General features: G+C 31.8%; 11 protein-coding genes across 21 annotated transcripts; 7 read left to right on the top strand and 4 right to left on the bottom strand.

Annotated features, from left to right (window-relative positions):
• Positions 1–10,915: 10,915 nt before the first annotated feature.
• LOC114396753 (probable 28S rRNA (cytosine(4447)-C(5))-methyltransferase) lies at positions 10,916–17,354 on the bottom strand. 2 transcript variants are annotated; one of them, XM_028358896.1, is made up of 17 exons: positions 17,004–17,354; positions 16,726–16,910; positions 16,292–16,355; positions 16,067–16,200; positions 15,809–15,892; positions 15,638–15,712; positions 15,425–15,496; positions 15,274–15,347; positions 14,919–14,971; positions 14,362–14,471; positions 12,874–12,942; positions 12,694–12,768; positions 12,378–12,470; positions 12,202–12,281; positions 12,009–12,108; positions 11,386–11,669; positions 10,916–11,238 (listed from the first exon to the last, which is right to left on the bottom strand). In XM_028358896.1, exons 1-17 carry the CDS (start codon positions 17,233–17,235, stop codon positions 11,172–11,174), a joined length of 1,851 nt encoding a protein of 616 aa, XP_028214697.1. In that variant the 5' UTR covers positions 17,236–17,354; the 3' UTR covers positions 10,916–11,171. The 2 variants fall into 2 exon arrangements, with proteins under 2 accessions (XP_028214697.1, XP_028214696.1); XM_028358895.1 differs by having other exon boundaries at positions 12,202–12,470.
• A 4,325-nt stretch (positions 17,355–21,679) lies between these two features.
• LOC114394404 (coiled-coil domain-containing protein 22 homolog) lies at positions 21,680–25,706 on the bottom strand. Of its 4 annotated transcripts, XM_028355974.1 has the most exons (7): positions 25,577–25,706; positions 24,312–24,741; positions 23,840–24,030; positions 23,422–23,568; positions 22,471–22,695; positions 22,044–22,209; positions 21,680–21,959 (listed from the first exon to the last, which is right to left on the bottom strand). In XM_028355974.1, exons 2-7 carry the CDS (start codon positions 24,543–24,545, stop codon positions 21,948–21,950), a joined length of 975 nt encoding a protein of 324 aa, XP_028211775.1. In that variant the 5' UTR covers positions 24,546–24,741; positions 25,577–25,706; the 3' UTR covers positions 21,680–21,947. The 4 variants fall into 4 exon arrangements, with proteins under 4 accessions (XP_028211775.1, XP_028211772.1, XP_028211774.1 ...); XM_028355971.1 differs by having other exon boundaries at positions 21,680–22,209; XM_028355973.1 differs by having other exon boundaries at positions 21,680–22,209; positions 24,312–24,640; positions 25,577–25,695.
• Positions 25,707–30,784: 5,078 nt separating this feature from the next.
• Positions 30,785–35,101, top strand: LOC114394927 (ABC transporter G family member 26-like). The gene is made up of 9 exons (XM_028356611.1): positions 30,785–31,032; positions 31,595–31,884; positions 32,198–32,353; positions 32,461–32,644; positions 32,766–33,044; positions 33,126–33,410; positions 33,478–33,762; positions 33,845–33,952; positions 34,766–35,101. The coding sequence occupies exons 1-9, from the start codon at positions 30,838–30,840 to the stop codon at positions 35,030–35,032; spliced, it is 2,049 nt and encodes a 682-aa protein (XP_028212412.1). The 5' UTR covers positions 30,785–30,837; the 3' UTR covers positions 35,033–35,101.
• A 5,498-nt stretch (positions 35,102–40,599) lies between these two features.
• Positions 40,600–43,783, top strand: LOC114396575. Its single transcript, XM_028358635.1, has 2 exons — positions 40,600–42,693; positions 43,296–43,783. Exons 1-2 carry the CDS (start codon positions 40,819–40,821, stop codon positions 43,404–43,406), a joined length of 1,986 nt encoding a protein of 661 aa, XP_028214436.1. The 5' UTR covers positions 40,600–40,818; the 3' UTR covers positions 43,407–43,783.
• An 8,207-nt stretch (positions 43,784–51,990) lies between these two features.
• On the top strand, positions 51,991–55,940 carry LOC114397485 (E3 ubiquitin-protein ligase At4g11680-like). Its single transcript, XM_028359531.1, has 3 exons — positions 51,991–53,292; positions 54,467–54,857; positions 55,458–55,940. The coding sequence occupies exons 1-3, from the start codon at positions 52,844–52,846 to the stop codon at positions 55,602–55,604; spliced, it is 987 nt and encodes a 328-aa protein (XP_028215332.1). The 5' UTR covers positions 51,991–52,843; the 3' UTR covers positions 55,605–55,940.
• Positions 55,941–62,518: 6,578 nt separating this feature from the next.
• LOC114394470 (protein YELLOW LEAF 1, choloroplastic-like) lies at positions 62,519–66,551 on the top strand. The gene is made up of 5 exons (XM_028356054.1): positions 62,519–62,698; positions 63,997–64,064; positions 64,741–64,907; positions 65,505–65,574; positions 65,916–66,551. Exons 2-5 carry the CDS (start codon positions 64,019–64,021, stop codon positions 66,110–66,112), a joined length of 480 nt encoding a protein of 159 aa, XP_028211855.1. The 5' UTR covers positions 62,519–62,698; positions 63,997–64,018; the 3' UTR covers positions 66,113–66,551.
• A 5,784-nt stretch (positions 66,552–72,335) lies between these two features.
• On the bottom strand, positions 72,336–79,202 carry LOC114397509. 4 transcript variants are annotated; one of them, XM_028359568.1, is made up of 11 exons: positions 79,017–79,202; positions 78,020–78,112; positions 77,362–77,480; positions 75,907–76,655; positions 74,714–75,783; positions 74,369–74,581; positions 73,786–73,865; positions 73,577–73,669; positions 73,427–73,500; positions 73,211–73,343; positions 72,336–72,731 (listed from the first exon to the last, which is right to left on the bottom strand). In XM_028359568.1, the coding sequence occupies exons 1-11, from the start codon at positions 79,102–79,104 to the stop codon at positions 72,648–72,650; spliced, it is 2,796 nt and encodes a 931-aa protein (XP_028215369.1). In that variant the 5' UTR covers positions 79,105–79,202; the 3' UTR covers positions 72,336–72,647. The 4 variants fall into 4 exon arrangements, with proteins under 4 accessions (XP_028215369.1, XP_028215371.1, XP_028215370.1 ...); XM_028359570.1 differs by having other exon boundaries at positions 77,684–78,112; positions 79,017–79,062; XM_028359569.1 differs by having other exon boundaries at positions 77,744–78,112; positions 79,017–79,062.
• A 6,667-nt stretch (positions 79,203–85,869) lies between these two features.
• Positions 85,870–90,575, top strand: LOC114397653 (calcineurin B-like protein 3). 3 transcript variants are annotated; one of them, XM_028359799.1, is made up of 10 exons: positions 85,870–86,092; positions 87,002–87,048; positions 87,132–87,286; positions 87,612–87,694; positions 87,883–87,942; positions 88,754–88,862; positions 89,029–89,081; positions 89,164–89,244; positions 89,373–89,485; positions 90,163–90,575. In XM_028359799.1, exons 3-10 carry the CDS (start codon positions 87,163–87,165, stop codon positions 90,218–90,220), a joined length of 681 nt encoding a protein of 226 aa, XP_028215600.1. In that variant the 5' UTR covers positions 85,870–86,092; positions 87,002–87,048; positions 87,132–87,162; the 3' UTR covers positions 90,221–90,575. The 3 variants fall into 3 exon arrangements, with proteins under 3 accessions (XP_028215600.1, XP_028215602.1, XP_028215601.1); XM_028359801.1 differs by lacking the exon at positions 87,002–87,048 and having other exon boundaries at positions 85,897–86,092; XM_028359800.1 differs by having other exon boundaries at positions 85,897–86,092; positions 87,002–87,286.
• A 1,195-nt stretch (positions 90,576–91,770) lies between these two features.
• LOC114396608 (heat shock cognate protein 80-like) lies at positions 91,771–94,803 on the bottom strand. Its single transcript, XM_028358679.1, has 3 exons — positions 94,533–94,803; positions 93,880–94,021; positions 91,771–93,783 (listed from the first exon to the last, which is right to left on the bottom strand). The coding sequence occupies exons 1-3, from the start codon at positions 94,653–94,655 to the stop codon at positions 91,946–91,948; spliced, it is 2,103 nt and encodes a 700-aa protein (XP_028214480.1). The 5' UTR covers positions 94,656–94,803; the 3' UTR covers positions 91,771–91,945.
• A 2,507-nt stretch (positions 94,804–97,310) lies between these two features.
• Positions 97,311–101,701, top strand: LOC114395128 (peptidyl-prolyl cis-trans isomerase FKBP16-1, chloroplastic-like). Of its 2 annotated transcripts, none has more exons than XM_028356836.1 (8): positions 97,311–97,474; positions 98,162–98,341; positions 98,452–98,486; positions 98,857–98,950; positions 99,149–99,209; positions 100,168–100,213; positions 101,144–101,214; positions 101,320–101,687. In XM_028356836.1, exons 1-8 carry the CDS (start codon positions 97,344–97,346, stop codon positions 101,425–101,427), a joined length of 726 nt encoding a protein of 241 aa, XP_028212637.1. In that variant the 5' UTR covers positions 97,311–97,343; the 3' UTR covers positions 101,428–101,687. The 2 variants fall into 2 exon arrangements, with proteins under 2 accessions (XP_028212637.1, XP_028212638.1); XM_028356837.1 differs by having other exon boundaries at positions 97,329–97,474; positions 98,866–98,950; positions 101,320–101,701.
• A 3,286-nt stretch (positions 101,702–104,987) lies between these two features.
• Positions 104,988–111,752, top strand: LOC114396685 (protein transport protein SFT2-like). Its single transcript, XM_028358784.1, has 4 exons — positions 104,988–105,390; positions 109,532–109,799; positions 109,979–110,083; positions 111,345–111,752. The coding sequence occupies exons 1-4, from the start codon at positions 105,212–105,214 to the stop codon at positions 111,453–111,455; spliced, it is 663 nt and encodes a 220-aa protein (XP_028214585.1). The 5' UTR covers positions 104,988–105,211; the 3' UTR covers positions 111,456–111,752.
• The last annotated feature ends 7,097 nt before the right edge of the window (positions 111,753–118,849 follow it).

Genomic DNA, 118,849 nt, shown 5'->3' with positions numbered 1-118,849 from the left:
TTTATGATAAAAAAGGATTTAGATAATAAATCTTTAGCAAATACCCTTTATTAAAATAAATGATTTTTTTAGGTGACTTTGGTATAAAAAAAAAAACAAAGGATGGATATTACAGTATTATGCGGGAGCAGAGTTTGAATGAACATGTCAATATGCTAGATTTGTGTGTGATTATTGCTTTAACCTATTTACACGCTGGGTAATACTCCCTTATGATTCCAACAAATCTTGGAGGCAACAATTAGCATCCCCATTCAAACAAATTTTTTTTTCTTTCTAAATTGTTATTTTAGTCTCCTCTAATTTTTAGTTTGTAATATATTAGTTTTCCTATTTTTAAATTTTGGTCTTTCAATTTTTTAAAATTACACAATTTTAGTCCACATGTTAACCATTAGTTGATCATCAAATGAGATTAGACCCCAAGTTCCTTGCTTTCTTTTTCACCACCCAAATCACTAAACCATTTTTCTTACATGAGTTACAATGTAGGCACCATTTATATATATATATATATATATATATATATATATATATATATATATATATATATATATATATATATATATATATATATATATTAGTTTTTTATTTAATAAGTTTCAAAAATTATAATATTATAATATTTACATATATCGAACTATATTATTACTAATATTATAATTTTATATGCTTAAATGTATATGAATATTATAAATTTATAATTTAAATTTTATGATTTTATAATTTATATTTGAAATATTATAACATTATAATTTTATAAATTTATAACATAAATATTATAATATTAAAATGAATTGTGTAAATTAGTGATGTAGTAAAAAAAACATAAAAGTGAAAATTGATTGTATGAAAAATATAATAAACAATAAATAATATAATTTTTATTATTATTATTTTTCATAGAGAAATTTATTGTTTATAAACTAGGCTTATCTTAAAAGAACTTGATTTAAAATTTAAATAAATAATTTAAAAATAAAGTAACACATATAGTAATGTGTATATTATATAATGTTTACAATATAATTCAAGTAAGCAAAATATTTAGTATTGTAGGTGATGAACTAAAAATAAAGGGACTTGGATACCAGTCCCATATCTACCTTTATGATTATTTATTGTTCTTTTTGTGTTCCCTCTTATGTGTGATTCCATTATCAATCGCATTTTCCTAAAATATATCTCATGCCTCGAATTTTTTTTATCACAAGTTTATATTTGGAACTTTAATTTAAACTTCCTGTGCATGTAGTTTATGCTTCACACTAGACTAGGATTAGTTTTCTTTTTATGGATGCTTGAACAGAATGATCTGCTGCTCTTTTCTTTCTTCTTACTGTGATGTGATGTAAGTTCTAGCTTTGTTTTGTGGACATTAATTCTGTCATATTGGCCTATTTCCACGAGTTTGGCTAAGCATTGCAACATATAAGTGCTTCTGGTAACAATTTTCTCCAAATGGTCGCCAAGAACTTCGATGTTCTTGCTCTGTATGCTTCTTTTCTGTTATATCTCTTAGCATAGATACCATTATATGAAGTAGATTCATTTTATTTACTTGTGTATGTTACGTTGAATCATTATGATCTGAGTTGTGTTTGGTCACCCTTGATTTACCCTTTGTAAGTGTATGCCTTTTTTTTTCTATATGTATGTGACTTTTGAACTAAAGTACGTGGAGTAATGTGTATATGAGGTTTTGCTTTGTGAGTAAGTGTATCTTCTGATGTGTGCAGATATGCTTCAATCAAGGCCATAGAGACTAGGTCTAGTAGTCATGATCAGCAATGGCTGACGTATTGGGTTCTCTATTCTTTGATATCACACTCTTTGAGCTCACATTTGCCAAAGTTCATGAAGTGTAAGTTAACAAGTGAATCTGGACATTTTAATTTGGATGCTATATATTGGTGGTCAAGTAATGCAAGTTATGCAAAACTTTAGTATGCATTAATAAGTACTAAGGCAGCTGACATAGGCATAGACTAATTAAGTGTGCCTTTTCCCCTTTTTTTATATTGGCATCAAATATCCACTAAATATTTTTCATTATAATTTACTCTCTTTTCTTTTATATATGTTTTGGTTGATATTCTTCTAAATATCTAACTATTTTTTTTGTCAGATCTCTTGATAGTTTGCTCCAATGAGTGAGTCAAACATTTCAATTCCAGTAGTGATGATTTGGTAATGTCACTTCTGAATTTGATGGAGAGATTATGATTTTTGGACTGCATTGCAAACTCGATTATACACTCCTGTTGAAATTTGATCAGGATCTTTAGTTTCGAATGTTATTAGAAGAAAGAATTATTCTTCATCTTGATATTGATCTTGGTATTAATTGTAAGAATTAATGTCTCATGTGAGAGGCATGTGACTTATGTAAGGACTAATAAGTAAATAATTAACGATTAAGGGTTAAATTGTTATTGGGCTTAATAGGAGAATTTTCTAAAAGCTAACTGCTACTTGATGGGAGTAGTGGTTATAAAAGGGGGTTAATATCCACTAATGTGAAATAAGGTCCCCTTCCTGACCAAAAAGTGTTTTCTCTCACCCATAGCCATCACGAACGGAGAGGCAGAAAAGGAAGTGAAATCTTATTTCTTTCCTCTTTCAAAGAAATCAAAGTGCATCGGTGAGAAGTCTTCCTATGGAGAAAGATACACATCATTATCTATTGTTATTTATTGATTATTTATGAGAACCATAGGTTTCAAGATCCTGTTGTTTCCCATCATTGATAGTCTAGGAAATCCCTTAATAATTTTTTTACATGTGGTATCAGAGCATGTGTTATGAAATTTATGATTTTCCAAGAATGATTTAATTTCTCCCAATTATGCATAAACCCTAATTATGAAATTTAGAGATTTTTAATTCATGTTACATGTATTTTCAATTACATGTTTTGATAACGTACCTTTTGTGTTAATTATATTTTTCGCTGCAAAGTATGAAATTTTGTATATATAAAAATTTATGAGAAGAAAAGCCATGAAAGCTGTAGAATTTTTGGAAATTACGTTTTGGAGAAAGGGAATGAAAAGCAAAAATTTTTCCGCCATCGTTAATTGTTTTATTTTGAAAAGTTGTGTGGCTGTAAGAATAAGTTATCTTTAATTCCAATTTTTTTTTTAGAAAGTTGCGCAGCGTACGTAGGTGTAGGTAGGTACGTAGGATTACTTTTAATTATAAAGCTTTGAAGAGGCGTACCAAATACCTTGCAGGATGAATGAATATTATGAAAATTTCTATTTGCAATCTTTGTTTGTTATTTCCAATCCCACCTGCCTCCCTTTTCTTCCGAATGTTATTGTTGAACATTATTGAAGGATTGAAAGTTTATATCCTGTAATTAAATTAACGTGAATGCTTTGAAATTATTGGTAGCAGTAAATATATGTATATGCTACATATTTGCTTGAACGTGTTTGAATGCAAAAACACAAATAGATGCAAATATTATTTTATGGCCTGGAATGAAATTAATAGAATGGCTATGAATTGTTAATAGTAATAAGTATGTGCAGGCCATATATATTTGGTTGGAATTAAATGTATGTTGAATTTGTTAGTCACCAAAGTGACCAAATTTGTAAGGTTATTTAATTCCAAATTAATGATTATTTCAATTATACTTGGTTGGAATTAAATGTATGTTGAATTTGTTAGTCACCAAAGTGGCCAAATTTGTAAGGTAATTTAATTCCAAATTAATGATTATTCTAATTACTCATAGAATAATGGATGCTAAATTATATGATTATTGGTTTATGGGTAATTGAAATTCATTGTTATAAGGCATTTATGGATCGCCCAAAGGTTGATTAGTTGTTCTTATAATTAATGAATATAATTGTAGGCGATTCGTGTGTATCATTAGTTTTATTTATATGCCTAAAGGAAATAGATACTACTAATTGGTGCATATTTAATTGCCAAATAATGTTAAAATTTTATTAGCATCATTATGTTTGTATGTTGTGTGTTGATGTATCACCCAAAGGAGAACATCAATATACATTGACTGTTATATGAATGAATCATATGTATGACATGTATTTTATGTCTCAAAACACTTATGTGAATTTTATTATGTAATACATGTTTTGAATTCATTGGATTCTTATGTATCATCTGAGCCAATTTTAATGGGCTTAACTTCTCTGACTGAAATGAGCAAGTCCAATTTCACCTCGGTGTTTTGGATCATGATCTTGCTATGTTGGAAGAGAAGTTTGTTACTATTATTGATGTTAGTAGCAATGAAGAGAAAGTTCATTATAAAACTTGGGAAAGATCTAACAGACTCAGCCTAATGTTGATGAGAATGACTGTTGCAGAAAGTATTAAGACAACTCTCCCTAAAATCGAAAGTGCTAAAAAGTTTATGTGATTAGTGGGAGAGCGCTTTCAAACAGCTGATAAGTCTGTTGCTAGGACATTAATGAGTACATTGACCACCATGAAGTTTGATGGTTCACGTACTATGTATGAACATGTCATTGAGATGACAAACATTGCAGCAAGACTTAAGACCTTGGGAATATAATGCCTGTGAATGAGAACTTTCTTGTTCAGTTTATTCTAAACTCATTATCGTCTGAGTTTGGCCTGTTCTAAATGAACTATAATACCATGAAAGATAAATGGAATGTGCATGAATTGCACAGTATGTTAGTTCAGGAAGAAACGAGACTTAAGAATCAAGGAAGTCACTTAGTCCATTATGTTAGCCACCAAGGGAATCAAGGAGCTTGAAAAGAAATTTATGAAGAAGCATGATAAAGGCAAAGGGTCATTAAAGAACAATGACGACTCTTTGCAAATCCAGAAGAAAGGTATCAAAGGGAAATAATTGTTAATTTTGTAGGAAATCCGAACATTTCCAGAAGGATTACCTAAAGTGCAAGTCTTGGTTCGAAAAGAAAAGTGAGCTTAATGCTCATATATGTTTTGAATCAAACTTAACTGAAGTTTTCCATGATACATGATGGATTAATTCTGGATGTATGACTCATGTTTCTAACATTATGCAGAGATTTCTTACCATGCAAACCATAAGCCCAAATGAGAAGTTCGTTTTTCATGGGGAATGGAGTGAAAGCTCCGGTGGAAACAGTTGAGACTTATTGTTTAAAACTCGACACTAGACTTCGTTTAGATTTATTGGAAACTCCTTATGTACCTAGTTTATCTAGGAATTTAGTTTCGTTATCTAAACTTGATGTTATTGCATACTCTTTTAATTTTGGTAATGGATGTTTCAATTTATTTAAGCTTAATCATCTCATTGGTACTGATATTCTTGTGATGGTTTATATAAATTGGAAATAGACAGTTTGTATGCTGAAACTGTTTTAACTCTGCATCATAATGTTGGCACTAAATATAGTTTAGTGAATGAACGATCTGCTTTCTTGTGACAAACATTTAGGTCACATTTCTAGAGAAAGGATGGAAAGATTAATAAAGAATGAAATTCTTCCTTATCTAGATTTTACGGATCTAAATATTTGTGTGGGTTGTATTAAGGGAAAAACAAGCAAAACATACAAAGAAAAGAGCTACAAGAAGCACTCAACTTCTTGAAATTGTGCATACTGATATTTGTGGACCTTTTGATGTTAGTTCTTTCAAAAAGGAATGATACTTTATCACCATTATTGATGATTATTCACGTTACGGTTATGTCTATTTATTGCCCGAGATTTCTTAGGAAATGGATTCCTTAGAAATTTACTACAATGAAGTAAAATGACAATTAGACATAAATGTGAAAATTATTAGATATGATAGAGGTGATAAGTATTACGGAAGATATGATGAAACTGGGCAACAACCAGGTACATTTGCTAAGCTTGTTCAGAAACGTGCATTTGTGTGCAATACACAATTCCCAGTACACCACAACAAAATGGTGTATCAGAAAGGCATAATAGAACTTTAATGGATATGGTTAGGAGTATGTTAATCAATTAGACTTTACCCGTATCTTTGTGGATGCATGCCTTGAAAACTGCCATGTATTTGTTGAATAGTGTTCCTAGTAAGGCAGTTCCAAAGACATTTTTTGAACTGTGGACAAATAGGACACCTAGTATAAGACACCTGCATGTTTGGGGTTGCCAGACAGAAATAAGAATTTACAATCCGCAAGAAAGAAAATTGGATGCAAGAACAATCAGTGGATATTTCATTGGTTATCCAGAAAAGTCAAAGGGTATATGTTTTATTTTCCTAATCATAGTATGAGAATTGTTGAAACTGGAAATGCAAGGTTCATTGAAAACGGTGAAATCAGTGAGAGTACAGTTCCACGAGAAGTGGAAATTAAAGAAGTTAAAGTGCAAGTCATTTTAGCTTGGGCCTCTAGCAGTAAGGTGATTGCTCTTTTTAATTGTTGTTACAAAATTAATGAAAAGGAGCAACACAATAATGAACTCATGATGCATAATGAACTTATTATGGAAGAACCACAAGAAGTAGCATTAAGGAGGTCTCAAAGAGAAAGAAGACCAGCTATTTCGAATGACTATGTGGTATATTTACATGAAACAGAAAGAAACTTAAACATTAATGATAATGATCCAGTTTCGTTTTCACAAGCTATAAGTTATGATAATTCTGAGAAGTGGTTAAATGCCATGAAAGAAGAGATAAATTCCGTGGAACATAATTGTGTTTAGGACCTTGTAGAATTACCAAAGGGTTGTAAGAGAGTTGGTTGTAAGTGGGTCTTCAAGACTAAACGTGACTCTCATGGCAACCTTGAACGTTACAATGCTAGACTTGTTGCTAAGGAATTTACTCAGAAAGATGACATTGATTATAAAGAGACATTTTACTGGTCTCGAAAGGATTCTTTCAGGATTATCATGGCATTAGTAGCCCATTATGACTTGGAGTTACATCAAATAGATGTGAAAACCGCCTTTCTGAATAGAGATTTAGAGGAGAATGTTTGTATGGACCAACCAATGGGGTTCTCAGTTGAAGGAAATGAACATATGGTGTGCATACTAAAGAAATCAATATACAGTTTTAAAGCAAGCTTCCCGCCAATGGTATTTGAGGTTTAATGATACCATTATTTCCTTTAGATTTAAGGGAAATACTGTTTATCAGTGTATGTATCTGAAGGTCAGTGGGAGTAAGGTTATTTTCTAATTCTGTATATCGATGATATCTTGCTTGCAGCAAACGATCTTGGTCTTCTTCATGAGACTAAGAAATTTCTCTCTAGAAACTTTGAAGTGAAAGATATGGGTGAGGTAAGTTATGTGATAGGGATAGAAATATTCCATAATAGATCACAAGGATTGTTAGGCTTATCTCAGAAAGTATATATATAGATAAAGTGCTAGAGAGATTCAAGATGGAAAGGTGTTTAACATCGCCTATTCTAATTTAGAAATGAGACAAAGTTAGTCTCGCACAATGTCCTAGAAATGATATGGAACGAAAACAAATGAAAGTAATTTTGTATGTATCAGTTGTTGTTGCATCTGAGAGTTGAATTTGTAGTATGTTTTGAGGCTACAATTCAGGCTAATTGGTTGCGGAACTTTATTTCAGGACTTGGAATTGTCGACAGTATTGCTAAGCCGCTGAAAATATATTGTGATAACTCTGCAACAGTATTTTGTTAGAACGACAAGTACTCTAAGGGTGCTAAGCATATGGAATTGAAGTACTTTATCGTGAAGGAAGAAGTTCAAAAACAAAGAGTGTCAATAAAATAAATTAGCACAAACCTTATGATAGTTGACCCTCTGAATAAGGGATTACCGCCCAAGACATTATAGAACATGTTGAAAGTATGGGCATTATTGTTATTGATGATCATTAAGTGTAATTTATCTTATGTATTTTTAGTGACACTCTGAGCTCAATTATGATATGTTTCTGATTACATGTTCTCTATGTTTGCATGCATGTTTGTATTAGAGTAATGTTAACAGGTTTTGTCTTGAATGAAGATATTATGTTGAACCAATTATGTACTCCTAACTAATGGTCATATTAAGGAGAAGACTAATTTGTAGTACATGGAACGGGCTATGTCGATTAGATGATGTACAACTGCCATGACTCAAATTGGTTCCTATTCTTAATCATGAAATTATGATGTACCCAATGTACAGAATAATTTAGTCATTTTTAATGCGCATTATGTTAGTTAATCTATTTATTTATTTAGTCCATAATGTTTATTAATGTCACATGAGCCAAGTGGGAGAATGTAAGAATTAATTTCTCATGTGAGAGGCATGTGACTTATGTAGGGACTAATAAGTAAATAATTAACGATTAAGGGCTAAATTGTAATTGGGCTTAATAGGAGAAGTTTCTAGAGCTAACTGCTACTTGATGGGAGAAGTGGTTATAAAAGGGAGTTAATACTCACTAACGTGAAATAAGGTCTCCTTCCTGACCAGAAAGTGTTTTCTCTCACCCATAGTCATCACGAACGGAGAAAGACAGAAAAGAAAGGCCTAAGGAAGTGAAATCTTATTTCTTTCCTCTTTCAAGAAAATCAAAGTGCATCAGTGAGAAGTCTTCCTATGGAGAAAGGTACACACCATTATCTATTGTTATTTATTGATTATTTGTGAGAATAATAGGTTTCAAGATCCTGTTGTTTCCTATCATTGATAGTCTAAGAAACCCCATAAGAATTTTTTACATTAATTTCTCTCTCTCTTGTCTGGAAATTGAGTGTGATACATTTAAGAATGAAATCTTGGTTCTCAATTATTTTTTATTTTTTGTGTCAATATTATTTTTATTTTACATTATTTCATAATGGAAGCATGATAAGATACAAACATTTAACTTATTTTATATATTTTAATTTACAACAACTCTCCTAAAAAAAAGAGCTATCGCAATTACAAAACTCTCGTATGCTTTGTCGCAAAATGACGCGGTTTGACGGAAGGGGATTGAGGCCATGAGAAAATGAAGGAAAAACGGAAATTAAAGGAAGAGTGGGAAAAGGTCCAACAAGGTTTATTATATTTTTTAATTTAAAAATAAAAAATATAGTGTCAGTGAAAAAATCGTCATTTTTCATCTTGACACTGATCTTGGTATTAATTTCTCTCTCTCTTGTGAGTAAATTGAGTGTGATACGTGTAAGAATGAAATTTGTATTTGATTTGAATTGAATTGAACTTGGATGTGGGATTAGTAATTTCTGACGCCTTTTGGCCACTAGAATATGTTTAGAACCTTTCAAACAAGTTATTCAAAATAATTTATAATGATTTTTAGTTGTCAGAAAACATAATAAAATAAAATAATAATAAAATTAAGCATTGACACGTTATTGCTTGAACCTATTTACATGCTGAACAATGTTATCATGTACTGGAAAATTCATAGTCAGTGGATCTCTTTGGTTCTCTTCTAATTTTCCCCATGGTATGATCAAGAGTTCTTTTTGCAAGTGATATCCAGGTGAGTTTTTCTCATAGACTAAAAAAATTCAGAATATTAGATTCAGATATACTCATGAACAAATAAAATAAAAAAATCCTAGACGACTAAGGAAGTGTTTGGTTTGTATTTTTATTTTCTGTTTCTATTTTCTGTTTTCATTTTAAAAAAATTAGAATTCTCAAAACATGTTTGGTTTCACTTCTTGTTTTCTATTTTCAAGAAATAAAAATACTGAAAATGCATTTTCAAAAGAAAATACATTTTCATATTTGATTAAAATTACATTCCTTGCCATTGCGTTTTCATTTTACTCAAAATAAGATTCCTGGTTTCAACTGAAAATATTGAAAACGAGATTTTATTGTTTCCAGTTTTTGGTTCATTTGAGGAAATATTTTCACTGAAAATGTTTTCAAAAATCTAACTAAATGCATTTCTATTACCATTTGAAAATGAAAACAAAAAACAATCAAACCAAACATCCTCTGACTTTCTCAATAAATTGATTCTGAATAATAGTAGGTATCGTCACATAATCCCACTCGTTTGAACTATATTTGAGTACTACTTGCAGTTTCCAGTTGCTGCATACAATTGTGCATTAAGAAGTGGTTAATATGCTTTTAATATGACAGGTGTAGCCCTTCATTTTTGCATTAACATGTGGTTAGGGACTACTTTTAATGGCTTTGCATTCTTTCTTACCATACATAAACCCTGAACTGAAAATAATGTAACATTAAATACTGTGTTATCATTCTTATGTATGGAAATAGCTTGTGGGGGTCACTATTTAACAGCAAGAGCTAAAAAGCAACGCATCCGTTTGTCCTGAGAGAGAGAGAGAGAGACAGAGAGGTATGTGTTTTGATTGGAATATGGTTGCTGATACGAATTAGATGCACAGCTAATACCTTTCCCAAATCTACTTTTACTTCAAAATTATGTACGCATTTAATTGGTGCATGAATAAAATGTGTTGCCATCCTGAAACATAAATATTCAGATCATTTATTCATTGTTTTTATAAATGTTTTTGGGATTAAGTGGTTGTCATGATCATGAAATTAAATATGTTTAATTAAATTGTTTTTCACGTGATTGATGTTTGTGATTTCTATCATAAAATTAAAACTAATTTAATTTATAATTTAAATGTTTAATAAATTAATTCTAAACATAATAATAATAGTAGTAGAATTATTTTGCTAATAGAATGATAAAGATATTTTGTCATATAAATATAAACATGAAAGAGAAAAAAAAAAGAGAAAGAGAAATAAAAAAAAATTGAAAGGAAAATTTTTCACTTAGTATTGACATGTGCCAAACCAAAATCTTATTTTATAAAGAGTTTTAATATAGACTTGATCATGAAAACATAACAGTAGCATCTGAAGCACGTGTAATGGAAAGAAGGATAACTAACATGCAGGACAATAGAGATAAAGATTGAAGATAATGATAAGAAAATAAACTCCAATTAATTGATGCCACGAAAAAGGAATATTTTTTCTTTCTGATATACACCTTTGCAGATGGAAGTTAAAATATACCTCTTAAAAACAAAACAAAAATGTGCCCTAGATTAGGGCATGCAACTGATTCCAGGGTACACTCCCATAACAGGCAAACACCCCAGTACTTCCATCTTCGAGTCGAGTCGAGTCTGTTCTGTGCTAAAACTGCCTCTCATGTATTGCCACTGGCTTTGATCATTTTTTCTTCTGTCGTTTGCTACCTTTTCTGTTTTTTTCTCTTAAAGCATTTCTTTTCTCCTCCCTGCAGGAATCACAAATTCCTTAGATTTTCATTGGAAGGTTTATTATTCCCATAAGCTGCTATAAATTTATAGACAAGATTATATTCTCTAAAAGTGTTATTAGTAGGGGCCCAAGGTTTATATCAAACACGGAGAAGACATCTAACCTGGCTTTTGAAATCTCTTCCTTAGATGGAAATAGCCTTTTATTCCTCTTTTTGGGTTCAGATTCAGAAGATTCTTTGCCCTTTTCTTTTAGACCATTACTTGGTTTCGAGGGGAATTTTCTTTTCTTCCCGTTTTTGGATTCGGATTCAGAAGATACATTGCCATTTTCTTTTATGCCATAACTTGATTTCTCCTTTTCCTCCACGAACGTGGTAGTGTCTTCTTCCTTCTCGGCTGTCTCTGATGATTTTGCCCCAGGTTTTGAGCTGCTCATTTTTTTCAACTGCAATATTAGAGTATAAAAACCATGAATTTGTTTTGAGCCCATATGAATAACAGTACTTTCAGCTTCAGTCACTTCTATGATTAACTACGGCAGTAAAAAATGTTGAACTTTTCCAGCTAAGAGGTTGGATACTAAAAATAATTGAGACGATTTATATTTTATATATATTGCACTCCCGTGAGTAAAATTAAACTCAAACCACAAGTTAACAAAGAAAATTTGATAAGGTTCAAATCAATAAGATAAAAATGTAAATTGGTTATACTTAAGACTTTGTATTCCAACAATCTTGCTTTAATTAATCAAAATTCCATTCATCAAACTAAGAATACATACCTTTGCCACAAAAAAACCATCCATATTCTGTACGTGAGGATAGAAACGCCTTGTCTTTTCTAAAGAAGGGTGAAAACGTTGTTCCCTAAACCTTGTAAATCTGATGGAAAGAAAATGTCATAATATAATGATATACATAACTTCTAATCAAAACCAGCCTTATCAGGGGAGAAAACAGGAATAAAATCATTACCCTGGACGCCCAAAATCAAGTCCACAAGGAACCAGTTTAACATCCCGCTTTTTGAGTGCATAGTCAATAACTGCTTCATTCTGAAGAATATTTAATGAAAGAAAATTTAGAAACATATGACAAATAAAAAAGCAAAAAGAGCATATCAACTTAATAGATTCAACTGAAAAACGAACCTCGGCAACCATAATTGAGCATGTAGAATAAACAATATATCCCCCAGATTTTGAATTAGCATCCACCATGTCAATTGCTGCAAGAATGAGCTCCTATAGAAAAAAAAAAAAAAGGAAAAAACCTATTAGTAAGGTTTAAGATATGATTTTACCAATAAAAAGGAAATTTCATAGTGAAAGAACAGTTTTTTTGCCATCATTTTATCTCAGAGAACAAACTACAGAAGATCAAAATAAGATGCATATTTCATTGCTCACACACCCAACCTAATTTTGCTAATCTTCTTAAACAAAAACTTCAACAAAGTTTAATTACCTTTTGTAGATGCGCACATTTCTGTATATCTTCCAGACTTTTAGAGGTTTTAACTGACTCATCTTTGGATATAACCTGCGTGCAGAAAGTCCTTCAGTCCCTCTCTAGGTTCTTCAAGGAAAACAGAGACAAGAAATCTCCCTAAAATTAAACTCCCTAATACTATTCACAATTTCTTACCCCAGTTCCACTGCAAGGAGCATCCAATAATACTCTATCAACAACATTGACACCTAAAACCTTCGGAAGCTGAAATAGAACAATATAGTCATTAAGCAAATGTTAGCATTTACCACACACAATATCATTATACGACCTACAAAATATAGGACTGACAAATGGAGTGACATGTGAAAATCTGAAGTTGAACTAAAATGCTCATGTACATTTACCAAGGAAAACATACAAAATTAATAAATGAAATGGACAAAATCAGCAACAACTCTTGTAGCAAAAAGGACAGAAGATGATTTTCTAGGGGTTCAGTCTATACGTTCACAGTATCCTATTATAACTAGTTTAAACATTATTTAAATATTAAAGGATATATTGGAATACAAAGCTGCAATTGAAGAACAAATTTCACTGTTGTTGGTTAGTTCAGAAACTTGCAAGACTTAGTTGGTGATGCCTTGTCAGAATCTGAAATAGAAAATCCGGTTTCTGCTAGTGCAAATATTGATTCCTTGGAAGAATTGATGAGAAAGCATAGAAAATCATGAAAATCTTTCATCAACACAACCTGTATATGGGGTTGTAGGTGGTGGCCTCCATTCACAAAAGGATGAAGCTACACTTCATGAGGAAACTATAGATGTGCATGATAAGGAGGACAAAGATATTGAGAGATATAAAAGGGATCTGGAGGAATCTCTGAATAAATTGGAGCATGTGAAGGAGGAAAGAAAGAGGTTTTTTGGAAAAGCAAATACCATTATCCAAATATGTGGTGATGTTGAAAATCAGACTAAAAGAATTGAGGACTTGCAACTTGCAAGGGAATCATAATCAGGAGGAGCAGAAATCAGCTTGTGTTAAAGAGAAGTTAAATTATGCACTCAGGAAAGGGGTGTCATTGGTGCAACAAGACAGTCTACAACAAATCATTGAAGAGATGATTGTTGAGATGGAGCACTTGAAATCTGAGATCAACAATGAGGAAACCACTCTTGCAGAGCATGAACAGAAGTTGAGACAGTTTTCAACCCACCCAGATAGGTTAGAAGCTCTTCAATCTGAGATTTTGAATAAGTTAAGTGAAATTGAGGTTGGAGGTGAAGGTCATCTAAGTGATGCAGTGAAGTTGGATTGTTGGAATGGGTTGGGAGATTATGCTCTGATCTACAAATGACTAACAATTTGCCAATAATATAATTGTTCATATAATGGCCTACAGTCTTAGATACAGTCCCAGATTCTTTCAGTTACGTTTTTTCTTGTCACAAAGCATTTCATAATATCGAGGGAAGCAGTCTTTCTTTACCTTCAACACAAATAGGGCAACCAAATAACCAAACAATTAGTCAAACCTAACAAATTATGCAGAACAACTGAGAAGCCAGATGGATAGTCAAATCAAAAACAAAATCAAATCACAATAAAATCTAATAGCAGTAAAGACATTAAAGATTTTTTTCTGTAGATTTAATACAGGCAAAAGATGCTAACCTCCTTTCCATCATAGTTACACACTACAGTATTAGATACACCCATGCGATGCAAATTTCCAGTCAATGACTTGAGCCTTGGTACCTTCATTTCATTTGCAAATATTATTCCTGCCATAAAAAAAAATTGCATGACTGGATTACCGGAACATGAATTTACAAACCAAAAACGTGAAGCAAAATTGAGATCCAACATATGAAGAACAATTCTTTCAATGACTTAAATTCCTAGATCCAACTGACTGTAAGAATACCAAAATAAAAAAAGAGCAGGGAAAAATACAGACATAACAAATCAAGGAAGTAACACCTGATAATGCTTTTTTCTAGTGTCACGGTTTGATTAAAAAGTTCCATGTAGATGCTGAACGTTCACTTTTGCACTTTATGTGCACAACTATAGCATGATTTTTCATGCAGAAAAAATACCTAAACTCATGTAAAGTTTATCTAAGAATGAAAAACAAAGTTTACAATCCAAAATAAAGTAAACTGTTTGGCTCCTCTTTCTAAAAACATAGTTTGAAATGCATGGGAAACTAAAAACATAAAACACACCAGTATTCTTCATTAGAGCAGCAATGTAAGTTGTTTTACCACCAGGTGCAGCTCTGCAAATAGCATAAACTTCTTCAGGAAAACAGAAGCTTTGCAAAAAAGACACGTGTTCTATATTGCTACTCAAACCAATAAGTCTTAGAATATGTAGCAAACTATTGCATAAGATATGATAAGTAAAATTTTAAGGAACTGTAAATTGCCATATGCACACTGCAAACATTAGCTGAGAATTTGATGTGAAACCCATGTGATAGGCTCAATCACACTGGGAACAGATAGAAGTTCTCTCTAACATTTGCATACAAAAGTCATTTTAATAAGCCATAGTCCATAGACAACGATTTATACTTACGCCATATCAATGACACGTTCCTTCTCTTGAGGAGCCAAAGCCATAACAGGCAGAAAAGAGCTTGCACTTTGCAGCTACAAACAGTTAAAGAACTAGTTGTAAGTGCATCATACAATATTAAATGAAATGCAATAGTAAAAAGCCCGCCTACCATGTAGAAACCAGCCATATACTCCGGAGTGGCACCAATAGGCACTTGAGAATCATACACAACAAGTCCAACCTAAGAATAAAAAAAAAATCATCCAGGTTTCTTATTAGATTGTTGCTAGTATTCATGATAACAACTACACAACAACAAAAAGTCTATATAACAACAAAGAAATAAAAGGACAAAAGAAAAATTAAGACATGAATCCTTTACCTTTGACCACTTGCTTAAAGGATCCAAATTTACTCCCCTATTTATCAAAACATCCGCCAAATCCCGTCTGCGTGTCTGAGTGAATGCAGAAGAAAAATTTATACTCAGTGCGGAACATGAATAAATTCATACTAACTTATTAACCCAAAATGACAGAAAAGGACATGCAACCTTCAATGTATTAGTCCTTAGACACATAGGGCGTGGCTTTTCAAAGGCTTCAATCAGTTCCATGAGTTCAACAACTGGAAACATCTGAGACAACAAGATACAAAGTATTCATGCAAACCCTCATTACACAATAATGAAACACAAATCCCTTTCCATGTCCTGCCATAGCAAGGTAAAAAAAATGGACACATAGGGCAATAGCAATTGGGAAGAAATTGAAGTTCAAAATGTTAGCAGTAATAATATAATCATACCAACCTCCACTAGAGCACCAATTAGAAACTCATTGTAGCCATAGTACGTACATAAATCTTTCTTAAGCTGTTCAACATACTCCTTTCTTGTTGACCCATCTTGCCTCAAAGCCTTAAAATTTGAAAGAACACGAACAACTAGAGAAACACATTTAGAACAATTACAACAACTTCTACAGAATAGCTCAAAGAACGTTTATGACAACAGTCAATAGTAGAGCAAACATACTCTCTTTGATTCTCCTCTGGAGATTGGAAAGATCAGGTGGGCGGAGAGCCTCATCCTCAAGCTCCTAAAAGTAAAAAAAAAAAAAAAACATTTTAACATACATTCCAACAACCAATAAAATGTGTTTTTAGCTTATTGGTTCTCCTATGTTGCTCTTTCAAAATTCAAACACTCCCATACTTACAACAACCAATTAAAAAAAACACATTTTAACAACATTTAAAAAAAAAAACACATTTTTAGCTTATTGATTCTCCTCTGTTACTCTTCCAAAATTCAAGCACTCCTACACTTGCAATTAGCTTATTTTGCATTCAAAATAGATTGAGGGAAAAAAAATCGTTCTAAAAACACTCTCCAAAAATTTAAGAAAATTCAAACATGTCATAAAGGTCACAAAGAAAAATGCAAAAAATAGTTTTAAAAAGTGAAACCTCTTTGGTAGGCAATCTGAACTCATCAGACTCTTGGTTGATGTTGAGCTGCATTTCGGCATCCGCATCCTCTTCCTCTCTCGCCTTCTCTTCATCAATAGCTCTCGACTTCTTTTCAATGTCATCGTCATCCGAATCGGAATCCGAACCTGACTCCAAACCTGACTCCGAACCTGAGGCTTTCTCTGCAAAATAACAGCACAAGCATCAGAGTACAATCGCAACACAAAACTCGAACGAGAGCATACACTAAACGCGTGCATGCGAACGACAAGCACCTTCGTCGTCATCGCTTCCTTGGAGGAAATCGTCGGCTAAAGGATCGTCACCGACAGAAGAGAGCTCCGACGCGGAATCGGAGTTGTCGCCTAGTTCGAGTTGCTCCGGTTGCAGTTGCTGCGGCGGCGTGTCTTCTTCGGATTCGGAGCTGGAATCGTGCTTGGGTTGGATCTTCTTAGGGTTCTTAGGAGATTTGCTTGGCTTAGAAGGTTTCTTCCTTGCGGGAGCCATTGGAGGAAAGTGAAGAAGTGGTGTAGTGTGGTTTGCGAGCAGTGTTTTATTCTTTCTTTTCGGACAAAAATATTCGGCTAGGGTTTAGGGTTTACAGGGAAGAAACGCCGCGACGTCGTTTTATGCTTTGCAAAGGATAGTAGGTTACAACATTAAATGAGACCGAAGGTTGGGCCGTTGGGTCGTTGGGCCGTACTTCCTTACATGTTGTTCAACAATAAATTAGAAAAAGCAAGTTAACATGATTTTAGATTAAAACAAATTATGTTTAGTTTCATTTTGAGAATAAATTTTGTGTCCAAAATTATGAGTTGAAAAAAATTGATTTTGGAGTTTTTGATTTTTTAATTATAAAAGCAAGTTAAGAATAAAACTCAATTTAAAATATTTTATTTAATGCAAAAGCTATATAAAGTTGTTGATTTAACCTAAAATTATTGTTCCATGTATAATCAAACACATAAAAATTATCTAAAATCAAGTTAAGGGGTGTTTCAACATGGTTTTAGAATATTTAATGTGAAATCAAACATGCATTAAATATTTTTTGGGCTAAATAACATTTGTATACTAAATTTTACTGCTAACTTGCTTTATAATAAAAATATATGACCATAAATTATATCACTTTCAAATTAATTTTAAATATCCTTTTCTAAACACATACAAATCTTTCTTCGTGTAAAAGTATTTACTCTCTTATCCATTTATCTTCTTCAACCTCTCTTTATCTCTTTTCAAATTTGGGTATAATTTATATTTCTTTATGATATAAGTATTTGTTCTTACATTTTATATATTGATCGTTATTTATTTTAATTATATGATTTGAATTATTTTTTACATTTTTATGATAATTAAATTATAATTATGATATTTAGATATTAAAATTGGATTGTGCACTAAATTATTCCTTTCGAGTTGAAATATAAAAAAAAAATCTAACTACAATAAACTAAAATATAAGATAATTTTAACTAATTTTTTCCTATTTTTTTGGTATAAAAGAAAAGAAGTTTTCCCTATTTAACAATGTTATTTCCAGAGTACATTCACTTAATTAAAGTTTTACTTCAAGCAACCTTCTCTTTTTTTGGAAAATAAATTCATTTTTTATTCCATCAAAATTAAATAATGTTAACGTATTTTTTTTTAATTAGCATGAATCAATTTTTCACCAGTACTACTTCAACAAAGTTTACAAAGTTTATATTGATTCCTTACTCAAATATTTAATATAATTACACACTTAAAACTCAAATTTAAATTCCCTAGTTAAGCTGAAATAATTCAAACTCACCCACTACTCTTTTAAATGTTTCTTTCAATAGTTCAAAGAAGTTGTAACTTTAACAAATATATAAGGTAAAAGAATAGGAAAAAAAATCAATTAATAGTATCTCGACATGTACCATCAATTTAGTCCCCAAAAAGAAAAACAAATGTCTATATATTAGCCACTTAAGCATCCTAAATGTGACACGTGAACATGTTGGTTAACGTTAAGTAATTGGTGTTAGCATAAGAATTAGAACAACTAGTAATGTATTTTCATGAACATTTTCATCAATTTTCTTATTTCAAGGACTAGAAAAACTGACCCTGAAAGATCAAAATGATAATTTACTCGAAAAATTTGTTTTATTATTTGAATGAAGAAAATGCTTCTATATTAAATAATTTTTATCCTTTTAATGATCAAGATCCTCTCATTTTTATTTTCTCTTTTCAGCTACAAATTTACATACATAGGAACAAAATAACGAATAAGGACTCGATAGAGAAGTTTATTTTAGATTGAAGCATCACATTCACACTTTAACACAATCAGATGCTTACAAAAATGACTGATCTCAAACACAAACTCTTAGAACATGAAAAACATGTCCTATTCTATGGCACTCTATATCTCACACATATATGTATTATTAATAAAAGGAATAAGAATTCATAATTAATTAAAAAATTTGAAACACATTTAAATAAAAATATTTCAAAAGGGTAAAAGGCTCGCATTTACTTTTCTATCATCATAATAAAAATTGTCCAAATAAATAATAAAAATATATCGACTCAAAATAAGATCATCCAAAACTCCAAAAAATGAACTAAAAACTTAGCACGTGAAACAAAATGATAATAACTACATGTCCAAAACTTCATATAATTGATACAAAAACTCATGCCTCAAAGTCACATTCTATTATAACATTGGGTTCAACATCCTCTAGCACGAGGTTCTTCATAGTCATCCACTTAACTATCTATTCCCACGAACACAAGGTTTGATATCATCACAGGATCCAAACACAAACAACACATAAAGAGTGAGTTATCGCATTCCTAACTAATAGAGGGAAACAAGACAACACGTAGATATATACATATGATATAAATGAAATACAACTTACTTTAACATATCTCACGTCATTCTATGACTTATTGTGTAACATTACATTTCAACACTATACATCTCACATTTTCACATCACTCACGTACTCAATGATTAAAACACAATATCACTCAACCAATCAATATTGATCAATACATAAGCGTTATGCAACAAATATACTAAGACTGAATCTTATATGCAATGAGGTACCATGTCAATGAAAAACCTCATCGGACACCTAGGAGTACATAACAAGACAGACCACACACTGGTAAGTTAGGTTACTCTCACTAGCTAAAATCATAGGGAGACCAGTCAGAGTCACTCTGCTTTGTGAGAATGCTCCAATCATATGGGATCAGCATAGGCTTCAAGGAACATTCAAACCGAATGTATTTACCCCCAAGGCCTACACTCCGAAAAATCTGTCAGGACTTCTCCCTCCTAATTAAGGTCCAACCCAAAAAATATTTTAGCACGTAGGCTTTATCTATGAACTGTACAAAACACACAACTCCTCAATTGTTCTCAAAATAAATTTAACTCGTCGTGTCTTAAAGTGATTAAACTCGTCGGGTTCTCATAGTAGATCATATCACAATATTCGCCGTCCTTAAAAGGTCTTACAGTCGTGTGATTGTATGGTTCATAGCTCACAACATCTCAATACACATGTATCTTACAATTCAACACATACTCAATTTATAATTTACACACAGTTTCAATCATAATTTCATGATCCCAATATAATAATTTATTATGCTAATCTAGTAAATTTTGTTCAAAACACAAATGAATTATACAAAAGTACTTCTCACAGCATAGGGAGTAAAACCCCTCAAACAATTTCACATAATCATATTAAAATCAATGGAATAAAAAACCTAGGTTCAAAAACATAAAAAATACCAAGAGCACTCAATTTTATCAACCAATTCACATCATGACATCAATTGGTCTGTTAAACACAACAATATTGTAATTATAATTGTAAAGGAAGAGTTATAATTCAATAAAAACCCATAATAGACCCTAATTTAATCCTCTAAGGAACTCTACACATGTTCATTGTAACCCTAATTGCGATAAATTCATCTCTTACCTCCAAGTGGGCTCATGTGTATAGTCCGACAGTGATATCTCTAAAGGTTTCCTACAATTCCTCAAACTTTTCCTTTGATTGTTTTACTAGGATTTCCAAGCGTTAGAAAGAAGAAGGGATTGGAGCTTTCATTTAATTGTCTTCGTGCAAGGAACGTTTCTCTCTCCATGGACATTATTTTGCGAATCCCAACAGTGGAGATGTGTGAAAATGAGTTCCGAACCTAGTGTTCAAATTTCACGACGATCTAACGGTTAATGAGTTCGAGATCATAATTTTACTAGGACAAATTTAAGTATATGCGGAAAAAAGAAAAATTTTGGAAGAGAAAAAGGGAAAACAGACTTGATTTGAGAGGAAGAAAGAGCATATTGAAGTATAGTAAATGTAAAACTTGACATAATATTAGGATACTCTCTGCCTATTATTTACTCTATTATTATTTTATAAAAAAAATTCTATTTTAGTTCCTATCAAATAAATAAATAAAACATCATTTTTATTTTCTAAGAACATATATTTGTTTTGTTTACCTTAAACCATTATTTTAATTAATAAAACTCTTTCTTCTTATTTATTTAATTACAACAACATCATTATTTTCCTAAAACTCTATTTATTTTTAAATAATTTTTTTAATTTATTTTACGAAAAATAAGGCATTACATCCTCAATCACCACATAGAAAAACACTTCATTACTGGTTAGATCGCTTGCAATATCATTACCATCATCATTGCCTTTGCCGTCTCATACACGCTCACCATTCTCTTCACTCTTATTGGTGACCACTCTGACATCCCAACTTGTCCATTGAAAGATGCTAAAAGCTTCCAAAAGTGAAGGAGGTCTGGATATCAAAGAGGCCATAAATACCAAAGTTGCTTTGTCAGGGAATTTAGGTCAGAACCTCATGCAAGTTAGAATAAAAGTGGAGCACAAGTACTATCAAACGATGGACAAAACAAGTATGAATACTCCCCTCAATCATTTAAACAATAAGAAACAAATAAATAATGTGTTCCTATATGGAACTTTGCAACACAAAAACATGAAGAATGGTAATTGACTGTTAGAAATGGTGGTACCCAATGACTTGTTGAAATAATGTCACATGTCCTGTAACTGTTTGTCGAGGTATTCATTTTCCCAAATACCAATCTCAAGATCAGCTTAGATTGATAACATCTAAGCTTCTGGAAGTTGGGGTTGCCAGTTTCAAATGAGTTCCTGAAATTAACTTAACTGCAAATGTTATTCAGGCTATTCTTTTTCTCTAATAATGGCATCAAGATTAGCTTTTAGTTCGCTCACATCTAAGCTTCTGGAAGCCGTGGCTGCCAGTTTTGTTTCATATTCAGCTACTTCTCTTCTAATTCTATCAGTTGCCAGAATTTTCTCAGATATTTGTTCAAAACCTTTGTGGATGCTAACCAGGAGCCTATAAACATGCAGCCCTGTTGGGTCTTTCTTTGCTTCCCTGTAAGGATAAGAAATGGAAAACAAATTGCACATTACTTACCTTTGGTGAAAAACAAAATCAACCATGACATAAAATAAAAGAATCCATAGCTAGATTAGATTCCTAATGATATTCAGCTCAGGGTGCTTCATTGTCTCCATCTCTATGTTTAGTTTCCCAAGTATCTTTCAATTTTCATTCTTCTTTCTTGTGTGTGCATAATCATTAGTAGTATTTTTGTGGGCATGTGGATGTGCTGGAAATAATAACACTTCATACCTAAAGACAATTTCATCTGCGACAGCATATGTTCGATGCAAGCTTTCCTGGATTGAATTACTCTCCAGTTGAACCACCCTTGTATCTTTTAAGATCCGCTCAATGTCAGCGTCTTGTTTCCGACTATTTTTTGTAATCTCCTTTATCCGGTCAGTATAGGATTTCCTGGATGCTACTTTCTGCTTCTTTTCAATATCTGCAGAAAGTTTCAAATGTTCCTCCTCCCTAGAGAGAGAGAGAAAGAGAGAGAGAGAGAGGAGGGAACTTCCAAATCAAGAAGGCATGCACATTTTGCTAGTAAATGTGATTATGTAATATGTGGGGACATCTACTAAAAGTCATCCACAGTTAAGATGAAATTGGTTGAAAATTTGATGCACTCAGTATATTACGTAAATCTAGAGTAGTTGTGCTTCAATTACAAATTAAAAATGCAACACACAAATTGACAAATTCTTTAAACAAAAGAAATGAAGCTTGCTGCACTAGTGCCATTGACCTGTTTGTATGTGTTTCTTGACTCTTTCTAGGAAGCAGAGTCACACATGTACAGTTTATGAGAGGTCAGCTTATTTATTACAAAATTTAGCCCGTTGACCTTAATACATAAAAAACTAGAAGAGAACTTCTAATAAGTTTTCATATCTATCACTCATGGGAAAAAAGGATATAGAAATCAGCTATCTTCATTTAAGCACACTTGAAGGGAATCAAGAAGGATGGTATATGCAAAAGCAGTGTACCATGAACCACCAATTCCAAAAAAAACTAGAAAACATGTTATTCAATGATAGTCTACACTCTCCAGAAAGGGTTCACAAAGATGTAGTAAACAGAGGCTCATCTCAACCTATTGTTTAACTTTGCATTTTCAACCTGTCTTTGCTTACGTTTCTTAAAAATTTTGTTTCAAATGGCAAAACTAATGTAAAATGAACTTTGGATATGTACCTCTTCATAATTTCAGATAAAATGAACTGCTCTTCCTGCTGCGCTTCTCTCAACTTTTGAAGCATTTCTAGTGCATCTGGATTGTTTGAATAAAGAGACTCCTCGAGACTTCTCTTTCTCTCCTCCAAGGGTTTTCTTACAGTGTCCCTGGGACACATTGAAATACAGTGAAGTTAACAATCATTCCACTGCCCACTCTCTCTTACAAGAAAGAAAAGAACATTATGTTGTGCTCAAGAAATACTAGTTTGATCTTACAAAAGTGTTACACACACCTCCTTATTGGAAAGGTCAAATTTGAAAATTGAACTATTCTACGTTGTGCATATACTGACCCAGAATTGTAGATAACAGTATAACAGATGTCATGATCAAATAAATAATCTATGCTAAATATCATTTAAACAATTCCACCTACCACTCTGATTCCAAAGTCAATAGGTAATTCCTTTTAGCTTGTACTTGTTCATTCAACTGGTCAATGTAGAAGTCAATCGAATGTTGGTTATTAAATGCCATTTCAGCTGTTTCATTCATCAACTCCAACTCTCGTTCAAGATGCGCTAGTTCTGAAGTCCTTACAGATACTTCATCAACAAGTTTTTTCTCCTGAATTTGAAATTTATCAGTTTCAAATCTTATCTAGTCCAGCATCAAGCCTAAAGAAAAAAAACACATAAACCATATACTTCAATTTTGCATATGTAATAGTCATAAGACAAAATACAACCTTTTATACACATTTAATTCAACAATACTTCTTTGTTATACACATTTTACAGTTGGACATATTAGATAAAGAAATAAGAAAGAACTGAATAAAATCATATTTTCTTGACAAGATATCAGCTTAGGATAAGAATATTATGAGATATTTGTAGGAAACATACTTTTTGTTTCAAGACTGTCAAAGGTTCATCCCCAATATGAAAAGGGTTCTCTTCATTTCCAAATGAACCTCCTCCAGCATCAACCAGCCCTTCAGGTGGTTCCTTCTCATTTAATACACAATCAAATTCATCCTTGATAAAACCTTCCATCCTAGAGCTGGACTCGTCTTTGTTGGCCTGATTGATGGAGACATCATCCTTGGTACCCTCTATTTCACGTGTCTGGGGCTCCATTATGAGATCATTTAATGTGCTTTCAAGTTTCAACTATATAATAATCACCAAGCACACCTTCATCATCTTCCTTTTCAGTTGAGTCCTAGAAAGAGCTTCATAAGTTACCTTCTCTTAGTTTGTTTCTAGCAAACATTCACACGACTCTGAAATCCTTCAGATGGATGCAAGAAAAGCCACAAGCAGAAGATATAGTCTGTTTTTTAAGTATAAATACAGAACCAACAAACACAAGAACCATGATCAGAAGAAAAGCAAGCAAAGACACCAATGAGTAGACTAACAAGTAACAACAACCATCACAGCAAACAAAAGCATATTGCCATGAAAAAGATCATAAATCTCCTGTACCAAAAAGAAAGAAGGCAAAGACAGAAGTGCTGCTACAAATATGCAAGTGATATATTAAATCATAACAACCGACAAAAAAAAAAAAAAGGGAAGCCTCAGTTTTGCAAATATACATAAGATAGTTAAAGTTGGATGGCATCATTAAAAATCATGCTTCTGCAACCTATTGTGCGTACTTTAGTTCACGCCCAGAAATAACAAAACAAGCTAACTTTTTATTGTAAGTTTGCAACCCCACATTCCTTAATTTTATCAGAAATGCAAATTCACCAAAAGGTGCATACATGTCAATTGTCAAGAATAACAATTAACTAACTTCAACTTGCAATAAAGTCATAAAAAAAGATAACAATATCATCATGCCCAAAGTTTGATTTCAATCTACAGCTAAAATACTGGACTAGATTGTTCAGAAAACCAAAATTAAAAAAAAAAATAGGGAAAAAAAGAAGAAAAACTGATATGAAGATTTGGTCACTGTTGAATGATCTGAGATACTCACTCACTATTCCATTATGTTGCAACGATTATACACAGACTGAACACCACATATCAGAATACCATTTACAAATAGAAAATTTAATTAAGAAAAAACAAAAAACAAAAAAAACTCGTTTGCCATGCATCCAAACACCGACCCATAAGGGGTAAAACGCAAAATTTGAGCATTGTGACTGTACCTGGTGGAATCTGATATCTTGGGGACCCAAGTTCGCAACCACGAAGGTGATTTCGGAAGTAAGGAAAGTCCGGAACGACGCCGTATGGTGGATGAAAAAGTTTGATGGATGATGTACTCGAGAGTGTAGAATCTTGAGTCTTGACTCTATTGGTCTGGCCTAAACGATGTCGTATCGCTAAGCAATATTTGATGCATGGAATGTTTTGAAATTTTTTAAGAAAATAATTAGAATTAGTAAAATGTCAATCCAATATAATATAGTATTGTTTATAACAATTTTATTGGGCCAAATGGAATAGGATTGTTTAGCCCCCATTTTTAGTTGGAATTAATTAGACAAAGTCTTATAATAATTATTTTTAAAAATACGTCTTAAAGAAATATTTTAAAAATATCATAAATAATTTTTAATTACTTGAAAGAATAGAAAAATTATACAGTCAAAATGGAAAATTTCTGTCTTTTAAAAAAGTGATATAAAATTATTTTATACTTCAAAAAATTATTATTTATTTATTTTAAGAAAATATTTTTTTATTTTAAAACTTTTATGGCATGTAACATGATAAGAATAGAATAGGATAAAAAAAATTATAAGCTTTAATCATATTTATTGTTTGGTGTGCATTAGGATAACCAACCATATAATGATATCATATTAAATAAATCATGTTTAGATGAAAAAATTATTGGTGGTTATATCTTTACTAAGCAATGGATGTCCTTACTCTTAACCTTGTTTTAGTATGATTCAAGATATTAAGAGTGTGTTGGTTTTCCATTTTGGCTAAACTTTTGTTGAGATTGCATATAATGGTGTACCCTGCAAATTGTTAGGATTATGAAATATGGGTGATAACTAATAAATATGCTAAGTATTTCAATGATATATGTTCATGAAAATTATAAATGAACAAGCATTCTAATAAGTTCAGGACAAGCTCAAAAAGGATGTCTTAGACAAGTTGTCCAGAGTAAAACCTCAAAAGAACTGTGTGAAGTTCATCTGTAAGATGAAGATTAGTTCTTTCCTTTGAGTACTCAACTTTGGCACAATGTAAGACATCAATAAAGGCCTTACTGAGAAGAGTCATCAAAAGCTACAAGAGCTTCCAACATCTAGAATAAAATTGCTCAAAGTCACTATTAGGATGATGAAGAAAATGGCTTTGAGAATGTGAACTTCATAATAAAGATTTGAAAAGAAAATCAGGATCAAGACTAGAGAGATTTTGAGATACTTCATTAGAAGGATCCATCAATCAATATCACAACAATACCTATATATTTACTCTACAAACCAACATCATGTCTCTCATATGCAGTCACAAGAAAAATAATTGACCCATTAGAGGAATGAGTTTGATAACTTTCATCTTCCATATGCAATCACACACATTGAGGGTTCATCGGAAGATGGTTGCTAATAGCACTTCAAGATGCATCAAGTTGAAAGCCGAGACTTGTCCTCAAGAAGATCAAATGTAGTACGTCATTATGTAGATTGAAGAGACTTTGTAAAGTTTGGTCTAAGGACAAAACACTGACACACCAACAATTGTAACCTTCACTTGATAACTATTGAAACATACTACTTCAAAATGCTTTGTGTTGTGAATACGTGTTACGTATAATGAAGATATTTCACCTCCATATCTATATCATGTTATCTTCATCAAAAGGAACCTAGATCAGAACAGGCCCTTTCTAAGCAGCATCAAAATTATTTTGATGTTGCTTCATAATGTTCATCAGAAGTGTTGCTCATAATAGAAACTTTAGAACAATTTTGCATAACTATCAAGTCTGGACAAGTGTCATTATTTCAAACTTGCTCAACAAATGTCAATGTTGTGGGCCTCCACTTCAACGACTATCTTGTGATGTTTAAGAAGACTGAAGGGACCTTTGTGAAGATTGTTGAAGCTATCTAGAGAGAGAAAACTTGAGTTGCATCATTGTGTGAGAAATTTGTCATTCCTACTTCAATACCTCTTAATGAGAGAGAGACCCACTTATGCATTTGTGTTTTGATCTATAAAATTTCATAGATAAAGGTGAGATTTGATTATTTCCTTAGAGGAAATCTCTTGTATTAAGGACAATATGTATCTATGTAGTGATACACACAACTTTGGTGTCAAAGTCCAATAAGTGACTAGCAAGCTGAAAAATCCAGTGTGTTATTAGTCTAGCTGTTGGTTAGGATTGAAGTCTAATGGATTGTTGGCAAATTGGAAAAAATCCAGTGATTGACTTGTCTAGCAAGTAGGTGGTTGTGTTAGTAAAAAATTTCATCTTAGAGGATAAGGATTGAACGTAACTCAAGGTTGGGGTGTATTAGTATAAAAATCTTTTGCATCTTATTCTCCCTTTTTTTCTCTTTATTGTGTTGATTTTATATTTACATCACACAAATGTTTTTAAACTACAAAGTTTGACCACTCTGGTTTAAAAGGAATCAACACCAAAGCCCATATATTCACTTAAACCTTTGAAATTAAACAATCATTTTGAAACCTAGTTTGAGCGGTAAAATCATCTTTTCCATTAACTGCTGAACTTTCATTCCAAGCTCAAAACAATTATTCATTTCTAAATAAATATTTTCTGAACTAACCTCAGAATCTACATATCTTCATAAAAATGATTCTAATTTTGGGAAAACACAATTTAATTTTCCATTCTGGTGTTACTTTTGTCATTTCAATTATAACCTTTTTAAGTCCTTTGCTACTTACTGATAAACCCTGCCAAAGAGCCCAAATCTATGCCCGATTGAGCAATGCCTTAGGGAGATCGAGAAGCAGTACAAAAAATTCCACATATCATCTCTGACTATTCCCCCATAAACAGCATAACCATAATTAAAGACCAATAATAGAAGCATCACAATTACAATCCATCCTTACGGGGGTGGATTCCAAATTTCCAATGGATAAATTGATAAGAATAAGATACAGATTGATATTGGCTGTAAAATTAGCCTTTTATATTAAGTATGACAATAATTGGTCTTTTTTGTTATACGATGATGCGATGATGGTCAATACAGTAGTCGACGCATATTAAGATTTAGAAGTAGCTTGCGGTGGTATACTTTCTTTGTTTGAGTGTACTATAGAAATTACCCATTCAAAATGGTAATGGGTTTTATACGTTGAGGTTATTGGAAATGGGTTTTTTGGTAGAAAGAAACTGTGTTTGTTAGGCAATTATTATTAAGTGAAATTATCAAGTCTGTGGCTCAAATTTTAGGGTGCATGTTGGATTGAAATTTTTTAAGATTATTTTGGTATAAAAAAATCATGCGAATTTTAAAAGGTAATCTAAAAATATTATAATTTATCAGATTTTTTCTAATATTTTATGATTAAGATTTTATACTTAAACTTTAACTGATTTTTATATTATCAAAATTTAAAAAGATTTGAAAAGACTTTACTAATTTATAAAAATTCTGAAAGGATTTTATGATTTTTTTTAAAAAAAATTAATATTACAAGAATTAATGCAAAAGATAATAACAAAATGATAAGATTTATAAAGCTAGGAGACCAAATGTGCGAATTAAATTATGAGGGAACTAAAATTGAAATTAAAGTAAAACTGGGAGACCAAAAGTATAATTTTACCTAAAAAAAATAAAGTCTTTACAAGGAACCACTCTGATGTTGACACGTGACATTGACATGTGACAATCACACGTGACAGTCAACGTTTGAGGTTAACGGTTAACGTCTAAATGGGGCTTCAAGGACCAATTTTACAAGGATTTATAAAACTGAGGGACCAAATTTGTGAATTAAATTATAGGGGGACCAAATCCAAAATTGGAGATAAACTGGGGGACCAAAAATGCAATTTTTCTTAGTTTTTATGTCCGTACTCAATGGATATTCATACTTACATTCATGACTTTATTAATGGATAAAGTTATAAATCAATAAAAAATTTAATTAAAGCAATTATCACAGATAAATTAAAATTTATTTTTAAATTAAAAAAATATAACATTAAAACTATCCACACATAATATTAAAAACAAACAAACATATAATATTGATTCATTCAAACTCAAGTCATAAATAAACAATACTACAAAAATAATCATCACATAGTAATTCTTAAAGTTAATATTCTAATTGCTTAATAAAAAGTATAATTAAAATTAGACATCATGTGGTGATGATACTCTCTAAGACATGTAAAAAAAGAATATGTTAAAACTAATTAGCTTATAATTATGCATTATATATTAAAAAAACACAAATGGATATCATATTTGACATTATTATTATAATCAAGTTCTCCATATTTTTACAAGTGTTTATTTTTCAAGTCTATATATTGCTTTGGTCCACTAATACCAATAAAAATTAGAACATGATAAAAAGATTAAGGATTAGACTATGAAAATAATAATTACAACTACCAGCAGAATAAATAAAATAATGTAATTTTCATTAAATTAAAAAAATACAATTATTTTTTCACAAAAAATTATATACATAATATGTATTATTTACTTAATTATATATCTTATATATATATATATATATATGAGATAAGAGGAGGTGGATACTTTAATACTTATACTCATACTTATACCTATGTATAATTGCAGATAAATACTTATCCTCATATCCATATAGTTTTTCTACTTCCAAGAATTTTTTTGCCCATACAATCTAGAAATATTTTCCCATCCCTATCTAAATGCATGTGAAATTATTAGCAAGTCGTTGAAAGTTTTAGGAGAATTTTTTTTTTTGTTTGGTGTATATTCCTTTAAATGTTGTCTGAGAGAAAGATTCAAGATAGAATTTCCGTTAAAGGCTCAATGATTGCAATCACATTCTTTTCTCTTCATTTTTTTGTGGAAGAATTGTTTTATGAAAAGCAAACCAATGAGTGACATATATCTAATGGAATGCGGGAATATCGATGGAAGTGAATGTTTTACATGTTCAGATTCTTCTCAAACCAAATTTTATTCATTTTCTTGACATGTTTTTATGCACATCATAATCGTTGAAAATATACCGAAAACAATTGATAATGGTTAAAGGGTATGTATGTGAGGACAGAGCACAGCAACAACTTGTCATGAAAAGTGTGTGTCACACCAACCAAACTTTTGCCTCTATATATAAGCTTGATATTGGTTTGATACAGTTGACTACTTGAGTCAACACATCAAAGTTTCGTTGCTAGACTTTGCCTGAAACTAGCTCTTATTGACTTACTTCCTTCACCATGGAAATTGGGAAAGAGGATGAGATTGTGGACATGTCAATGTCACCCCCATTAGTTGGTTCCACTAACAATGACACTTGTCACAACAAAGACATCATGTCTCAGGCATATCTTCAAAATAAGTACTCAGAGATTGACATAAAAATTGAAGGTTCCAATATGGAACAAAATCGCCCCCTCCCCATATTTCTCAAGGTACTAGGGAGTAATGGCTTTAAGCTGTAGGAGAAAAATGTTACATTATATTTTTAAATTGATTCTTTAATGCATAAATAGTATATGTACTTACAGTCAATAAATATTTTATATATTGTTATTCAATCATATATATTATATATGTTAAGATTTTTTTTGTTAATTTTTATAATAATTACCTAAAAAATCATGCATATCATTATTTTTTATTAGTTGACATGGTAAAAACATTTACACTAAGTGCATAAAAATTAAATTGCTCTTAAATACAATATCATTGGTTTATTATCTAAACAGGTAACTTTTAAAGTAATGTGTTAAAAGTTAAAAAGTGTTAAAAAGTAAGTGATGTGTTAAAAAGTGTGGTAAAGAGAGTGTGATGATACTTGCATTCCTTTCCTATAGTTGTGTGTGTGCATTTCTTTGTTGCATATGGACCAAAATCAGAGTCAAATAACAACTAACAAGTATCATTACATTTTTTTTGGTAAGCCAACAAGAATCATAACTATACTATTTTGATTTTGTTAAATAATTCACTTCATTTCTCATTGATGTGCAGTTTGAAAATGTGGAGTATAAGGTGAGAAATAGAAAAGCAGGCTCTAGTAACCTTGTGAAAACAATGGTGTCAAAGGTATCCACACAACTCACTGTGGAAGAAGATAGATATAAGAAAATTTTGAAGGGCATCACAGGAAGCATAGGCCCCGGTGAAATTCTTGCTCTGATGGGTCCTTCTGGCAGTGGGAAGACAACCTTGTTGAGAGTCATAGGAGGAAGAATAGTTGACAATGTAAAGGGAAAAGTAACATACAATGATGTTCGTTTTACTCCAGCTGTCAAGAGGAGGTTAAGTGGTTAACATAATCATTTGTGTTAAATGGATTCCCTGCATTCACACATTCATGTATTCTTGAATTGAAACCATTAGACAAAGATACAACGGTTCTCATTTCACATTCATATTTTATGTAGAATTTTTTTAGATAAAGTATGAGTAATTTGATCTTCATTTAATGGTTCTGATTATCTAAATGCATGAATTCAGGAGCTCCCTAACTGTAGGGAATCTCAATCCATGTTACTTCAAGTACTTGATCCTTTTATAGAACATGAATGTGTGCTAATACTTTTCATTTTCTTTTTTTACCCTACCTGCTAGGATTGGATTTGTGACACAAGAGGATGTGCTTTACCCACAATTAACTGTTGAAGAAACTTTAGTCTTCTCTGCACTCTTGAGGCTGCCAACCAATATGAGCAAGCAGCAAAAATATGCAAAAGTGAATACAACTATCAAGGAGCTAGGCCTTGAAAGGTGTGTTTTGAACCACATTTCATATGTGCATGTGAGAATTAAACATAAGTTACTTCAAATGAAAGGCATAAAAATGTTTCTCCAAATAATGTCTTGCATAACCATAGATGCCGCCACACAAAAATAGTTGGAGGATATCTCAAAGGCATATCAGGAGGAGAAAGGAAGAGAACCTGCATAGGCTATGAAATTCTTGTTGATCCTTCACTGTTGCTACTTGATGAACCAACTTCTGGCCTTGATTCCACCGCAGCAAACAAACTCCTTCTCACACTTCAAGGACTTGCTAAGGTATTTATTTATAACTAAATTTAATCATGTTCTATTTTGATAAATTGCTCAACTGTAGAACACTAGAACCTAAATGCATAAACATGTATGTTGAGGGTTGTAACATTGGATTTACTTGTAGGCTGGAAGGACTATAATTACAACAATACATCAGCCATCCAGCAGAATCTTTCATATGTTCGACAAACTTCTTCTAATATCAGAAGGCTATCCTGTTTACTATGGAAAGGCTAAGGACACAATGGAGTACTTTTCATCCTTGAGATTCACCCCACAAATTCCAATGAATCCTGCAGAGTTCTTGCTTGACTTGGCAACTGGACAAGTGAATGACATAAGTGTTCCAACTGATATCTTGCAAGATCAAGAATCTTCTGACCCTTCAAAAGTTGTTATTGAAGTAGGATTTTCCTTAGACCTTTATATTTATGTACATGCTCAATCTCTTAGCTTATTATTAACTGTTTCATTATTATGTTAGTATCTACAACTCAAATACAAAACTCTACTGGAACCAAAAGAAAAAGAAGAGAACCATAGAGGAGCAAACACACCAAAACATCTTCAACAAGCCATTCAGGTTAAGAAGGAGTGGACATTGAGTTGGTTGGACCAATTTGATATTCTTTCCAGGAGAACATTCAAAATACGATGCAAGGACTATTTTGATAAGCTAAGACTAGTTCAAGCACTTGGTATTGCACTTTTGTTAGGGCTCCTTTGGTGGAAATCTTCAACCAACACTGAAGCTCAACTCAGAGATCAGGTTATTTCCATGCTATTAGTTTTCTAATGTTACAAGATTGAGCTTCTAATCACTATCTTTGTTGCAGGTTGGTTTGGCTTTCTACATCTGTATATTCTGGACATCTTCAAGTATTTTTGGAGCAGTCTATGTCTTTCCATTTGAGAAGTACTACTTGATAAAAGAAAGGAAAGCTGACATGTATAGACTAAGTGTATACTATGCATGTAGCACTATATGTGACATGGTGGCACATGTTTTGTATCCTACATTTTTCATGGTCATCTTGTACTTCATGGCTGGCTTTAAGAGGACTGTTGCTTGCTTCTTCCTGACACTATTCAGTATTCTGTTAATTGCCATAACAAGTCAAGTAAGTCATGTCAATACTCAAAATGAATGAGTTAGTGGCTTATTAATTATTCATTTGTTAACATTTATAATTTTGTTACCAGGGGGCAGGAGAACTATTTGGAGCTGCAATTATGAGTGTTCAAAGAGCAGGGACAGCTGCTTCTTTAATACTAATGTTATTCCTTCTCACAGGTGGCTACTATGTCCAGGTATATACAATTGTTTTAGTGTAAAAGCTTTTCTCACAATATTTAGCACAAATAACTTCTTTTTATTTTAACTAATTAATTATGTTTCCCTATTTCTTATTTTATTAATTATTTTTTTATGGCTAAATTACTCTTTTAATTTCTCTATTTTTTTAATTTGTTTAACTTGACATCACTATTACTAAAATTTTAAATTTGATCCTCTAATTACCAAAATATATTTCATTTGATCCTTTCGGTCTATTTTTTCTTTAACCACATTAACCTAATTAACAATGATATGTCCATTTTTCATTGGATTAGGCTAATGTCATTTAGCAACAAAATAAGCGGAAAAGACTACATTATATATATATTTTGATAATTAGAGGATCACATTTAACATTTTAATAATAAAAGGATTAAATTGAATAAAAAAAAAGCATTAAAAGAGTAATTTATACCTTTTCTATTCAGTAAACAATATTTAGACTATAAGTATTGTAAAGTTGATTGTATTTTAAGAAAAGTTAGTCACACATTTTTCAAAACATGAAATTCACGAGAGACTCACTAAATGACATGAGTCTTATTTTTTTATTAACTTCGAGTGAATTTCAATTAATAATAAAAAGTATATTAAAAAAGATGTGTTAGCATTATTAGCTTTTTTTCGTATGGATTGCAGATAATTTATTATTCATTCCTTATCTAAATCTTTATAATTTAAACACAAGTTACTAGCTAGTTTGTAGAATGATGGATGATGGGTTGTATATATATCAATGTTGTAGTCTCATTTGGGTAAGACATTCACTCATTTCCATTGTGCAGCACATACCAAAGTTCATGAAGTGGTTGAAGTATTTGTCCTTCATGTACTATGGCTTCAGGCTTCTTCTAAAAGTGCAGTATTCAGGTGACCAATTATATGATTGTGAAAGCAAGGGAGGGTGCAGGACCCTGCAGAGTTCACCTACATTTGGCATTGTAAACTTGAAAGGTGGATTAAAAGAAGTGTGGATTCTGCTAGCTATGGCCTTAGTCTTTCGATTGTTAGCTTACTTGTGCCTTCGTAGAAGAATTGATCATTCCAACTAATCTATAATGGAATTCATTGCTTTAGATCTAAGTAATTTACTACAGTAGGATTTGAGAGAAGAAATAATAACCATATATATATATATGTGCAGGGTAGTTACTCAATAATTGTTGTTGATGAAAACTAGGCAGTTAGAAACAAATACTAAATTCACTCTTTTCTTAGCCAAATCACTGAAATAAATTTCATTTTTCATTCTATTCCTATTGTGATTTGATTTCTTGATTTTAGCCATTAGTAGTTTTCATCCTACCTGGATGTTAACTTCTCCATTAATAAATGTAATTTTCAAATATCTAAGCTCTATTACTCATTTTTTTTATAAATATTTTTGAGTTCGAAAGTTTGACTAGTAATTTATAGTAAACTATACCGTACATGAACCATCTTTTAGGTGATTTACCGGTGGATCATTTATTTGAACCATTAGATATATTAATAAAAAAAAACTTATGGTTGAGATCGTTAACCTAATACTTGTAATTAATTAGTAATACAATTTGCACTTTAGTCCCCGTATCAACCTATAATTTGTGGATCAATTTGTAAAAGTTTTTTGGACAAATTTGAGAATCGGGAATCCTAAGCTTTTATCATTGCCCTTTTGATGATCCTCTCTGCATCAAAGATATAGATATGTGAGTAAACATAACCACGATGCATTAAAGCAACTCCACCATAAACTACCAACGATGCTAATCCATGAACACTAATGTCACATTTTTGCTTTATCACATGCGTTACTCAATCATCTCACGCTGGTTAGAGGAATGTTCAAGAAAAAAATTTCAACCCTCCACCACTGATAGTTTCTTTTATTTGATTTTTGTTTCCTTCCTTCTTTGATTCGATTTGGTTCCCTTCACAGTTTTTTTTTTTTGGATATTTAGGGATTTTTTGAGGCTTCAACATGATTAATTAACTTTTATATTTACATGATAAATTTAATTATATTTCAAAATAACAATTAAAGAAAAGCAAAAGCAAAAGAGAGATAAAACATTGATATTTGAGTACCTAGGTAAATGTGCAGCAGCATCTCGTGTCTCTCAACAAAAATTCAAAGGACTATTCTGCAATTTTGTAAAAAATTCTTTAACACTGTTGAATACCAGTTCAATGTCATGTTTACCTCTGATACCCGGTCATTTAGCAAATGCACCCGTGGACCATATGTTTAAATTAATGGTTCACCACAAAATTCACCAATAGTTTATTTAACCATACATTATCGATTAATTATGATTTGTATAATATAAGATACACGTTATATCAACATCACTTTTATTAAATTCATTAAATGTATAATCTTTGATGGAGCTCTGATAGTGTAAATGACGTCTTAATTATAATTAACGGAAATTCAATGGAAAATTAAAAATTGATAAATTATATATTTGAATCTAACCGGATGGAAAGTATATATCTATTTTTTAACACAAGAAGGTAAGACAATGTAATATTTATATTATCTCCGAGGGGAAGGAAATATTATTTACTCTAAATATTATTAATAATATTTTCAAATAAAACTTTCTTACTTTTATTCTCTCTTTTTTCATCTTCACAATCAAATCAAATGAAGCTTAAATTATTTGTTACTTAAATGTAATTGATATTTTTTTTATTTTCAATTACTTACCCGATGTATAGAGGTGGAAATGAGTCAAGTCAAGCCAAATTTTACTAGGCTTGAGCTCGACTTGAGTTGAATAAGTTTGAGCTTAGTTCATTATCTGTCATTGGCTCGATTTCACTTACATAAAAGTCTGGTTTGACTTATGAATCTATTTAAAAGTTTGCTTAAAGATGTCTTTGACCAATTAATTATTTTAAAACCTAGTGAAATACTAATTAAAAAAAGAAACTTATAAAATTTCGTCTAAGTAATGTATAAATCCAAAAATAATTGATAAACAAAATTATATTGAATTCAAATTGTTAAAACACAAAATATATCAAAAGAAAATGAAAAAAGAGAGCATAATATTAAAAAATATATGGATTAGAGATGATTTATACTAATATAGCTAAATAAAAATATTTAAATTGTGTGTTGGTTGTATTATCCTTTTAACTTGAGTCTTTTTTTTTTTGAAGTTTTTTTACCTGCAAGTGAACTCTTTAAGCACTTTATGTCATTGTCATTTGTAATGTTATCAAAATGATATAGATACTAGTTGTTGTTGTAGTTATTATTATTATTATTAGTTAAATAAGCCGACTTGTCAAATTTAACAAACTTTTTTTATAGTTTATTTCTCTGGTCTTTTTATCTACAAAAACTTTTTAAAAAATTTGAATTTAAACTTTATAATAAACAAACCAAGCCAAATATAAAAACCCTTGACAAACAACTTAACTCATATCCATTCATATGGATGTAACATATATTATATTACAGTGACCGTCCAAATAGCTATAATTCTTCACCTTCATTCGTGAAAATCCGTAACAAAAATCATGTCTAAGTTAACCAGTAATCATTTAGGAGATGATTTTTTTTAAGTCTCGAGAATATTAATAAAACATGAAAATATTATTTTTTGGTATATTAAAAATATATGTTTAGTTAACCATTAAAAATGGTTGAGAATATTTTTTATATGTTGATAAATAATTAAAACATGTGATTGTATGATTTTTTTTCTTAAGAATATATATAATAATTACTAAAATATTTTTATTATTAAATTTTATTAAAAAAATACAAATGTGCCCAAAATAGTAGGTACAAATGTAATAACCCACATGAAAGTCCTAAAAATAGTGTCCAAAAAATGTCATTACAACCACACAATCTCATAATTATATTTTATTAAAAAAAATACATGAAGGAAACATTAAGAAGATATTGGAAATTGGATAACAAGAAGATGTATATATATTTTTACTCATCAAGAATGATTCTCCTTCCATGGAAATAAATATGTTTCATCCTTTCTATTTAGATTAAATATTACTTAAAAATGAGATTATAACTTATCCAAAAATAAAATATAATCAAAATTAATTATTTTATTACTTTATAATAAGTGCGGAATAAATTTTTCTCCTCCTCCTGTATTCCTAGAAATAAAAAAATTATCACTGAAATAAACCTGGCTTTATATGATTAATAAATCACGGTTTGTAGAATGAATTTATATCGTTGTTTATCTCCTTCATTTGGTTAAGTTTCTTGTTCATTTCCAGTGTGCAAGATCACCAACAATGACTGAAGGCTTGTTTTTGTTGTAGCACATACTAAAACTCATGCTGTGATTGAAGTATTGGTCATTCATGTACTATGATTTAAGACTTTTTTCTGTGTAAGTGCCGCATGAGACCAGTTATGTGATTGTGCAGACAAGGGTCCCTACTGATGTCACTTATTTGACATTGTAAACTTAAAAGGTGGCTTTTAAATAAAAGTATATGTTCTGCTAGTCATGGTCCCATGCATGCTTCCAGTTGTTGGCTTACATTATTTATGTCTCAGTAGAAGAATAATTGATGCCTGCAACAAATAATTTATATGTAAATTGCCACACCAGGATCATTTAAGGGTAATATGTGTGAACCTATAATTGCACTTAAAAATAATACATTTTTGTATTCGATTTTATTGTATCCAGAGACTGTTTGGATCAGTGTTTGAAAAATGCTTTTGCAGAAGTTGTTTCCAGAGTAAAAGAACACTTTTAATTTTAGACTTTCCTAATTTTAATCTAAGCATGGTGTGGTTTTCAAAAGTGAATTAAGCTACTTTCCTTGCATTCTTTTTTTTTTTTTTTTAAGAAAAACAATGTTTGGAAAGCTTGTTGATTTAATTTAATTATATAATGTTCACTAATTATGAGACACGACAGTACGTAGTACAATGGTTTTCTTTGCGAGACAAATTAATAGTACTTTTAACAACCTTTTTGGTTGGAAATAAAAGACAGCTCCATAATTGTTAGTGGACAGTGAGGGTGAGCAAATAAACAAGCATAAAAGATTAAAGCCATAAATAAATAAACAGAAGGTGCGAGTTTATCAAACGTAATTACTATACTATACATTAAATTAAATGAACCTTTCATGGTTTTTACGTAAGACAACTCATGGACAACTACCGAACATTGCACAAGTCATTCACAAAGCTTTACCCACAAAAAAAAGTCATTCATATATAAGTACAAGATTTTTATTTTATTTTACATACACAATATTTATGTTATTTAATAACGAGTGAATAAATTGTTAAAATAATTTGACCTTCCATATATTTACGATTACAGTCAAACTTTATTAATCATATAGTAGTATATGATCAAGTTGTAGTAAAAGAAAATTTAAACTAAAAATAATATTTATATTAAAAATACGCCTCGTATTTAGGATAAACACAAACAAATGAAAAGTAGTGATTTTAAGCTTTAGGGTAGTTACTTAATCATAACTAAAAAAATATATAACAGAATTTGTAGTGAGATACATACCTCCATTTTTATAATAATAATAAAAAAAAAACGTTTCTTGCATTATATGTGAAAGAGAAAAAAACATAACTAAATATATAAGAGACACCCAATAAATAAATGTGACCCAAATAGAACTCAATTAATCAATTAAATTTGCTAATAAAAATTAATTATAACTCAATTAATCAATTAGATTTGCTAATAAAAATTAATTATCGATAAAACCAAGGATATTTCATATTATCTAAAATATATAAGAGGCATTTGTACACAACTTAATTCAGTGTCTATTTAATTTTTTTTATCAATTATGATTATATTTTTAAGTTTTATAATGAAACTTAAAAAATTAAAAGTAAATTATTTAAATAAAATTATTAATATGAAATATTAAAATGAATTTTGAAACATAAAAAAATAGAAATCCCTTTTATAAACACAAATTAAATAAGCTTTATATAATTTTTTCAAATCACTCTCATAACTAAATTAGAATAAAAAAAGAAAATAAAGAAAAACTACCTTAAGCGGAATAAGATTATAATAACAACAAAAGTGTCTCTATTAATATTTAACACAGCTTAAACATCTAAGACTTCAACTCAACCATTGATTAAATTAAGTGATTAATTGATGCAATGAAGAGTGCCACCTATTAAAGTTTTTTTCACATAGCTATGAAACTATTCTAATAATAAAGTGATGTTAAAAATAATATATCACTATTTTTCTTTATAAAAATATATAATACTTTTAACTTTATAACATGTTTATACTAATATGATTAGATATCTTCTGTTAATCGCATAAAAAACTAATCACACTCATAGGATATCTTATTTATAGGAAATTCAACACGAATCTCCCATTAAATAAATGGTTATTTGACTTATGAATATACCAATATCATATATCATTATCCAACATATCTTATGACTATAGGCTAATATGTTATTTTTATAAGCTAATATAATAATTCATAAAGCGTACCCTTTACTATACTATCCTATTTTTATAAGCAAATATTTTCTTAGTTTTTTTTGTTCCGTCAAAAACAAAACTCTGGTTTTTTATTAATTTCCTGGCATGTTCCTGAGGTTCCCACGAGCACAAAACCAAAAAAGAAAAAGAAAAAACACCAAAAAGATGAAGCCACTCATTCATCATACGGCATTACTCTTTGTTACTCAAAACCCATTGAGTTGCTCTGCTGTCCTCTCTCTCTCTCTCTCTCTCTTCCGTCAGTTCATAATTGGAACCCTCACAACAAAACTCAATCTTCTTCTTCTCTATCTCTCTGCTACGTTCATGTTCTGCTGAATCATCACCCCACCATCATGGAACTTGTTCCATACTCTGACCCATCCTCCACCACCCCAGCATGGCAGGACATGTTCCGATCCGCCTCTGCCCGCCACCCCTCCTCCACCCCTCCACCCCACGCGCCTCCCTCCCAATCCCACGCGCCCTCCCCCTCACCCCACGCGCCGCCGAATCCGCCATCCGACGCCGACCCAGATGGAAAAAACACATTTTCCGGCGATCCCCAGGTGCGCTTGGCCCTCTACATCGCCATGGCCCATGCGGGTCTCGCCTTCGCCATTTTCATCCTCTACACTTTCTCGAAGCTTCTAGAACAGTATTTGAGACCCCTTCAATGGGCAGTGTTGTGTTCTATTCCTCTTAGGGGCATTCAGCAAACCCTCGTTAAGTTTTGGTCCGAACCCCTTCGTCTGGGTCTCACAGAAACCGTTCTCGCTGTTCCCGTTGCTGTTTTCAGGGCTTTTGTTGGCACACTCGTTGAGATTCGTGAAGCTTCTTTTAGAGTTATTTTGAGGAAACCAAAGCCTCAGCAGAATCGCCCTTCGAGGAAGCGAAGTGGGTTTTCCAAGTTGCTTCGTTTGCTTGTAAGTTTTGGAATTTTCACCATTGCTTATGAGAGGCTTGGTGGGTTTGGGGCATTGTCACTTTTGGGGTTGGGGTTTTTGTTCAGTTCAAATAATGTGGATTCCACTATGCACACTTTGTCTTCTTATAGGAGCCTTAGTTTCAGGCGTAGTGCAATTAGTGCCTTTTTCACCAGAGAGATATTGAGGAAGTTGAAGATTATTGTGGCAATTGGGCTAATTGTTTGCATGATTGTGGGTTTTTTGAGTGGGGTGATTTTCTTCTCTTATAAGATTGGTGTTGAAGGGAAAGATGCGGTGATATCATTGAAATTGCATGTGGAGGAGAACAATTATGCTGAGAGGATTGGTGTGAAGAAGTGGATGGACGAGAATGATGTTGCTGGGATGGTGGATAGTTACACTACGAAGATATATGAGACTGTGTCTGATCAGATAGATGGGTTGGCTCTGCAGTATAACATGACTGAATTTGTGACTGGCATTAAGCATTTTGTGATATCCAATCCGGTTAACTATTCGGCACCTTCGAAGGTTTTGATGACTCCCTCGCCGTATGCAGAGAAGTTCTTGAGCTTGAAAACCCGGGTTAGGAACCGTGAATGGAGCCAGATTTATGCAGAGGTTGACTCGATTTTGCGCGAGCTTGTGATCACTCGTGAGGATTTGGTTGAGAAGGCAAAAGGGTTTGCCTTCAAAGGAATGGATGTGTCTCAGCGGATTTTCACTAGTAGTAGAACTGTGCTTGGAAGCAGTACAAAGTTTATGTTCTCCATTGCGAATTCCATAATCTCTGGAGCCGCAGAGGTTTTCAATTTTGTGTCTCAGTCGATGGTGTTTATTTGGGTTTTGTATTACCTCATCACATCAGAGAGTGGTGGAGTGACAGAACAAGTGATGTGCATGCTTCCAATTTCGAACTCCACTAGGGACAGATGTGTTGAGGTTTTGGATAAAGCTATTTCAGGAGTCCTTTTGGCCACTGCTGAGATTGCATTTTTTCAAGGGTGTCTTACTTGGCTTTTGTTTAGGTTGAACAAAATACATTTCTTGTACATGTCAACTGTGCTTGCATTCATAAGTCCTCTCCTGCCAATATTTCCATCTTGGCTTGCAACAATCCCAGCAGCCTTGCAACTAGTGCTGGAAGGCAGATACATAATGGCCATTGTGTTGTCTATTATTCACCTTTTTCTCATGGACTATGGTGCATCGGAGATTCTAGAAGACGTGCCGGGGAATAGTGCATATCTTACTGGGTTGAGCATCATTGGGGGAATGACATTGTTTCCATCTGCTCTGGAGGTAAACTTTCACCCTCCTTGATTTAGTCTTCTCATGATTATAGAAGCATCAGTCTCTCACTCTTGGTGCTTCATGTTTTGCTGAATCTTAAGGTTTCCACCCTTCTTATTTCTGCATATAGAAATTAACTTGTCTTTAATTTTAGCTTTTTATGTCAACTTGCTTCTTTATAAGATTCTTGTTTTAAAATGGAAAACTGGTTTACCTGCATAACTTGTTTAAAACTTAGTTCTAAGCTTAGAAATGTGACTACTAGGTTGATGTGGTTTTCTCTAAACTGAACTTAATGCTAGCTACTACTGTAAATAATGTGCCAATGCACTTGGGAATCCAATGAACTGCTAAAATAACTTTAATTTATATAAAGTAGTTCTGATTCTTTTGGGCTAATTTTGATTTACCAAGATAAAATTTGAGCCGTTTGATCTTAATTCAACAATTTTGATTGGTCAAATTTCCTGTTGAGACATTAATTTCAACGTTTTAACGGTTTCATTTTTCTGATGTTTTGTTCAGTCTATCCAGTACCTTGTTTTAGATGCATTTCTCTTGTATCCCATAACATTATTATTGCATTGACTGAAGGGTGTGTTGTTCTGCAGGGAGCAATTATGGGGCCATTAATAACTACAGTTATGATTGCACTGAAGGATTTGTATGCTGAATTTGTTTTGCAAGAACCTAAGGACAAGTCCAAGCAGAAAGCCAGCTAGCTAAGCTTCTACTACCTGTGTCTATAAAAACTATTTATTTGCAGTTGAAGTTTGGTGTAACCGCATGCTCTTTGCCATTGTTGAAGTTTGCCTTTAGATTTTTGAGTTGCGCATATAGTTATACAATTTCATTTTTATCTGTATCATTAGATTATTATAATTGAAAAAAATAGGACCCACTTTTTACGTCATTTTATTCATTTTATTAGGTGTCATCAAATATTTTCTCTCGGTGGCAGTCAAAATTGTACACAGTTTGTATTTGTATTTTATTCCTGTAACAATTTTTCTTATTCTTTGTACCAAAAGAGAAGAGACTCATGCAAGCTTTTCAGAAATATGATGTCACCTTCATTATTGGTGGATTTAGTCATGAAGATGAGTTTTACTAGCATCACTATTAGCATTAATTATATGTATTTATTAGCAACTATGCCGTGTTCAGAAGTATATACTAGTACTTAGTGAGCACATCTATATTTTGTACACTAAACACTATCTTTATATTTTGTCTAACTTTCGTGCATTTATATAACAAGACTTTTGCATATACTTTGACTTTTGTAGGCAAAAGTTTCATACCAAAACAAGAATAGAACAAAATAAAATACTGGAAGTGATGCATTTTGATTTCACTAAAAAGGGAAATAAGAAAACATTCTAATCCGTCTTGTTTACATGCTAAATATTATTACCTTTATATTTCCATTAACTTTCTTACTTTGATAGAACAATGGTATATACTAAGTATGTTTTATAGTAAGTTTCTTGATACTAACTATATTTTATAATAAGTTTGTTAATACTAAATATATTTTAACATGTATAATTTTGTTGATTAATAAGTTATAAGATTGTAACTTTGAGTGATATAAGTAGTGATTAGTGAAGGTGTTAAAACAAAAAAGCATGAGTACTATTTTATTTGCGGTGCCTTTAAAAAATAGAATATAATAAAACATAGGATCAAAACGTGATACACATTGATTCTACTAAAAAAGGGTAGAAGAAAAAAGAAATAGAAGAAGACAGAACGTTCTGTTCTGTTTCATCCACTCACCAAACTTTAATGTAATGCCTCCTTTGTCGTGTTCAGAGTTGTTTCTACTTTATGCAGCCTACTTTTGTATACTTCAGGGATAAATATTAAGAGGAATCATCCCTAATTATTAAGAGGCATAAATATTAAAGTTTTTACATAAGTATATAAGAATAATAGGCTAATAAGAAAAAATTCTATGTTAAACAAAGGCTAAAATAGAATTTATGTTCATTATTTATATTTTAAGTTTTAGCATGCTCTCCTACGGTTAACAAGTTTTACTTTGACCATTTATAATATTTTTGTTAGACCAAATTGATCCTTCTATTAATTTTTAATACTAATGGTGTTAATTTTTCCTAGTGTGTTATCTTTCACAATTTATCACATGTTATTAAGTTGATTAAATTAGGGTAATAAACTAACATAAGGATTAATTTGGTCTAATAGAAATTTTTTAAGAAATTAAAGTGAATCTTTTTAAACTTAAAGAACTAAATATTTATTTTAGCCTAAAACAAATTATGAAATGTGAAAATTAAAATCAATGTTACTCAACACATGAAAAACTGGAAGGAAATATGTAGCTTAAATTTTATAAAACTTAGGTCTAACTTTTTTTATATGGCATAAACTTATTTTTAAGGTGTAATACAACTTTTATGATAAGAGTTTATTTTGTAATAAAAGTTTCAAATACAGCATAATCCTTTAATAAACTTGTAGACTTCACTTTTTATCTATATCAACATTTTTAATATTTTAAAAGATAAATAAATATATGATTTTAATATATTATTGGGTAAATAGTTATTTTTGTCCTTGAATGTGTAATCTGTTGACAAATGTGTCCCTGAAAGATGAAAATACAAAATTTAGTCCCCGAAAGTGTAAAAAGTGCAACAAATATATCCGACCGTTAACTTTCGTCTGTCATCCTTAATAAAATAGCCTACGTAACATATAGGGACAAATATGTCACTAAAATGATTGTCAACGTGATCATCTCTAATTATCAACATAGGGACATATTTGTTATATAATATTTTCTTAACTTTTCGTCTTTGGAAATATGAATGGGTAAATAACTACTTTTGTCCATGAATGTATAATTCGCTGACAAATGTGTCCCTGAAAGATGAAAATACAAAATTTAATCCCCAAAAGTGTAAAAAGTGCGACAAATATATTCAGTTGTTAACTTTCGTCCATCACTGTTAATAAAATAGTCAAGATTCGAAGAAGTGAAATATGAAATATATTAATCTTTTATTTTATAGTAGATTGTGATTAATTATTATAATTTGGAAAATTTTGTAATGATTGGTACACTCTTACAATGTTTATTTTGGATAATTTCTATTGTGAGAGACAAATTATGATTGATAATCAATATTATCATTATTATTATATTTGTTTTAAATTATGTTTACCAATATATTTTTTAAGTGATTATTGTAATGTTATGCTTGTAACGATAAAAAATGGCAAAAATTTATCCTAAAATTATATTTTACCCTTAATGAAACGGAATTCTAGGTTTAACAAATTAGTCCAATAGAAACATACTGATATTTAGGTGCAATAAAAAATTACTGACATTTCTGTCTAATAATGATAACTTTTTGACATTTTTGTCAAATGAAACGTACTAACATTTAGGTCAAAAAAAATTATTGACATTTTCCTCCAATAAAAAAATGTTGACATTTTCATTCAACAAAAAAATTATTGACATTTACATCAAAAAAATGGTATCTCATTGACATTTTCGTCCAATCTAGTCAGCATGATCACGTTGACAATAATTTCAGTGACAAATTCATCACTCTATGCCACGTAAGCTATTTTATTAATGGTGACTGATGGAAGTTAACGACCAGATATATTTGTTGCACTTTTTACACTTTCGGGGACTAAATTTTGTATTTTTTATCTTTCAGAGATGCATTTATCAGCGAATTACACATTCAGGGACAAAAATGACTATTTATCCAACTTTCAAATAGAGCATAAGTTTATCCTTTAATAAACTTATAGACTTCACTTTTTATCTATATCAACATTTTTAATATTTTAAAAGGTAAATAAATATATGGTTTTAATATATCATAAAAGTAACATAATAAAATAAAGGTTTAATGTCACTTTTGGTATACATAAAAGATAAATAAATATTTTGGTACTTATTTCAATATTCTGTTAGAAACGTAGTAGTACTTTGTTAACTTTTAAATTTTAAAAAGGACCAAAATATTACATTTCAAAAACATAAAGAGCAGAATAAATCTTTTAAAATATAATGTAGTAGGAGAGATTAGAGCAAGAGTTGTCTTCAACGAATGACAAAATCATGACTCTAACTCGCCAATTAACCCAAATCTGAATGAGGAAGTCACAATGATGCTCTTTGTGAGGTCTATGAGCAAGACCTCAACTATTGCGCACAATTGGGTTGAACAAGTAAAGGATTTTTCATCCGACATCTACAATCGGGCCGGGGAAGACAAGCAACTCAAAGAGGGGTTGAATAGTGCATTTTCACTAAGATGATTTTGATCAACCTGACCGATCAAACCTCATCCACAATCGAGTGTTGTTGGTCTTCTTCTTCACCTTCATTGAGGTGACAATTTCGATTGGGTAGGGAGGTTGCGGCGGAGACAGGAGAGGGGACAGGGTAACAATCTTTTTGGATTGACGACGAGAGGCAAAATAGCGGAAGGAGAAAGGGCCTTTACCAATTGTGATTGAGAATAATCGATGAATGAAATTATTATCGTCATTAAATGATTAAATTGAATAAAAAGAATAATACTAATAATAATATGAGACTGAAGGTTGTTGTTGTTTGTGGTTCCAGATCCATCTTTTCTTCATTCACTTAGTGATTTTTTAAAATAAAAAAAGATAATGACGAATTTTAGTCGTCATTATGTTAACTTATCTATTCTAAATTTTAAAATAGTGACAGACATTAAGTTTCTAATGAAAAATTGAAAAAAAAATTATATATTTCAGAAACATAAAAGAGCATAATGAACTTTTAAAATATAATGTACCAAAGGGAATCAACCACGAAACATAATTGACCAAAAATGACATTAAACCGTCTTAAAAGTTAATAGAATACCAATGTTTCTAGTTGATCCGTGGGCCTCATACGGATCAACTATCCGTATGGTTGATCCGTATAATCCCAATCCAAAAGTTTTTTTTTTAATTTTTTTTCAAAAATATGTGTTACGAATTAATTTAAAATTAATGGCCCAAACAAGAATCAAGTTATTAGCATCATGCTCTAACAAATTAAGCTAATAGATCAATTATGTTATAAAATAAATAATGTTGATAATTAAATAATAAATTTTGTGACAATTAATTTTGATATAACTCATATGAATTATTTAATTCGTATACCTTTTTTTATAAATAAAAAATATTTACTATTAAAAAATTTAACATATTAATAAATTAAAAAACCATATTTTTGAAAAAAAAATTAAAAAAAACACTTATGGATTACGTGATCCGTAAGTGTTTTTTTAACTCATATGAATCACGTGATACGTAACACATATTTTTGAAAAAAAAATTTTAAAAAAACTTTCGGATTAGGCTTGTACGGATCAACTGATATGTGGGTTTTATACGGATCAACTTGATCCATACAAGGCCCATGGATCAGCTGATCCGTATCCTTTTACAAAAAGGTAAAATGGGAAATTTGTGAAATTGGTGGGTGCTTGTAGCAGTGCCCAGTGGATCATTGCCATTTGATATTGGGCTTCAAAATAAGTTCATTAACAGGCTTTTGTTTTCTGGAGTCGCTGATAATTATTGATTAACAAATCATGGAAATTTGTGATAAACTAAAATTATATATAATAATCTCAACCTTTAATGTTTTAGTTAATGGCTATTATTTTGATTTCTCCTCTAAGATTAGAGGAGTCAAATCCTTTACACTTATATATATATATATATATATATATATATATATATATATATTTCGAAGTTTAAGTAAAATTAAAAAACTTGGGTAAAAATGTAAGTTTATATATATAATAGTATTATTATTATTAAATATGAAAATTAAGTGTTTTTTATGCGATGTGTTGAAATTCAAGTTTTAAAAATTAATTTAAATTAAGATTCATTAAGACTAAAATGATTTTAAAATCTAATTTGTCTTAAAAAAATAGGTCTCTTCAATTTGATGTAGAGTACCTATATTCAAATTAAAAAAATTTAATTTAAACTAAATTAATTAAATTTAAGTAATAGTATTTAAGAGAAAATTTTGCCTCAAATAGCTGATTGAGTGGATGATAATTTTTGGAAGCAATGCTGTGTCCAAGTTTTACGGTGACCGTGTGAGGACAGAGGATGGATAAAAATGGATTAATTGCTTTTGGTTGTTGTTGAAATTTGAGATTAGCTACAGCCTACTGGGGCATGGATTGTGTTGGGTGGCCTTTGTTCATTTGTTCATAAAAATATTTTTTGTTAAATTGGGAATGGAAAGCTTGAAAAATGAAGATATGATAATTGGGGGAGGAACCAGGATCTGTACACAATGGCATGAGAAATTGGACAATTGGGTTAGACAAGATCGTGATTTTGATGAGGAATTGCATTGCAGCCAATTTATGGAGTCATGAGGAGAATGGAATCCCTCCTCCAAAATTCAGGCAACTCTGCACATATTAAACCATGTAAGCATTTTTTTTTTTATATTATTAGTATAGTGTATTCATCAATTTTGTCTCCTAATCATATTTTTTCTATTCACAATATTTCAATCTGAAACTTTATTTAAGGAACCCAACAACTTGTTGGAATCATGTAAGTATTTGATTATTAAATATTTTAATTTGTAAAAAGTTAAATAATAAATAATAAGTGCTTATGTGTTACAAAATTGTTACATTATGATGTGGGTTAAAAATTGGATGGTGAGTTAATGGTGGGATTAAAATTGTCCAACATATGTAAAATAAAACCAACTCATTAAAACTATTGGAACTAAAATTACACCCTCACTAAACTAAGGAGACACAATGTTTAATAAAGCCAAAAAACATAGACTGATATCTCTTGAGTTTTTTTTCTTCTTTTCAGATTGTACTATATATTTTTCTCCTTGATAGTATAAAAATGTTTTATACTTTCAACACAAAACTATTTAAGTGACCGAATTTGGTTTTCGAATGTAATGTTGATATATTAATAGTACTTAAACATATTTTTTTTTTCATGTAACAACTAAAAAAGCTTTTCCTTCAAAGAAAACAAGTTCTCTCAAACACACTAACTGTTAATTGCTGCCATAAAATCCATTATTTCCCTGAAAGTGACTGCTTTCCTTTGCCAGAAATGACAATTATTAACGTTGCATGTCCCACCCGCCAAACAGGGTCAAATTATAGTCAAATACGTTAGAAACAAGCTTAAACTATATCTTTTATTTGTTAATTATATAGGCTGTTGCTTTCAACACATCCACCTAATAAGCAACATGTTGGCAGTTTTTATTGGTCAGCGGAAGGTTGAATTCTAGTTGTTCAAGTAACATACGTACTACCCGGCCCAACCTCTTTGAATTCCCTTTGATACCCTTTATTGTGAAGTCATGTACCTAATTTTTATTTTTTTTAAAAAAGATTATATTGTATGTAAAATAATTTTATACTTTCGTCCAATTATAAATTATAATTTATAATAAATTTGTTAACTTTTATAAAATTATCTTAAAAATTATATCAACGTCAATTTATAATTGAATTGAACGAGAATATAAAATTATTTTATATTATCAGTGTCACGGTTAAATTCTTTAAAATATTTGTTTTTAATAGTTAAAATTGATGAATTTATGTTAAGTTTAAGAAATTGGCAATTAATTAATTTTTTTTATCTGTGTTGTTACTCATGTAAATAAACCACTTATTAATTAACAATATTTGAGTTGAGTATATGTAACTCCTACCCATCAATATGTTGCCTTTGATTTAGACTCAGCTCTCATCTGATTTGAAGTTCTTGTAGCCAAGAATAGGAATATGTATAATTTTAGTACAGAAGAAAATATGCATAAAAATATGTATAATTTCAGTACAGAAGAAAATGATGTATGAACGAAAGCTTAGCTGAACATTGATATTTATTTTCCCTTTTATTTCGATGTCCATTTCTAATAATTGCTCAAAAATATGATCAAACTTTGCTATCATTTCGGATAGGCCTTCTTTCTATCACATTAATAAGAGGATGTTGACTTTTTTTAAGCTTGCTTGATCCCAGAAGTTTACTTTTGCTGCTGGTAGTAGATTCCCTAGTTCTTGACAAATAAGATTCAATCTTGTCTATGTTAAACTCATTATAATGGAAAAATGGTACCACAGTCTGTTTACTTTTATTTTTATTTCCTATTTTCATTTTTTATTTTTAAATTTTACTTACAAAATTGCTATTTTGTTTTTAATCTATTTTCTATTTTCAAATATTTATATAGAAAATACTAAAAACAAATTTTTTCTTTTCGTTTTATTTCCTGCACAAAAAAACAAATTAAAAATAATATGACAGTTTTATAATTAAAATTGAAAACAAGAAATGAAGATAGAAAATGAAAAAACAAGTAAACAGACCCTAATATTCAGTTTTCCAAACATTTATTTTAAGAAAAAATGTTATTATTGTTTTATTGTTTGCAATTTTTAGTAAAGAAGGTAGATATTCTTACAACCTTTACATTTAATAGTACCCCACATTACATAATTTATCAAACTTCAATATGAAAATTGGATGGTTCCGTTTAACCTTAAACAAAACCACTTGCATGCATATTCATGCCAAGTTGAGAACAGAAGAATGATATGTCTCCACTCATGATTAACACAATTAGGTGAAAATCTTACACATGACCTACTGTGCAAAGTTAAGCCACATGAAACAATCTCCATCATTAAGCACAAGCATTAATCAAAACAATCATGTAAGCAAAACAAACAGTGTCTAGATATTGTCTTCTCCTCTCTAAAAATATCAGAACAGGTTAAAAAAAAAAGGGTTCCCCAAGTGTAAATGGTGTGGCTAATATGCAAAATTGTAGCAATCATTCTTACACCCAAGTAGGGCCACAATCCTCCTCTCTAACATTGGCATAAATTGCTATAGTTGGATTAGGTGGGCAACCCTTTACCACACCACACAATCACAAAATCACCTGTCCCCGCCAGAATTCAAATCAATTTTTTTTTGGTTTATTTTTATTTATAGCATATAAACTATAAAGAATGCATTTATGGAGGACACGAAATTAACAAACTTTACACCTTATATACTAGTCCTACGTATGTATGGATCACTTATCAGATATAACCACTTTAAGTCTTATCCACTTGAATTCAAAGAGGGAAAAACTAATAAACTTTACTTTTTTTAAAAATAAAATAATACGAGGAGGAAAAAAAAAATAAAAATCTTTGTGTTGGTCCTAATTTTCTCAAAGGAAGAGAGAGAAAAAAAGAGGAAAGTTCTGAAAAAATTGAACTCCGACAATTGCTTTTCTCAGCAACTCTTACTTCATAGAAAATATAGCTATAGAGGAAGTTGGCCAACGGTTAACTTCCCTCCGAACCTAGAGAGAGTAGTAGTCTCTTGTAATCAAAGCAAAGTTCAGTAGTCGATTCTTGGTCACCTTCTGAGACTCTAACTTCACCTTCCTGACATACCCTTCATACCAATCTTCCCTTTCTGTTTCCTTTTCCTACCTTCCTTCTATATACACTTCATCTCCACCTCTTCTTCACACTCACTAGATTTTTTCACCTCCAAGTCTTTCTGTTCACTATGTTATTACTAAAGGGTTCATGACATTCGCTTGAAACCTTGGTTTGTATCAATTGTAGCACTAGTTTGATTTTGGTGCCAAGTTCTTGAGCTGCGGTGGTGCTGACCCTGAAAAGTTCTCCAAGTCCGACATGAGATAAGGCTGCTGCTGCTGCTGCTTTTCAAAGATGTTGGAGCTGGTTTCAATTAGTAGACAAATTTGGTTGCTGAATTTCGTGTTCATGTGTCTTCAATAGATGGTATTTTTAAATTGAAAGCATAGTGACAATTTCTTGAATGTTGTTTCTTGACTTTTGAATTTATCTCCAAGACTTCAAATAAGTTGGCTCTCTCCTACAATTTCTTAAATGCTTATGTTCAATATTGAGAATCAAACAAGACTTGGTCTCAGGCACAACACGTTTTTCAATTTTGGACTTGTTCTGATCTGAATACTTATATAGAGGCAAAAGGGGTATCCTCTTTTCATTATCCTCTATTCATACATATCCAAAAGACAACAACATTTCCTTTCAATAACCCAATTAGTTGAAGCAGCATGGCTTCATTTCCTTCAAATTTTGCATTGGAACATAGCATGGCTAGTGTACAAAATAGTCACTCTCCTGCTTCCTCCCCTTCTTTCATGACTAGAGTGGCCATGAGAATATCTAGATCAAGATGGTTCACCTTCTTGAGAAGAGTATTCCATTACCAAAATGGACCGAGATCCGATCTCGGCTCCAACCCTTTCAATTCCAGCACTTGGATGATGCTGGAGTTGATTGCTTTGTTGGTCCAGATAACAAGCACAACATTCACTTTGGCCATTTCAAAGAGTGAGAAGCCAATTTGGCCTATGAGGGTGTGGATAGCAGGTTATGATATTGGTTGTGTCCTTAATCTTCTTCTACTTTGTGGCCGCTACCATCAACTTCATGTCACTCAAGGGAATAACGCTCTTACCCTCTCTGAATTGGAGCAGCAGAGAAACAATGAAGAATCAAGGTACCCCTATGCTATTCATTTCAACAACTTCCATTTCCGTCTTTTGTCATTAGCAATTGGTAGTTACAATTTATAGGGTACTCATTATGTGAATGTGCTGAAAAGTTAGAACATTGGTTAGAGCCTAGTAGAAATTAGAAAATGTTGACACCATTGTTTTTTTGGCCGAATACAAACAACTTCAAGACAGAAGAATCTTCTGCCATAAAAAAAATCTAATAATTGTAGTGTTGAACTTTAATTTGTTATTTTAGTATTTCAACAAGAAACTATGGAATTGCTAAAGATGGATTTTTTATTTTTTGATTTGATTTGATTTTTTCTTGAGGGAGAGCCCTATAATTGTAGTGGGCCTATGGGAGTGCACATGGTGCACATGGGGAAACAAGAGAGGAATGAGAGCTGGAAAAGGGGTCAGAGCATTGATGAAGATTTAACTCCTGTAGTTTTAATAATGTCCCACAAGTTTCATCACATAAAGTTAGGACATGAAGACAAAAATATCATTTTAACTTTTTAATTATGAAATAATCATAATTTCATAGTAAAAGAAAGGGAATGAAAAAGTAACTTAATTTTTTCGCTGAAAAAATTGGTTGAAGCAGGAAACAAACAAAAGATAATTAGGCCAGGCCACCACAAATCATATGTTTATTGATTAGCCCAATTATTATATGAATTCGGCTGACCTAACTTAACTTCTATGGGGTCAATAATAAGGCACCACTCCTAACATCTGATACCTTTCATTCAAAGAAAAATGTTAACACATTTTTAACACACTATTTTAATATACATTTTGTTGTTAGAGTTTAATAGGAAACGTCTCAATATAAAAGTTTTTATACTACTGACTACTCAGAAATCATGTTTAGCATAACTTTTAAAATAATAATTATTAAAATTAATAAATTTATTATATATGATAAATTGATATTGAATGGTAATGTACAAATATTTTCATATCGTTTGATCATATATGATTTTATTTTGTGATTAAGTAAAATTCATGTAGGATTTATTATCAAATATTAAAGAATATTGAAAATAATATATTTAATAACAAAAATCCTCTTTGGTACGAGTTTTTTTTTTTTGCACAAATTACGCTTGAAAAATTTTCTTGTTGCAAATTTGAAGAAAAAGAAAAGTAAGTTAACTTAGTCCCATGCAGTGTGTACAGGAGCTCACATTTGATAGACAAATGCCGTAGTTCACTAGAGCTTTTCTTTGCCATATGGTTCGTGATGGGCAATGTATGGGCCTTTGACTCACGTTTTGGGTCCTTCCCACAAGCTCCAAAACTCCAAGTGCTCTGCATCATCTTGCTTTCTTGGAATGCAATATGCTACTCTTTCCCTTTCCTACTGTTTTTGCTTTTGTGTTGTTGTGTGCCACTAATGAGCACCCTCCTTGGATACAACATGAGCATGGGGTCCTCTGCTAGAGGGGCATCTGAAGATCAAATCTCACAACTCCCAAGTTGGAGATATAAAGGGGTTCACACCAACTTGGACCTTGGCAATGACTCTCAAAGCAGTGAAAGATTGATCAATGAAGATCCAGTAAGTGAAATAACTATCATACACAAAATTAGTAACATTTAGATTTTGCTATTAATATGCATATTCTCTAACACACTTTAACATTTTAACATTGGTTAAAATTTCTTGAAAATTATAAAATTATGAGTGTGACACATTAAATAAGTATGACATACAAACTTTTACGATATTTAATCAATTTTAACTAACAATAAAAACAGTATGTTAAAAGAAGAAATTATTTGTAGTCGGAAACCATTATGTCTATGATCTACAAGCAATCCTCGTGTGATACATAGTCAAATGTTTTAATTATACATATTACATAAAAATTGATTGGAAATATGAACACATAATAATCTCAAGTCATGTAATAATTTTTCACTAAAAGAAATGTGTTACTAATATTTCTCCTATGTGTATATATGGAGCATGTGTAGGTGAGAACATGTTGTCAATAAAGGAACTAATCTGGGGTATAAATGATCAAGATTTGATTTATGTTTTTTTTTCTCTCACTTTTCACCATATATACCTCATATATATGTGTGCATGTTTTTTTTCATATATAATTATTTTTTTATTGAATTGATCCGTTTGTGTTGTTGGGTGAATTAACAGGAATGTTGCATTTGCTTGGCCAAATACAAAGACAAAGAAGAAGTTAGGCAATTACCCTGTTCCCATTTGTTCCACCTAAAATGTGTGGATCAATGGTTAAGAATTATATCATGCTGCCCTCTTTGCAAACAAGGATTACAAAGGTAGCAATAGGACGAGGCAGAAAATACACAAGAACATTCACAATCTTATATATATTCCCAATTATTTTGTTTTTTCCCCTTTTGGTTACACGAGTGAGTTTGTACATGTACAGAAGAGGTCACCAGTAACCAAAACTACATTGAATACTTGTTCTTAGGAGTGAACCAATCCCCTTACTTTTCAAATTAGTCCACTGTTTTTACAAGTTTTTCCTCCCCTATCCTGTCATCTAAATATTGCAAGGTGAGCATATAGTTGTACTGAATAATGAAGTAAATATTTATATTTGCTCCTTAATTTTTATACAATAAAATTATTTGGACTGCGTTTCCTGTTTAATTTAAAAGCAGTTATTTGGGCTTAACTCGAGTAATTGGAATACGTGTGAAATTATATAAAGCATCATAAATTTAAGTTGTGATAAATGTACCTTAATATGTAGAAGAAGAAAAATCTAGAAAAAACAAAATTTCCATTTTCAATAGTTGGGTTGAGATAAATTCTGTAATATAATGGACTCAATGGTTTCGATGCACGTGTTTAGAAGAGGTAAAATCTTGATCCATTTAACAACATATATAGGTAGGTTGGTACTTGAAATTTATGGATAACATGATTTTGCATTGGTTTACATTGGGGTAACATTTTGTTGTTGTTGAATGAGTTTGATCCACATCCAGACTATTTAGTCAGAGGAAAATAAATAAGATGGATATAAATGTGGAAGAGAGAAATAAGTGAAAAATATGATGGGTTTGAGATAAGAGAACTAGAAAAGAAATTGATTATTGTTTCATAAATTGATTTTTTTTTATTATATAAAACCACCGGAAAACACCACATGTCATATGTCAGTAATTTTTGTTAGTTTTTAATAGTCATAAATAAAATCATCACAAATATAAAATAAATGTCTTCTTTGTTGTATTTATGTGTGCAATTTAGTAAGGAAATAAAAAGACACAAGATATTAAAAAATTATCTTGTTTTAAAAAAAAAAAATTCTTGAGAGTTTTTTTTTCTTCCTAAAGTAGAACCTTGATGTTGGAGAACTTGGAAGCGTGTCTGGTAGTAGATATAGTGAAAATGAATTATATTGAGGTGAAGAACCTCCATTAAAGATACTTTAACTCACTAGCATGGGGGAGAGATTTGGCAGAATAGGAACCATCATTAGAAGCATTCCAAACAATAGCGTCTTAAGTATTATCATTGAGGAAGATACTACTGAATTTCTGTCTTATATCCATAGGAACCACCTTAGAAATCTGATTCCAATAAACATCCCTCATGGTCAAACTCACGTCCAGAATGTTGACATAGTTCACAAGACTACAAATGCACCCATCAATCATACCAGATGGATAAATCTCCTCGACCAACACGAAACTTAAAGCTAGGCTCAATGGATATGTTGTGGCCTTGACAATTAAAGATAACCATGTATGCTCATGTGTTACATGGAGGAATTTATGATGGTATGACTAACATGAAAGCCAAGTTGACAATTATGTTATTTCTGTTATTCGGTTGTTTGAAGATGGTTAAGAATCGATTTCATTAATTAACAATTTGTATATGATTTCTCTAAAAATATGTCGGAAACTTTCAACAGGTTGTCTGTTCTTCATTTCAAGGCGACCTGTCGAAGATTTCTGACATCATTTTTAAATAAATAATATACAAATTAATCATTAATAAAATTGATTCTCAACGAACTTAATTATCAACTTGACTTTAAGATCAGCGCCATGCCATCATAAATTCCTTCATGTAACATCAGGTTGGTGCAGTATAGAATGCTCATACAAGATTTCTCAAACAACAATTGAACCCAAAGCTTATTAGCTAGGCTCATGCAACAAAGACCAAGTATTTTTACCAAGTAACGCAATATTAGTCTATCGAGTTTTATGAATGCCCAATCCTCCTCTAGACTTTGGTTGGGTAATAGTTTCCCAATTAACCCAATGAGATTATGGTTTTCCCCATACAAACCTTCTAACCACATTATCAATATCCTCACAATTAAACTCCCTCTCGATCTGGAATCCACATATTCTGCATGGTGTAAATAGGAATAGCATTCAAAATTGATTTAGCCAATGTAACACATCCTGACCCTGTTCAATAATTTAGCCTTCCATCCCACTAGCTAGCTTGTTACTCATGCGAACTGCAATAGAGGAAAAATCAGAATTCTTGACCCTCCCAGTGAGAATAGGAAAGCCCAAGTAGTTATCAACTTTTGCGTATGCTGAAAACCCTAGATGAATATTTTGATATTTTTCTCCTTAGAACATTATTCAATGCCATGAATCTAGACTTCTGAAAATATATTTTTAATCCAGAAGCTTTGCAAAAGGAATCAAGAACCTGATACCACATACATGTTTCTACACATAAAATTAATAAAAAGAATTTTATTAGAATAAAAATTGTCGTAATTATTTTAAAAGTTATATTTAGAGTGATTTATAATTAATTAATATTTAAAAAATTAAACTATAAATAAAGTACTTCATTATTTTAAACTAGTCATAAATTGAGGAGAGTTTATAACACATCAAGATCATATATATATATATATATATATATATATATATATATATATATATATATATCAGCAACTATATTCTTATTTACATTTTTTTAAAACTTTGGATATTAAAGCAACTAAAAAAAAGTAAATTTATTATTTCACCTCATAAATTAGATGCAATCAAATAAATTTTATTTAAAATGAAAAATGATATTGTAAACTCTCAATCTTATTCATAATCATGATGCCCCCTTCTAAACTATTTTTAATATAATAAAAATTAAGGGCTATCTTCGCAACTTATTGTAAGTCCTTGGTTTTACCAGTTACACGGTCTTAATAATCAGATTATTGAGTGCGGAATTATAATTCAGCAAATTCGCAATCTGCTAAGGATGAACCCAAATTTTCATGCCAATTTTGATAGTAGGAAGGCCAATATGGTGGCTCATTCTTTAGCGAGATTATCGATAGAGAATCCTGAAACTCATTTTTTCCATTGTATTTCTCCTTGTATTCATCATTATATTGAAGTGGAAAAGCACTGAAAAATAACTCAATTTTTTTAAAAAAATTATCTACAAGATTTCCAAAATAAACTCATGTCTCGCACGGGTTGATAACTAGTTACAACTAAGAGTTGAGCTTTTTGCATACAACATATCTTTTAACTATTTTTTTTCATTATTAAAACAAACCTATTTTTAATATTTTATTTTTTAAAGTAGTTCTATTTATTTATCTAAACTAGTGTAAAATAAACTACGCTATTTTCAACATTAAGCTAGCAAGATGATTAAATGGTACCCCAATAAAAGAACTTTCTTTTTAATTAATTGTCTTTCTTTCTCCCTCATTTTGCGGTTGATGGAGGTGGAAACTTGTGGTCACAAACTGTTGATTTGGTAAATACCACATATTTGAAATAACAAAATCAAGTTAGTTAACGTACGTCCCCAAAGATTAAGGCTGACTCAACGCTATGTTAGTTTTTTAAAGGAATTTTCATTATGTCCACTTTTGTGGGAAGCATATATCCCTTCCTGCTCAAAATTCAAGGCACCTTTTGTGAAGCTAGTGGTTCATTCAGGGAAGGAATTACGCTAGTTTTTGCATGCCTTCACACATAAACAGGTAAATGTCACTTTTGGCTTTCATCAACTTTGTCTTTGTGAATTTTCTTGCCTTCATTTTTATTCAGAACACGTACACATGTACATGGCTTCCATCAATATTCTTTTTTATATAGAATTCTCTTACCTTCACTTCCATGCATAACACACAACTACACAATCTTGTTTGTTGTTGTATAATAAGTTAGATTCTTTTTCTTAAAAATAATAAGATGATATACATGTTCATTTTACTTTGCGTGACACATGAACCTCTATATCAAATCACTTTAATATTTTTGTATCTTTGATTATTTTCTCGAATTTCTTTAAATCAACACTCACCTTAATTTTATTCAATTAACATTAAACATTATGGAATATTAGTAAATCTTTTATCAATTAGACAGTTTTTTCTTAAACATTTTATAATTTGCATTGCTGTAAGTAATATTTAAAATACTTATGCAGTATACAATGCATTTGTTTGTTATTAGCGCCTCTTTATACTAATGAAGCATGCATGTATAAGTCATCTCTTAATACTTATGCAGTATAAGTCATTTCTTAATTACTAATGAAGCATCTTTTCATGAAAAATGATTGAAGGTTAAGCTATTAGCATTATTTGGTTCTGCTCATGCATGCATAGGTGCTTTATTGTTTGACATGTAAAAGACATTTAAAATAGATTACAACCTAAAAAAATTATAACACAATAAAAAAGGTTTAAAAAAGGTGTTAATTAACATTTCTTTGGTATATTGATTTATGTTACACAGTAAGAAGTAACTCCAGCCTTTCAAAAAAAAAAAAAGTAAGAAGTAACTCTATCTTCTCTAACATGTCCTAGATCTTTATTTTGAAGGCATTAAATTGTAATAGCTTAATCAATTGACAAAGTGAAGAGGGATTTAACAAACACATGTATATTTCAATTAACTTGGTCTCTAGGAGACAAATTTAGGCAAGGTGTAATTTGTTGTTACTTTGTTAATAGGAGATCGAAGCTTTGGTAAGACAAAATATGGAGCCAAAGGTGGAGCAAAAGCCCCCAAGGATGAAGTTAAGTAAACTCCCTGAGTTGGACGTGGAAACCTTCCAGAATTCACATGTGCTTGTGTCACCAACAACATCTCAGAATTCACATATGTTCATGTCACCAACATCTCAACCCATAACCCGAAAAAATTCAAATGGAAGGTTGAACTGTCTATGCTCACCCACCACACATGCTGGTTCCTTTAGATGTCGACACCATCGATCTTCTGGAATTCGTCGGGGCAAATCCGTTGGTTCTAACCTTGCTGAATTAGGGTCTAAAGCAGGCTCAATCAGTGACTCACTCCATGCTCAATAGTTTGCATTACAAGCATGGTTTTAAAGATCGGTTCGCAATGATAATTATGGCCGCAATGTCAAGGTATTTTCACTCATCGCAATCGCATTGCGACCATAATTGCAGCAAAATCAACTGTATTTTTTTTTTTATATAATTACTTGTAATGTAAAGGTTTTTTGATTCACTGTAAATGCAACCGCAATTTAAAACCATGATTGTAATGAGGTTGCACATATACACATATACATATGCATGCTAATGACCCCTATTTCTTCATCAAGGTGTTCTTCCCGAGTCCTTTAGTTTGCTAATAACATGAAAATTTACTTTTCTTGAACAGACTCAACGAGATGTTCAATTTATTTTTGTGGTGATTCAAAAACTCATAGTTGATTTCTTGCAAAATGAAAGATCTTCTATGTGAATTAACCCTAGTCTATCTAGCTTTATTTATGACATGGCGGCAAGAATAGACTTTGACAGAAATAATTATAAAAGAGTTGGGACTAATTTTTTATAACAAATAAAATAATTGCGATTATGATCTTTTTTAGAATTGAAGATGACTTAATATTTTTTTATTTTATTATTCTACACAGTATTGAATATAAATTACAAATGTAAGAATCTTGGCTATTAAAATTTCTACTACACATTCACAATAATCATGCATGGAGAGCATCGATCTGCTACTCACAAATGACAATGATCAGTTAGACAAAATAGTAGAAACATATGTATCTATAAAAACTTATGTGGGTCAAATGGTGAGAACCAATCATGCTAAATGGAGGGAATTCTTGTCCAGAAAGGAACTGGAAAATTCTTATGTGGATCATTTAAATCATAGTCTGCTCAAATGCTGATTTAGAAAGAATACCAATTATAAAAAAAGACTCATTAGAGTGCGACGCTTATACTAACAATCTCATTAGCTTATTACGTGTGTTGACACTTGACAGTCTAGTTAGTAATTATGTATTATATATTGATTGATTAGAAGTTTTGGAGGTAGTTAGATACATAAAAAGCATTAAGTATTACCAGAGAATAAATATTAACGATATATTTTTTTGGCATATCAGCCGAATTTAACTTGATATTAGACTGAAATCAGATTCTGCTGCTGGAAAACTAATCCTGTGCTATATAAATGACAAATTTTATATTTCCTCCAATCTCAATGATGGGATATTAGTGTTTCCAAGTAAGACCAGTAGGTGTTAAGTGTTGTAAAATAATTATGTTCTTGAACTTCTTAAAACATATGAACAAAAAAAAATAATGCAGATAACAGAGAACCAATCACAAATAAAAATGTATGAACAAATTAATTAGGGCATACTGCTAATGGTTGCACCTATCTACGACAAGATTTATGTTAATGGACCAAACAATCACGCAACGTGATTATTCAATTCAAATTAGATTTTAAATCGGCAGGAGTTAGGTTCGATTAAATTATAGTATATTTGTATTTAGTATTTATATAAAAATATATGTATATTAATAAAATTAATTTTTAAAATATTTAGTATCATATTTGTTCATTTTTAGATTCAATTATAATTTTTTTTTAAAATTGTGATAAAGATTTTATAATAAGAATGTGCTTAGATGGTATAAAGATTTTGTCAAAACAAATATTTCTTTAAAATATTATCATAAAATATTTTAAATATGTGCATAACATAAATTATATAATAAAGAATATTAATTTTAGTCATTTATTACTCCATTGATGTTAAATCAGATTAATTCAAATCAACGTGGTTAAGAAGGTAAATTAAATCAAATTACCATTCGACTCATATATTTAGCAAACTTTTAAATTATTCATGTATAATAATAATAATAATAATAATAATAATAATAAATAAATAAATAAATAAATAAATAAAGATGTGGTTGAAATTTGTAAGGTTTCTTGTGCATTGGGACCAATTTGATTCTTCTCTCTATCGTCTTCTTCCTCTGTTTCGTCAGGGTTTCCTTTTCTCACTTGGAGCTCCCAATTGAAACCCAATTTCGCAATCCCTCCACACTTTCTCGTTCGGAAAACTCGCGAATTGGAAAGACATCGACGGCTCCGCGTGATACGGTACCATGTTTTGTTCCTTTCTGTGATATCACCGTAAAGGTTCAATTTTAATGGTCTTTTTTTACCACCCTTTGTTGCTCAGTGATTGGTTTGTTGCGTTGTAAAGAATTCCCGGCTCAGTTTCAGTAGAAGCTGTTGATTTTTTATTTTTCGTGAACAAATTGAAAACAGTACAGTTTTTGGTTTTGTATGTCTTTAGGTGCATGATTTTTTTCTTTACTTATGTTGGAAGATGTTGTGTGTGCAGAAAATTTAAATTTTAGAGAGATTGTAGAAATAGGTGTAAGGAGTTTGGCACTTGTGCCATAGGATAAGAATTTCAAATATGCTGAAGCCAATTCTGTGTGGATACATTTTCGAGCTTGTAATGTGATACAGTGTTTTTATTTTGATGCACTATCAAGGTAAAAGAATTTGACATTATTATCCAATGATGTGTTGCTTTGTCTTTTAATGAGTTTGATGAATGACAAGTTGATAACACTCGGAGATGTCAAATTCATTCAATTATTTGGCAAATGTTCATATTATTGAATGGCGGTGCAAGGTGTTAGTATGTAGATGAAGCATTGACATTAGAATCGTATGATGTATGGCAGAGTGAATTAGAAGTTGAGACTAATTTAAAGCAATTTTGATTCCAATTATTAGACAAGGAATGTATTCTTTTAAGAAATTTCTGATTTCAGATTGTTAGGGGTCTTTTTCTTTTGTGTCTGCCCTCCTATTAAAATTTGCACATTAAACAAGGTGGGTAGGGAGTGCTGGAGAATGTTTTTTATATTAACAAAGCTTAACTGTGAAGAGTAGAAGTAGGTGACAAATTGATTTCTTATTTGCATTGCACAATAGAATCTGCTGGCAATCTAATCATCACTTAACTACAAAATCGATGGGGCTAACCTTCAACCTTCTGCTCATGATAACTTCATGACTGGAATCCCCCATTGATAACCAATCAGTAGTCTAACCATGGAATGTGGAGAGCCTCCTCCCAATCTAAAGATTCTAAACTTTATTTTCATTGAAAATATAAAACTATAAATAATCTTTGCTGAGTGTCTAGTCTACTCTTGGCTCTTTTTTGTATGGCTGGTTTTTGGTCTTCTACAATCATCTTTGGAAGTATGTTGGAGACTTAGGTATAACATTCCTCGATTGGGAGTTGTTTTTTCTCGATACCCTCTGTTGTACAGTTTTAGCCGCCTTTTGATATTGGCTAATGATATTATCTTTTATTTTCTTCAGTTATACTTCCAGCTTTTTTTTTCTGAAGTGAAATTTCGTTTTCATGCCAGTTCTCTTCCTGTCTAGTTATCAATGTTGGCTATTAGTGCAATTGCATCTTTGCCCGTATTACCACCAGGTAATGATAATTTCTGACTTTTGTATGTTGCATTTCAATTTAAACTTAAATATCAGAAAAACAGTTGGGGAAATTACAGTTGCTCATATTTTATTTTGCATCTGCATCACAATGCCTGCACAGAGAAATCCTTGGCGCAATATTCATTGATGAATATGTTGTATCTCATTTTACACTTAGCAAGCCCTTAAGCCCTTTTATACTTTATAGGCTTGTCAGGTCTTGGCAACGAAAGTTCTTCGGTTGTGATAATGTGTCCCATCCAGAATCCAGATTGAGCAATCTTGATTGTTAAGATTTCTCCCTGGAAACAAAATTGATGCATCATTGAATGCTATATGATCCAAGCATCAACATATCCACTTTTGAAAACTCATGTTTTTAACACATCCACTTGTGTGTAAAAATTGCATATAATTTGTTGATTGCACAATTGTGTAAAATCAACTGCTTGCATACACAGTTTTAGATGAAAAATGCTTTCATATACATTTCTCTCTATGGGTATGGGTTACAGTAAGTAATGTAACCCTCTCCATTCCCTAATTCCATTCCATTTCTTCTTGCTAAAGGTGGGATTGATCCAAAGTCCTTGCACTCTTCTAAATGGTTGAAAAGATAATTCAATTTTCTAAATTCCATGATGTTAGTGAAGTGATTGTATTTTTGTACACAGTCAGAAGAGGTGGCCACTGCATTGAACAGAATGTTGTTTCCACATTGAGCTTTCCAAGACGACTACAGACGACTAATAATTCAATATCTCTGAGTAGTACACAGTTTCCATTCGGTAGAAGAACTCGTTCTACGCAGCTAGCAACTATAATATGTGCTGCAGCTTTGGTAATGTTCTTTACTCTCTTTAGTTAATCTTTGATGCTTTCGTCACCTTCCGGTAGTCTATCAGTTCCCTAACTTTGAGTTTGAATATATTTTTCATATAGATCTTGTTTATTTTGTTCTCACCTATAAGGCATATATAGCCTATCAGTTTCCTAACTTTGAATATATTTTTCACTTAGGGAAAACTTCATTAGAGGCAATTTTCAATGGCCATTTAGGACATTTTAGGGACATGAAATAAAAGACTGGAAAAATTAAAATAGCATATTGATTTTGACTTGTGGTATGCTACTTTAAGGCATTAAATATCATACGTTAATGTGCATCCAAGATTTACATGTTTTGATGTGTTATGTGTTTTTTGTCCAAAACTTTCTAAGCATAACTTAACAATTTCTCTTCTTGTGGTCACTTACCTTGCAGACATTTTTTCGTGCTATTATTTTCCCCATATTTATACTAGTATTAGAAAAATGTTATGTATTGTGTTGAGATTTCGTATTTGAACACATGCTGTTCTAACTTCTAAACAATAATAATAGAAAAGACAATACTTTTTATTATTTTTCCTTTACTAATCTCCTCTGAAATATGCAGAATGCAAGATGTGGTGCAGAGCAAACCCAAACTGTTACTCGCCAGGCTCCTACAATTACTCATGTTCCTGGTAATTGCTGATGACCAACGTTATTGCTTTGTCAACTCTTTTCAGTCAGGGCATTTCCCTCCTTGTTGCAATTTTCCTGTGTTCCATTTGTCAGAATGATTTGTCTATTTTTAACAAATAATTAAGGACCTGTTGTCTCTTATAAAAGAATTATCCTGCTCTCAAACATGGAAAACGGAACAGAAGTCCTTCAAAATAAAGTTAACTCTATTTTGCTTTGTGTTTACTCATAGGAAAACATTATGAAACACGCAATTGTTATTTGTTAGTTGTCACTAATAGACTCTAACTCTTTCAAAGCATGTTCTAGATTGTCCATCATAGTTTAATTCAATTTTCAGGCAAGGAGAAGTCACCACAACTCGACGATGGTGGAACTGGATTTCCGCCTCGTGATGATGATGATGGTGGTGGTGGAGGAGGTGGAGGCGGAGGCAACTGGTCTGGTGGATTCTTCTTTTTTGGCTTTCTCGCTTTTCTTGGCTTCTTAAAGGATAAGGAAACTGAAGACACATACAGGGATGACCGAAGAAGGTGAAGAATTGACCACCACAAATGCATGCTTTGCTTGGAGTATTTTGCTGCTTTATTCTTTGATATCCTCTCTCATATATGCATACCGTAGATTACATTGGTTAACTGAGGTTCTGTGCTTGCCTAAGATAATGCAATGCGCAGAATTTTGTATGTTACAAATTCAATCCCACTTGAAAGTTTAGTATGGAAGGAAATACTGTGATAATTAGTATCAAATTACATCAGCATAGTAGTTATGTTTTTTGACTTAGATAGTACAAATTAGCTTTTCATGGTCCTTGAGAGGAGCACTTTGTGGCGGCATACACTAGCAAATGCTCTTTACCTGGTTAATCTTGGTTGAATATTATTATGTTACAATCTAGTTTGATGCTAATTTAGGATACATCAAAAAAATGTTTCTAGAACGAACAAAATTATTGTCATGATTGACGTGGGCTTAAAGCTTGCTCTTTAACTGCCTTGCTTAACCTTGATTATAATTCTAAGAAACAAATGTTAATAATATGATCTTCAATATAGTTTTATCAAATACGCCTTTTATTATTGACTTAATTTATCGAGACTCATGAAATGTAGGCAACACTTATTTCGTATCACTTATATTTCATGGTTTTTAATAAGTTCTAGTTATCGAATAGTCTATTTTGGAATAGCTTGGAATACTTGTTATTTTTAAAAACAAATTAATGTAGATAGAAAATAAGTAACTATTTGTCAAAATAAATTGAAATAAATATGCATTATATTGAAAAGAGTGTATTATTGTTTCCACTTTTCATTCTAAATTTTTCCAGAACTCAGGTGTATTATTCATGACTGAATATAGAAGATTGATCAAGTTCCCTTTTACTTTGACCCTTATGGGTTAGGGAAGAAATAATAGATGATGCTTTTTGTATTAAGTATTAGAAAAAGTAAACATATATATTATTATATGGAAAATAGACATAATTAAAAGTTATGTTAAACGAATAACAATTTTAATAAATTTTAAAAAGATATATAACATTTTTAATTCTGTTTACTTCTATATCCATTATTCAATTTTAAAGATGTACACACAAATATATATATATATATATATATATATATATATATAATAAAGATTTTATACAATTTCATTTTATAATTCTTTCATTTCATTTTTCTTTTTATTTTTTATTTTCTTTTACAACACATTTCTATTACATTACATTTTTTTCTCTCCCCTCTTTCTATATCACCACATTTTTTCTCTCCTCTTTCTCTAATTTTTACCACTGAGAATGAATGCACATCTCAAAAGGTATTTGTACCGTATAATTCATGAACTCGATAATTACTCGACTAGTGGTGCTTAGCACAATACAACCCATGAACTCGATAGTTACTCGGCTAGTGGTGCCCACTAACTCTCACGATCATGCACAACGCTTAGAGGATTAGTTTGTCATTGTAACTTTCTCAAGGTTGAATGGGTATATATAGACCCAAAGAAAACACAACAAGGTACATTTTAATCACTCCATGCATAGATATATAAACACTTCAAACCCAATTGACTTGATCGTCGGAGTCCTTTTTGTAGGTACTTCCCCCGACATTGAGTTACGAGATCGAAGATTCTGCTAAGATGAGGAACGAAAGGAAAAAGGTAGACAACTCGTCGGAACTTGGCCATAACTCACCAGAACTCAATCGAAACATTTGGCGTTCACTGTGGGGTCGAGGAAATTTTTTCCTTCGGTTATAAGATGGTAGCAACAAGGAGACGTGATCCCAAGTCGTCTGCACACTCCACCCGGGCGGAGACATCAACAATGTAGGAAATGAGAGCACAAATGGAACATTTACGCAAGAAAATTGTGGTCGACTTAGAGTCCTCGAGGCAAAAGCACAAAGCGAACATGCGACGGTTAAAGGAGGAGCATGGGAACCTTAAAGCAAGGCTTGTCGTCCATCATCCACCACCACCCCCACCAATCTCTCCATCCTTTCAAGCACCCACCCATGCCGAAATGAGAAATCAAGAAAATCATACTCATCTCTCCTTCTATAGTAATCGGGAGGAAATTCCAATCCACTCCAAACTTAGGTCCCTCAATATCCACAATGGTGTAATTCACTTGCACTCATTTGTCGATGGCATCATGGACATACCTCTGCCCATAACCTGGAAGTCGTTGAATATTGAAAGATATGATGGCACATCAGATGTGGAGGAACATCTGGACATATTTAGCACTTAGGTAAACTTATATTCAAACGGCAACATCGTGTTGTGCAAGGTCTTCAGCACCTCCCTCAAGGGACCAACACTAACGTGGTACAAATGCTTACCCTCGCGATCTGCTGATTCATTCACAACCTTAGCCCAATGTTTTGAAGTTCAATATGCAATCAGTCGTCCTCATTACACCATATTTGTAGCTTTGGTCAATCTGCGTCAAACTAATGACGAATCGTCATGGTCATTCATGGAGAGATACGTGGTCGTCTTCATCAAAATTAGAGATCTTAACTCTGGTGTTGCATTCTATTCCATGATCTGAAACCTGGGTTGTTTATCGACAACCTCTGTCAGAAGCAACCCAAAGATTTGGAAAAACTCAGAACGAGAGCGACAGGATATACCCAGATGGAGGAATTGTTTGCTTTCCACAACCAAATATGTTTTGGAGGGTCATCTCTAGGACCTGGAATGCAACTCACTTAAGGTCATGCTATAGTTAAAATCGAGTAGTGTACTATTTTTCTTACTTCAATATTTTTTACACTTGTAAAAAAAAGTTTTTACTGAAGAGATTTTAACGAGGCACACCTAAATATCCATGTAAAAGGATGATGCTTATGAACTAAATTATCAATGAAATCCTTTTACACTATACATTGCCCAAGTTATATGTTTGTTCGTGTATTTTGTTATATGCTAGTATATTTAAAAGTATATGCCGAGATTAGTTAATAATGACCAGAGGTCAGATCCAAACCTCAGCTTTTCAAGCACTTTTCAAAAGGTCGGATTCGAACCTCAGCTTTATAAGCACTTCTCAAGAGGTTGGATTCGAACCTCAGCTTTTTCAAGCACTTCTCAAGAGGTCGAATCTAAACTTTAGTTTTTCAAAGAAAACATTCTCCCAATATAAACAATGATATATAAGGAAACTTAAAATCCATCTTAAACTCACTTAACATATCTACCCAATTTATTCAACTCGATAGTACCCATCATGTGAGTTTGGCGGGCTTATGTCGACACGTGATCAAAAGACCAAGGTCTCCATCATGGTCGAATGACACATAAAACTCTATCATTCATAATGAACTCAGAGCTTGGGGGACTTAGGTACCATATAACACATGAACTTGACAGTTACTTAGCTAGTGGTGCTTATGTACCGTACAATCCGTGAACTCGACAGTTACTCAGCTAATGGTGACCACTAGCTCCCCACGATCACACACAACTTTTAAAGGATCAGTTAGTTAGTGTAACCTCCTCAAGGTCGAACGTGTATATATTGACCAAAGAAAACATAAAAAGGTACGTTTTAATCACTCCATACACAAATACATAAACACCTCGAACCCAATTGACTTGATCGTTGGAGTCCTTTTGTAGATACTTCCCCCGACACTGGGTTAGGAGATCGGAGATTTTGCTGAGATAAGGAACGAAAGGAGAAAGGTAGACAACTTGGCAAAACTCAGTCACAGTTCACCACAACTCAACCGGAATTCAGCCAGAGCTCACCGGAACTCAATCGGAACAACATCCTATCATCATTCCTTTTAATTTTACAGGTCTCTTTATTTTTTTCCTAAATATTTCTTTATAAAAATATAATTAAAGAAATATTATTTCATTCTGGTATTTACTTTTTAACCAAAGATTGCTTATTCTAATTATTCTTTAGTTTACAATTAAATTTTGTTATGAGGACCAATCACTCTTTTAAAAATTTAGACATATGATATCTAAATATGACAAGATTTTCTATCATTAGAATTGCTACCATAATCTCTTTTCTCCTGTAATCTTGTATTTTTTTGTTTATTTTATATAATTGTATTTTTTGTAATATGTGATCAATTATTATGAATTTTTTAATTGTTAGGTAAATTTAATATATTAATTTAAACTATGGTTTTAATTTAACTTTTATACTTAGCCTCCTAAAAAAATTCTCTTGTTTCAATCCTATCGTCTATGACAAAGTATCATAATTCTATATTAAAGCTTACATACTTTTATTATTTATCAATATACTATATTATAATTTTAATTTGCTTAACCATTTAAATTTAAGTTTGTGTTTATTATTTTTTCACATCATATTTTAAGTCAGATAATATGAGAAATGAGGTGACATAGTAAATTCAATCAATTTATGAAAATAATGTAAACTAATTCAAAAAATATATTACACAATTTATAAACTTCCTTAATTTTTCGGGGCTTCTTTTGACCTTGGACTCTGGGCCATCAGCCCTCTGAACTAGCACAAGATTGGCCTTGCTTTGACCTTGTGGCTAGGTTTGAAATATGCTATTCTTTTTATTAGTAATTATGAAAATACAACGTATTATATGAAAATGAGTTTTCAAGTGGAGAATGAGAATAATCAACATCAATTCTTAAGTTTAAATAAAATATTAAGATTAAAAAACTCACTTAAAAATTTGTTAAAATGATGATAGTAGTGAATCACTTGATCACTATTGTCATTATTGTTGTCACCAATAGTGACAATGACAACAAAAATGATAATAATAACCGTGAAAGTGAAAACAATGATCATTACTTGAGTGAATTTTTCATTTTGCTTACGAAAATGATTTTCATAAGATACATTCCATATATATATATATATATAAAAGTAAATATTGGGTATAAATATATTTGAATATTCAATTTATATAATTTTTTACAAGCATAATCATAAAGATGTGTGCATGGAAAAAATTGCATTGTTTTAATTTAGCCTCTAATGACAAAATTCTAGGAAAGAATTTCCTCACATTTAGTTAAATCTCAAACGAATAGATGTTACTCTTTCCATCCTATTTTGTTTGACTTTTTTAGTAAAAAAATATTGTCTCGTTTTGATTGTCATATTACATTTCAATAAAGTATTAAATATTTTTTTTCCTATTATATCATTCATCATTTATTAAGGAATGAGAAAATAAAAAAGAATTATAAATGAGATAGTCTAATTAATATGAAAGATAAAGAACATATTAAAAAAATGCATAACAATTTTTATCAAGTCTATAATATTCACACGTCAAAATTTGATTGAGGCAATAATAGATTTTACAGTGCAAGTATTTGTTGCAGTATTCAATTCAAATACAGGAGAGATAGGAAGTAGTGTGAAAGTGGGAGTAATGTAGGCACTTAAAATGAAGATAAGAAAAAAAAATACATCTATAATGGACACGAGTCACACCACAACTAGGAAATAGCATTTGCAATTTTGCACTTAGAGAGCATCTCCAATGCAAAGACTCTATTGGAGTTGCTTATTCAAAACGTGTACTTATAAGAAGCTCGAGACATTTTTACCTCCAATGGTGTACATTAATTAAAATGGGTCTCGTTTGTCACTTGTGCACAAAACTGTCATTTTCTTTTTTACCCACTTGTTCCAGACTCTTCCATTTTCCTTTTATGATGGAAAGACAGGTCAATCTACACCAACTCATACATTTTCAACAAAGCCTCACAAGCTCACATAAATTATTTCGATTTTCACTCTTTGTCCTCGCACTTGGAACATCTCCAATGCAAAGACTCTATTGGAGTTTGCTTATTTGAAACTTGGTAAGCCCCATTTGAGCGTTTTCTTAAAAAAACTGAAGGCATGTTTACCTCCAATGATACATTAATTAAAATGGGTCCCACCATTTTCTTTTTAACCCCCTTGTTCCATACTTTTTCCTTTTTTATACAGTGGGAAGACAGATCGAACTGCACCACGACTAGTTGTTTGAAGTTGAGTTATCTTAACAAATTGTTCCTGGATAATAGAAGGGCACAATTATGAGGACATAGTTTTGGGAATTTGCAAAGAAAGTCTTTTCTAGGAACTGCTACAAACGGTGAAGCACCAGTTCTGAGCAGTTCACTAATTTTGTATGATGTCCGGTTCCAAGCGCCATCCGGACCAGTTCCTGTTCAACAGGCTGATTCAGTTCAGTTCTTACATGAGATTCCAATACTTCTCGTTAGTGACTAGGTCTTATATGCATTTTTCTGTTATTAAAATCCTTTCCTTTGGATTATTATACACAAATCTTTGTACAAAATAACTATTTACCATGGTGCTATTCTGACCCCGCCTCCCCCCTCCAAAACAAAAAAATGTGCGGTCGAAATAAACCAAAAAGGCAGGAAGAAATCAAACAAAAGCATCATGGTTTTCTAGTAAGCCCTCCAGGAACTAGTTAAAACCCCGTGTAACATAATACGAGGAAAAAAGAAAATATTTTAAGCATCAAAACCCTTCTTATGTTAGACTGTGTAGCTGTCCATGCATGATCACTGCTCATCTTGTTGGCCTAGTCCATGTTGTCTCGGACGTTATAGTGTTACCATAATAAACCTGCTTTGTGCTATCATCCCAGTAAGCCTGAAAGCCAAGTAAAAATTGAAATGAATATGAGATCAAAATGTCATCATATAACATCTTTATGAACCAATTTCACAGTTTCAAAACACGTACAACCATATATCGAACATGAATATTGTTGAACTGCTGTTAAGCTAAACATTCAACACCTACCACCTTGTTGCATACAACACAGCACTGATTAATTTGTGATTAGTATTGAGAAAATAAAAGAAACTCTGAAGGGTACAAAGGCAAAAATGGATACAAGTTTACAAAAGGAACATTAAAAAAGAAAGTGATAACAAGTTAGCTCTGTTAAAGAAGAAGAAATATAAGTGCATTCAAAAATGCTTTCAACCCATCCTCCTCGAATCAAATTTTACCCTAATAAATTTTGATTAAAATTGACAACAGCAGACATAGCAGCATTTCACAAACTAAATACACTACATTAGATTTCCTTGTTTTAAAAAAAGGGAAGAACCCTGAAAACACACCTGCCAATTAGTTGGGAGACCCTTAGAGTGTTCACTCAGATCGTGTTGCTGCTGGTTATGCTCAATTGCATCTTGCGGTGTACTAACAGATTCTTTTGCTGCTTGTGCTCTCCTGCGTTTGACCTTCTCTCGCCTGAATAAAACAAAAAATCTCATTATTGTGTGTAAGCAGGACAATGGGTGGATGTGAAATTAAAGGTTTCTGGAGTCCCATACCAATCACCAACTAGAGGCTGAAAATTAGCATTATCTTTGGCCTCTCCACTTGCAATTTGCTTGGCATGCCACTCCTAAAATCAAAGGAATTTGAGAAACAAAAATTTGGAAGACTGCAATGTTTTATGAAAGTAAGTTACACATGCAAACCTCTATTTCCCTTTGACGCTTTCTTTCTAAGACCTCAAACACACTATCAGGTTCTTCCTCTTCTTCGAGCAACTCCTCTTTAGCTGCCTTCCACTAATAATCAATAAACATCTACAGATCAATTTCACGTTGAAGAGGAAGTAATCCAGGGTATAAAATCTAAAAAATATCAAGAAAACATAAATACTTTTTGTTGTAAAAAAACTTGCCTTATCTACTAAACTTGAAACCTTCTTATTAGATTTTAATGAGGATCCAACTGCAACTGCTCGTTTCCTATTGCGTGCAACTGAGAACAAGGAGGGGAAAGGTAAGTAATCATAAATGACAGGATAGCTATTTATCATGCAGCTAAGTAGCTCACAAGGGGCATGAACAGCATTCAACAAATACATTTCAAATTTTCATGGATGAACAAATAAAAGCAAGTAGGAAGAAAGTGTATGCAAATATTTGTAAAAAAAAATACCTAATTATAATCAATTTAAAAAGAAAGTGTATGGAAACTTGGAAAGGCATGCTGACAAATAAACCACTAATATGACTGGATAAGCCCATCACAAGAACGGCAAAAGAAGTTTGTTTTTTTGTGGTTTGGGGGGGGGGGGGGGGGGGTTTGAAATAGAAGGTTCAAATTGTAAGTAAATATGATCAATTCTGGAAACATAATGCCTAACAACCTAGGAATGAGTTTAAGAACCCCTAGGTTGCAACAATCCTCAACTTTACAAGCAGCTAAGTTTAAAACAGGATCACCCAATCAGTAACAGTAGACTTGTTCAGTATCTGTACCTTTTGTTTGGGCTTTAGGAACTAATGATGATGTGTTGTTTTCTGCAGCAGATTTGGCAGTAGCAGGAGGCAATGAGACACCTTCGTCAACTGAAACAGTTGCAGGCGCATGGATGCTAGATGAGGTGGACGGAGAATCACAAGATGCCCAGTCAGCCCCACCAACACCAGAATCATTAATATTGATAGCAGGTATGGACTTTGAACCAGCTCCTGGTAAATTTAAAAACTCAGATTAATTTATAAAAAAAATGCTGAAAGAACCAAGTCAGATAAGAATATTTACTGCAATAAAAAATAGAAAATAATTCACTAACTACCAATATGGTACCAATATAAACATACCATCTTGAACCTCATAATAAGCAACAGTGCCAGTTGGATTGATCATAACTTGAGGATTTTCACTATAAATGTTAGGAACTGCAGTATTATAGTAGATCTGTGCAGGTGGCATAGCAATTTGTCCATATATATTACTGCTTGGGACTTCAGCAGCTGTCTGCCCATAATATTCAGCAGCAACACCAGGATATAGACTATATTGAGCATAAGAAAGGGGCTGCCCTGTCTCTGCGTAAGATGGGAGAACACTATAAGAAGGTGCTAGTGGGTCACCAGGTGGAGGGGGCACCTGATCATTGTCTGGCGGTGGTGGTGGAGGCACATGCTCATTATCAGGGGGTGGAGGAGGAATCCATTCATCATCTGGAGGAGGAGGAACAAATTCACCCTCCTCAGGCAACACAGAATGGTAGTCAACAGGTGGATTCAACTGAACCAGTTGATCTGTGTGCACGGAATCGTTTGCAACAGGTACATCGATGACAGTAGTATTGCCTGAGGAATTCATATCTTCGACTTCCATGTCCACATCCATATCAACATCTTCCCCAACATTATACCCATGTTTATGAATTGGTTCCTGAGGATTTATAATTGCTTCAACCTTTGAATTAATTTCTACATCTGTTTCCATATGACTACCAGGAGAACTAGACAATGGAACATGCTGACCATTGGCAGAAATATTATTGTTGATATCTTCTAGAACTGCAGCCGAAGCATCAACCTGAGATTCATTAGAAACATCACAAGTAAGAAGGCTCCCTTTGTTCTTATTATTATCTACCTCGGACTCATGTCCCATGCCATTCAGTTGGTCAGCCAATTCTTCAGAGACAGGGACAAGTTTATCCTCAACATCCTCAACTTCATCATGTGAAGAATTACCAGTTTGCATCAAATCATCAGTGATCAAACTTTCAAGCAATTTTATCTTTCTGTCAGAATGCTCCCAGAATGGAAGCAAAGATGATCCATATGATGCAAGAGACCTAATATCAGAGAGCCTAATCTCAATCTCTAGCATGTACTTTGACAAGAAGTCTTGGCCTTGCAGATTGTCCTTTGACCTGTGTAGTATTCTGTTAGTTAAATCTGGAACTGGAAGATATAAGCTTTTCACACTATGAAATAAATAATCAAACAAAATACTGCAAATAAATGATGCAGAGAAGCTAAAATTAGATACTTACTTTTTCAATGATTTCAGCCTCTCTAACAAACTCTCACTTTGTTCGACAAGACGAGAAGGAAAAACAATGTCCAATTGCTGTTCTTCAACACCAAACTTGGAAACAGATGAATGGTGTCCCTTATCAGATAAACTCATATGACCATCATTTCTTGTCAATTCATTTCCATTAACATCAGAACCTTGATTCTGATTTGTACATTCAACACTACCACCATTAATTTGGGACCCGTAACCATACAATTCTTTATGAGAAGCCACTGTGGCTTCCAGCGAACAGTCAATTATGAAAGCAGAAGAAGTGTCCTGCATCACCGCGGAGAGCACATTGGAATTATCACCAACAGCAGCACTCTTTGTTTTATCATTGACAAAAGCATGAGGTATTGAGTCATTAGCCAACTGATCCGCATGAGCCAAGACCTGGGGCACTTCCCATGAAGTTTCCCCAGTTTCAATGTTCCAGTAATAACACCGTTGACTTTCCTCGTGCATCACCATCTTCCACCCCAAACCAACATCAGTGACAACTTGTTCATCATAACTTTCAGAAACATATATTTGATCTTTGGAAATCATTTCATTTTGCAAACTACCAGCAGCACCATCGCTTTCATTTCTTTCACTGTATGCAACATCAAGTGAAGCAGAATTTTGTATTGTATTTTGCAGTCCATTACTCTGAGCAACAAGATCTACTGGGACACTGATGTCCAAATCTTTGGATCCTTCATCATGTACACCCTTAGTCTGACAAAAATAAAACAGTAAAAAGTATAAATAGCACATAAAAACATAGCTTATTCTTTGTAGAAAGAAGTACCATACACCTATTCCACAGACAATATTTCCTAAAATTGTCGTGAGTGGCACAGGAATATACCCTTACCCTATATATCAAATAATGCAATGAAATACAAAATGAGTACACATAGCTAATACTTCTAGAGAGTGCTAGATAAATATGAATATCGTATGATATTAGGAACCAGTTATGGTAAACAGAATTCCAATCTAAAGAAGTACTCATAAATTGTTGCAAATCATAAGCCCCTAATAATAAAAATAAAAATTGTTATATTACAGCATCAGAAAAGGGGACCTCAAGCAAAGGAAACTATTTGCTAACAAATGATAGAGACACATAAAAATCATAATTTATATCCATCAGGAAGACAGGAAATCGCTCTCTCAAATAACCTGAGTATATTGTGCTTAATCCATCAAATATACGCCTAGGGGAATTCAAACAATATACTAACATTGAACCAGGCCCAATATTGGCATACCCTCCTCACCATAAGAGAATCAATTAGGAAAATTATTAAGATCAACAGATCAAGAATATCAATTTAAGCACCATACAAGGCCAACCACAGATATGAAGCTCAGATACATATTTGGTATGACAAAACCAAAGTTTTGACTTAGAATGCAAATGAAGGTAGTAGAATACCTCTTCATTAAGCATGGGACTTTGCACATTTGCATCATTAAGCCCTTTGCTTGATCCGGCATCCCCTTCATCATCACTATATTGCCCAAGTAACAGCAGGGGATTCTGTGGTTGTTGACCTGAAGACAAGATGCCAGCATGTTAGAAACTACATAAATGTTGGCTTATTGACCATGCAATAGCAAGAATATTAAAAAAAGAATGCCAAAAGGATTTAAAAACTACTTAAAAAAAGAGAGCTACAATTGACAAGAAAGACAAAAAGCAACTTAAGGATGAAAAAATAGATTCACAAGCATTTTAGCTTGTATCATCTTGTCACCTGTTACAGATGGGAAATGTCAGTAAGCCATTAAGCAAATCAAGCCAGAAACATACGAACCGATAAAACTTTCTACCGTCTGAACCTCAGTAATCCCTTGATGCAGCCAAAAGGGGAGGAAAACGATTAGGAGTCATTCATATTTCAATTTGGCAAGGCCGACCTCATCTGAAATGAATGTTCCCAAGACCACGGAAGCCCAACAGTCTGAGAACATTTTCTTGGGGCAAACAACAAAACATGTCTTGTATATATAGTTCCATATTTCCACCAATTTAATGTTGAGCACTCAAGTCCTCTAAATATAGTCCTTTTGAGAAAACTGACAGAACCCACCTGAAGAAGAGGGTGAATTGGGTGACCCATCACGATGTTGAGAATCAGTATCTCCTCCAGCATCACCATGTAGAGTGGAGCCACCCAACTCTCCTGGAAAGGTGTAAAATTAAAAACATGGCAAGTAACCAAAATGGATCAAAAACCACTTCCATAATTTGTTCCGCTAAGAATTCCCAGGCATCCTTTATGACAGGTGCAATACACTGAACACTCAAAAGCATAGAGTTTCAAAACACCAATCTAAAAACATGTCTTACGCACAGGCTCCACAAGTCATTACTCATTAGCACATTCTTTAGCATTGCACACACCAATTATTTTAAAGACAAATACATAATACTTAGATATAAACTATAAGTATAAACAACCCCGATGGTAAGTAACTCTGCCCAAATGAGAAAACTCAAAACTTTTATTTGCCCAAGACAAAAGCATCAAAAGATAAATAATATGTAACAACACACACATTCAATTGTGAAAAACACATGGGCAAAAAGACCCAGAAAGCAAAAATAATACAATATGAGATAAGAGTCAGTGCAATACGCATATATTATTTGATTCGATAAGTACCAAAATATTAAATTAATAAATTCACATACAAATCATATTACTATCACTTCCAATAAACTTTTAACAAAATATGAAGAAAAAAAAAAGTAGAAAGCAAAATAATAGAATATGGGATATAACATCATAAGAGTCATTGAAACCGTAAGTTATTTATTATTCGATAAGTCTCGTAGTACCAAATTAACAAATTCACATACAAATCATATTACTGTCATTCTCCACAAAACTTCAACATAATATGGCAAACCCTATAAAGCAAAAATAATACAAATATAACAAAAAAAAAATCCATAAGCAGCAAAGATATGTGCCAGAATCAAGGTTTCTGAATTCGAAGCAATAGGAAAAATTAATCACAAAAAAAAGACAAATTAAAAACAAAAGCAAAAAAGAGGTTAAAGGAACCAAAGGTAGTGGATACCAGAGGGTTCCGCGAAAAGATCGAGTTTGACTCTGCGACCGGCGTTGCCGAGAGCGGCGAGGCGGCGACGCTCTTTTCTCTTCCCCATTTGATTCGCTATTCGAATTTCGATTCAACAAACGGTTTGTGGCGCGCTGTGAGCAAAAAACGGAGCTTCAATTTTTAGGGTTTGCAGTGTTTTTTGCATTTGAGCCTTTGAAAAAAAAAAAAAAAAAAAAAAACAAAACCAACAAAGAAGATGGTGACGGGTCGGGTTTCCTATTACGGGTCGGGTTATCAGTTGCGGTCGGGTTTCGGGTAACGGGTCGCGTAATTCTGATACAGGTTTCTCTGCGGTTACGGGTCTGGCTCGTTAGTACAGTGTCTTGCTAAGTGAAGGCCACGTGGAAAGACTAAAGAGTATAAATTTCATTGCAGTGGAACCAATTGGTTAGGGTTGGCTAGGATTTCACCTGTAAACTAACATTTTCTTTTTTGTCAATTTCCATATCCGAGAGTGAATCACTAATTACTAATATAGTAATATTAAGATTTATTTTAGGAGCTTGACCTTTTTTAACGAATTTTTTTTTATAAGTGAGGAGGAATCCAATTTATAATCACATTTTAATTTAATTAGTGCATCTTTTTATATAAAATATTTATGTATATTTTTTAAAATTAAACTAAAACATTAATAAATTGTTGGTTTGAATGATAGTAGATTCGATTTTCTTAAGTAACTCATGTTCAAATTTTATAAATAAATAAAAAAAGTAACTTACTAAACAGGTTCTTTAATGAAAATTATAATAATTAATAAAACCAAACCATATTTCTTACCAATAATATAGTTTAAAAACATACTAAAATAATATTTATTTTGATTTAAATACCAAAATAATAGTATGATATTATTTTTAATAATAAGATTTTCTAAAATAATAGAATGTATTAGAATTTCAAAAAACTGCGATAATAAACTATATTAATAATGACTAGTACATTTTAATTTTAATTTAAAAATAATATTATTGTGATAAATTAAAATAAAGTATGATTTAATTTAGTCTAAATTTTAAAATAATAACATTCTTGGTACACAATTGCACGGGTGTTATTAGATAAATTTGTAGTGGTACTAATTTATGATAAATATATTAGTTTTTTCTAATTTATATTTTCAGATAATCCACACAGTCCCCAAGTTTAAAAATTTATTATTGGAGATGCTCTAACTTAGTCAAATTGGTATGATGCATGTTGTACGGGTATAAAATAAAGATATCATCAACAAACATACCCACCCTTTTATTTATATTCTAATGCGAGTAATATTAAACTGTTAAAGGATAATTTAACTTCTTTAAAGTGAGTAATTCATTTTAGAAGGTAAAGTAATTAGGATTTAACGTATTTAAATTGAACAATTCATTCTAGAAGATAAAGTAAGTAATTTTGTTAATGAAAAATTAACAAATGATATTACTTGCATTAGAATATAATAACTTGTTTTATAGGAGTTTCATAGGTATGACAACCCATTTTCGAGGGCTACCTCCTCTAGCTTTACATTCAGCTATTTTTAGGTGACAGACTTTAAGTTGGATAATATTACATTTGAGTCGAAGAATTTCATAAATAATAAATTTGGCAACAATCTCAGGGGTTGTAATGTCCATCTTTGTGTCTTAGAAAACTTTATTGTAAAGTCTTTGGCATTATCCATTGTTGGATTTAATTTTTTTTATGTTTTTATATAGTTTTTATGATTTTTAAAATTAAATATCATTATTAAATATTAATACAATTGTTGTGCACGGCAGACGACATGAAAAAGATCAAAAGGTCAGTAGAAAAATCAAATTCATCTATTGCCTAACAAGGTGTCTAAATCTTATGCTTGTAAACATGTTTTTAACTTCATCCCAAAAAATTATATCTATCTAATCATTTATGATGAAATAGTATGAGGTGTTTGTTATAAAAAAAAACCTGTTTTAGAGGAGCTAAATCCAAGGAAGTAATTAATTATTGATGAGAAAATAAATTGTTAATGTTACGTGGCATTCATAATAAATCATGAATATATTGGAATATCAATGGTGAATGTTCTCATAAGGAATCACAATTACATGTTTTATCCTTCATTTGTAGTTTTAGAAAAGCCTAATTCGTGGAAATAACAATATAATGAGTTGTTTGGTAATTTTCAATATTTTTAGTATGTCACTAACTTATAAGTTAACCAAAAATTTATAAGAAGTTATAAGCTAAAAAATTAACAATTTAAAATCTATCCAATTGAATTGAAAGTTTAAGAAGATATTAACTAATAATTAGCTAATAAATATAAAATAAAATAAAAGAACGTATTTAGTTCTTTGATTATAACTATATGTATGTACTATTTTAAAAATTAGTGTATTAATCTTTTCCAAGTGTGATCATATAAAATAAAATAAAATAAAATGTTTCTAAAATATAAAAAAGGGTAAAATAGGATTTTCAAGTGAACTGGTGAGGATAAAAATTGAAAAAGAAAAATCCTAAGAACTTATAAGCTATGTTAGTTGAAATAGTTTTTGAAAATAAGTTCGAAACTGTTAAAGCTTGCATTTGGTTAAACTAATTTATAAGTTACTAAAATAGTTTGTCAAGTAGATTTAAGAGTAAATTATATTGTATTTTCTTAAAAATAATATTGCAGCATGTTATATTCCTCTTTCAAACCCTCATTCACTCCAACAGTTTCTCAATTGTCGAAATCCTAATTTTTTTTCTTATAGATTTGAATGTGACTAACTTATATTAAATCCTCATTTTTTTTATACATTTGAATGTTACTTAATTGTTATGACTCTATCTCTCTTTTGGCAGGTATTAACTTATGACTATCTTATATTATGAAGATAAAGATAATGTAGTTACGTTACTTTTTTTAATAAACTTTTTACATTATGACACAACATTTTTCAAATGGGAGAAAAGTGCATGCTCTAGTTAGCGTAAGACTTTTTATGTTGAAAGGAGCTTTGGGATTTATGCACTAATAGAGAAGCTCCTTGGATGCATGTTAGTTAGTTCAAAAATATAGATGTGGCAGTGAGTTTAATTTGTAAAAAAAGTGCAAACCATCTTCAAATTATTCGAGAGGAAAATGTGACATTGGAACCACTTCCAAGGAAAATGTCACATGGAAAGTGGAAAATGGAAGAAGATTGGGTTCCAATTTCCAAACATTGGTAGACTCATGAGTGATGGATATCACATATACTATCCTTCAACTTCATGGTGTTAATGATGACGCAAAAGTTATAATGTTTATTGATATATTTGGCCATTGGGACTTTACCCACATTGATTATGTCCTTCCAACTCATATTGTTAACAAGATCAGGGCCATGTCCCCCCTCCAAACACTAACATACATTATTGCATAGCATGGGCTTCAACTAATGATGGATCTGCTTATAACATCATGTTTATATATATATATATATATATATATATATATATATATATATATATATATATATATATATATATATATATATATATATATATATATATAAATTTCGATCAAGAGCAATATATAACATGATTCTGGCAATTTAATTGTCCTTCTTAGCAAAGTCACGATGAATTAGTTGTGGCAACGTATATTATGCATGATTAAACCAATACTTCGGAAAACTTTTTTTAAATATCATCAACTATGTTCAACAAATCATTTGAATTAGTTTTATTTTTTTTTTAAATTGAAAAACTTGTTTGATTATTTGATAAATAAGTTTTTTAAAGTAATTTTTAACATTTTTTAAAACATTAATTGAAATATTATTTTTTAAAATTCTAGCATTTAAATTTTTATATTTTATTGTTTTTTAATCCTTCAAAATGTTTATTCAATTTTATTATTATCTTTTTTAAATATGTCAATTTTATCATTCCACGTTAATGGTTCATGATAAGAGTAAGAGGGAAGTTAGAGTATGTACTATGTAACTTATTTTTAAAGCAACTTCAGTCTTCAGCTACTTTTTAAGTTACATTTGCCCTTGTTTTCTTTTATAAAAATAATTATCCTTTAATTTTTTAGAACTTCAATTCAAATATGTTTGATCCCTTTTAAAGAAAAAGAAAAGATGAAAAAAATGAGCTAAACACTACATGAAGATATCTTTCAATTTATTTTTGAAAACTTGTGACTTAGCAAGTAGCAATATGTTTTTTTGGTTTTACCTTTGAAGTTTTTTTTACGATAAAAGTAATGTGAATTTTTTTTTATTCCTATGGTTTTTTTTAACTATATACGAGAGACAAGAAAAATATGAGATAAATAGATGATATATTGAAAGAAGTAAAGAAAAATAAATTATGAAATGTTACAAAAAAAATGCATAAATTTTTTGCTAATAATAAAAATAATTTTAAATTATAATATTATAAATATTACCAAACAAAAAGAAAAATGATTATAAATATTTTTTTTACATAAGCAAATTATTTAATTCAAACACACATCACACTATCACACTTGCAACATGACATGTATGGATACTTTTTCTTTCTTAAATGTTTAAAGATAGGGATATTCATATGTACAGTCACATGTGATTCTGAATTGACTCGAACCCATCTAAATAGTGTGTTATGCCATTTATGTATTTGGATCAAAATCAAATAGAACATATCAAAATCGTTTATGTATGAGTTGGATCAAAATCAAATAAAACATATCAAAATTGTTTATGTATGAGTTGGATCACGGTTTAAATTTATAAATCTGATCAAAATCGAATCAGACTAATAAATTTTTTTAGAATTGTTTGGTTTGACTTTAAATATTGCTAATATTGGGAGTGTTGGAAGACTTCTTAACGTATTACTTTCATGTACATTTGTTTTACTTTTTTCATATTTATTTTTCTATTATATTTATAATAATAATTGATCATATTTTGTTCATTTGCTTCAACAAATATGGTTATAACAAATCTAATTATAACAAATTTGGTTGTAGTAAAATTTATTACAAGAAATTAGTTTATAAAAAATAATTGTAATTCAGACTATTATAATAAATCTTATTGAAAAATATTTTATTTTAATTTGTATTAATTTATTTTAAAATATTATGTTGATGGTGTTAAATGAATCAATTTTATTATTTTCAGACATTTGATAATGTTGTGTTAATTAGATTGAATATTTGAATGAATCATGATATAAAATAATAATTATAAAAAAAAAATCAAATTTAAATTGATAGTCCATTAGTCCAAACTAAACGAAATTATTCATAAATGAGTTGAGTTAAAAAAAAGTATAAAAACTAAACGGAATATCAAAATTAATCTGATGGGCCTGGAAACACCCCTGATTAAAGAACGAAAAGCACGCAAAGGAGTTTTTTTTTTTCTTTTTCAAGGGTGGCACGCAAAGGAGTTAAAGTTCTTGGTTTGAATGAGAGTATATGAAATGAAAATATAAAAACATAAAAGAAATCATAAAAAGTTTATCTCTGATCATTTGAGGTTTAAACTAAAAAAATTAATTCACGAAAAAAAACTAAGAAAAAAAATATTTTGTTAGTAGCATTAATATTTGAATATTGTACCATCGAAAGCCTAGATTAATTAATAATTTAATTAGGGATATTGAGTTTGTACCCTGTTTGTATAATTACATTAAATATTTTAAAAAAGTTTTATGATATGATTTACCGCATATAACTATGATATACGATTAAACATAATTATTCTCATAAAACATATTATTTAAGTATCATAATTAAGCATTTAACCAATTTAAAATCAAGTTGGATTTAATAATTTTTTTTTCAGTTTTTTTATAAGAAAAATATTTTCAAATTTTAACAGACATGTATTATAAATGTAGAAAAAAAGTTATTTATACTGTGAACTTAAAAAAGAGTATTATTAATATATATTTATAATTATATAATTATTATAAAAAGATCCTTATTAATATATATTAGTTGGAAACAAGCACTCTATAGTGCCTCGACTATCAATTTCTTTTATTTTTTTAGTTTTAAATTAAAAATAAAAAATAATTGTAACATTGGAGGAGTTTTTTCTTAATAACTGGTTGATTTTTAGAATTAGTTAGAGAATAAAATGATCTAAGGTGCACATCAAATAGGGATAATTTTTTATTAATAATTCTAGATGATAAATATATATTTTATAATTATATAATCATTACAAAAAAAAACAAGTTATAATTATATAACACTGTAAAAATAATTTATAATTTTTCCAATTAGATTCTCTCACACGAAAACTATGAAATCAAAAAACAAAAAGATCATATACATGATGAAATCACTTGAAAAATTAATTTACCAAAAAACTAGAAAATAATATAATATTTGAGTAGCTAATGATAAAATTAGAATATATATTGTTGTTTCCTGTTCACACGAGTTGATATCCTTATTTTTTTATTAATCTCTAATTCTTAAAAGCACTTCTGCACCCAGTATAGACCGAAATTCTAGGGATTTTTTGAATTCAGTTGTCACACAATTTTTGTCTGGGTTTTTTTTTTTTTTCAAATATCAATTGAGCTTTATTATTTGCATATCGAATTAGAAACGATTATTATATAATTCAAAATCTTGTTTCAAAATTAAAAATGATCATTATTTTAAAAAAAGTCGTTTTGACTTATTTTAAATGTATAAAAGACTAATTTATTTTTTATTGCCCAAATTATGTTTTTTTAATTAACAAATCAATATAATTGAAAACCTTAAAGTTGATATTTTTTATATAATTTTTTGTAGAAAAACTTTATTAAAACATTTTTAGATAACCATATGACCTGGAAATTTGGGTTATACCATTTGATATAAAAATATGTTGTCAGAGGTTCTTGTGGGTTGTACTCTATCTGTCATCGACCATATCACTTTCGTCACCTTCACAGATACATTCGTTGCAATCATCCATCTCACTTCCACAAATTCCTCCAAATTCTAACCAAACCCTTCACTACTCCAAATTCCAAAACTTCTTCACACTCCTTCTTTTCCCTCTTCTGGTGCCCGATCTTCTGCCTCCAAGGTTTGATTTTCCTCCCTACCCTCTTCGGCATATTGCTTTTTAATCTTAGATGAGGCTGCAGAACATAATTATATGGTGTATTTTGATGTGGGGTTCTTGAGTTTTCTGTAAATTTTGTTCCTTTTTTGTGTGTTGATTTGTTGCTGGTTCGCATAGATCGATGGGGTTTTTTTTTGGTGCATGTGAGGTGATGGGCATGTGAATAGTGAATTTCCCTGAATGAATCTGATCACTTACCAGATTTGTAGAGTTGTGTTCTTTTGATGCGGGGATTTTGAAACTTGAATCTGGTGTTGCTCCGAGGTTATTTCGATAGGTTTTGTGTGTGACGATGGACGTGGGATCATGGATCCGAGTTTATCAATCATCAGTAATTGTCGTATATGTGTGTGTTTTTATTTTTTTTAAGATTATGGATTTATTTAAAATTTGGCTTTTAATATTGGCAATGTAGCATCACCCCATCTCGTGGAACTAGGCTTGTTTGTTGTTGTTGTTTTAAATATGGTTCTATCTTGAGTTCCTTAATCCTTGTTAATTTCTCAAATTTATGTGGCAAATTTTTCAACATCCAAACATTTGGGAATGAGTTTAAGGAGTGTTCGATAGGTGTGCATACATACATACATCATTGAAATGTGAATTTACATGCACAATTTCATGTCATTCAAAGTGAAAGGAACAAATCAATGCACAATCTATAGCCTTTGAATGCATATGCTTATAGTATTTAATTTTGTGATAAGCACTTCAAATTCAAATTAATCCTGATTGTGGTTGAAATATGGAACTAGTAATGCTGCTTTGTTTTCAATTTGAGTACCTTCTAATATCAGAATGTCATGGATATTATGTTTCAATTCTGAAGCCAGGTTTCTTTCTCCCATTGTTGCCTTTCAAATTTTGCAGATTTTGGTATTTGGGATTGATCACCTGGAGTTGGAAATGGTTAAAAGGTTCACTTGTTTTGTGCCCGCTTATGATGACTTTATGAGGGATGAACTAAATGGAATGTCTAACTGATTTGTTCTTGGAACAGTTATGGAGTGTTCTGATTTGCAAAAGATATCATGTTGCGGTGCTTAGAGGGACTTAAGCCTTTATTTGCTTCCATATTACGATGTTGTGACCTGGATATATATAACCAGCCAAGAGGCCTTGAAGATCCTGAACTTCTTGCTAGAGAGACTGTGTGTATGCACTTAACCTTACTTTATGCTTATGATTCATTAATTGTCACTTTTGTTCTTACATAATTTGATTACAAATTAATTTTGATTTTTTAACCTATGTGCTTTGGTTGAGAATATGCGCTTCTGAAGTCCTATATCTTGTGTTATTCCATTGTATTTGAGGTAACTTTATTAGTGGCGATGAACCAGAAAAGAAAAGCAACAGCATAGAAAATGCAATTATCTTCTTTGTTTTGCTGGACTCTGTTACCTCTAATACGGTTGTTAGGAAATAAATATGTAATATTTGTTCTAAAGATAGCTATTTATTTTGCTTGTATATGCAGTCAGTGTAAGCGAAATAGAAGCACTTTACGAGCTCTTCAAAAAGATTAGCAGTGCTGTAATCGACGATGGGTTGATTAACAAGGTTTGTCATTGGAAAACTGTGTTTTGGGCATATTGTATTTCACTAGTTGAGCCTTTTTCAACAATGAAAGAAAATAAATATTTCATTTAAGTTTTATTTATTTATAGTGTAGCTTCTATTTTTCTATTTTGTCATTTACTTTTCAAAATCTATCAGATGTTACATTCAATTTTAGATTTCATTTGCAGGAAGAGTTTCAGTTGGCATTGTTCAAGACAAATAAAAAAGAAAGTCTGTTTGCTGATCGGGTATTGCTTTCATTTCTTTTTATTGTTTTTTATGCAAATATTTTTACCTTGAAGCATGAAAATCTCTTTCCATGGTCCTATCAGGTTAATATCCACACAGATACACACAAAAAAAATTGGCTTGCCTGTCTAGTGCTTAATGACTGGAATTTTGGTTGTCCTCCTTTTTTTTGTTATTATTGGTCGTCCAAGGCAATTATTGTAGCAGTTTGACATCTATATCAATCACCTTGTCTAGTCATTCTCATTTCTAAATGTTCAAGTGTCCCCTATTTTATCATTTCTTCTCTTTGGGCCAAGAAAAAGGTTTCAGACTATTACGATAGTTCAGGTTGCGCCATGTTGCCATTTTGTGCCTATGTGGGCATTAACCACATTGGTGCATCTATAATTGCACTAGAGTATCATATTTGTTTATATATACTAGCTTGAATAGTTCATTGAACATGAAAATTGTGAAAAACATGTTAAACTTTGTATCTTGAATGAATTATAATTTTAAAAAGTAGTGTGAGTCTGTGCGTGCATGTTTGTACATATAACTAAAAAGATGACATTTTAATACAATATGAAATAGTTAGTTTATCTGCAAAAAGTAATGTACACCAATGCATGATGTGGAACTACAGCCTTTAGCTTAATATGCAAGTATTATTTGTTTATACATTATTTTTTCACATGTTCCCTTCCATTTTGATTCAAGTTCTATATCTGTTTACGTATTATTTCAACATTATATTTTGTTCAAAAATTGATTCACAATTCAACTTGTGATTGGAATCTAATATGAACTTCTCTCTAACTCTATTAGGTATTTGATTTATTTGACACAAAGCACAATGGGATACTAGGTTTTGAAGAGTTTGCTCGTGCTCTCTCCGTTTTTCATCCAAATGCCCCTATTGATGATAAGATCGAATGTATGTTGCACAAATTTTTTTCCCTACAATTATTATTTTTGCATGAATTTTTCTATATTCTATTTTTAAATTTAAGAACAATGCACAACTGGAATCAAGTCTTTAATTTTCTTTAATAACATTTTTAAATAAACCAAAATTGACTCCATATGATATCATGTTTCAGTTTCCTTTCAACTATATGATCTCAAGCAGCAGGGTTTTATTGAAAGACAAGAGGTACTTATTCGTTTTTGGATTTAATTCTAAATTTTGTTTCTCGTTTGAGACAAGCCTGTTTTTTGTATGGCTTTCAATATAGGTGAAGCAAATGGTAGTTGCTACTCTTGCTGAATCTGGCATGAACCTATCAGATGACGTTATAGAAAGTATAATTGACAAGGTTTTACCCCTATTCTTCTATCACTTACATTTCTAAGTTCTAATTGTGCACAAGAATCTTAAGAGTCTCTTTTTCTCTTTTTGAAAACTCACATGAATAGTTTCGACATTAAAATTTGGATTTCTTAGACCTTCGAGGAAGCAGATACAAAGCATGATGGCAAAATTGACAAGGAAGAGTGGAGAAACCTTGTTTTGCGCCATCCGTCACTTTTGAAGAACATGACCCTTCAATACCTCAAGTAATTCTTTAATTTTATTTTTCTAGTCAATTTGCGTGGTACTCTCCCAAGTGGAGATAACCAAATAACTGCCCTTTATTAAAAAAATGAATGAGATGTGATATGCTCTTACTTCATTGGAAAGTCTAAAATTAACTGCAGCTCATTTGGTATTAGTATACTATAAAATTAAGCTACAAAGAAAGATAAAAAGGTCTAAATTAGAAAAATATCTTCATATTGAAGGACAGTTAACTTTGCTTTTTAGTGATTTAATTTTGAAAAGAGGGGCATGAAAATGAATACTAACTTTGAATTCAGAAAGAAATCAACTTAAATATCTAGAGTCATACATGTTACTCACGGTGTGGTATGGTTGACAAATAATCATGCCCCTTATGCATGTAGTTAGGGGTCCAATCCCCAGACCCATGTAAATGGAATAACATCTATTGAGAGAGGTCGATTCTTTAAATGGATCTTAATACTTTGAAGGATTACCCTAGGTTCACCCAAAAAAGATGCATATATGCTAACCGAGTTCAGGTTTGACGCAGTGAGATGTGTATAGATCATAGAACATTATATGAACAAGTATGGTCCTTTGATACACGTGCCGTGAACTACTAACATCTGTTTTTCCTTTTTCCTGTATTTCACTGGTGTTTTCTGATATCCTTTTTAATGTGTTTGGGCAGGGACATCACCACAACATTCCCGAGCTTTGTATTTCATTCACAAGTAGACGATACTTGAAGATAATTTCTCCCATGGCTTCTTCCTTTGGGCTGCATGGCCACTTTTGTACAAAAAAGGGCATGGCAGACAGCCTTGCTTTTACCTTACATTTGTTATATCTTTGAATAATGTATTTTGTTTTGTGGATTCTTTTGCTGGGATTTTACTTTCATTTTTTCTTCAAACTTCTAGACACATTTGGTTCCCATTTTTCAAATTTCAAAAGCAAGATTCCAAGGTTGTGTAGAGTTTGTTTTAAATTATGAGTATGTCATGACCTCAGAATATTTTGAAATTCTTTATGGTCAAAACTTGTCTACCGCATGTAAATAACTTCTTTGCCTTTGTTTCAATATGATTGTAGTCCTTAAAATAGGGGAGAGTTTACTTTTTTAATTTTTAAAAGTAAATCATTTCCTTAAACAATAAATGTGTAGTGTGTTTTGTATTCCAAAAAACTGAAGGTTAAACAATAAATGATTCTTTGTTATTACATCTAATATTAAATTTAAAATGCAATAAACTATTTTTTAGGTAACTTTTATATTTTATAGTTTAAAAGTGATTCCTTATTTTTAGGTAACTTTTATATTATATAATGAGCACTAATAATCTTCAATGGGTCAATTTAAAGGATTAAATTATTGCTACTGTAAAAAAAAATTGTTTGTTTCTAAAATTAATTAAATGGGTCTCTAAACAAATTTAAAAATAAGTCTCGAAATTTAGTTTACTTTTTTAGTGATTTGAAATTGTCAGAAAATTGACAACGACTTTTAAAAGCTTTTACAAACTGAATTAAAAAAATAAACACTCTATCTTTGATAAAATAAAATAAGAAGAAACTTTCTAAAGTAATTGAAAACCGAACTTACACAAATTTTTTTAGGATAAAAATGTTTGAAATGCAAGTAAAATATAAAAAATACTAATTTTAATTCTCATAAAAAATTTAATTATAAATACAAAATATTTTTTATGATCTTAAATAATAATTTTATTAGATAATAATCTGATATAATTAATAAATTTATAAATAAATTAAATAATTTATGATAGTTAAAATTCCTGTAAATGAATTAAATAACTTTTTTAACTTAAATCCTCCAAAAAATTTAATTCTTTTTCATTCAGTCTGATTTTTTTTTTTTTTTGCAATTTCTGATAAAATTAAACAAAATGGAAAAACTAGTGTTTTTAACCATTTATTGTTTTGCAGTAAAAAAAAAAAAAGAATAACTGAACTGAATTATTTAATAAAAAGCGATTATGGAAATTCCTCCGAAATTTTATGAAAACGTTTATAAAAAAGTTATGAAACTACATATATGGAAAAGAAGGAAAAATTTGGATATTGTTTAGTAATTTTACTCTTATCAAAATATCGTTATCTGACGGGTTTGTTATTATAGTAATTACTCCTCAATTCTCATAAAAAATCTCTTCCAATAGCAATTATAACAACAAAATCAATGTTTTTAAGTTAGAAAAGAATTAATTATGTTTATTAACACGATTAAAGATGTGATCATGTTCAAGTTAGCAAAGCCATCCAGAAAATTATCATGAATTTCAGAAAACGCCAGAAATCCAACTAAAAAAAAAAGCTACAACCAACAACTCGCAAATAGAACCACGAAATTATAGCTAATTAGCTAATTATCCATTAAACACTGTCAGAGCAATCCGAAAGGAAAAAAAGAGAAAAAACATAGCCAACTCCGTTCCGCATGATATAAAAGTTTAATCAACCTCCTCCATTTTGCTGCCCTCAGCATCAGCTTCAGCCTCCTCCTCCAGTGGGGGCATATCAGCATCAGCTTCAGCTGCATCCTCGTCGATGCTCAGTCCAAGCTTCAACATTCTGTGGATCCTGTTTCCAAAAGTGTTGGGTTCGTCAAGGCTGAAACCAGAAGTGAGAAGAGCAGTCTCGAACAGCAACAGAACAAGGTCCTTCACGGATTTGTCGTTCTTGTCAGCATCCGCACGCTTCCTGAGCTCCTCCATAATTGGGTTCTCAGGGTTGATCTCCATTGTCTTCTTGCTTGACATGTATCCTGCCATGCTGTTGTCCCTTAGGGCTTGAGCTTTCATGATCCTTTCCATGTTTGCAGTCCAACCGTATTCTCCAGTCACCAGACAGCATGGTGAATCAACAACACGGTCAGAGACTACTACCTTCTCAACCTTGTCACCCAAAACATCCTTGATCACCTTGCATAGGTTGTCAAACTTCTCCTTCAACTCCTCTTGCTTCTTCTTCTCATCTTCACTCTCGTCAAGTTTGAGACCCTCCTTGGTGGCAGAGACAAGCTTCTTGCCCTCAAATTCCTTGAGCTGGCCAACAGCATATTCATCAATGGCATCAACCATGAAAAGAACCTCATACCCTTTCTTCTTCAACTTCTCCAAGAATGGGGAGTTCTCAACAGCCTTCTTGCTTTCACCGGTGATGTAGTAGATGTCACTCTGACCTTCCTTCATCCTGGTCACATAATCCTTGAGGCTTGTCAGCTCATCACCACTCTTGGTGGAGTGGTACCTGAGCAATTCAGCAATCTTTCCCTTGTTCTGGGAATCCTCATGGATACCAAGCTTTAAGTTCTTAGAGAAAGCCTCATAGAACTTGTTGTAATCCTCCTTGTTCTCTGCAATTTCAAAGAAGAGCTCAAGGCACTTCTTGACCAAGTTCTTACGGATGACCTTCAAGATCTTGTTCTGTTGCAACATTTCTCTTGAAATGTTGAGTGGGAGATCTTCAGAATCAACAATACCCTTGACAAAGCCCAAATACTCAGGAATCAACTCCTCACAGTTGTCCATAATAAAGACACGGCGGACATAGAGCTTAATGTTGTTAGGCTTCTTCCTTGTGTCAAAGAGGTCAAAAGGTGCCCTCTTGGGAACAAAGAGTATAGCCTTAAACTCCAACTGACCCTCAACAGAGAAATGCTTGACAGCCAAATGCTCTTCCCAGTCATTGGTAAGACTCTTGTAGAAAGCAGAATACTCCTCTTTTGTGATCTCCTCAGGCTTCCTCATCCAAATAGGCTTCTGCTTGTTCACCAAGGACCATTCATGTGACACTTCCTTGATCTTCTTTTTCTTTTTTTCTTCCTTCTCCTTCTCCTCATCAACATCCTCCACCTTACCCTCCTCATCCTTCTTCTCTTCCTCATCCTCATCGTCAGAAATCTCCTTCTCGGTAGTCTTCTCAACCCAAAGAGAAATTGGGTAGCTAATGAACTCAGAATGCTTCTTAATCAAATCCTTCAACCGGCGCTCCTCAAGGTACTCTAGCTGATCCTCCTTGAGGAAGAGAGTGATCTTAGTACCCCTGCCAAGAACCTCACCAGAGGTATCCCTGGTGACAGTGAATGAACCTCCAGCTTGGGACTCCCAAACGTACTGCTCATCATCATTGTGCTTGGAGGTAACAATGACCTTTTCGGCAACAAGATATGCAGAGTAGAACCCCACACCAAACTGTCCAATCATACTAACATCAGCACCAGCAGCCAAGGCTTCCATGAATTCCTTGGTACCAGACCTAGCAATTGTACCCAAGTTGTTTACCAAATCTGAAAAAAAACATCACAAAAATCAATTAGAGACTAACCAAGTAAACAAAAACAATTGGTCCACAAATATCTCAACAAAAGAACATCTCAACTTACCAGCTTTGGTCATGCCAATGCCACTGTCAACAATGGTCAGCGAATTGTTAGTCTTGTCGGGAATAATATGAATGAACAACTCTGGCTGAGCATCGAGCTTGCTCTTGTCCGTCAAACTCTCAAATCTAATCTTGTCCAAAGCCTACAATATTACATACAGCCACATAATTAATTAATATGTCAGGACAAATCAACACAAGAAAACCAATATTACCACAACCACACATCACAGTAAAAAAATTCAGCGGCAGAGTACAACATTCCAATCATAATCCGTCTCCAACGTAACCAATTTTAACTCATACAAAATAAATTAGATATCACTAATTCACTACTCACCGTTAGAGCTCGAGCAAAACACCGTTAAAGAGCAACAATAATCGAATCCATTACATATCAAAACCTAAACAACAACCTAACCACAGCGAACTTAGATCTAATCCACCATCTCAGAGCAAAAACTAAACAAAAAAAAAACAGTAAATCTATTCAACCCTTAACTTAAGGCTATAGCTAACAAAATTTAGAAAGGTAAACAAAGCATGGTAGTAGAATAAATTGGATGAAAAACACAAATACGTCACGAATCAAGCAGAAGCAACAAGTCAACGAGAGAAAAAGGAAGGAAAAGAGAGAAGAACGAAGAAACTTACATCAGAGGCGTTGCTGATGAGTTCACGAAGGAAGATTTCCTTGTTGGAGTAGAAGGTGTTGATGATGAGACTGAGGAGCTGGTTGATCTCAGCCTGGAAAGCAAACGTCTCGGTCTCCGCCATTGCCGATCTACGCGAGGGAGAACGAACTAACGAGGAGGAGCGCAAGGAAGAACAAAACGAAGAGAGATAGAGTCGTTTAGGGTTTAGAGAATGGAATAGGTTCCAAATGAGAAGGAAGCGCTTTTATAGAGAGGGTTCACTACTAGGGTTTCTAGATCCTTCCTTGACGGATCCTATATTTATATAATAGCGACGACTTGCTTTTCTAGATCCTTCTATCTGAGCGAAAAATTAACGTTCGAATTAGAAGATATAATCTTTATCTTTATTTTTTTTCAGTAATAAATTTGTATCCCTATCTTTATAAAAATAAATAAATTAGTAGATATAATCGTATTCTAAATTTCAAATCCTCAGCTTTATTTTTTTTATGAGTAAATCTATATGTTTATCTTTATAAGAATAAACAATATCATATTTATACTTATTGATATTTTTTCAGTACTATATGAGGCCAATTTAGTATATTTTAATAAATTTATTTATAAAAATTTAAGATATATTTAAATAAAATATAGAATAATTATTAACATAATAAATTATGAAGGAATTTAAAGAATAATGTATCCTAAAAAACAGAGGAAAATATCTTAAAACAAAGGAATCAAGTAAAAGATGAAGGTTTTTTTGGACATAAAGTATGGAGGAATTTAAATCAGAAGATAAAGCCTAAAGGGAAAATATTTTTTTTTAGCAAATTACAATTATCTCCATGTATTTAGGACTTACTATACTCACAGGCAATTTCTCCGTTAAAAATGCATTACTTATGTCTCCTTGACAAAAACCTGTTTAAATCTGAAAATAGAAAATAACAAATTAAACAAAACATATTTTCCTAAACAAATTAAAAAAATAAAACAATAAAATTCCATTTTCAGTGTTTGAAAATAAAAATCTCATTCTAAGTAAAATTAAAACGCGATGACAAGAAATGTAATTTTAAGTTAATCTAAAAATGATATAAAAAAAATAAAAATAGAAAATAAAAATGTAAACCAAACATACCACCTATTTAACTTATATTTAATTTATTTTCTGCAATTTAGCTTATATTTAATTTATTTTTTGCATTTGAACAGGTCCCGCCTATTATCTGCTTGTTACAAATTCTGAGAACCTTAGTTGCTTTTATCAATGTGCACTCTTTTAGGGATCACAAGGTTTAAAAAATTTATAAAATAAAATGCGAAGTAATATGCACATGTAGATAATTATTCTTGGATTATCATATCTAATGAACAATTATAAGTTACAACCTTCAGAGAAGTACTTATTACATTTCAGGCCTTGAAGGTTGTAATTTGCACCGATCAACGATAATTGCTGAAGTTTTTGTTTGATGCATCTTAAAAATTTGCGGTTAAGTTGCAATTTTTTATGGTGTTAGTGTATTGCTTACATCTTTATTCTTCCTAATTTCTTAACTATATCTTTTTAAGTATATTGGTTGATTATTTAAGCCAAGACTAGTTAATAAAATTAAGTTATTCTGCAGTCCTCAACAAAAAAAGATATCGTGGCAGAAAAACAAAAAAATCATTAAAGATAAATCGATTGCCATACAATTCTTGGATAATAAGATTGCTTCTCTACATCCTAGGTATGCAACTAGAGCTCACTTACAATTTTCTTCATTATGTTATTATTATTTTTAAATACTGATTTTGGAACTAGAGCTGACTTACATCCCCATGATTCAAGCAAAGTATAAGATTTATTTTACTTGAATTTATTAATGCCTTTATATGTTCTCACTTGGACATAGATATACTGCAGAAAAATGCCATGACTGGTGTAGTTACTGGACTCAATATTGAGAACAAAATAAATAATAATTAAACATATAATGATTGATTAATGAGATTGCAGTTTCAATCTTAAAAACTAACAATTTGTTATTTTTTTAGAAGGAACAATTTGTTAGTTAAAACTGCTTTTTATTTAAATTTTAAAAATTAAAAATTATGTTTTTTTCAATTTTAAAATTAATTAACTAATTTCTTAAGTGGATAATCTAAAGACATATGTAAGAATTTAATTTAAATGCATATAAATAGACATGTATGCAGAAAAAAATATTAAATTAATATACAAGTCAACAACATAAATTTATGATATATCAAATTTAATATAATAGAAACTTAATAGCACAAAGAAATGCAGATACATATTTTTGCTAATAATAAATATAATGACCATCATTATTCATAGACAAAAGTTGTCGCTATTTAAAATCTTGACTACATTCAATTGGACAAAAAATACTTTGATTAAGGTAGTTTTTGAAATTTAGGGAACTTGATTGAAGGGTTTTAAAATATCATAACCTAATTGAAAACTTTAAAATAATTGAAGCAACAAATTGATAATTAAGTCTAAAATAAAAAGTAAAAATGACCCAAACAAAAATTTAAAGAATCAAAATCTTACACAATGTAAATTTAACACATAAAAAGTATAATTAAGTAAGAAAAAACCCTCTACTTGTTTAATTGGAAAAAGAAATTAAATTTGACCAAGAAAAAAGAGGTAAGAACAAAATAATTGTCAACTTTTATTTTTCAAAATCAAAATTTCTCTCTTATATCATTTAAGTATTAAGAAAACAACAACTAATGGTGGGCCACGTGGGTCCATACTCATCAACAAGTATCTTACTTCTGGATAGAGTGATAGATAGAGATAATGCTTTGTTCGGTTTTGAGCTTGGCTAGTAATTCAGTGCTTGAATTCTCACATTCCAAATTGAGTATGGGAGCTCTACCCTTTCTCTTGCTTCCACCTCCATGTGCTGTTTCTGTATCTGCATCTCCAGGGTATAAATTTTCCCCCTAATAATTTCATTTTTCTTAACAACTATGTCCAATTGTGTTATCCTTCTCTGCACCCTTGAAATGCTCATTATATTCATGTATTGTTCTCTTGTTCATATTTATTTTCCACAAATGCGATCAGTGAAATTATCATAATCCCTTGGTAATGCGATCAGTTAATTGTTCGTTGTATGAATACCAACCTGTATTCTCGATCCATTATGCTTTTCCCTGATTTTTTTTAGTACATTAATTAATTTTACCTTGCTTTATACTGCTGGGAAGATTTAGCTATATTCTCTTTGAAAAATTTAGCCAATATCGGTAGCATTAACTAATGTAAAAGAAAGCTATGGTTTTGGTATGTAAAAAAGTGGTAGAATGGGGGAGGCAACCCAATACTACCAGGCAGGGCGCCAATGACATGTTGGGGCGGGCAACTGATGCCCAGCCCCGAATTGTAAGTAGTTTCACTCAGTTATAGTTACTCAACTAGCCTCTACGCATTAGGGGATTTCCATGTGGGTTCAGGGAATTCAGAATTTCTGTTGATTTATTATATGCTACATTTTTCTGAACACTAAGAAGTTATATTTCAATTCAAAATGGATTCTTTTAATGCATAAAGTTATCATGTTTCTTGAGAAACACTTCTCTTGACCATGTGCTTTAAACCTTGGATAAATCCAGGTGCATGGAGGATGCAAATCTCAACTATGCTGAGTCTAACAGAGTCTCCATATTAACAGTGGACAAATTTTCAAGAAGGATGGTTCTTCAGTTTATGGGAATTAATCACATGTTATGTTATGCTTCTCCTGCTTTGGCTGCACCAATTATGCCAGACATGAAGGAACCTGAAGTCATACGGTTTGTCTGTCTTTTCTCCATATTTTTATTACGTAGTCTTATTTTTCTGAAATGGAAAGTGTTAGTGTATTGTGATTTGTGATTTACTATTTTTTATGTGAAGCATGTAGGACTTTGAAGCTACCTAGTGGAGTGAGAGTTCAAGGTAAACAATTCTATAACATTCATGTTATACTCCTTGAGTAAAATCAAGTATGCATGTATCGGAGAAATTGTTGATGCAAGAACACTTTGAGGTTTCTCACTGATGAATCTCATTTCTGTTTGATGCAAAGGCTGATATCCTTATTTTCTCTTTATTTATGTGTGTATGTCACATCCCATTCATTGTATGACAGTATGATTAAGCAGCACCTGATTCTTCCAGGCTTCTTCAAAATAGGAGTGAAAATACTTGTTTCTTGTCAAAAACAATGAAACTTCATGCATTTTACTATCCCTTGTGATTGAAAGAAATCAAGCTATCACAAGTCTTTGGCCATAAATAAGGTATTCATATCAAGTTTTCAAATTAGATATTGTAGAAGGGGAAGGACCAGAAGCACACGATGGAGATTTGGTTACATTCAATTGTGTATGCAGACGTGCAAATGGATACTTTGTTTTCAGGTAATTGCATGCTGTGAATTTTTCATTTACATGATATTTCACTGATTGTCACGACCCAACCAAATGATCATGGGATTGTAAGACATACACTCATTTGACTTCCTTGTGTCATTTTTCCCCCTTAATTGTCCTTAAGCCGGTTTATCTGACCTAAACCTGTCCTACTGTTGCATGGTTTCAAACTCTAATTGATGATAGCACAGTGGACCAATTCAACGGAGAAAGTAATCCTGTTATACTTCCTTTGGATGAGAATCAGGTCAGTTTCTTTCATTCGACTTGTAGGGTCCTGTGAACTCTTAAATATGTTTACTTTTGAATATTAGATAAGGTTGCATTGTCATTTTTTTTTATTGAACATAGATGTAGTAGTCAGAGTTCCTTAACTCAATGGAAAAGTAACAAATGAAAAAAAAATGATAAAAGAGGGTTAGAAGAAAGATTTCATGAAATCCCTTTTTTTTTCTTCTTTAAATTATATTCAGTGGTAATGTAGCATTTAGCAAGTATCTGCATCTGTAATTGTAGACCACTGGCCTTACGTTAACTATGTATGTCAATGTGGTTCTTAATGTGTGTAATCATAGATAAAGATCTTTCTGAGACCTTGCCATATTCTTTCTACTTTGCTCAATAACTTCAGAGTTGTAATTTTAATTGTTGGATTTCAAAGTATGGTGATACTGGTGAAACAAAAGAAAAGAAATATGTAAAGAGGCACAAGACAATTTAGTTAAGTGGGGAAGCGTTTTGTTGCAGTCTAAGTCTAATCATTACTGATTTTTTCCTAACATTCTTCAAAGTTGAAAAACAAAAAGAAATATGTCGATGGATGCTTGTGAAACAAGCATGCTGATGCTACTGGTAAAGAAAAAGAAAAAGAAGTATGTTAATGCTTGTGAAACAAAAGAAAAAGAAATATGTTAAGTGCTATCTAACTCGAATCATTGTTGATTTTTTCTGATTTTTTTCCCCCTAACATTCTTCAAAGTTGAGGATTCCATTAACCACAAAATTCGGCTCTAACTTCTGATATTCTATAGTTATCCCTTTTTATTCTGCCTCGTTAATTTTCTGCATTTAGACTTTAACAAGTTCAACCTATTATAATATATTGATCCATTCATCCATCTGACTTTCAACTACTTGTTTATTGTTTTTCTCGTGAACAATTAAAAATTACGAGGTCTCATTATGCTAATTGCATATTTATACAGATGATAGTGGGCTTAAAGGAGGTCTTGACTGGCATGAAAGTTGGTGGTATGTTCCTATATAATCATTATTTTCCTGACTAGTATTGCATCACAAATTTGTTACATACATTTTAGTCCAAACTTTGGCATAGAATCTATCTATTTATAATATATAATCTTTGAAACACAGATTACTACGCTGCCATTTCAGTGATTTAGTTGGCATTGTTGTGTCATGACATTTTTGCTTATGTGACATCTTCCTCCTTCAATCTTACAACTATTACTTCACATTCATTGAATACTCTTAATGTCATTTCTCATTCTAACTTTAGCCTTATACTCTCAACTATCAAGTTCATCACTTAGCTTAGTCTTCATCTTTTATGTTTTAGCAATTACTCTTATTTTTTACTAATAATATTCTAATGCATATGAGATTTAATTTTTGCAATTCCTTAGAGGGTGTTAGTTCCTGAATCAATAAATTCGTGGAACCCAATAGCTCAATTTATAGAAAGGTTGTATATTAAATTTACATAACCTAATTATCTAGGTAAGTTGGCAATGAGAACATTAATAGTCAGTATTTTTTTTTCATTTAACTCTAGAAAAATTCTATATATTCTTTTTTTTTTTATAAAAATTATATATATTCTTAAGAGTGATATATTTGATAATAATAATAATAATAATAATAATAATAATAATTTATAATTATTTAATATGTAAATCTATTTCCATCATTCTATTTTTGTATTTTTTTTCTTCTCTAAATTCAATACTTTTAACATGCTTATTTTTATATGCTTTAAATGTCAAGCGATATTTAAACATAATAATGGACATTACATAAAAAAAAATTAATGACGCTCTTGATCAGTTAAGAGAGCACAGCACTATTTTGTGTAAGAATAACAATAACATGTTAGTAACATCAATAATCTTATCATTGTGATTATTCTTTTTTGGCATTTACTTTTTCTTCTACTTTTAGGAAAGAGAAGAGCACTGATACCACCTTCAGTGGGATATGTAAATGAGAACTTGCAACCAATACCTGAAGAGGTTAGATATATATATATATATATATGCCCTTAACTGCTAATGTAAATTGCCAATAATGATATTTGATTATAGTAGATTGTAAACTGTATTTTTGTTTTATTGCAGTTTGGCCCTCGTCGCAGCCTTTTTTCTCATGCACAAGAGCCTTTGGTTTTCGAAGTTCAACTCTTGAAAATTTTGAGGCCTCCACCACCACCTGCAGCATTTAACTAATTATTGTTATTTTTTATCTATTGTGTTACCCTCCATTTCATTGTTTTCTGCTAAGCTTCCTTAGCGGCAGAAAAATGAATGTTTCATTAAGAACTAGAAAGGAAGGATGCAAGACGCGAGTGTATTTGACAGGGGTCTGAGGGGTGTAAAAAGTGAGTAAAAACAAAAAAGGAGAATTTGAAAGTTTTGTAAAAGAAAATTTATAAATGTAGAGAATACTTATCTTTTATTTTTCATTTAGTTGTATTTTCATCCCTTTAGTTTAAATTGCAAATGATTTTGTCCCTCGAGTTTTTTTAATTAATTAAGTCTAGTTTTAAAATTAGGCAAATTTAGTTAATCGATTTTCCTTTATATCTAAATATTTAAAAGTTTAGGGTGAATTTGAGAAATGAAGTAATTTTAAAATTTTAAACGTGAGAAGTTTAGAGGAAATTTGAAAGTTTTGAAGAATTTATAAGATGCAAAATAGAGTTTGAAGAGGGAAAACCTCGAGAATATATTTTGGATGAAATTGGATGTTTTGATTGGTGAGTTTTGAGTAGAAGACAATTTAATAGACCCAATTTGTTAAAATTGAGTTTAAAAAAAAAGAGAGAATTTGAAAGTTTTGTAAAACAAAATTTATGGTATGGCCAAATTTGAACTTCTAAAAATGAAATCTATTAATTCAAGTTTGGTAAAAATCCAGATTAAACTATGCTTAAATTTGGTTAAAAAATTAAAATATTATATCTTAACAATTTAGTTTGATGCACCTATTTTTGTAACTTTAGTCCAAAGGTCATTAACTATATTGATTAAGTCTACCTCGATTTAGAAATAATACACCAAACTATAGTCAATGTTTTAAACCTAACTATAGTCACTATATAAGCTAAACGCAATTTATTTTTCTCTTTTATCCATAGTTGTTGAGGTACCAACATATTCTAAACTTACTTTTAATAAACTAAAATAGACTAATTGATTAGCTAATTAATGCAACTTGTTAAAAAAAATAATAGTTACAATCTAGGAATAATACAATTTTTCTCTTTGGTTGGTATTTTGGGACGGGAGTCTACAGGTTTTTTTTTTTTTTTTAAGGCAAAGGTGTAATATTATACTTAATGAGAGCAGAAAAGTACAAGAAGTACCACTGCCTAATTACAAAAAAAATGCCTCTTATAATAGATGAGGAGTGATATAAAATATACTAAAAGAGCCCTTTGCATTTGCTATGAATTGAGACACATACAACAGAGGATTTTTATACCAAGTGGAGAAGAAAATAAGAGACTTGTTCCTCCTTTTGTATAGAAACCATTGCCAAGAGATAGTTTTTATCTTTGCCAGAATAATCTGTGATCCATCAAACTGCTGGTCAAGAAAAATAATATTGTTCCTAGCATTCCACATGCACCAAACATATATGTTACATGCCAAAGTAAATGTTTCCATCTACGATTTCTCCTTCCTCTAACAAAGAAGCTAACTGAACTGATCGAAAAGTTGCAGCTATGTTTGTGGGATGACCATATCAATTCCCATCCATTTAAACACACCATACCAGATAAACAAAGCTTCTGGACATGAAAAGACAAGGTGGCTGGTTGTTTCCTGTTGTGCAATATAAAAATAGCAAGACACCTCTAGATTCTGAATATAGACGTTCCCTTTGTGCAACTGATCATAGGTTAGGAGTCTGTCCATAAGCAATCTCCATGAAAAGACCAATACCTTAGAGGGAGCATCACTCTCCCACAAGTATGGGTAGTGGTTCGTTTTGGAATCTTTCCAATCCAAGTTTTATCCGCTGAGAAACGAATAAAAGTTAACAATACATTTCTGACTCAATTGATGTGCGAATTCCATCCTAGAATTGACCCAAATTAAAGCAAGGAAAGGGGGATTCACATCATGAGGCCACCGAAAAACCTTTCTCCACTTCCAGCTTCCAAATCCAGCAATCGTTTCTGTCATGGACAAGATTGACTCCATTGAGTTGAGTCAGTAGAATGGTTAATTGCTCCTCCTCCCAAGCAAATAGCTATCTACACCACCTCCATTACAACTTAATAGAATTATCAACCACTAGGGCCATGCCTGAAACTAATGCTTCCTTATTGGTAGCCACTTGGAACAATCTGGGAAACTCATCTCTGATCGTCGAGCCACCACTCCACTTATAGGACCAAAAAGAAATATGAAGACCCATTACTGACCTTCCTTTGGATGTAGGTTTCAAACCATCCTGGTCTGCTGGGAGAAAAATCGTGTAAGTTATGAAGATCGCGCCACCAATGAGAGGATTTTGACCAGATACAATATTGTTAATTTAGAAATCTCCACTTCCATTTTGGAAAAAAGGCTTACATTGAATATTTCAAGGCCTCTTGATACCAAGGCCCCATTGAGACTTTGGGGTGCATACCTTGTGCCAATTGAGCCAATTAATCTTCTGGCTTTCAGAAATCCCATTCCAAAGGTAGTTCCTTTGTATTCAACTGAGGATCCTGAGAACCTTTGAGGGGGATTTGTAAAAAGAAAGGAAGAAAAGATGGAGACTAGATAAAACAGAGTTAATAAGTACCAGTCTTCCACCAATCGAGAGCTTAGCCTAGGATTAATACCAACCAGGAGTCCCATAAATTTGAAAGATGGAGATGCCACTTTGTAATGTAGAAAGTCACCAGTTGCCATAGAGAAATTCTGATCAGTGTTAATCACAAAAAAGGAGCATAATTCAAATCCACGAAAAAAAAGCATTGAGGGCCCAAAGGTTTTCAAAAGTGGCTTCCCCCAAAGCAATGGAGTCGTCTACATATTGTAAGAAGGAGTAGTCTACCCCTTCTGCAATGTGTAACCCATCTTGAGGATACTCCAATCAGAGCAATGGGGCGATACCATTTTGAGACTTATAATTCGAGAATCTGATTCCTCCTCTGCCTGGATTTTATGCAGATATGAAAATATTTAGAATTGTAGTCCCTTAGTTGATCCATTTAGGGTGCCATTTTTGGAACAAAGAACTTTCTTTCTGCCTAGTGAATGCCCAAAATTCTTGTTGGAAAACAGATCTCTGCTCTGCCATCAAGAAATCCCCTTCTGCTAGTAGATTGTCCAAGCTGGTCTAGCTCATGCACTCACTTTCTGGGCAATTCTATTGTCCAGCTAAGAGAATTCAAATTAACCCCACTCATTTAGCTTAGATTTAAGAGCTTGCATTTTTTAAGTTTTTTTTCTTATTTTATTTTACTCACTTTATTTTTTTTTATTCATTTTTAATTTGAACTTAGAAAATGAAGCCCAAGCCTTCTAAAAATCCATTTTTTTTCCTGGGTTTTTAACCAGATTTTGTGGACTTATTCTGCATTAGACTAGATTGGAAATTGGATTGGATTAAAAATTTATATTTAATATGAGCTAAAAAAATAAATTCAAATCTTATATTTCTTGAGACGGGTCAGACCCGTCTATTTAGGAGTAATTTTCATAATTTTAAGGAATAATTCAATGTAATAATTGGTAATTAAAATTTAAAAAAAAAGAGTTAAATAAATAAAGAATAGTGGAAAATTGTCGAAGCAATCCACTAGTGATTTCATCATATACATTGCACGAGCAGCACTCAACTATGGAATCCATTGCTTAACAGGTAACAGTAAGACTCAGCACGCAACAGTTAAATCTAATCCAGGGAGAGCGAATCACAAACCCTCGTTCCATTTCCCCTTCTCGAAGGTTTGTGACTTTCTTCAAGCAAAGATCGCAATTGCATTTGTGGGAATCGGCGAGAAAAATGCAGGGTTGGTTCTCGGGGCAGAGCAGCGAGGAGGAGGCGAAGCCGGCGTCGTCGTTGCTGGCCGATTGGAACTCCTACGCATCCGCCCAATCCTCTGAGGACTCCTCCGCTTTCCCCTTCGATATCGAATCCGCCGTTAGGTCTGCCAACGACACCGTTTCCGGCACTTTCAGCGTGTAAGCAATCTCCACCTGCCATTTGCTTCATAGGAGAAAGATGTCAAGAACTTATATCGTTCTATTTTTCATGATTTTTTAGTTGCTATTATTTGTTATTTAGAGAAAATGACATAATGTTCGTTTGGTTCTGTCGAGTGAAACCCCAGATCCGTGCCTGAGAAGCTTCGGGTGGGAAATATTGGTCATATATTGGGGCTGTTTAGATAAACTTCTCTGGAAATACTTTTAAGGGAAATAAATAATGACGCTAAATTGAGTTAACTCAATAGTTGATGTTATGTGTACATACATGACAAATCATGAATGTGTTGATGTATTGGTACAGTCATGGCTTGAGCAAGCTAGACCTTACCACCGACCATTGTTATTATTTTGCAAAAACAATTGGTGAGCTATAATGATCCATTTTTTATTTTTTCGTTGAGGCTGAACCCAAACTTCTACTCAATAGTTAGCTGTCATACACTGATAATGGATGTATTGCCATTTGTTTTTTGCTGTCAAGCTATGCTTTAAGAGAAAAACTTTGTTACTTACAGTTATATTAGTGAGACTGTGAGAGGCTTAGTATATAAGTTAGATGCTTAGAGCTATGATTGTAATTTATGATTATCTAGTATAGGCACTTTGGGACGGGGAAAACTGTTGGAAAACATGTAAATAGTGTCTAGATACATTGTGTAGGCTAAAAAGATCATGTAATTATGATAATTAAGGTAATTGTAATTTGTTTAGTTATTTTTTTAGTCTAATATAATTTAGCTTTGCTGTATTTGTATAGCTTTGACACACATTTTATCAAATGTTTCTCAAATTTCTTTTTCATTAACATGGAATTAAGAGCTTGCTAAGATGCAGCCCTAATCCATGTATACCTGCTGGATCAACTGGCTGCCCATTGGTGATTCTTTTTTTCAGAAAAACTGTCTCATTTCCAGTTTCTTCCCCCCTCCCCCAGTGCTGGCTTGTTCATACCCTGTTTTCAGCTGCTACCACTGCTCCACTATTGTCTTAATGTCATTTGATCCCCCCCTCCCCCCGCCAATGCATAGCCAGCCACCCCCAACATATTTATTTCAACCACAGGTTGTTTTCCCACTGGACCCCACCTCCAGTGGAAATGTTATGCACCACCACAAGTTGGTGACATATCACAGTATCTCTCCTCTACATGTATTCACCTCTATTTGGACCTCTGGTCCTCTCTTCCATTTGACCTCTACTTGGATCAGTTGGATGTGCCCCTTTGAAAGGTGCTTTTTGGTTTTTTGTTGCATTGTCTTCCCCACCACCCATTGTGACCCTTGGCTGGATCTGCGACATCAGCTGCTTCCAAAGACATTCCGAGACTAAGCCCCCTATTCTCAAACTATGTCATTGTACTCTCCATTGACAAGTTGGATGGGAGCAACTACAACACATAGGCTTTGCATGTCAAACCTTGGCTTGTTAACCAACGCTGGCTCTATGGCTATTAGCAAGCACTCTACATGGACTAAAATTGATACCTGTATATGTAGCATTATCAATTCCACCATTAATGCATCCATTGAGCATATTTTTTGCGCTCATCTCACTTGTGAGTCATTGGAAGCTTGTCGAGGTTCTTTACAGCAATGACATCTAGTGTCTCCTTAGAATGCATTAGTTTGTACCTTGAAGTACATTAAATGAGTTCCAAGAAAGTTTACTATCTATGAGGATAATGGTCATACTCAGATCGTTGGATACTCAAATGCTGATTGGGTTTGCCCCCTTGGTGATTAGGAATTTAGGATTACATTGTTGGATATTGTGTATTCATTGGAGATAATTTGATATCTTTGAAAAGTCAAAAACATAATGCTATCACAATGCCAAGTGTTGGAGTAGATACCAAGTCATAACATCAGCTGCTTGTGAATTCATTTGGCTCAACCAATTAGTTCTTGGAATTAGATTTGGTGAGGTCAGCTAGATGACACTCATTTGTGATAATCAAATTGCACTACGTATTGCCTCAAATCTAGTATTTTATGAGATGACCAAACACATTGAGATACATATCCATTTCACTAGAGATAACTTATTTGTAGACATCACCACTCATTTTGTTACATAATTATGAAACTCAGATCAGACTTTCTAGTCTGAACAGTGGACTGGCTAGGTAATTCACACATTATATCAGAGATGCTGGCAACTCAGTACGAATTGGTGGGACAGACAGTTTTGTCAAAAATTGGTAAACTGATTGGAGTGTACAAACCGGATGAGTCAAGTTTAAGTTCTTTTTTTGGTGAAAAGCAGAACATAGTCTTAGTGTAGTTGTAGTTCCACTGTACTTGCTCCTAGATCAGTTTAGTTAGCAGCTGCTTGCTCATTCTTGTAGAGCTGTCAAAGTTCATTTGCCATCACCATTATATTTCATCTTTGCTGCCTTTGTCCTTCATCATTGTTTGAGGGGGTTTTGGTGAAGTTGGTTTAACATGAGAAAGTGAGGAGTTTAGAGAGAGAGAGAGAGAGAGAGAGGCAGAAGATGAATGGAGGGAAGACAAATGAAGGAAGACCAACCAAGCTTGGTTTTGCAAAATTCAAAGTTAAACCATTTAATATCTATTGTATTAAAAACATTTTTTATTAGTTTTGGTAGTGTGTCATTGTTCATAAAAAAGTTTTTGATAATCACTCAAGCACTTGTTTCCTTAAAAGCTAGAACCAAGCCACTTAAGTACTTCCCCAAGCATCCCATACTACTCAATGTTGGACTTAGGCGCCCATAATATCCAAGTCTCTATAATAGCACTTCCCTTGAGAGGAGCTGGCGTATATCAATTGACAAGCACTCAAGCACTTAGGGTACCCTCCCATAAAAGTTAGCTGTTGAGGGGGGAGAACCAAGCCACTTAAGTACTCCACCGGGCATCTCATATTACTTGATGTGGGACTTACTCCACTGGGCATCTCATATTACTTGAGGTGGGGCTTTGTAGGGCCTAAGCCTTCTAGCCTTTTTAGAACTTGGAATTGGAAGCTTAACTTAGCCTAAAAACTTGCATAAAAACGTACTTTGTTGTAAGACTCTTTTATGGGTAAAAAACATACTTGTAAGTTTTAAATAGGTTAATGGACCTAAATTTATATGTAGGTCAGCTGACTTTAGCCCCATATATCAATAAGTATATAATCTCAATATTACAGTAAAAAGTTAATAACACATTATTTATTTAAGGATGCCAGCCCCAGTTTATCAAAGTGAGATTCAAATCTTGAATAGCTTAGCTAATTTTTGAATTGTGAATCATTTGTATTGAATCATAAGATTCAAAAACAAGAAAAATAACTTCAAATATATCACAAATGTTATATATTGTATTAGTCTTCAATGTAATAATTTTAAACTAGAAATGGATACAACAAATTAACCATAAATCTCATAAAACAAAATTATTAGTGTAGTAGTGGAATAATCAAATTGGATAAGGTCAGAAGTGCTCCTTCAATTCCTTTTCATTTCACAATTTAAGCTCATATGACTTTTCAATTTCTTTCATGAGAATTAATTGGTGAAAGAAAAGTAAAAAAATTAAAAAATAATGAAGTGTTGAATCATGTGATTCGTATCAATGATATGAAATTGTACCAATTCATTCATGAATCATAAGATTCAAAGTCATTTGAGATTCATTTTATGATACAAATCAATGGGTAGCCGAATCATAGGATTCAAATCATGAATAATAAGATTCAAATTATTATATGTCATCCTGTTGGGTCTGAAATGCTTTTAACTAAATAGACTTTTAAAAAAGCCTTAGCCAACAAGACTTGTTTGGTAAGTAAGCCTAATTGGCTTAGGCTTGATGTGGTTTAGAGTATAGGTCTTAGATGAGTGACTTTATTTCCACTCCTATCTAGAGGACTTGTTATTATTTATATTTTTTATTTATCTTCAGTTTCTTTTCTTGATGGTATAAAATGCTGCAGGAAAAACAGACAGTGTGCGTTTCAATTTTCCTCTTTTTTTAAATGGATTTTCTACATCATGATGAAAGAACATGCTGTCCAGAAAGCCTTTTATAACAAAATAACAAATACTGATAATTTTGCCTGAACTTATGTCCTCAAGTGGTTACACAGTTTGTTTCTTATTGTTTAGGGTTTCTAAAGGTGTGAGAGATCTACCTGGCAATTTCCAGTCTGCCACTAGCAATGTGCCTTCTGGCAAAGCGCTTGTGTATTTTGGTTTGTTTCTTGCTAGTGGAGTCTTCTTTGTTTTCATAGCATTTACATTATTTCTGCCCATCATGGTGGTTATGCCCCAAAAGTTTGCTCTTTGCTTTACACTTGGGTGTGGATTTATTATTGGATCATTCTTTGCTCTCAAGGGTCCAAAGAATCAGCTTGCTCACATGTTGTCAATGGAGGTAACTTGCTAGAATTTCATTTCCTATTGCTTGCATGGTAATAAAAAGCTTGTCCAGTCACTATATGTTGCTTCAAATTGAGTTTGTTTGGGCTTTTTGGGGAGAAAATAGTCTTTTTGATTTAATTGCACATGTTTGCTGCTTCTTCCTAACTGTCTCTCTTTGTAATTATTTTTCAGAGGCTCCCTTTCACATTGGCTTTTTTAGGCAGTATGATTGGTACCATATATGTATCAATGGTGCTTCACAGCTACATTCTCTCTGTGGTATTCTCTGTAGTGCAGGTATCAGTTTCACATATCCTCAAAATGCTTCTTTGTAGCTTGCCGTTCTCCAACTCCCATGAGTTATTGTTTTCATTTGCTGTTGATTTAAGGCATGCTCAAGTTTTTTTTTTTTTTTTTTTTTACTTTTGAGCATTGTTTATACAGAATTTGTATAGAAACTGGGTGTGTCTGGGATGATCACACAAAGCCTTTATTTATTATGAGCAAATAGGATCAATATTGATTACATAGGATCAATCTAATAATGAGATTAATAAGAAGTAAATCCCTAATTGCTATCTAATAATAAATAAGAGAATATTATGTGATCTAACACTCTCCCTCAAGCTGGAGCATATATGTGATTTGGACCAAGCTTGTTACAAATGTGGTAAACCTACTAGAAAGGAAAGGTGGCTCTAGCTGTGTGGTTTTGCTGAATAAATGATGGCTCGGCAGCAGGCAGCAGTCAACGGAGGCCTGCAGTTATGATGGGTACTGTTCACCTGTGAAAAGAGCACGCATTGAAAGCGTGAGATGCACCTGCCTGGGGGCATGTGTGGTGGCTGACGGCAGCGCGGTTGTGGGGTTTTGGGTCATCAAAGACAGGCAATGATGGTCGCAGGTAGGCACAGGGTGTTGGGAAGGCTACCAAACAAGGGCAGAGGCTCAGCATAGTATTGTTCACCACAATATGGGCCTGCATGAGCAAAAAGACTTGTGTGAGAACGTGTCAGTGGTTCTTCAAGACGCCGTCAATGGTGCAGTGTAGATCGACGGAAGGAAGATCCATGGGTTAGTGGCCAGAAAAGCTTAAACTGGTTATTGAAAAGAAACGACGAGCGAAGGGCCCACCAGGGACAGTGGGTCCCCAGTGAGACACGATTATTGTGATACCTCACCCAAGAATAACAATAATCTGCTCTGATACCATATAGAATTTGTATAGAAAATGTGCGTCTTGGATGACCACCAAAGCCTTTATTTATAATGAGCAAATAGGATATGTATTGATTACAGAGAATTTATTATAGCAATTAGGAACAATTCCTTCAATGTAGCAAAACCAATATAAATTTAAGAACTGTTATTTCCGCACTCTTGGTAGTGCACTTTATTTGATGTGTGTGTATTGTATGTTTAACATGGTTCCAAGCTTCCAGCAGCTGGGGAGTGTGGAGATGTGTCTTGCATATTTTTTTTTATATTTTCTTCTGTAATGTTTCTTTATAAAACTATCCGTCTTGTATTGAAATTGAAATTTTGACTTTGGTTGCAGGTTCTCTCACTTGGCTACTATTCTATATCATACTTTCCTGGTGGATCTGCTGGAATGAAATTTCTGACTTCTGCTTTTACCTCTTCCATAATGAAATGTTTTGGGCAGTGACCTAATTTTTTGTTGATAGTTGAGTTGAGTTCAGACCTGTGTCCATATAGTAGTTGACTTGTAAATTTGTCTCCTAAGATCTATCAGCTGAAGCTTCAAAGTGACCTAAGAATATTACTGAGTTGAAGCATCATGTAACAGTTTCTTAGGGTTCAACATTTGTTGTCACTTGCCACATCTAAATGAAAAAAATTGTTTTGCCTCGGGTTTGTAAAAGCAAATTAACACTGTCTGATTGAAGTTAATTGTTGCTACCTTTGTGTTGCAATTTGAAATATATTTTTGTTCGAGAATTTATTTTTTTGGTTGAGAATTGAGCCCCCTCTTTCGATCAGCACCTTTTGGCATGGAAGAACATTGAACTTGTGATATCCATACCCCACTCAATTCTTGAAGACTTGGACTGCTGTCAATTGAACTACAAGCTCCATAGCATATATATATATATATATATATATATATATATATATATATATATTATTAACTTCAATGGTTATGCATGGTCTTGGAGAATTTTTTTCCAGAATATACAAAAAAATATATCAAAATTTACAACCTCTCCCATTATTTACCCCAATATACAAATTTACGCTGTGATTTCTAAAAAAATTTACAATTTTGTGTTGACAATTCGGGTCCCCAAAACCCGAATTCTCAACATGATTTTTTGTTTTTTTTTTTAAATTTTTTTTAGAAATATATATAGATAAAGGAAAATGATAATAAAATTGGAGAAAATTTTGAAGTTAAATAAAATTAGTTAAAAATATTAGTGTGAAAATTGTATAGTTGAAGAATGTTTTATTAATTTATGAATGATGTGAAATGAAATACATTGATAGTGAAAAAATATTAATTTGTTTTACTTGAACTTTTGGGACGGTGGGGACACTTATTTTTTGAATGATCAACTATGCTTAAGTGTTCATGTTTTGTATTTTTTTTTTAAAATTATGTCCAACCCATTAGTGATAGCTGTGACACATTTTTTTATAGTTTGAATGTCAAAGAATCCAATATATATATATATATATATATATATATATATATATATATATATATATCATGCACCAGTTTCATGGACAACTACCCCAAAATAGGAGGATAAAATAATAAAAAAAAACTATGATTTGAATCCTTGCAATTATGTATAAGTGTCCATGTTCTGCATTTTTTTAAATTATGTCTAACACATTAATGATATCTGTAACACATTTTTTTCATAGTTTGAACGGCAAAGAATAATAAAAAAAAATATATCGTGCACCAGTTCCATGGATAACCACCTCAAAATAGGAGGACAAAATAAAAAAAAGTATGATCTGGACCCTTGCAACAATGCTTAAGTGTTCATTTACCAGTTCATCTAAACACATAGTTAACTAGTGACTCACCCAACTATAAGCAAATTCTATAAATACCACTATAGCTAAAGACATTCGTAAAATTTTCAAATATTCATCTCAACCCCTACCACAATGTGTCACCCGACTGCATATGTTTGTGTTTACTACAACAACCAAATCTACAACACTAATGAGGGCATCACCTTCGTTAGTAACAACACAAAAAATTTCATGGTCAATGAGGTCATAACCTTTACACAATTGTCTGAACTTATTCACCAAAAACTAAACATTGAACCACAATAACATATCCAACATCTCCACTTTCGGTGTCCCATATTTGAGTCAGGACAACGTTATATGTACACATCTTTTATTTTGCGAGATGATGTTGATGTTCGACAAATGTTCAATATTTTTTACAACAACCCACCACTACCATTTGTAGAGTTATTTGCCATAATCTGCGACAATAATAACCCACCAAGCAACCAACATGACTCAACCTCCAATCTTGAGGACCTATTAGATGAATACGAGAGTTGTTGGGTCAAAAACCATAATAGTGATATTCACTCCTCTTTCGGACCCGAAGGAAGTAACATGTCTCCATTCCACGAAACAATATTCAAACGAGATTGGTAATCTTGGGATGATTCATGTCTTAGTTATTTCTGTTATCAGGTTTTCATGTAGTGTCTTATGTTCATGTTCAGTGATCACTTTACTTAATGAAATAAATTGTTCGTTTAAATTTAAGTTAACAATTTTCAGTTTACCCACTTCTACTACAGTAGGTGGCATGGTAACATGACTGTTGAAATTCACAATAATTTACAATAGACTGTTTAAAAAATTAAATGTGTCACCAACAAAACTGACATAAAATGGATAACTCAGAATCTCTTTTTTCACTCTAAAAATTATAATGGATGTCTGTTGCATCAGTCATCAGGAAAAAATCACAATTCAAATTGACAATACTCTGCAATTTGCACATGTCTCTAAAAAATTAAATGTCTCACCAACAAAACTGACATGAAATGGACAACTCAGAATTTCTTTTTTTAACTCTGAAAATTATAATGGACGTCTGCTGCATCAGTTACCTGGAAAAAAATCACAATCCAGATTGACAACACTCTGCAATTTGCACACGTCTCTAAAAAATTAAATGCCTCACTAGCAAAACTGACATGAAATGGACAACTCAGAATATCTTTTTTCACTCTGAAAATTATAATGGATGTCTGCTGCATTAGTTACCAGGGAAAAATCAACATTGGATTCCAGAGAAGCCTTTAGCAGGAACACAATTCTAACCTTATGAGATTCCAATACACATCAATGGGGCAAAATGATCATACAACTATAAATAATACCAAACACCCTCAATACAACCGCACAATTTCACACAACATACCTTCACAAACTAAATTCAATCTTAATACTATGACATTCTTGGAATAAACAAGCAATTAGACCATTGCTAACTCGAGATTAACCTTCATTTTTCTAAATGGATCAATCACTCACAACTAAACTGGTGTTTATTTTCAAAGTTCCACTCCAACACCAATGCGAGTTCCTAATGACTATTCTTTTGAGACACTTAAGAGTAGAATGCACAAAACCTTTCAGCTAACCAACGATTAATTAGTGGATGAAATCTACTAGCGACAATCATTCATAGATGCAGGTCAGCAATATTTTTTTCAATCTCTACAATTGAAAAATGATGATAATGTTTACACAATATTAATGTGTAATGAGCAATACTCATGTGTTAGCCCTATAGAATTATTATGTACCATCAATAGAACACCGGATGGTATACTCAACCTGTTTCAATCCACTATCACTCCTACTCATGATGCAATTCTATATTACAACGGAAAGTGAAACATACCACGCCAAGATGGATTTTTGGGTTACTCCTTTACTGGAACAAATCCAATAAGATTTGACATTCTTTCGGGATGTAGCATGGACAAACTCAAGGATTTAATTAAGCAAGTTGTACCTATGGGGTTTCCCCGTATGGAATTCATGAATTACGGGTGATCAGGCGATTGTTCTTTCAACAACTAGGTCATGCTAAGTATTCAAAAAATTTAATCGAATATGAAATAACAGAATTGAAAAACGACGAAAACGTGCTAAAGGTGTTAGTACAATCCAACTATTGGAAACGACTCTGCCCAATAAAATTTTAGCTATTTTTAACAAATCAGTAACCGAAATGAAAGAAGACATGTCTCATGCACAACATCTTTTAGATTATCATTAGTTTCGTCATGTTTGCGTTGCAATTGTATTTTTTATTATGTTTCGTTATTCTCGTCTATCATCTCAGTTACCGCACTTTTTAATTTTATGTTTATTATATAAAAAAGATGTATCAATTATTTATTCAATGTGTTTTTTAATTTGTTTTAATACTATTAACTAATTTTCTCATTTTTTAATTAACGTACATAATAAAACAAAACTATCAACAACACATAAATTTAGCTAAAAAATACATACATCATAACTAAAAAATTATACTATAATTTTCTCCAATTTTATAATTTTCCTTTATCTATATATATTTCTAAAAAAATTTAAAAAAAAACAAAAAATCATGTTGAGAATTTGGATTTGGGGTAAATAATGGATTGGATTGTATATTTTGGTAATTTTTTTTGTATATTCTAGAAAAAATTTCATATTAACATAGTAGGCAATGAGTGAAAACAAACAAAAGATTTCATATTCTGGAAAAAATTTGATATTAACATGGTCTTGGACCGTAATCTGCAATGCCTCATTTCATATTAATGCCAAACAAAACCTGATGAGTGAAAACAAACAAGGAATAGAGGTGTGTCACCCTATAAATTTCATGGCTAATTATCAAATTGCCAGAGCCAGATGGAGGTAAGCAAACATAGTAGGCGATGTTCTTCAATTCAATGTCTATGCAAAAATGATTTTTTTTTTATCGGGCTAATGTTAGTTGTTATTTTTGTTAGAATGTTATTAGGAGAGATTTGAACCTACAACCTCTCCCTCCTCCTTCCTTCAATCGCAAATCCAACCTTATAACTTCTGTCTCTGCAAACTGATGTGGAGTGTTACATTGTTTCATAAATTTGTCTGCTATATTAACAAAGTAATGTTAATGAGGAATGAAAACGAATACTTTGCAGTTTGCAATGATTGACAGAACAGTTAGAGCTAGTTTTTAACCAGAGGCTGGAGATGAAAGTAAAAGATTATATAACTAGTGGAACTATCACATTCTCTTATCTGATGTTAATGCTAATCAACTTGTAATACCATGTAGACCATCTTGCTCCTATCAAAGACAAGATGATTTTGTCACTTGGTCCTTATTGGACTCTGATGGATGTTGGTTGGCTGGTACCATCAGTGGTTAAAGTGGAATCATCAAATGAAATCTCACAGATTTGCACCTAACATATGCAGATCCTGTCAAAACAACATGTGGAAATTTGCTTGAAACTGAGACCACCCGGCCCCCCCTCCTCCCATCCTTTTTGGTCCCCCCTCTTATAGACATGGTTGAATTGAATACTATAAAGAGACATAACCTTTCCCGGGTTTAAAGGACCAAAGTATGTTCTCATGAAACTTTTGACCTGGCTAATACATGTTATAAGGGATGGCTTTTGCATCAGGGGATTTTCTTATCACATCATCCATTATATTAATGTAGTAGATTACATAATGCAGTAATATTAAAGAATGGGCTTGAAGAACTATTTGCAGTCAATAGTTCAAGGAGTTAACTTTGTGAGTTTGACATAAATGATACTATAATAAGGTAATGATTTTTACTTTTTTCTTTTAGAATGGAGGAAATAAAAGGGAAAGAGAGCAACATCCTCCTCCTCAAGCCCCTAACCAATGTACTTTTTTAATTTCCAAAGTGCAAAGAAGCAAAAATACTTGGTATGCCAATGTTGACTCGTGGAGTTGATTGGACAAGTTCAACGAAGTGCGGTTCTGGTGAAAAGGAAGGATTTAGATAAACTCTATTTGTATCCATTACCTTTCTTTTTAATAATTTTATAGCCTTTGGAAAGTAACTAGGGAGCATAAACCCCGAATTTAAGGAGATATTTGGACACAATAATGGATGAGACTGCGATTTGACATTTTAATATGAAGATTATGTGTGACCAAGAGCTGTTTCTATTCGGCATAATCTTTTTAATAATGAAATTGTTGAAAGGCATTCATCGAGAGAAAACAAAGCTGAAGTCAGTGGAGCACTTTGAAATGTTTAATAAACGAAAATGAAGTTAAGGAGAAAACCAAACTTGAGAAAAATTTGTGAAATTAAACCATGGTATAAGCATTTGTTCATTATTAGATTTAGGGCGGCAACATTCTGAATCATTCTCAAACAATTTTCTAATCTCAACTCTCAAGGTCCCATGCAATTAGAGATAAATGGCAAAGCTTAAATGAGTCTAGCAATGTTTTTGTCCAGTACAATTTCCAATGATTTAGTCTTATCTCTATGATTTTTAGATACAATTGGGCAAATAATTAGAAAGGAACGAAGATTTTGATTAGTTCTATTTGACAAGGATGTGCCCCTCAATTGGGCAAATAAATTGGTGCAGTTCCTTCCTCCTCTCACATAAGGTTTTGGAAAGCTATGGACCGTATAATTGAATTTTGATATGATTTCATTGCGTCAATGACAAATGTTGTTTTGGATCCATCGATTTGGATAACTGTTTGGTACTAAAAAGTCCACTTGATGTACATCCAATTTCCCAACTGGTGATTCCACTGCACGTGTGCCATGCATCAAGGACAAAAGTTCTCATATGATGGTGCAATAGTAGACCATGTCAAAAGGGTCCACCCTCAATGCAAATCATAAAATCTCTCACTATCTTGGTTTCTGTTTGTGGCTTTTGATTATGTAATTTGGGTAAGGGGAAGCCATTCAATTAGTTTTGTCATCTTTTTTCACCTTAATTAATTTATAACTTTTGTTGTTATTGATTTCAAAAATTGCAAAAGTAATTAAGGATTACTTTTGAATGAATCAAGGGTGTTTTGTCAAAAACATAATTGAACTAACGCAGGAGATAATGTCAAGAATCTTGTGAATAGAGACAAAATAATTTCTCAAAAAAGTCTTATACTATTTAATTAACCTCAACTATTATAATTTCGTACTTTAATCTTGTAAGTGTGTCTCACTCTTTAAAGTACTCCAATTAATCTTTTGAAATCAAATCCAATTCGTGGAGTCAAGTACTCTCACAATTGAAATAAATAAGCAGCATTATTGTTTGTGCATATCATTAATTTGACGAAATTCAAGAAGTAATGAGTACAATTACTCAATTTCATATGGACAGCTTCTTTTACGTGAGGGGGTTTGTTCATATAATTTTTACCTATTTTTTAGAATGATAATGCGAATAAATTCAAATTCTCACTTATTTAAAGTACTTCGAAAATAGTTTAAGAACAAAAGGTACTCCGAAAACAACAATAAGGGATATCTTAGGTCCCATAATTATTAAGATATCCTTAACATTTTTTTAGAAGAAACATGTTAGTCATGCTACATTTTAAGAATAAGAATATTTAAACAAAATTAAAGTCATAATTTGTTAATATATTCTTTTTAGAAGAAACAAAGAACTAGCTAGTACTACATTGTCAAATTGCATAATAATGTTATTTGTGAATGAAAAGTTTCTCCTATTTTTTTGTCATTATTATTTATTTTTTCCTCCTTCTCTCTCTTTCCTTTTTATTCATCAATGTCAATGGGGGTAAAAGGAGTAGTTAAAGATTATGTTCAACTAATATTGTATAGAGTGGTCCATCATCCACACGCCCAAAATTAGTACTGGTACCTAATCCATAAAGGCTTACCGACACAACACAAGGAACATAAATTTGAGACTCATTATTGTTATCCAATGGTAGTGAGTTCATGTGCAAGATTAATGTCGTGCCTTGGTGTTTGGCTACACCTACTTAGCATCAATCTATATACATCAT

Source organism: Glycine soja, chromosome 18 (assembly GCF_004193775.1).
Source record: "Glycine soja cultivar W05 chromosome 18, ASM419377v2, whole genome shotgun sequence".
Taxonomy (NCBI): domain Eukaryota; kingdom Viridiplantae; phylum Streptophyta; class Magnoliopsida; order Fabales; family Fabaceae; genus Glycine; species Glycine soja.
The sequence above is the reverse complement of the archived record's forward strand: the minus strand, read 5'-3'. Positions and strand labels throughout refer to the sequence as shown.

Bases quoted from the DNA above. Each gene is read 5' to 3' on its own strand.
- LOC114394470 (XM_028356054.1), top strand. From the start codon at position 64,019: ATGTTGGCTATTAGTGCAATTGCATCTTTGCCCGTATTACCACCAG. The intron at 64,065-64,740 runs GTAATGATAATT...TTTTGTACACAG, and splicing joins TTTGCCCGTATTACCACCAG to TCAGAAGAGGTGGCCACTGC. The intron at 65,575-65,915 runs GTAATTGCTGAT...TTCAATTTTCAG, and splicing joins TACAATTACTCATGTTCCTG to GCAAGGAGAAGTCACCACAA.
- LOC114396575 (XM_028358635.1), top strand. From the start codon at position 40,819: ATGGAACTTGTTCCATACTCTGACCCATCCTCCACCACCCCAGCATGG. The intron at 42,694-43,295 runs GTAAACTTTCAC...GTTGTTCTGCAG, and splicing joins TGTTTCCATCTGCTCTGGAG to GGAGCAATTATGGGGCCATT.
- LOC114397653 (XM_028359799.1), top strand. From the start codon at position 87,163: ATGTTGCGGTGCTTAGAGGGACTTAAGCCTTTATTTGCTTCCATATTA. The intron at 87,943-88,753 runs GTATTGCTTTCA...TAACTCTATTAG, and splicing joins AAAGTCTGTTTGCTGATCGG to GTATTTGATTTATTTGACAC. The intron at 89,082-89,163 runs GTACTTATTCGT...CTTTCAATATAG, and splicing joins GTTTTATTGAAAGACAAGAG to GTGAAGCAAATGGTAGTTGC.
- LOC114397509 (XM_028359568.1), bottom strand. From the start codon at position 79,104: ATGGGGAAGAGAAAAGAGCGTCGCCGCCTCGCCGCTCTCGGCAACGCC. The intron at 73,670-73,785 runs GCAAGTTTTTTT...ATTGATTATTAG, and splicing joins TTTCAAGTTTAGTAGATAAG to TGGAAGGCAGCTAAAGAGGA. The intron at 72,732-73,210 runs GTGTGTTTTCAG...CTTGGCTTTCAG, and splicing joins GTCTCCCAACTAATTGGCAG to GCTTACTGGGATGATAGCAC.
- LOC114394927 (XM_028356611.1), top strand. From the start codon at position 30,838: ATGGAAATTGGGAAAGAGGATGAGATTGTGGACATGTCAATGTCACCC. The intron at 31,885-32,197 runs GTTAAGTGGTTA...CCTACCTGCTAG, and splicing joins ACTCCAGCTGTCAAGAGGAG to GATTGGATTTGTGACACAAG. The intron at 32,645-32,765 runs GTATTTATTTAT...ATTTACTTGTAG, and splicing joins CACTTCAAGGACTTGCTAAG to GCTGGAAGGACTATAATTAC.
- LOC114394404 (XM_028355971.1), bottom strand. From the start codon at position 24,545: ATGGAGCCCCAGACACGTGAAATAGAGGGTACCAAGGATGATGTCTCC. The intron at 23,569-23,839 runs GTAGGTGGAATT...AATGTGTCCCAG, and splicing joins TTGACTTTGGAATCAGAGTG to GGACACTGTAAGAAAACCCT. The intron at 22,696-23,421 runs GTACATATCCAA...CTCTCTCTCTAG, and splicing joins TTATCTGAAATTATGAAGAG to GGAGGAGGAACATTTGAAAC.
- LOC114395128 (XM_028356836.1), top strand. From the start codon at position 97,344: ATGCTTTGTTCGGTTTTGAGCTTGGCTAGTAATTCAGTGCTTGAATTC. The intron at 98,487-98,856 runs GTAAACAATTCT...TTTTCAAATTAG, and splicing joins TAGTGGAGTGAGAGTTCAAG to ATATTGTAGAAGGGGAAGGA. The intron at 101,215-101,319 runs GTTAGATATATA...GTTTTATTGCAG, and splicing joins TGCAACCAATACCTGAAGAG to TTTGGCCCTCGTCGCAGCCT.
- LOC114396608 (XM_028358679.1), bottom strand. From the start codon at position 94,655: ATGGCGGAGACCGAGACGTTTGCTTTCCAGGCTGAGATCAACCAGCTC. The intron at 94,022-94,532 runs GTAAGTTTCTTC...GTAATATTGTAG, and splicing joins TCATCAGCAACGCCTCTGAT to GCTTTGGACAAGATTAGATT. The intron at 93,784-93,879 runs GTAAGTTGAGAT...GTTTTTTTTCAG, and splicing joins CATTGGCATGACCAAAGCTG to ATTTGGTAAACAACTTGGGT.
- LOC114396685 (XM_028358784.1), top strand. From the start codon at position 105,212: ATGCAGGGTTGGTTCTCGGGGCAGAGCAGCGAGGAGGAGGCGAAGCCG. The intron at 105,391-109,531 runs GTAAGCAATCTC...CTTATTGTTTAG, and splicing joins GTTTCCGGCACTTTCAGCGT to GGTTTCTAAAGGTGTGAGAG. The intron at 110,084-111,344 runs GTATCAGTTTCA...CTTTGGTTGCAG, and splicing joins TGGTATTCTCTGTAGTGCAG to GTTCTCTCACTTGGCTACTA.
- LOC114396753 (XM_028358895.1), bottom strand. From the start codon at position 17,235: ATGGCTCCCGCAAGGAAGAAACCTTCTAAGCCAAGCAAATCTCCTAAG. The intron at 16,911-17,003 runs GTGCTTGTCGTT...GTTATTTTGCAG, and splicing joins AGGAAGCGATGACGACGAAG to AGAAAGCCTCAGGTTCGGAG. The intron at 12,471-12,693 runs GTAATTAAACTT...TTTTTTCTATAG, and splicing joins AATGTGCGCATCTACAAAAG to GAGCTCATTCTTGCAGCAAT.
- LOC114397485 (XM_028359531.1), top strand. From the start codon at position 52,844: ATGGCTTCATTTCCTTCAAATTTTGCATTGGAACATAGCATGGCTAGT. The intron at 53,293-54,466 runs GTACCCCTATGC...AGTCCCATGCAG, and splicing joins AGAAACAATGAAGAATCAAG to TGTGTACAGGAGCTCACATT. The intron at 54,858-55,457 runs GTAAGTGAAATA...GTGAATTAACAG, and splicing joins GATTGATCAATGAAGATCCA to GAATGTTGCATTTGCTTGGC.